This window comes from Microchirus variegatus (genome assembly GCF_963457635.1).
Source record: "Microchirus variegatus genome assembly, chromosome: 18".
Classification (NCBI taxonomy): domain Eukaryota; kingdom Metazoa; phylum Chordata; class Actinopteri; order Pleuronectiformes; family Soleidae; genus Microchirus; species Microchirus variegatus.
In genome coordinates, this window is record NC_139819.1 from 3325143 (window position 1) to 3451232 (window position 126090).

Below are 126090 nucleotides of genomic sequence, written 5' to 3' on the forward strand. Positions count from 1 at the left end.
TTTTCTTTGCGCGTTCGAGAAAATGTTTGTATCAGATTTTACGCGCGAAGATGATTCTTTTATTTTGTCTTTAAATTATTATTTTTTTACTGCCTTTTTTTCTGGTGATTTACGGCTGCACGTGTGTGTGTGTGTGTGTGTGTGTGTGTGTGTGTGTGTGTGTGTGTGTGTGTGTGTGTGTGTGTTGAACACAGAGAAAGGGAATAATGAAGTGTTGGTGCTGCTTTAATCACAGTCTCCCAGGGAAAGTGGTGGATTATGGTAATGAGGCGACATACGCTGCTGCACGCGCGCGCACACACTCATACACACACACACACACACACACACACACACACACACACACACACACACACACACATATACACAGATGGAAAGTCAAATTCACCTCTGTCCTGTTTCTCCTCATTAAACCCAAAAAAAACCTCACAAATTACATTTAATCATTAAATAAGATTAATACATAAAATTAAAAATCTCATCTCAGTCACCATCAGAATATAATCTGTATGAAATCATCCCGTGGGAAAACAGAGACAATTCCGCCAATTTACACAACTACACACACACGCGCGCGCGCGCACACACACACAGGACAGAGGCCTGATCTTCATCATCAGCATGATGATAATAATAATAAAAACAAAAGGCTTAATTATTTTTCATTATAATAATATATATAATATATATAATAATAAAAAATAACAACGTGTCATGATCAGATGAAGGTGAATTCACATCATGAATTCGTTTCACGCTCTGATTTCATCACAAACTGAGAGGAAAAAGAGCGCGCGCTCCCTGACTACGCGCTGACATCTGCTGCTTTAACACACACACACACACACATTGTGCGCGTGCGGACATACATTTATAATAATAATAATAATAATAATAATAATAAGAATAAATAAGAATACAAGATAATAATGTGTTGTTTTAATCTCAGCTGCTGCTTCACACACACATTTATTAATTATAACACTCTGAATAAATAATAATCATATTTTTAAATGTATTCTTTTATTTCAGCATTTAACTGTCTGTGTCTCTGACTGTGTCCTTTTGTCTCTGTGTCTCTGACTGTGTCTCAGACTGTGTCTCTATGTCTCTGACTGTGTTCTTGTGTCTCTATGTCTCTGTGTCTCTGTCTCTGTGTCTCTGTGTCCTTGTGTCTCTGACTGTGTCTCTGACTGTGTCTCAGACTGTGTCCTTGTGTCTCTGTGTCTCTGACTGTGTCTCAGACTGTGTCCTTGTGTATCTGTGTCTCTGACTGTGTCTCAGACTGTGTCTCTATGTCTCTGACTGTGTTCTTGTGTCTCTATGTCTCTGTGTCTCTGTCTCTGTGTCTCTGTGTCCTTGTGTCTCTGACTGTGTCTCTGACTGTGTCTCAGACTGTGTCCTTGTGTCTCTGTGTCTCTGACTGTGTCTCAGACTGTGTCTCTATGTCTCTGTGTCTCTATGTCTCTGTCTCTCTATGTCTCTGACCGTGTCTCTATGTCTCTATGTCTCTGACTGTGTCTCAGACTGTGTCTCTATGTCTCTGACCGTGTCTCTGTCTCTCTGCAGCTTCACCACCCTCATCGCCATCATCATCATCATCACCACCACCGCCATCATCAGTGAAGATGGAGGAGTCGAGCTCTCAGAAGTTATTATGGGATGGCGACGCTAAGGCGGTGCAGCAGTGTCTCACAGACATCTTCACCAGTGTCTTCACCACCTGTGACGTCCCCGAAAACGCCATCTTTGGTCCGTGTGTCCTCAGTCACACGTCTCTGTACGACAGCATCGCCTTCATCGCCCTCAAGGCCACGGACAAACGCACAGCGCCATACGTCTTCAGAGTGAGTACATTATATACATCATATATATATATATATATATATACATACATATACGTCTTCAGAGTGAGTTTATACATTATATACGTTCATATATGTCTTCAGAATACGTTCATATGTGATCATATATGTCCCCAGAGTGAGTATATACATTCATATATGTCCATATACGTTCATAAACGTCTTCAGAGCGAGTATATACACGTTCATATACATTCATATACATCCTCAGAGTGACTATATACATTCTGTGTTCATATACATCTTCAGAGTTAGTATATATACGTCTTCAGAGTGTGTTTATACATTCATATATGTTCATATATGTTCATATACGTCTTCAGAGTGAGTTTATATGTTCATATATGTTCATATATGTTCATATACGTCTTCAGAGTGAGTTTATATGTTAATATATGTTCATATACATCCTCAGAGTGAGCATATACATTCTGTCATATATGTCGAGTTAGTATATGTACGCCTTCAGAGTTAGTATATATACGTCTTCAGAATGCGTTTATACGTACGTCATATATGTTCAAATAGGTCTTTAGATTGAGTATATACATTCATATACGTCTTCAGATTGAGTGCATACATGCATATACGTTCATATACGTCTTATATACATTCATATACGTTCACATACACCTCATATACATTCATATATGGTCAAATACGTCTCATATACATTCATATATGGTCAAATACGTCTTTAGATTGAGTATATACATTCATATACGTCTTCAGTTAGTATATACATTCATATACGTTCACATACCACTCATATACATTCATATATGGTCAAATACGTCTTCAGATTGAGTTCATACATTCGTATACGTTCATATACGTCTTATATACATTCATATATGTTCATATATGTCTTCAGAGTGAGTATATACATTGATATATGTCTTTAGTGAAAGCACAGTGTTTATTTATGTGATTGTTTAAATGCAGTAACTTTATGTTCGTGGGTTTTTATGTCTAACACTAAATTAGAACATCTTACACTGTCAGAGTGTGTATTCTGTATGTTAATCAACCTCTTGATTCCATATGTTTTATTAGGGGGGCTAAATGTTTAATACATTTAATATAAATCATCCTAATGAAAGTCTCTATTGTGCTGTAAATTAAAATGTGTGGTTTGTGGTTTACAAACTTCAGTTTCCTGTTGGAAAAGTCTGTCTAACAGTGAGTTAAAGACGTGAACATGTGACGTAGATATCGTAGACTAACAGCGAAATAAAGCAGCCGCCATTTTGTTTCCACTGAGCGTGAGCTTCAGTGTGTCAGGCTGGTTCTCAGCAGCAGGGGGCGCTCAAAAGTGTTTCGGTTGACACATTGAAAACACGAGAAGACTTTTGGGTTGAAAATGTAATATTTAATCGCCGTCACTTGTGCCTCAGGTGGACACGTCGGCCACCAACAGCACGTCCGAGGGTCTGATGTGGCTGCGGCTGGTCCAGTCGGCCCGCGACAAGGAGGAGCAGAACCTGGAGGCCTACGTGAAGAACGGTCAGCTCTTCTACCGCTCGCTACGGCGGATCGAGAAGGACGAGGAGCTGCTGGTGTGGTACGGCAAAGACCTGATCGACCTGCTGCTGCTCAGCCCCAGCAGAGCTCCAGCTAAGACCAAAGGTGAGTCTGACCTCCAAGGATCTCTGTGGAAACATCTCACATCGTGGGACTTCAGGGTTCTCGCACAAAGACACCATACTCATTTCCAGGGTTGTCTCTAATTTCCAAAATTTCCTTCCAGGTTCGTCTCACCACTCGTGTCCCGACTGCAGCCAAAAGTTCCAGTTCGAGTTCCCGTTCCTGGCCCACCTCCGGTTCCGTTGCACCAAGAGACTGCAGAACGTCACAGGTGGCGACGAAGAGTCGGGCAAAGAGAGCAGCAGCGAGCGGCCGAACACCACCCCGACCAGGAACCCTCTGAAGATGGGCCGATCCGAGGGCTTCGGCGCCAACCAGGACGCCAACAAACCCTCCACGGACTTTCACAACCTGGCCCGGGACCTGGAGAACAACCGGACCAGCCCGCCGAGCGACAAGGAAGCGGAGATCTGCAGCGAGAGTTCCAGGAAGAGGAAGTTGGCGGAGGCGGAGGAGAGCCGAGGATCCGGCCTTACTCAGACCAAATCTAAAGACGAGCTGGCGACGTCAGCTCAGAACTACAGAGGCGTTTACGGTCTGGACGACAACCGCAGGTCCTTCTCTCCGCCGCGGTCCACCGAGCCCGGAGAGGGGAAATGCAGCGCCTTCACCGAGGTCAAGAAGAGCGGAAAACACCACAGCGGCAGCAAAAACCTCCAGAGCGCCAACTCTGAAAACAAGGATGGCGGTCGGCCTAGTAGCAACCCGTCAGAGAAGCACCTGAACACGCGGCAGGTTCTGTCGGAGACGCAGCCGGCGCAGACCTCGCCCATGGGCAGCGCCTTCACCTCTGTCAGCCAGCAGGGCGGCGGCAGCGGCGGCGAGAGGAAGAGCGCCTTCAGTCAACCGTCCCGCTCGTCCTTCTCGCAGATCTCACAGCTGGTGATGCCGCCCAAGCTGCTGGACTGTCACCCGGCGGTGGGCGACACCATCTCCTCCTCCAGACTCTACCAGGCCGACCACCTCGCCGCCAAACTGCAGAGCGCCGAACTGGGCGCCAACTGCCCGGTGCCGGGCGCCATGGCCAAGCAGAACCCCTTCGTCTACGCCACCACCTTCTGGCCCAAGAACTCGGGAGCCATCCAGGTGCAGATGCCGTCGGCGCTCACGCTGCTGCCGCCCTCCTTCACCTCGCTCTGCCTGCCGGCGCAGAACTGGTGCGCCAAGTGCAACGCCTCCTTCAGGATGACCTCGGACTTGGTTTACCACATGAGGTCCCACCACAAGAAGGAGTTCGCCATGGAGCCGCTGTGCAAGCGGCGGCGCGAGGAGAAGCTCAAGTGTCCAATCTGCAACGAGTCCTTCCGGGAGCGGCATCACCTGTCACGTCACATGACCTCCCATAACTGACTCAGACCGGAGGTGGGCGGAGCTTACACACAGACTGGTTTTCACTCCTGATCCCCCGTTTCTTCTTCTTCTTCTTCTTCTTCTTCTCTTTCTTCTTCTTCTTCTTCTTCTCTGCTGTAAAAAGTGGTGGGTGTATGAAAATCACGCTGTGAAAATGAATCTATTTATGGAGCACTTCAACGTTTGAACATGAAGAGGATTTAAATATGTGTACATGTATTTTATATCATATAAATGACGTCGTCTCACACAACGCTGCGAGGTTTTCAATGTCAACGACAATAAAAAAAAACATGAATAATTATTATGATAATTATATTTCAGAGTGCATGTAATAATATTGAAATGATTTTAAGATTACATGTAAATAAATAACTGCTTTATTTTGTGTCCGTGGGGAATATTTCTGTGTTTCTTCCTTTAAAACTTGATAGTTTATGAAATTATGTTGAATGCATCGACAATAAAAATCACTTTATTTTCAAATCCAGTCGTCACACACTGTTTCTCTTTTGTTTTTTAAATAAAAACAAAACTGATGGTGAATTTAATTTATTGATTATTGATGCCTTTGCTTTTTATTTTGACTTCATTGAATTAGAATATGATATTATATTAAATATAAAATGAGTAATTTTGTTTTTGAAATAAGAATTAAAAAAAACAGCTGGATTTGTTTTAAACTCATTTTATTTTGAAAAGTGTAATACATTTTAATAGAAAACGATAATTTACCATAATTATGTTTGCTTTGTTATTGGATAATCATTTCATTTCATTCCTTTATTGGGTTTTTTTCACAGATGATTTGTTAAATGTTGAACTAAAGTCTCCTGTTCTCGTGTATAATGGGGAAAATTAAATTTTTATATTTATAACACATTTTAATCCACTTTCCTGTGTTTTTCAGAATTAAGATTTACAAATGTGAGAAAGTGACTCATATTAAAAATCTGAATTTCAGTTTTTGTGTGAAATGCAAAAATGATGTTGGTAAAATAAAGAGAAAATAAAACACGTCTGCGTTTGAACCTTTTCATTATTGTTTTGATTATTCTTAGAGTAAAGTCTTATTTATATAAAACAATAGTACATTTTTAATGGTTTTATATGAAAACACACACACACACACACACTGATTCAGGAAAAGATCATATTTAGTTTTCATTAATTATTCATTAATATAAGACCAGACTGAAGTGTAATATTATTATTATAATAATAATTATTATAATAATAATAATGATAATAACAATAGTAATAGTAATAATAGTAATAATATCAATAATATCGTATTTTAAATGTGCTAATAAAACCATAGTCTTACGTTACAGTAACCTCTCTAGTAACAGAGGATAAATATGCAAATGTCTGTGGCTCAGTGATTATTATTTACAGATGACGTCATAATTACATGATTAAAAAGAGAAAAAAACACGCGCGAGGAGAAAGAAAAGTGTCCTATTTAGAGGAAGAGGAGGAAAAATGGAAGACGGTACAACATCGCCTCCACGTGGTCATAATACGAACTGCAGCACACAGAACATCACGGTGCAGTTCAGCCATGATGTCAGTTAACGTGATTTCCTCTAAACGTGAGCCGTGAGCGCCCCCTGCTGCTGAAACCAGCCCGAGACAAGTGTCTCGGTGAAAACATGGCCGCCCGCAGAGACACAAGGTAAAAGTGAAATCTGCGTCACGTGTTCGCGTCTTTATCTCACTGTTAGACAGACTTTTCCAACAGGGAACTGAAGTTTGTAAACCACTCACTCTCCCACACCAAACCCCATAGAGAAAACCAGTGATTTTAACATCACAGCACACAGGAGTTGTTGATCCACTGCTGCCTCCATCACAAAGTTCAAACGTCTTATTCTAATGAATTCGGCATTTGGAATATTTTATTTAGACTTAACTCAGTGACACAAAGTGACCACATGAGGCAGCAGTAGACCAGCAGCTCCTGTGTCTCTGTGAGCTAAAATCACTGATTTTCTCTATGAGGTTTGGTGTGGGAGAGTGAGTGAACAGTTGACCTGTTAGCATGTTGGTTTATGCTAAGTTAACCTGGTTACTTGTTATCTTTGTGTAACTCAGACTTCACTCGGATGTAACGTATAGATCTGACACAGATGTAACATATAGATCCGACATAGATGTAACGTATAGATCTTACACAGATGTAACGTATAGATCTGACACAAATGTAACATAGATCTTACACAGATGTAACGTATAGATCTGACACAAATGTAACATATAGATCTTACACAGATGTAACGTATAGATCTGACACAAATGTAACATATAGATCTGACACAAATGTAACATATAGATCTGACACACGTGTAATGTATAGATCTGGCACAGATATAACATAGATCTGACACATGTAACGTATAGATCTGACACAGATGTAACGTATAGATCTGACACACGTAACGTATAGATTTGACACAGATGTAACGTATAGATCTGACACAGGTGTAACATATAGATCTGTTCAACGCACTTCAGGGTCAGTTTTTGCTGTTGTATCATGAGGGGACATTGTCCTCATGAGGGGACATTGTCCTCATGAGTGGACATTGTCCTCATTAGGACATCACTGTCACGTCATTATTTTTCTGTCTGTCTAAAAATACTCAAAGATCCAGTTTCACTCGGACGTTTGCTCTATTTCTGACCCACAATGCACTTCATCTACGATCTGCTGACAGGGACACATTTACACATCGTGTCCCTCTGAGCTCGTCCTCACATACCACTGTCTGTGTGTTTGTCTGTCTGTGTCTGTGTCCCTGTCTATGTGATTGTCTCTGTCTGTCCCTCTGTGTCTCAGTCAGAGATTCTTCTCGTGGTGTTGAAGACTCAGATATTTAGGTTACACCTGTCTCTCTGTCTCACTGTCTCAAGTGTCTTAAGACTTGATGTCAACTGGATCAAAATTGTCTGCAATGTGTCCTCCATTTGTCTCTGGAGTGTCTCTCATTCACTTTAATCAACTCGTTATGCATAACATATGAACACATATATTAAAGGGACAGTACTGGTGCTGTGAGCGCCCCCTGCTGCTGAGAACACAAAACAACTTTATAATTTCTTCACATTTCAACACTTCTTCAGCAGCTTCTCTTTGATGTTTCAGATTAATGTGTTAAAATAATGGTGATGTTGTTCAACTCTTCGTCTCCTGTAGTCGATTAATCGTTGCTGCGCTCAGCACTTTGTTTCAGCTGTTGTTGTTGTTGTTGTTGTTTTTAAAGGGCTTTATAAATAAAGTTGGATTAGATTGGATCGGTGGATGATTCTCTGGAACGCGTGTGATGCGCGCCGCGCTTCCTTGTCGGCACAATGTGGATGAGAGCGCGTGCTTTAACGCGCAGGCATGCACAGAGTAATGAGATCGTCAGCGTTATAAATATCTCCGTGACCGTGCTATGCTGTGCCGTGCCGTGCCGGCGGAGCCGCTCCGGCACACTGCAGCTGCGTAAATGCGCATAGACGCGCGCGCGCTGCCGGTGCGCAGACTTCCGCCGGAGCAGCGCCAAAAATGCTGCGAGAAGTTTGTTAGAGAGCGACTGTAAAATGAATGTTCCTCTGTGTCTGATCACCATTCTCACCCAGTGGAGCTGCACCGCTGCTGCTGCTGCTGCTGCTGCAGGTGGAGGAGCAGGAGAGGAGCGAGTGTCTCTGGAGTCCTGGATCCGCTCCGGACGCAGGACCTGCAGACTTTACTGTAGAGTTGGGATCGGTTTTCATCTGCAGATTCATCCTGATGGAAGAGTGAACGGCAGCCATGAGGCCGACCAGCTGAGTGAGACACATAACGATTTAATGTTCATATATATGTTTATCCCTTTAAACTAAGAATAAACTGGACAAAAACTGGACCAAGATTCAGACAGTGTCATGACCTCTGACCTCTGAATGTCCAGGACATTCTTGTTGGACAATACTGTGTTTGGAATTCCTGTTTTCTTTGTTTCCTGTTTTATTTTGTAGCATTTCCTTGTCCTACTTCCTGTCCTGATTGTCTGCTCTGCTACTGTTTCATATTTTACATTAAAAAAAAAAAATCAGACTTAAATTCAGGTAAACAAAAAGAACAAGTTTTTAATGGAGCAAAAAATCTGAAACGATTTAAAGGGGAGGAAAGAGACGAGGTCTCGCACACTGCAGCTTTAACGTGTTTCTAACAGTGGACCATGAGGACGTGTCTCTCGTCCTCAGGTGTCCTCCAGCTCTTCTCTGTGTCTCACGGCGTCGTCGGCATCAAAGGTGTTTACAGCAACAGATTCTTGGCCATGAATCAACGAGGACGACTTCACGCCACAGTGAGTTCACGATATCTGTGAATGTTCATGTCACACTGTGGATGTTTTTGTTAATGTCCCATCGTGACCCATCTGCGGGTCCCGACCCAGTGTTTGAGAAACACTGATTTAAAGGGACAGTTCGTGTTTTTCCCTGTAATCTCAGTCTCTTTTCTAGTACATGCTAACATCAGCTGACATCAGGTAACCTCAACTAACGTGAGCTAACTGGAGCTAACGTGAGCTAACGTGAGCTAATGCTAAGAGCCCATTAAGACACGTCTGCGTCGGACGATAAGATAATTCTGTGACGAGTCACAAAGAGATTTTTCGTCCTCTTCAGTGCCTCGTTTTCATTAATCCACGTCAGCGGGGACAGGATATAGAGGATGAAGAGGATGATGATGATGAAGATGATGGTCATTGTCCAGTTCTTACAGCAGCTCGGACTGAAAACACTTCTTTTCTTCTTCTTCTTCTTCTTCTTCTTCTTCTTCTGTAACTTCACTTCCTCTGAGTCGGAGGGAATTCTCTTTTCTCTTCTCGTCCTAATTTTCCAAGTCTTTATTAGACCGAAAACCATGGGGTTTTAATGAGTTTGTTTGTTTGTTTGTGTTTATGATGATTTCAACAGATTTATCAGTGTGATTCTATTCAAAACTGTGGTTCAGTGTTGGTTTGAAGGACATTGCGGGACATTGGAACCATTTTACGTCAAATTTCTTTCAGTACGTGATTTGTGTACTTTGTCCACTGATGCTAATGAGATTAGAGGCTAAGTTAATACAAATCATCTCTGTGATTTTCAAATCATCTCAAATCATCTCTGTGGATCTTCTGAACGTCCCGAAGTGAAGAAAAGATGATTTAGTTTGATCGTTGAAGGTCAAACATCCACAAGAAACCGACAAAATATGACTTTAACACGTTTAAAAGTTTTATAAATCAGCAAACACCAGAGGATCATGGGAAAGTGAGGGTGAACGAGTGAGAGCAGTGAAGTGAAGCAGGTTTTCATCTGAACCAGAGCTGGACTCTCTCTGTGACTGACATGTTTATCAAACGCAGTAATAGCTTCATCATTTTCTGCCGAACTGAACTCACTTTGTTATTTCTCAGTCTTCGTGGACACAAGTTTCCCACCGCTGATATTTTTAGGCTCGAACGGGAAACGTTTGACGGACGCTAATGCGGTCGTAACGCTTTACTACACAGGAGCCGCTGGTCTGCTGCTGCCTCGTGTGGTCACTTTGTGTCACTGAGGTCAATCTGAACAAAGGATTTCAAACACTGAAGTGACAAAATAAGACATTTGAACTTCGTGATGGAGCAACTCCTGTGTGTTCAAATCACTGATTTTCTCTATGGACTTTGGTGTCGGAGAGTGAGTGGTTTACAAAAGTCTGTGTAACTGTGAGATAAAGACGTGAAGATGTGACGTAGATATCGTAGACTTTTATTAACTTTCACTAAACTTGTGTCTCTTTCTTCTTCTTTCCTTGCAGGAAAAGTTCACCGACGACTGCAAGTTCCGCGAGCGTTTCCAGGAGAACAGCTACAACACGTACGCCTCCGTCGTCCACCGTCACCGCCGCGCGGGCCGCGACTGGTTCGTGGCGCTCAACAAGCGAGGCAAAGCGAAGATGGGCTCCAGCCCGCGGGTCAAGTCCCAGCACGGCTCCACCCACTTCCTGCCCAGGGTCCACCTGCTCCACGGCAGCCAGCGAGGCTTCAACGTCGCCGACAGGAGGAAGTACCCACCTCCACCTCCACCGCCACAGGCCCCGCCCAGACCTCCAGCGGCTGAGGCTAACGTTCACACAGGGACGACGCAGAGACGCGCGCAGGTGAAATACTGGCCAAAATACCGGTTTGGATGAAGAGGAGAGGGTTTGACTCTTTTAAATCATTCCACTGTGAAAATCAACAAAGATTCTTCCGTGACAGAATCATTTATGTCCTTCAAGGACCTGTGACGTCCTCCGTCCTCCGTCTTCATTCAGCCGTCCATTTGCTATGATGAGGTGAAAATGATGCGTTTAAGACTACGTACACAACGTCACACACTTGACCTCGACTCACGTTGTTTCCAGGACTTCATAGTCCGGCCTCAATGTGGGCGGAGTCATTGTAGCACAGCTGTCGGGTTGTAACTGTATCGTAGGAAAGACTCAAACTCGAATCCATTTATGTCAACTCTGTTAGCGTTAGCATCGACAAAAATGAAAACGATCTGTTAGCTTTAGCATCAACAAAAATGAAAACACTCTGTTAGAGTCGACGAAACATGACTTTGACTTTTTTTTTGCTCACTTTTATTTATATTTTATTTCTATAATGTAATATAAAAAATTAAAAAAAAAAGTTAAATATGAATCTTTGTTTTGTTATGCTTATAAAACATGGACAGGGGCGTGGCCTCCTCTCTGCTGAGGCTGAAGCTCCGCCCTCCGTATGCTACCATGGAAACCACTGGTTTATGATGAAAACATGAGAATTTTGTTCCAATGTTTCCATAAATGTGTGATTTCAGTTAATTATGAAATAAACAGATTTAAGAAAATCAACATGCAGGACCTTCCTCGTCCTCGTCCTCGTCCTCCTCCTCACAGACAGCTGTGAGGATCAGAAATACAAACTGTGAGTCAAACTATGATTTTAGCAGCCGGCTGTTTGTGAGAGAATCTGAGGTCACGACCTGTTGACATTTCTGACAGACAGTCAGCACAGGGATGAAGATGCCAAGGATCAGAGGAGGAGGAGGAGGAGGAGGAAGGAGGAAGGGGGAGGAGCCATGTTCAAACAGGTGAATGAGTGAACTGGTGTGAGGAGGAAGAGCAGGCAGACTGATTTGTGACAAAGTGAACACCGGCAGTGTATTCTGGGAAATAACATCCATGTAGAACAAAATCAAGTCAGAATCTTCATAAAAGTAAGAAGAAATGTTTTTATAAAAGAGTTGTTTATGAATTATCATTGATAATCACTTTTTTTTTAATTGTGTCTACAATGTTTATATAATACAGTGAATAAAATCGAAATCCACTGACCCACTTTCTTCAACGTTCAGGCGTAAGTTGACTTGTAATTGACGTCATTTCCGGTCGCAAACCTTATAAATACAGGTACGCGGTTGTCATGGCGGCTTGACAACAGTAAACAGTGAAGATGGAGAAGAACGCCGACGCAAACTTTAAAGCGTACGAGGATTATCTGGACTCTAAAGTGACGTCGATGGATTTATTTTATCTCAAAGTGAGTCACGTGAACAAACTCTTCCTCGGCCCATTTTCCGTTCTGTTTGGTCAGAAACTCATTCACTAAACCAACGATTTTACGTTTAAGTTCGACAACATGTAACAACACTAGTGATTTCAACACAACGCTCTGCTTTTAAATAATCAATACGACTTTTTCTAACGTTCGGCGTGTTTCAAACACACCAAAGCTGCTTTTATTACGTGTAAAACACAATTTGATTCAGAGAAGATATTGTTACTATAGCAGCAGCAGCTAGCTTACTTATGCTCTGGTTTAAGCGGATTTTACCGAAAGAACCCGATTAAACAAGATCATAATTAACCGGATTGTTTTTAATAAGATGATAATGTGTCGTTGTTGAAACTGCGTCTTTGCGACTTTTAAACGGTTTAAATGAGCTTTTACAGCGGTTAACTGCTGTGGGAGAGTAAGCTAACAAACCTAGCAAACATTGAAATGGAGTCTGGTTTTTTGTCCTCGTGGCCATAAACAGTCAAAGTTTAGTTAAAATTATTTTACTCGTTTTTATGAGACTTAATATTGAACATCTTTAACTTCTGCTGCAGGTGTGTGTAGTTTTGTTGGTGTAGCGTGTTTGCTCGGACGCTAGGTGGCAGCAACACGAAGGTTTTTCATGTGCATTAAAATCCTCAAAACAAATTTATATTTTAAACAATTCAGTTTTATTGGAAGTTTTAGTTTCTACCTATTATGTTAATGTGTCTGAAGTAAAATAAAAACTTCAAATCAAACAATTATTGATCAAATCATCATTTATTTCTAATATTTGAAGAGGAACTTTCAGGTTCTATCGTTTTTTTATTATTATTACTTAAATTGTATTCGGTCTTTTGAAAACAGAGAACAAATAAACATAGTTTACTCTATACGTTGTTTCGCTACAGTTGTATTGAATGTGTGTGAAAACCTTCTGATAAATAGAATAGAGAAAGAAAGCGAATCATAGATGATGCTAAAAGTATGTTTTCTTGTCTGGAATTCTGGAATGTGCAGTTCCTCTCTTTGCCTTTAGATGGAGCTGTTGTTAATGATAAAGCCAGCTGCTGCAACTTTGTTTGAACACCTGTGTACACACACACACACACACACACACTGAGAGAGAGTTCTGATAAATCTGCTAATCATAAACTCATTTTCTTGGGTGTGTGTGTTTTCTGTCATAACTAACCTTGTAAGGACCAGTAGTCCTCATGGAGACCATAACCTGGTCCTAATATGGCAGAATCTCATTTCTGAGGAACTGGTTAAGATTTGAATTGTGGTTAAGGTTAGTGTTAGTCATTAACTGGTTATGGTTAAGATGTGTATGTCACACACACACACACACACAGAGTCAGTATGATGTGTGTGTGTTGTCCTCTGGGGTGTGGACGCGGCCTCAGAGTTGGAGGACATGTGGCGACGCTTTGATCTGACAAACCACAGGAAGCGACGCAAAGAGCTGATTTTGTAGTTGATGACATTATGGTCTGGATTTTAATGTGAATGTTGAGTGAAATACTGTTTGAACGTTATTGTCAGGAGTCAGTGGACGTTCACGAGCACAAAGACACAAAGCTGGGAATAAAACACTTTATTTATCCATCGATCAAACTGAAGACGTGAAACATGTGACGTAGATCTTCTAACTGGTCTTCTTCTCTGGTCTCCACAGAGCAGAGCGTTGGCTCGTAAACTGGTCGAACACGGACACAAAGGCACGGTCGTGAACAGGGAGGAGTTTGAGGACAAATCAGCGTCTCAGGCTGCGGAGTCGGTGAAGAACAACGCTGCGTTTTACCGGAGTCGACCCGTGTAAGTGAACGCCTCAGTAATTTGGTAACACTCTGTAACACAAACCGGGCTTATCTTCTTTTAATGGTGGGTGGGGAAAATCTGCCATGCTGCTGCTGCCCCCTAGTGATTGCAACAGTTACCCTACTAGCTCGCTAACAGCTAACATGTGCAGAGTTGCAGCTAATGGTTAAATTCATGGTTAATCTGCTGATTATTGTCTGTGATGCCTTCATGTTGCTCAGGTTCTTCATGTTGTTCATGTTGTTCAGGTTGTTCAGGTTCTTCATGTTCATGTTCTTCAGGTTCTTCATGTTCATGTTGCGCAGGTTCTTCATGTTCTTCAGGTTTTTCATGTTCTTCATGTTCATGTTCTTCAGGTTCTTCGGGTTCTTTGTTTAGTCTTGACATCAGATCAAAGGCAAAACGAATTTCTTTTATCATACACACAAATCAAATCATCACACCTACGTCCTGTTTGAACAAGGCTTTTATTTTGGCGGGAACCTGGATCATCAGTCAACATACACACACACACACACACACACACACTGTACATTCACCTGTGATGTGTCACGTTTGATTGAACCTTCAGATGTTTATTCAAACCCTCTCTCTCCTCTGCGTGTGTGTTGACTGTATCAGTGTTGCTATGGAAACAGCTGATTGTTGGTTAAATAGTAACATGTAACCATGCGAGCACAAACAGACACACTTGATTGATGTGTGACAAGCTCCGCCCACTTTCACATACGTTATAATATGTCAAATCTTATTTATAATAAATAATAATACGAAGGAGGAGCAGGAGATCAGTGAAGGTTAAAAATCCACAGAGAATAAACAGATTAAAGAAACATCAGTCACCATTATTCCTAACTTCTCTACATTTATCTGCTTCTTTTCTTTTCCTTTCTTTTCTTCTCGTCTCTCCTCGTGAACACTGTGGTGATTGTACTCAGCGTCTGCAGGTGTTTCACTGCGTCCTGAGGCCTGTGTTTTCACAGTGTGACCATAACAGGAGGTCAGAGGTCAGTGTGGTCCAATCAGAAAACCACAGAGGAAAAAAGAGGGGATGATGGGAAGGAAGGAAGGGGGGGGGGGGTTTCAGATGGAAAAAGTCTGTGGTAAAAGAAATTGAAGCAGAAATTGAAAAAGTGAACATGATGACGGTCAGTGAACGGTCAGATCTTCAGCTCAATAACACAGTAACACTGTTTTTAATCCAGTCCACTCCGTCATCTCTGATCCAGATCCTTGGTTTCACAGGTTCTTCCTCGATACAAACCACTTAAATCTGTAGAAAAAAAACTGCCACTCACTGTACTGTAGTTCCAGTTACTTTAGCAGTTACAGTAACAGTTACTATAGCAGCTATAGTAACTGTTATTATAACATTTACTGTTACAGTTATTACAGCAGTTACAGTAACAGTTACAGTATCAGTTACAGTTACTATATCAGTTACAGTTTATAGCAGTTAGAATAACAGTTACTATAACAGCTACAATTACAGTAACTATAGCGGTCACAGTTTATAGCAGTTACAGTAACAGTTACTATATCAGTTACAGTTACTATAGCAGTTACAGTTTATAGCAGTTATAGTAACAGTTACTATATCAGTTACAGTTTATAGCAGTTAGAATAACAGTTACAGTAACAGTTACTATAACAGCTACAATTACAGTTACTATAGCGGTTACAGTTTATAGCAGTTACAGTAACGGTAACAGTTACTATATCAGTTACAGTTACTATAGCAGTTACAGTTTATAGCAGTTATAGTAACAGTTACTATATCAGTTACAATTACTATAGCAGTTATAGTAACAGTTACAGTAACAGTCACTATAACAGTTGCAATAACAGTTACAGTAACAGTTACTATATCAGTTACAGTTACTATATCAGTTTATAGCAGTTATAGTAACAGTAACAGTTACTATATCAGTTACAGTTACTATAGCAGTTACAGTTACTATATCAGTTACAGTTACTATATCAGTTTATAGTATTTATAGTAACAGTAACAGTTACTATATCAGTTACAGTTACTATAACAGTTACAGTTACTATATCAGTTTATAGCAGTTATAGTAACAGTAACAGTTACTATATCAGTTACAGTTACTATAACAGTTACAGTTACTATATCAGTTTATAGCAGTTATAGTAACAGTAACAGTTACTATATCAGTTACAGTTACTATAACAGTTACAGTTACTATATCAGTTTATAGCAGTTATAGTAACAGTAACAGTTACTATATCAGTTACAGTTACTATAACAGTTACAGTTACTATATCAGTTTATAGCAGTTATAGTAACAGTAACAGTTACTATATCAGTTACAGTTACTATAGCAGTTACAGTTACTATATCAGTTTATAGCAGTTATAGTAACAGTAACAGTTACTATATCAGTTACAGTTACTATAGCAGTTACAGTTACTATATCAGTTTATAGCAGTTATAGTAACAGTAACAGTTACTATATCAGTTACAGTTACTATAGCAGTTGCAGTTACTATATCAGTTACAGTTACTATATCAGTTACAGTTACTATAGCAGTTACAGTTACTATATCAGTTACAGTTACTATAGCAGTTCCAGTAACAGTAGCTGTTCCAGTTGAGCAGATGTGAGGCCTCTGTTTCCTGTTCTGCTGGGGTTCTTCTGGCGCGGCTCCAGACGTCCGTGTCAGCACATGTCACGAGTGAGCTCGCGTGCTCACGGCAGCCGCGGCGAGGTTTTCCGTCAGACTCCCCGCGAACTCCCCACAGGCCACTCCCACGGCAGCCGCTCATTGTTCATTGTGTCCACAGAGCGTCTGAACAATCCAGGTTTAAAAATGAGAGCCAAGTCAAACCAGACGCTCGGTGAAGAGAAGACCGCGGTGGACGTGATTGGCCAAGCTGACCTCTGGCCCAAACCGCTGGCGTTTTTCACTTTCTTTCACACGTTTTCAGTTCACTATAATACGTATATATGTACATACATAATCATCAGCAACAGCAATGTTATTCATCTTAAATCGGAGAGATATTTCTGCATTTAAACATTTTTATTTGTTAAGCAACGACTCGACCTCGTCCTCGTGCTGACGTCTCCTTACACGGACAAACCTGTTCTACTCTGTTCTGCAGAAAGATCTCGCTTGGATCTGTTTAGAACGTGTTCTTCTACGTGTTCTCAGCAGCACATGTGTCAGTCATCCACACGGATCATTATAATCAGACGTGACAGAGGATTTTGCAAAAACACCAAAATAAAGTCGATTGTCGTGTGTGAGGAATTTCTCCTGACGTTCACCGACATCCCAGAATAATATTTTACATGAGATTCATTTTCCCGAGCGTTCAGGAAAAATATTCTGCTGCTGTGTGTGTCTCAGTGTGTGTGTGTGTGTGTGTGTATATGTGTGTAAGTGAATGAGTGACAGGGTTATTTTCAGCTCTCTTCATGAAGATGAACTTGTTTATATTCGTTCAGTTTCCTGTGAAAGTGTTTACACTCTGATGTAAACACACACTTGTAGAATCGTCATTGGAGCAGCTGTTCACACAGTCTGCACGTTCACGTGGATTATTCAGAGTTTGTGGCCGAACGACGTTTGTTTTTCTTGTTTTTATCTTAAATCTTCATCTTTGTCGTGTTTATCTGAAGTTTTCACTGTTAAAACCAGTTGGTTTAGTTAAAACCAGTTGGTTTAGTTAAAACTAGTTAGTTTAGTTAAAACCAGTTAGTTTAGTTAACCCAACGACTGCGGTCCAACCCCCCGCGTTGCTCCGCCTCCTGCTCGTTTATTTTTATCATTACAACACAAAAATAAGCTTCTTTATACCAAGTAACAAGTGAACATAATTATTAGATGGAAACAAATGCCTAAATGAGACTAAATGTTGTCTTAAAAAGTGAGTCAAACTTTATCGACAAAATGAACGAGACAAATTTCAAAATAAAACTTTGTTGCGTTTAAATGTATGTATTATTAAATGTTTTTTTCTTCTCAAATTTACTCTCCACATCACCCCAAATTTATTCATCCATCCATCCATTTTCTACCGCTTTATCCAGCACAGGAGGGTCGCGGGGGGGGGGGGGGGGGGGTTGATGTGCCAGTTCATCCACTAAATTCAGATTCATGTTGTTGTAGCGTTTCCTCATGATCTTATTTCATGTAAAATCATTTTAATAACAGACTCTTTTTGAAAGACCTGGTACTGTTATTCAGTCCGGGTCCAGATCCAGATCCAGGTCCAGATCCAGGTCCAGGTCCCACCTGCACTGACCACAGTCCAAAAACGACTGTGAGCTTAACAACCGTCATTAGCAGCTAATAACCGTCATTTAGTGTGTGTCCGTGCGTGCGTGTGTGTGTGTGTGTGTACTTCACTCTCCGTGACTGTGTGTTGCTTTAGCTACTGGACGTGGGTTACCCCGGTCTAAACCCCCGCCCCCCTCTCTCGCTATCTCCCCCTCCCTCCCTCTGTCTCTCTCCTCAGCACCTGTGTTTACTTTGGGGCCTCGCCCCCTGTGACCCAGCAGCGATCCTTCTCTCAGTCAGAGACTCAGTCAGTTCCAGCCTGTAAAAATGTGCCGTGCGTGCACTTTTACCGCCGTGTGATTCAGACTCTCAGACTCTGTGTGTCCAGCTTCAGTATAAATTACAGTCCTCCTCCTCCTCCACATTTCTGGTCAATTCAAACGTCCATATTCACGAGTTCGCCTCAGCCTGTTGTGGCCGCTGAGGTTTGTGGAAGGAAAGTGAAGTGAGCAGCTGTGAGTGTAAAAGACGAGGGACGCTGAGTTTACTCTGAATATTCAGCATCAAACGAGCACTTTTAGAAGCAGAGGCCGTGCAGGTGTTCACAGGCAACATTGTACCACTCACACACTCACACCCCAACCCTGGACTCTGTATATTACTATATACTATATACTATATACTATAATACTGCAAAATACTTTGCAGGCAGTCTGTTGGTAGATATAGTTCACTGTTTGGCAGTCACAAAAAAACAGACAAAATCAATCTTCAAACATTTTGAATCTGCTTTAACTTTTGCTGATGTTGTTCTCAGAAGACTAGAGTCCTGCGCACAGGCGTACCAGGTTCTGGACTCCTGTGTTCCAGGTGTTCCACGTTCTGGACTCCTGCGCACAGGCGTACCAGGTTCTGGACTCCTACATTCCAGGTGTTCCAGGTTCTGGACTCCTTTGTTCCAGGTATTCCAGGTTCTGGACTCTTTCATTCTGGACTCCTGCACTCAGGCTTTCCAGGTTCTGAACTCCTGTGTTCCAGGCGTTCCAGGTTCTGGACTCCTGCATTCCAGGTGTTCCAGGTTCTGGACTCCTTTGTTCCAGATGTTCCAGGTTCTGGATCTCCTGCGTTCCAGGTGTTCCAGGTGTTCCAGGTTCTGGACTCTCATTCTAGCCTGCTGCACTCAGGCGTTCCAGGTTCTGGACTCCTGTATTCCAGGTGTTCCAGGTTCTGGACTCCTGCATCCCAGGTTCTGGACTCCTGAGCTCCAGGTGTTCCAGGTTCTGGACTCCTGCATTCCAGGTTCTCGATTCCAGGTATTCCGGGTTCTGGACTCCTGGGTTCCAGGTATTCCAGGTTCTGAACTCTTTCATTCTGGACTCCTGCGTTCCAGGCGTTCCAGGTTCTGGACCCCTGCCAGAGTTCTGTTGTTCGTACCACACTGTGAAATGCTCAAATATTAGTGCCCATGTTTTTTCAGGTGCGCATACATCAGAGTATGCCAAAAAAAAAAAAAAAAAAAAGTTCCCATGGAAACGGTCCAGCCTGGGTGTAAAGAGCTGGTGCCAGAGGATCATGGGAGAAGTCCATGAAAGTGATAAGTGACTCTGAGATGAACAGAGGCAGCTGTGACTCTGACTGCATTATTACCCTGTTCTTCACAGATTTGATTCCACGGTAAATACGTCTCGAACGTATATTTTGTGTCTCATTGTTTGTGTTGCGTCGTGGTATTTGGAGAATGTGGGAGTTTCCTGGAGTTTGGCAGCTGTTGATGACTCTGACTGTCAGAAATCATGAATTCAATCAATTCTTTGAGTTCATTTTAATGAATGTGATCATTCTTCTTCTTCTTAAGTATTAACACTGCCATGTGAGCGCCCCCTGCTGCTGAGAAGCAGCAGAAGCTCAGTGAAAACCAGATTTTATCCCTCCAAATTCAAAATATAGCTCAGTTGTTGCTGAGGCTGAAAGTGGTCCATTAAGAAACGTTAAGAACCTTCATGTGAGGAACATTTCAGAACATTCTCGCCTTGTCTTTTCCAGAACACTGGCATGTGCAGGAAAAGAGCTCAGAGATGACTTCCTGAAGGCGCTGGCAGAGCGAGAGGAGGCCAACCGCAGCGGCAGAATGAATGTGAGTACATTAATACTGCACCAGCATGGCTACGTAACGGGATTCCCCTCAAATATTTCTGCCATTCCATTAGTGTGGACCACACACACACACACACACACACCCTTCACACCTCCTCGCTCCAGAGACCAGGAGAGTTCACTTCCTGACTTCCTCTGGACCAGAGTCCAGCTACTGTTTCCTGCTCTTTACTTCTGACATTTAAAAAACATCTGAGTCATTTTAATCTGAGGAGGCTGGAAACAAACACATCCACACTAAACCACTTTCAGAGTCTTCATCCACACTACACCTCTTTCAGAGTCTTCATCCACACTACACCACTTTCAGTCTTCATTCACACTACACCACTTTCAGTCTTCATTCACACTACACCACTTTCAGTCTTCATTCACACTACACACGACTTTCAGTCTTCATCCACACTACATGACTTTCAGAATCTTCATCCACACTACACAATTTTCAGTCTTTATTCACACTACACAACTTTCAGTCTTCATTCACACTACACCACTTTCAGTCTTCATTCACACTACACTACTTTCAGTCTTCATTCACACTACACCACTTTCAGAGTCTTCATCCACACTAAACCACTTTCAGTCTTCATTCACACTACACCACTTTCAGTCTTCATTCACACTACACACGACTTTCAGTCTTCATCCACACTACACGACTTTCAGTCTTCATCCACACTACATGACTTTCAGAATCTTCATCCACACTACACAATTTTCAGTCTTTATTCACACTACACAACTTTCAGTCTTCATTCACACTACACCACTTTCAGTCTTCATTCACACTACACTACTTTCAGTCTTCATTCACACTACATGACTTTCAGAATCTTCATCCACACTACACAGTTTTCAGTCTTCATTCACACTACATGACTTTCAGAATCTTCATCCACACTCTTAAACCTACAGTATGGTCAGTTGAGAGTGTCCAGTTTGGACTGTGGGAGGAAACAGGTGAAAACACACACAGACACACACGGTGAGAACATGCAAACTCCTGCAGAAAGACCCTTGTTCTGACCGGATCGTGAACCCAGGCCCTTCTTGCTGCAAAGGCAGGAGTTCTAACCACTACACCACCGTGTGGCCCCTCTGTGAATGTTATCATATTCATTTTGGGCAGGTGTGTAACTTCACTTCCTGTTGGCAGTAAACGTGTACATCAGCAGCCTTGTTTTGCTGACATGATATTTTCTCCCTCCAGCTTCCTCTGAACTGCGTTGCTGTTTATTTTCCTCGGAGCTGCTCTGTTTAAAATTAAAGCCACATTTGTGCACATAATCCCTCGTCCCTTTGAAAGTGATTAAGTAACAGTTTAAGTTAATCCAGTCTGACGAGGCGTGACCTCATGCGTGTATTTACATTACACAGATGAATTCCAGACTACATGTGTGGACTGACTGTGAAACATGTGTCACATCAGAACTTTTGATTCTTTTTATTTTATTTTATTAGTTAAACTGCACTGTGTGTGTGTGTGTGTGGTGTTTGCACACATGCTAGTGTTGTAAACACACGATAAACACGTGACAAACACGTGTGCAGAGTAAAGTCTCTGCTCGCTCTCTGGGTTTTTCTTGCTCTTATCTGCGTCGCACCTGAAAGTGTCGTGTTTCTGCTGAGCTTTAATAACACGACCACCCAGTGTCACACACACGCACACGCACACACACACACACACACTCCCACACTCGCACACACACACTGGCTGTAAACGGAGGCTTTGTGTGGACAGACACGTTGGTCACATGACTCCAGGATCAGTGACACTAACTGGTTCCAGCTCGTGTTCTAATGTAAAGCAGACGCTGCTTCTCACTTCATATTTAAACTTTACACACATTGTTGTTGTTTCATGTGTCAGGGGAGTTTCTACATGTACAATGTAAACTACACCAAACACAGTGTAAATTTTACATAAACACAATGTAAACTTTACACAAACATGATGTAAACTTTGTAAACTTTACACCAAAACACATTGTAAACTTTATACCAAACACATTGTAAACTTTACACCAAACGCAATGGAAACTTTACACCAAACACGATGTAAACATTACACCAAACACAATGTAAACTTTGTAAACTTTACACCAAACACAATGTAAACTTTGTAAACTTTACACCAAACACAATGTAAACTTTACACCAAACACGATGTAAACTTTGTAAAGTAGTTAGCTTAGCATTTGCCTCAGTACAGTCGTAAGCTTAGCATTAGACTCAGTATAGTTAGCTTATCCTCACTGGAGTAGTTAGCTTAGCATTTGCCTCAGGATGTGTTTGTGTGTGTGAATAAATAAAAATGATGACATGTCATCATGAATGAATGAATGAATTCATCAAGTGTTGGACGATTGTTGTTTGACAGTTGACGTGACAAAAGCCGAAGAAGAAAATTTGTTAAAGTTCTTTGTGTTTGTGTCGGGTTGGAGTTACAAACTTTATCATCTCTTGTGTTTCCTGAGGCTCAAGGTTTACATTCACAATATTCACTCTCATTCATATCTCCTCTTTTTTTTTCTCGTCCTCCTGCGTCGTCATTGTGTCTTCGCTGCGTCTTCATTGTGTCCTCACTTCCTCGTTGCAGTTTCATAATCTGCTCTGCTGCCAAACAAAAGCTGCACCTGGACATTTATTTGTTCCTGAAGCTTTTTCTTTAATCAAATCCAGGTCACACCTGCAGGAAGCCTCAGGTGTGTGTGGGTGTGTTTTCATGGTTCATGTAAGTTTGTTCTTCTGTTACTACTTCCTATAGTTTTTATATATAGATGTGTGTATATGTAAACAATGTTAACTAAGTTAAGTTAGTTAACAGCTCCACACACATGCACACACACACACACACACCTGAGTAAATACTGAACACTGACCAATGTCCATCTGTCCCCATGTCCTCTGCAGCTCCAATTCTCCTCCTTCACCAGATTCTGTTTTTGACTCGTGTCCTCAGATTCTCAGCTGGTTCTTCTCTTTCTGCTGTTCCTTCTTCTTCTGCTGATTGTGACGAGCTCACACAGGTCACCGTGGCAGCGTCTGTGTTTCCTGTGGTCAGATGCCAGAGAATTGAGCTCACGGTTTAACTTTCAGCTCCTGAAACTCACACTGAATTCCTGTCATAGTTTCATGTCGTTGTAATTCATATTAACACATGAATGAAGCTGCTGCCAGAGACACAGAGAGGTGCAGATGTTTCAGACCAGGATCTTAAATCCAGAGTTACTGTGGGGATTGACATTCACTTGTTCATGTGTAGTATCATCATTGTCACAGTGATGCAGTTTATTTTAATACAACAGTTAAATGAGTTAAGATGAGACTTTTGATAAGAAGCTAACATAATGTTTTTACTCAGAGTGAGTCTCAGGCTGGTGACCTTTGACCCTGTGAGAGCAGGTGATGTGAAAAGAATGAGAGGATAAATCACGTTCACACTTTGTGTGACGGGCGACGTTGTCGCGTGTCACATTCAGCCGTTCACGCTGATAAAGTATCTGCTCTAATGGTGTTTGTTTGAAGATAAACACCAGTGAACTCTTCACACCCATATTTGTCGGAACACCAATGTGTAACTTATTAATGAGAGACTCGCCATCACCATGACAACACACGATCAACCTATATCTGTATTCTCTATGGACTTTGGTGTGGGAGAGTGAGTTGGTTTACAAACTTCAGTTTCCCGCTCTAACAGTGAGATAAAGACGTGGACCTTAAAAAACCCTGAACTGTGCCTTTAACAGGACATGTATGTGCGTGTGACTGCCGTGTTCCCGTTTCATAGAAAGCAGACATCAAAGGTTCAACTCAATCACATTGAGCGTTTGACAAACAGTGAAAACACTGTGACGTCGTTTTATTGCGGCGTAACAGCCGCTGACCCACAGGGGGCGCTCCTCACGCCAAAGAAAACACAGTGATGCGTGGGGGACTGTACATTTATCTTGTTCCTGTGAGGCTGCACCGTCTGATTTCATCCTCTTTGATCCCGAGTTTGTGGAGAAAAGTCTCACACTGATAACACACTGACACACAATCTGTGTGTGTGTGTGTCTGTGAGTGTGTGTCTGTGTGTGTGTGTCTGTGTGTCTGTGTGTGTTGACAGTTTTTTTTTGTCAAAAGCCGGAATATACAGGCTAACGTTAACCCTGCCAGGGACAGAGATTAGGACAGGAGACAGGACTGGACCTTGGACAGAGAGCAGGACAGGACCTGGGACAGAGAGTAGGACAGAAAGCAGGACACGACTCGGGACAGAGAGTAGGACGGGACCTGGGACAGAGAGTAGGACGGGACCTGGGACAGAGGTTAGGACGGTACCTGGGACAGAGAGTAGGACGGGACCTGGGACAGAGAGTAGGACAGGACCTGGGACAGAGAGCAGGACCGGGGACAGGACACGACTCGGGACAGAGAGTAGAACAGGACCTGGGACGGAGAGTAGGACAGGACCTGGGACGGAGAGTAGGACAGGACCTGGGACGGAGAGTAGGACAGGACCTGGGACAGAGAGTAGGACAGGACCTGGGACGGAGAGTAGGACAGGACCTGGGACGGAGAGTAGGACAGGACCTGGGACGGAGAGTAGGACAGGACCTGGGACGGAGAGTAGGACAGGACCTGGGACAGAGAGTAGGACAGGACCTGGGTTTGGCTCAGTCCTGTTCTGTAGCTCTCACTGTTCATTGTTTCCTCACACAAACACTTAACATACCTGCAGATTAGTGCAGATTATCTGAGATTATCGGAGATTATCTCAGATCTGAGCTGCAGGCTGTGACACATGTTTGACTCGTTCCTTTATTGATTTGACTTAACGTCCTTCCTTTAAGCAGGCGAGACACTGGAGGGACATTTCAGCGTCTTTAGAGACATTTCAGTGTCTTCAGATTATAAATCCTGGATTATTATTTTCAGAAACAGAAACAGTTTATTGAAAAAAAATAAATCACAGATTTGATTTCATTCAATTAAACACACGACTTAAAAGGGATATTCAGTAAAAACAGAAATCAGATTAAAATCAGTCAGATTAAGTCACAGTATGTCCATGTGTCGCTGTGAGAGGGTGAACACGTTCTCGTGTGTCATTTTTCTGGTCTCACTTTGAAGGCCAATCGTGTGCAGCTGAATGAGAACATGAACATCCTTAAACAATTAGAGCCGAGGGTTGCGTTCATGTGTTCACGTATGAACGTTTGAACCGTGGACGTACGTCCGCGTCTCCTCTGTTCCACCACATCTAACCAGAACCTTCCTGCTCTCTCTCTCTCTCTCTCTCTCTCTCTCTCTCTCTCTCTCGCTCTATTCCTGTCTCTTTGACCTTTAATTACAAACTCCACATCGATCATGTGCAGCTCTTTAATTATTATCCTCCACATTTAGCAGCCAATGAAGTCTCGCCACACTTTTTTAAAAGGGGAACATTGATGGAGATATAATTGAGTGTAAGGTTGTGCACAGAAAACGGGGATAAAATAAAACGTCTTTTGTTTAAAGCTGAATCAGATATTTATGGAATTAAATGTGTGCTTAAAACTGATTAGACTGGGGATAGAAAAAAACCACAGCGTCCACCTTTAATTTTGATATAGTTATGAAAAAATTAAATCCTGATAAACAGGAAACTGAAGGTTGTAAAGCACTCACTCTCCCACACCAAAGTCCATAGAGAAAATCAGTGATTTTAACATCACAGCAGCTCCTGTGAACATTAAAGTCTGCTGCGTCTTTTTCTAAAAAAAAGAGCTCGTCACACCGTGTCACCGGGCGACACGAGATCAAATCACTGCTTTACTGAGAAACACACGTGGAGCTGTTTATATTTACAGGTGAAACTGCGTTTGTTGCTGCTGTGAACGGGTGAATGTCGGCGTAAAGGTCACATTATACTTCTCCGACTGCGTAACCACGGAGACCACTCGAGCCTTCATACTTCTTCATACGTCGTGGTGACGGATACGCACTGCAATTTCCCTCCCGATCAGTAGGGGTCGCTACGCGCGGTTGTTGTGCCTTTGGCTACAGTGAGCAATGGCGTCTGAGATTGAAAGACTGTTGTTGTTGTTGGTCGTTTCTCACTTTTCTGTGTCACGGAACGCAGTTTTAAGGTCATTTGAGGCGAGAAATTGGCCATTTAGAGTCTAAACATGTGCTGTGTGTGTTAAGATATGATGTATTTATGTATAGTTTGGCAGCGACGTTGTCGACGCAGAGGGCTCTGCGTGACCTACGTAGAGCACTTTACGCAGGAATATAAATTGGGCTTAATTCTCTGCAGGAATGTGTCTTTAACCTGTGTCTTTGTCTCCTCTGTCCTCAGACATGAGATTAAATTCATTATCATCATCAGAACAACAACTCTGTAGCTAATGCTGCCATTATATACATCTGTATATATGCGTGTGTGTGTGTGTGTGTGTGTGTACAGCTGCAAATACTTCAAACGCAATATCATTATTTTAATGATTTTTTAAAGACAGGTAAATTACACAAACAGCAGTAAAAACAGATGTTTTGGATTCTAAATCTCATCTCTGACCCACGTTTTAAAGCCTCACTCAGTAATTTTCCAGTAAACTCACAATCGCTGACTCATCAGAAGGACATTTGGTGTTCAGCTGAGGGGGGCGGGGCCTCGGTCGACATGTGACGGACATGTGATCCAGTGTGAGGATTCACACCTGTGACCTCTTCACTTCCCGAGGTCGTCGCTGTGACCCCGCCCTCCGTCAGCGAGTCCCGCCTCCACACGATCCTCCTCCTGAACGTCAAACCGACTGAACGGAGCACAGCGCCCCCCAGAGGCTGCTGTGTGTGTGTGTGTGTGTGTGTGTGTGTGTGTGTGTGTGTGTGTGTGTGTGTGTGTGTGTGCGCGTGTGAACAGAGGACAGGAGTGTCTCAGAAGACGAGGCGTGACGCAGGAAGTGAGCGTTTCGTGTCTTTAACGACGTTTCGCTCGGTTTGCGAACATCACACAAATATTTAGGAGCAATTTAAGCCCCACCCACTCCGGCTCTTTGAAGCCTGTTAACAACAGGAAGTTCATCTGGGTTTAGAATCGCTGTCAAGTCATGTGACCTCAGTGTGCAGCGCTGCGGAATGAATATTTTCACTGGAGTTTGGACACATTAAAGGAAAGGTTCAGGTCAAAAACAAGTTGTGGAATAAACGTCTAGGTCTCACGTTCACATCTTTATCGCACAGTTAGACTTTTCCAACATCGCTAGACCAGCAGCTCAGTCAGTGATTGTGTTAGAAAAGATGTGAACGTTTGAATCAGAAGCAGCTCCCCATGTTTGTTTGTCTTCGACCAATCGGAATGAGCCTTTCGCGGTTTCCTGCTCTATCAGAAGATGATGATTCAGTGATTTTTCACTGGTTCATGTGGTCGTCGCGGCCTTTTCACCTCGTCTTCATCTTGACTCAAACAAACTGTGGTTTCCACCACTTTCATCAAACTTCTCCCTCTCTCTCCCTCTCTCGTCTTTTTAAATCCATGTCATAGCAGAGTATGATGTCATTTCCCGAAGCCCCGCCCCTCACGGACCCCACGCTGGCGTGGAGTCGCTGAAAGACAAATCCAAGTCTGCTGAGCCTCCGACTGTTCACTCCACAGATGATGAGATGAACGGGTGAACGATGAAGGCAGAGACGCAGCTTGTGTTATTCTCAGACTGTAATTGCACAGTGAAGGTCTGACAGTAAAAGTGAAGGCCGTGATGTTCACAGTGAGGATGTTTGTCTCAGATTAGAATGAGAAGGCCTGGTATGTGTTTACTGCTGCTGGATCATCGCGCTGTGGTCGCTGAAGCCAAACATCTGAGCCTAAAGCTGGAGGCCACGACTGACCAGCGAAATCTGTTAAAACATCCGTCTCCAACAACAGGAAGGGAGGGAACAGAAAAATAAAGCTGTTTGTGGCTCAGACTCTTTTCGACTGCTGCTGCAGAAGCTGAGGGAAGTGTGTCATTCCTGCACACATCTGTCTCCATGGAGACGACAACGTGGAAGTCTGGACCCACCAGGACGAATGTGTTTGTGATGTTGTTTGTTTGTTTGTCGTCGCCGTGTTAATATTAGACGTGTTTACAGGAGCGGGCGGAGCCTCGTGTCATACACGCATGCTAACGTACACGCATGTAGAGACATAGGGCAGTACCAGCAGACAAACACAGGGGGCAGTGCAGCTGATTGAGGATGGGTCCCAATCCCAAATGGGTTTTTCCCTAGTTTCCATGGTGACCCCTCCTGTGCTTCCCATCACTTTAAGATCACGCCCACTTAGTATTCAGGTGTGTTCAGGTAGCCTGGACAGGGTAGGAAGTGGGCGTGAGCTTAAAGTGGACAATCACAGGTGGTGTCGCCATGGAAACCATGGACAAACCTACTTGGGCCCCATATTGTCAGGCTGAAGGTGGCCCTCACATGGACCTGCTGTAACTGTAATAACAAACAGATAATCGATAAACTTTTTGATAAAAGATTTCATAAATGTTTTTAGACTCAACCCTGCCCTCTACTGGTGGATGAATGGATTTCTGCTGCTCTTTCTACTGTTGTTTCTCTTGTTGTTTTTGCTGCTGTTGTTTTTGTTGTTGATTTTGTTGTTGTTTTTGCTGCTGCCGTTTCTGCTAGTGTTTTTCTTGCTGTTGTTGTTGGTGCTGTTGTTTCTGCTACTGTTGTTTCTGCTGCTGCTGTTTCTGCTGTTGTTTCTCATTGTTGTTTTTGCTGCTGTTGTTTTTGCTGCCGTTACTACTGTTGCTTCTGGCTGTTGTTTTTGCTGCTGTTGTTTCTCATTGTTGTTTCTGCTGCTGTTGTTTCTGCTGTTGTTTTTGCTGCTGTTGTTTCTTATTGTTGTTTCTGCTGCTGTTGTTTCTGCTGTTGTTTTTGCTGCTGTTGTTTCTTATTGTTGTTTCTGCTGCTGTTGCTTCTGGCTGTTTTTTTTGCTGCTGTTGTTTCTCATTGTTGTTTCTGCTGCTGTTGATTTTGCTGCTGCTGTTGTTTCTGCTGTTGCTTCTCTTGCTGTTGCTTCTGCTGCCGTTTCTGCTGTTGCATCTGCTGCTGTTGCTTCTCTTGCTGTTGTTTCTGCTGTTGCTTCTCTTGCTGTTGTTTCTGCTGCTGCTGTTCCCGGTGTATTTTAGGATAAACTTGTTTCCCTCTGCCCACTGCTAATTTAAAAGCCAGTGGAATGTAGAAAATGGTTGGAGGAGGCAGCAGATATCCCTCGCTCGGTCACTTTGGTGTCTGAAATCCGTCGCTGCCACTGCCTTTGACTGATTTGTGTTCTGACCACATGTGCCAGACCCGCCTGCTATTCTCAACCCGTAATTCCTGCCTGGATCAGGACTCAGGCATGTGACTCATTTACTGTAGAGCCAGCGAGTCTTTTTTATTTTTCTTCCTCTTCTGCAGGAGAAAAAAAAACAACTTTACTTCTGTTTAAGTGATTCCACCTGTTACTGACAGAATGAATGTCTTTATCAGCTCACACCTGACATGGATTCAAACCTGTAACTCACTGTGTCTGTTGACATATAGATGTATTTTATCCACTTAATACAAGATTTATGTCATAAAATCTCCATCATTTGTTCAGATTGACCTCAGTGACACAAAGTGACCACACGAGGCAGCAGTAGACCAGCAGCTCCTGTGTCCCCGCGAGCTAAAATCACTGATTTTCTCTATGGACTTTGGTGTGGGAGAGTGAGTGGTTTACAAACTTCAGTTTCCTGAGTTCACTGAAGAAGGAAGTCCACTAACTGCTGACGTTCTTCTGACGTTCTTCTGACGTTCTGCTGACGTTCTTCTGACGTTCTGCTCCTCCTGCAGCAGCAGAACATCGGTGTGAAGTCGCTGGTGTTTCTTCGTCGTCTCCAGCAGTCTTTATAGAACCAGCAGAGAAAAGGACTTTTCTGATCATCTGCTCTGTAATTTCACGTTTTGCGGCTTCACTGATTTAGTGGTGACACTTTTTACTGGTGGCTTTGACTCAGCTTCAGCTGCAGTTAAACTGATGGACCGAGCCGCTTCCCGCCCGCTGGAATCTGGAATCTGACCACGGTCGTTCCACTCTGCCCTCAGGAGGAGGAGGAGGAGGAGGAAACACCTGCTGCTGTTATTTACTCTGTTTACAGATGCAAATGTCTTTTTTTTTTTTTTAACTTATTGTCTCTTTTCTTCTCTTGAAGAAAATCCGACATTTTTATATTTTCCAACAAACAACAAAACTGGTTACGCTTTTGTAGAATTAAAGAAACAGAAGCAAATCAATCAATCGATCATGTCTCATATTGATTTAATACTGATATAATATCATGATGTTTCTGCTTTCATTCAACATAAAAACCACAAAAACGGCCTTTAAATTTTTACAGCTGCTGCCAAGAAATCTGTCAGTGACACACCCTGTAATTATGAACACACACACACATTCACACACATTCACTCACACACACTATCAAAAAGTTTAGAAAGAATGAATTTCATGAACGAAGCAGAGAAATGACTCATCATTTTTTCTCGCAGACATAAATCACACTTCAAATTATGATTAACTTGACACAAACTTTATTCACTCACTCACTCACTCTGCCTCTTGTGGTCACTTTGTGTCACTGAGGTCAATCTGAACAAAGGATTTCAAACACTGAAGTGACAATATAAGACTTTTGAAGTCAGTGATGGAGGCAGCAGTGGATCAACAACTCCTCGGTGCTGTGATGTTAAAATCAGTGATTTTCTCTATGGACTTTGGTGTGGGAGACATCAGAGTGTGTATTATTTATTTTTAAACGCATCACAGATTCCGGATACGAGTGCGAGTGTGAAGACTGATCGGCAAATGACATCACAGTCACTCACGAGTGTGTGAGACAGACGTGGTTGTGAATGAGCGAGTCCAGCGCGTTTGAAGTTCAAACACTGATTTTTCAGATTAAAACACAAAGAATAAGAACAAAAAGACAGACGACGGGGACGACGGGGTTTGACAAAAACATTCTCCGTCTCATCAAAGAGACAAATGACGAGTCATGGTTTTCGTCAGCAGATCGAGACAAAGACGTCAGAACATGAAGAGAAGGTTTTTTTTTTTTTCATGTTTTCATCTGAAGCTTTTCAGGTGTGAACACGTTGTTGTGTCTGCTTTTCTTCTTCACTCGGTCACTGGTTCATGTGTCCAGGAATCCAGGTGTGTGTGTGTGTGTGTGTGTGTGTGTGTGTGGCTCAGATTCTCTCAGAAGAAGAGAAGCTTCTCTCTCTCTCTCTCTCTCTCTCTTTCTGTCTCAGATGTTAAAAACAGATGCTGTCAGGTTCACAGCTGCAGGTCACACATACACACACACACACATGACATCTGTTGGAAAACGCATCATCATCTTCATCTTCATCAGGTGCTAATGTTTGTTTCGATTTAAAAATCATTTCACCGATCGTTGTCACATTAATCATTCGTTCGATCACACTGTAAAAAAAATTAGGAAACAAAAAGTCTAAGATTAGTTAAAGCTGCACTACGTAACTGCTCGTTCTTCATGAACAGAAACCGTTTCATATGGTGGATGAAGTCTGAGGGAGCGTTTGTGTGCATACAGCAGCAGAGCAGGGGCGGGTGGAGACTGAACGTTTACAGTCGTTTGACTTGATCAGCTCTGTGTTTATGTTGACTCCGCCCCGCCTTGCGAACTCCATGCCTCTTTTCACTCATCGTCGCCGCCGCCATCGTACGAATGTCGCAACGCAACGAGATTCTCGTTGCGTCGACGTGAAAAACCTGAGCGTTGTTTTTGAAAAGTGGGAGGATTTATAACGTCTTCTTCTTCTTCTTCTTGTGTCTTTCAGTCGCTGGTTTTCATCAGGGACCAGAATCCTCTTGGACAGGAAGTGTCTGGTTACATAGACCTCGCCCACAGACTCAGGTCCCAGGATTTTGAAGTTTATTTCAATGGAAAGAAGAAGCTGATGCCGGGACGCTCAGATTTATGGTGAGTCTTTGAGAAAGAGCGATCATTTATAGATGTATCGATGCTTTATAACCGTTAAAAGCTACAGTTGAATAATAATAATCTAATAAAAGAATGAAAACCTGGTCTGATAAGTGATAAGAACCTAAATATAAAATCAAAACAATTGAAATGAGATTCATTCAGGGAAGAAACATCATGTTCGTCTTCTTCTTCAGTGTGAGGAACAAACACCTGCAGCAGAGCGTCACACAGACCCACCAAACCCCCGCGCTGCCCTGCTGACCTCACAGCTGTGTGTGTGTGTGTGTGTGTGTGTGTGTGTCAGGTGTATCACATTCCACACACTCATGTTCATCAACACGAAAACCAACATGACGACTTTGTGTGAAAAATCCCACGAGGACAAACGCAGGTCGTCGTTTGTGTCGTACATGTTTCGCAGTTCAGCCAAATGGTACGCGGCCGCGGTCCGCGACCACCTCTGTGACCTCTGTGACCTCTGTGACCTCTGTGACCTCGTGAACATGAGGGTGGTCGACTGTGTCCTGAAGTTCATGAGACGTCATAGATTCATAACGTGTTTGACTTTCACCACTTCATATTCACCTTCACAGCTTTAAACGTCCACAGTAACAATTTAATGGCACAATAAAGGGCAATAAATATGATAAAGAGTGTTTGTAAACCACTCACTCTCCCACACCAAACCCCATTGAGAAAATAAGTGATTTTAACATCACAGCACACAGGAGTTGTTGATCCACTGCTGCCTCCATCACTAAGTCCAAACCTCTTATTTTGTCACTTCGGCTTTTACGTTTCTACATTTGGATTTACTTTAGGGACGCAAAGTGACCACACGAGGCAGCAGAGGACCGGCAGCTCCTGTGTGCCCGCGAGCTAAAATCACTGATTTTCTCTATGAGGTTTGGTGTGGGAGAGTGAGTGGTTTACAAACTTCAGTTTCCTGTTGGAAAAGTCTGTCTAACAGTGAGATAAAGACGTGAACATGTGACGTAGATATCATAGACTTAAAGTGACGCAGATTTTATTCTCTTTCTTTTAGTCTTTTGTTTTCGTTTGTTTTTACATCACTTTAATCATCTTTTATTTCCAACTCCTCCAAACTTCCTGATGGACGTTTTGACGCTTCTCCTTTTTTCTCCTCCTTCTAATATCATCTTCCTCCTCCTCCTCCTCCCTCTTTTTTTCATCTCTGTGGGGAACAATAACACCCAGTGTGGTTTCTGTTAAGAGGGAGCAGATGCTGGAGCTGCTGCTGGAGCTGCTGCCCACTCACTGCACTCAACCTCCCACCACAGGACTCTCAGTCCTCCTCCTCCTCCTCCTCCTCCTCCTCCTCCTCCTCCTCCTCTTCCTCCAGCAGTCAGGAGGATGTGAGGAAAACAAGCTGTAGCATAATTTAAAACAAACGTTTTCCGCGTAAGGACACAAGTTTCTGTCCCGCGTGCAGCGATGCAGCAGCGTCGACGCCGTGGCGTCGGGGTCCTACGGGACAGCGACGGAGGCCGGGGCCACCACGTTAAGGTATGAGGCGAGGTCTTGGCGCGGCCTCCCTTCATTCTCTTCATGTTCAGTGTGAAAATAAATCTGACATCTGCTCGTTTCTGGAGGTTGACCAGAGAAGAAAAGTGGCTGACCAGAGAAATGTTAATTATCATGTGGAGCTTCCATAAAAATAGTCGCCGAAGCCTCCGAAAAACTGTCGGATCGCGTTCACAAAGACAGGAAGTGTGCACACGTCGCAGACAATATAATTTTCCTCCCAGTTTTAAAGGAAAAAAGGCCTCGGTTTGTGTTTTATAATTGGGACAGAAATCTATTCTCAACCTGCTGCAAGAAAAAAAAAAATTCAAACCTTATAATTTAATGCATGAGAGAAACGACCACATTCATTTTATACTTGACCAAAAATAAAAATGTAAAGAAATAACAAATATAAACTACAACTGTTTGGAAAAGTAAAGATTAAAGAGTAAGGGAAGTATGGAAAATTTGATGTATTTCATTTTTTTTTAATCAGATGAAATCATCGCTGACTGTGCTGCAGCGCCCCCCATCTGCGCGGATGTCATTTTACCTGGATCTTATTTTACCGCTAAGGTGATTTCTGGGAAGAGAAGGTCGACATTTCCTTCAATTTGAAAGCGGTGTAATCAGATTTCACAGCTCTTCGCAGAAATAGATCAAGTTTCGGGAAAATAAATGAAGATTAAAAATGTGCTCAGAACAAAGTAGAAACATTTTAACGTGAAGAATCAAAGACAGATGGAAACTTTAAAGCTGAATCTCAGTCCATGTTTTATTTTGCCGTCGCTTAACAAAGTTAAAGCAGTTTTTAATTCTCAGCTCCACGCCTGAGTCGTTTCTCTGAATTTAACCTGAACATGAGAAGAAAGTGTTTTGAATTCTGCTGCAGTTTCCCATCAGCAGCTGCAGGAACCTGCTGCAGCAGTCTGCTCTCCATCAGTCACTTGGCAAAGATGATTGAACCTGAGATGGAAGTGAAATGCTGATAAATCACATCCTGGTTTCAGTGGAGGATCCTGGACTGAGAGAGAGCAGAGGACCAATCAGACGCTGCGAATTAACCAGGCGTTCTTTGGTTTCATTTGTTGATCAGAAACAGCTTCACTGTGACTCTGTGACCTTCAGATGAGAAACAGACTTCACTCTCTGTTCTCCGCCACTTTGACCTGTGCTCTTCAGCATTAACGCGATAGCCACATCTGTGACGTGAAACACGCCAAGTCACGACCTCGGCCGTGGAAATCATGTCGAGTTAAACCCTGTTTCACTGTTAGGAAACAACCGCTCGCACAAGTTGAGCGCCCCCTGCTGGTAGAACCAGCCTGACTCTATGTGTACAAAATCTACATCACGTCTTTATCTCACTGTTAGATAGACTGTTCCGTTTGTAAACCACTCACTATGGACTTTGGTGTGGGAGAGAAACATGGAGAATTTAACACAAACTTCAGTTTACACTAAAATAAAGAGCTGAATGTGTGTCATGAGCGTGACCCTTGACCCTTGACCCTTGACCCTCTCTCTCTCTACAGTTACTACAACTGGAAAACACAGGTGTCCACGTCCAACTCCAGTCCAAACTTTGAGGTGATTTACGACGACACCAGTGGCCTCGTCTTCAAGAACAAGAGAGATAAAAAGATGGTGAACGTGGATCCTAACGTACGTTTGTTTGTTGTTGTTTGTCTTTGTGATTCAGTGATTGAGTTCAGCTGTTCCACTGCAGTAAAAAACACAGAAAATGACTGATAACTGCCGCCTGACAACAGTCTGACAGTAACAGCCGGACAGTAACGGCCTGACATCAGTCTGACAAAAGTCTGACAGTTGCAGTCTGACAACAGTCTGACAACAACAGTTTGACAGTAACAGCCTGACAACGACAGTCTGGCAACAACAGTCTGGCAACAACAGTCTGACAACAACAGTCTGACAACAACAGTCTGACAACAGTCTGACAACAACAGTCTGACAACAGCCTGACAAAAGTCTGACAGTAACAGCCTGACAACAGTCTGACAACAACAGTTTGACAGTAACAGCCTGACAACGACAGTCTGACAACAACAGTCTGACAACAGCCTGACAACAACAGACTGACAGTAACAGACTGACAACAACAGACTGACAGTAACAGTTTGACAGTAACAGTCTGACAACGACAGTCTGACAACAACAGTCTGACAACAACAGTTTGACAGTAACAGCCTGACAACGACAGTCTGACAACAACAGTCTGACAACAACAGTCTGACAACAACAGTCTGACAACAGCCTGACAACAACAGACTGACAGTAACAGACTGACAACAACAGTCTGGCAGTAACAGTCTGACAGTAACAGTCTGACAGTAACAGTCTGATAGTAACAGCCTGACAACAACAGACTGACAGTAACAGTCTGACAGTAACAGTCTGATACTAACAGCCTGACAACAACAGACTGACAACAACAGTCTAGCAGTAACAGCCAGACAGTACCAGACCGACAGTAACAGCCTGACAGTAACAGTCTGACAGTAACAGTCTGACAGTAACAGCCGGACAACAGTCTCAGAGACTGAAGTGTGACTGTATGAACCTTGATGACAGACTCTAACAGTGACTGTGTCTCTGTGATTGTTCCAGTGTGGACCTGGTGAAGACTCCAGCAGAACTGACCTACAGTCAGACCTCTACATTCATGTCGTCATCTACGACCACTTCATCAGAACCTTCTGAGCTTCATTCATCATGAAGATGATGATGATGATGATGATGTCGTCAATCCTGACGTCTGGAGGAAAGATCCAGAGGGAAAAGAGTTGAAGTGAGGAGAAAATACACAGTCATCATCTCACTTTAGTTTATTTTTGAAGTTTAATATAAACATTGTGGAGATGATAAATTAAGATTTTTATTCTTCTCCAAAATAAAACTTCAGTCACTTAACTTTGCTCAGTTTAACTCACTTTAAGCCCAGTTTAACTCACTTAAGCTCATTTTCACTCACTTTGAGCTCAATTTAACCCACTTTGAGCTCAGTTTCACTCATTTTGAGCTCAATTTAACCCACTTTGAGCTCAATTTAACCCGCTTTGAGCTCAGTTTCACTCACTTTGAGCTCAATTTAACCCACTTTGAGCTCAGTTTCACTCACTTTGAGCTCAGTTTAACCCACTTTGAGCTCAATTTAACCCACTTTGAGCTCAGTTTAACCCACTTTGAGCTCAATTTAACCCACTTAGGAACCTGCTCTGTGACCCTGCACTCCCTCCACGCTCTGGCCTGACCTGTTTCAGACTGTTTGTCTTAACTAATTAAAGACGTAAGAGCATTGAGAGTTAATGGAAGAGGAGGAAGAGGAGGAAGAGGAGGAGGAGTTGTGCTGCTTTAATGTCCTCCCTCAGGCTGCTGCAGTGGATCTAAGTGGACTAGATGAACAGATAATGGTCTTAAAGAATCCTCATGTCTCATGTTTTCATACTTAAATATCAGTCCTTCAGAATATATTATAAATATGTTATTTTATTTTATTAACTTTCTGATGTCATTTTGGACGAAATCACTCCAGTAAAAACTGTTATAAACTGAACTGGATTAACTGGATTATTAGAGGAGATTGAGATTAGAGTGAAGAATGTGAGTCACTCAGTTTAACCTGAAGGCATCGACTCTTTCATTATGAACAGCTGAACGTTTCATCCTCGTCAGGTGTTCACCTCGCAGACTCACTCACTCACTCACTCACTCACCCTGTCACTCACTCACTCACTCACCTCACTCATCCTGTCACTCACTCACTCACTCACTCACTCACTCATCCTGTCACTCACTCACTCACTCACTTTACTCATCCTGTCACTCACTCACTCACTCACTCACTCACTCACTCATCCTGTCACTCACTCACTCATTCACTCACTCATCCTGTCACTCACTCACTCACTCACTCACTCATCCTGTCACTCACTCACTCACTCACTTTACTCATCCTGTCACTCACTCACTCACTCACTCACTCACTCATCCTGTCACTCACTCACTCATTCACTCACTCACTCTGTCACTCACTCACTCATCCTGTCACTCACTCACTCAACCTGTCACTCACTCACTCACTCACTCACTCACTCACTCATCCTGTCACTCACTCACTCATTCACCTCACTCACTCTGTCACTCACTCACTCATCCTGTCACTCACTCACTCAACCTGTCACTCACTCACTCACTCACCTCACTCTTCCTGTCACTCACTCACTCACTCACTCACTTACTCACTCACTCTGTCACTCACTCACTCACTCACTTACTCTCTCTGTCATTCACTCACTCACACACCTCACTCATCCTGTCAGTCAGTCAGTCACTCACTCACTCACTCACCCTGTCACTCACTCACTCATTCACTCACTCACTCACTTACTCACTCATTCATTCACTCAGTCATGTGACCTGCCCTCAAAGCTGCTGTTGTTTTTAAATTTTATCCAACTTTTTATCACTTTTTTTCTTCCCTGACCTTTGACCTTTAACTCTCAGTCATGTTTTTATTATTTCTATAATAACATAATTATTGTATATTTTAAGCTGTTTTTGAATCAGTTTATATTCTGTATTAAAACATAGGCCTCACACACACACACACACACACACACACACACACACACACACACACACACACACACACACACACACACACACACACACACACACACACACACACACACACACACACACTTACACAGTGTGTAAACAGTACTGATTTCACAATAAAAGCCCGGTATAAACGTTCCCTCTTCATTTTCTTTTACGACGCTCTTAAACTGTTGACTTTGAACTGAAGCGTTGTTTTATTAGCTGCTGCTAATGTACACAGCATGAGCTAAAAGGGGGCGGAGTCTAACTCGACCGGGCCTCAGAGGGAAGCTTCGCGCAGTGAAGACGCGACGAAGATGACGATGACGTCGTCACAGTGACGTCATCGTCATCTTCATCACGTCTTCATTTTGATGGATATTCGTTCATCTACAAAAACAACACCTTTTAGAAAATGATGTCAAGAAAAAACAAAGATGAACGTGTTTTTTTCACAGTGTGTGAAGTCTCACACACACATGCACACAAAATATAATTTTATTCATAAATAATAAGAATAAGAATAATAAAAAAAAGGTTATTAGACTTGCAAAAAAAATGTTTTTAGTGTTGGGAGACAGTGGGAGACAGTCGAGCAGCATCCGGACTGGACCGTGCTGGTTCAGGATGTGTGTGCTTAGCTCCATTGAACAGAACTAAAGAGCAGAGAAGATCCTTTAATGCCACAGTAATCTGCTGCTGTCACACACACACACACACACACACACACAGAGGGAGGGGAGGGGGCGGAGTCAGGGCGGAGTCAGAGTTTAGGTGTTTAAATCAGCTCAGTAAATACACGGAATGTCCTTTAATGAAACATTAGTCCTGAAGAACAGCAGCAGAGAGAGAGAGAGAGAGAGTGTGTGTGTGTGTGAGAGAGAGAGAGAGAAAGAGAGAGAGAGCTCTAAAACAGTGAGCTTCTCTCTCTTCACCTTCACTGAGGCTGAGCTCTGGACTGTGGACTGTCTCTGTGTCTCATTGATCGATTATTGATCAGTGATCAGCTGAGGTGCATCTGCAGTGAGGTCAGAGGTCACGTGTCTCTGTGTCCTCAGGTGAGGACATGATGTCTGTGTGGACTTAATCTCGTCGTCTTCTTCTTCTTCTTCTTCTTCTTCTGCCGGAACCGCGTTTCATTTCATCCTCCGAGCATCTTCTTCATCACGATGTCTCCTCTGGTCTCGCGGCTTGTCCTCGCGCTCCTGTGCGGATGGACGTACCTGTGCCGCGGACACTGCGCGCTCCTGAGGACAGGCGCGAGCTCCGAGCGGAGGACAGTGGACAGACATCACGAGGACACACTGTTTCAGGACACGATGACTGAGCACATGCAGATGCTTTACGACAAATACACGCGCGCGGGATTTCCCTTCAGGGACGGGAACACGGTCCGGAGCTTCAAAGCGCACCGCGGTTCGTATGAGCACGCGCACACACACACACACACACACGTCCGAGTGAATGAGTGAATTAAATAAAGAACAGGAAAATGTTTTAATTCTTTTTAATTTCTTTTGTGAAAAGTTTTATTAATAGTTTGTTTTAAATAAAGTTTTTCAGCTTTGACTTTCAGTAAACTTAAAAACAGATTCGCTCACGTGCAGGTCATGTGCAGCGTTAGAGCGCCACCTGTTGATCAGTACTGAAAACGTGATGATGAACCTGTTTCACACACACACACACACACACACTTCACACCTTCACTTTCACGTAATCATCATCTGTCCTCCTCACACTGTTATGCCTGGTACTATACTGCCCCCTTGTGGTCGAGTGTCTGCACAACACAGTGTTTAAAGGCTGATTCCACCGAAATGATATAAATTATATATTATCTGTTTTTATTCTGAAGGTTTCTACCTCTGTGGATTTTAGTTTAGTTTTCTTTAGCAGCAGAACCAAATATTTACACATGAATTAACTTTATTTAAAGGTGCATTATGTAATAAACTGGCCATAAAATCCTCCTTATATGTCACACTCAGGAATAATGTTCGTATAACAAACTGAACTCAGCAAAAACAACAGTACAGACAAAATATTTGCATTAAAAAAAATATTTTGCAGACTGCAAATCATGTTTTGGTATGTGGCGCCACCTACCAAAACAATCATTGCAGTCAGTAGAGTCTCAGCTGCCGAGCAACCACGTGTTGCCAGTTACGTCAGAAAATAAAACCTAAAAGACCTCGGTATTTTGAATTTGAGTGTAGTAACCGTTTTTGGCCACATTCTTACATATGGCACCTTTAAAAAAGAACCTTCATCAGATCGTGGCAGATTAAACGTAGATTGTTTAAATGTTAATCTGATTGATTGTAATCAGATTTATGCTTCTTCTGCGTCTCAGGTTCCGTGGACAGGAAGCAGCTGCAGATCTTCAACCTCACGTCTCTCACCAAGTCTGAGGACGTCCTCTCTGCGACGCTTCATTTCTACGTCGCAGATCTTCACAACGCCACGCGGGGGTGCTGTGGTCGCCGCGGCCCGCGGGGACACACTCGCGTCCACGTGGCGATCTGGAGCTTCGGCTCCGTGGACGGCAAGCCGCGGACGCTGGGACAGTTCCACATGAACGTGTCCACGGCCTACAGAGACGTGGTGTCGTGGCACTGGAAGGACGTCACGGGCGCGGTCAACGAGGCCAAACGTCACGGCGAGCTGCTCATCGGCGTCGACGTGAAGAAGAAGCTGCTGTCGCGACGCTCGCCGTACATCCTGGTCTACGCCAACGACTCGGCCATTTCCGAGCCCGAGAGCGTGGTAGCTACGCTGCAGAGACACCGCGCAGTGGGCGGAGGAGACTCCGCCGGCTCCGCCCCGCACGGTTTCCTCAAACCGGGTCAACGTGAGCGGAACCAGACGGAACCGGAGCGGCGGTTGGCGACGCGCCGCAGACGCTCGGCCAACGCTCTGCTGCCGCTGCAGAACAACGAGCTCCCCGGACCCGAGTATCCGTACGAGACGACGGGCTGGGACGAGAGCAGTCCCTACGAACCCTACGAGAACAAACAGGGACGGCGGCCGCGCAAAAAGACGCGGAAGAACCAGCGGCACAAGGTTCCTCTGCTGCAGTTCGACGAACACACGATTAAAAAGGCGCGGAAGAAGCAGTGGATCGAGCCGAGGAACTGCGCGCGCAGATACCTGAAGGTCGACTTCGCCGACATCGGCTGGAGCGAGTGGATTATTTCACCGGAGTCGTTTGAGGCGTTCTACTGCTCTGGATCCTGTCAGTTCCCCATGCCCAAGGTGAGAGGTCACGACCCCAGGCCTGCCATGTTTAATCTGGTTACTATGGTTACTCTGGTTTAATCTGGTTACTATGGTTTCTCTGGTTTAATCTTCTTACTCTGGTTACTCCGTTTAATCTGGTTACTGTAGTTACACTGTTTAATTTGGTTACTCTGTTTAATCTGCTTACTCTAGTAACTCTGTTTAATCTGGTTACTGTGGTACACTGTTTAATTTGGTTAATCTGGTTACTCCGTGTAATCTGGTTAATCTGATTACTCTGTTTAATCTGGTTTCTCTGTTTAATCTGGTTACTCTGGTTAATATTCTGCAGTGAAACATCCGATGATGTTTGTGTGTAAAACTGCAGCTGTGAACGTTTTTGTCGACATAAGCACAAACGAACGAGCGCCTCCTGCTGGTGACGACGTGAAATCCCAGCAGCTGAGACTTAAAACGGTTTAAATGCTGACTTTGAAGTCAAAACAATAGTCCTGCCTGAGGCCTGAGGCTCCTCCCACTCTGTGATGTTAATAACTCTGCCAGGTCAAAGGTCAAAGCCTCAGGTGCTCCTCACAGGTCAGTGAGTGGGCGGAGCTCTGATCAGGTGACACACATCTGCGGGAAATGATCCACCTGCAGCTGCTCTGTGTGTGTGATTTGTGGATGACTAATCCGTCTTGTTTGCTCTTTTTGCTTCAGACTGTGAAGCCGTCGAATCACGCCACCATCCAGAGCATCGTGCGAGCGGTGGGCGTGGTCCCCGGGATCCCCGAGCCGTGCTGCGTCCCGGAGAAGATGTCCTCGCTGAGCATCCTCTTCTTTGACGAGGACAAGAACGTGGTGCTGAAGGTTTATCCAAACATGACGGTGGATTCCTGCGCCTGCAGATAGTTTCACCTTTTTCCTTTAAACTCCTCCTCCTGCTTCGCGTCCCCGGAGGTGGGCGGAGCCTGGTGTTTTTTACGCTGACGAGGACGCTGCTCACAGGTCGCGTCACTTTCCCTCATGGACGTTAAAGAGGAAAATGAAATATCCGTGATGTGATCAAAGCGACATTTCTGCATTTGTCAGAAACTTCTCACACCGAGAGACAAAAAACGCCGTGATCTCAGTCTGAAGTGGGCGGGGCGTCTGGGGTTGAGGGGGCGTGGTCAAACTCAGTCAGTGGTTTGCTCACACTTGCATGGTTTTGTTCCTGTGTTTGTGTATTTATGTCACTGTTCTTCACCGTCAGAGAAGTTATTGATTATATTCAGGAGACGGATGTTACAACTTTTTTTTTTACAAGAAAATAGTTCAGTGAGATTTAGTTTGAAGGATAAAACACTGATTATTTAAAACCTTCATCATTTTAGGGACGACTGACCTCGTTTTTCAAATAATCACTGTATTGTGAGCGCCCCCTGCTGCTGAAAACTATGTCAGTTTAAGTCTTCGATATCTACGTCACATGTTGACATCTTTATCTCACTGTTAGACTTTTCCAACAGGAAACTGAAGTTTGTAAAGCACTCACTCTCCCACACCAAACCCTATAGAGATAATCAGTGATTTTAGCTCGCGGGGACACAGGAGTTGCTGGTCTACTGCTGCCTCGTGTGGTCACTTTGTGTCACTGAGGTCAATCTGAGCAAAGGATTTCAAACACTGAAGTGACAAAATAAGACATTTGAACTTAGTGATGGAGGCAGCAGTGGATCAACAACTCCTGTGTGCTGTGATGTTAAAATCACTGATTTTCTCTATGGGGTTTGGTGTGGGAGAGTGAGTGGTTTGCAAACAGTTTTTCATCCATGTCTCCACTGATAGAGAGAGTCTGGTTGTCAGCAGCAGGGGGCGCTCACAGCACAGTCATTTCACATAATATAGCGTGGAAAAACCTGAACTAACCCTTTAAATCAGAGGACCAGTCATTTTGATTTTGTTTTTTTTTCTAAGATTCTTCAGTTAAATTTTTTTTCACTCATTGTTTTTGACTGACAATAGATTTTTTTTTTTTTTTTTTTAAATATAGACTAAAATATTTAGAAAAAAATATTCTATCGTTTTTATAAGATATATATATATATATATATATATAAAAAAAACATAAACCAGATTCTTTGATGAGCAGATTTTTTATTTTTATAAGTAAAAGAACAAATATGATGATGAATAAATAACGAAAAGTATTTTAACGGATCAGACGTCACATGATCAGGAAATGAAGTTTTCACAGGTCGGATCATGTTGGTTAAGCTAGTTTTGCTAACAAGTGAGTTACTGTAGACGGTTAGTTTCCCTGAGGCAGTGATGTCACATTACTGATGCTAACTACCATTAAACACAACTAACTAACTAGTTAACTCCTTCCTCATACATAAAATCATTGAAGTCACATGTCCACAGACACCAGCAGGGGGCAGCACTGTGTGTGTGAAGCTCTGAACTTTGAACTGGATTTCAAATTCATGACATGGAATTACAGCTCCAGGGGGCGCTCTAACTGAAGCTCTCTACATCCCAGTTCAGTGGGTGAGGGGGCGTGTCTTCTGAGACCAAAGGTCAACGCGTCCAAACTGGTGGATGTGGATGACATCACACTGATGTTGATGACATCACACTGAAGTGCCTTGTGATTGGTGGAGTTTTTATGGCACAAACACAAAAAAAGTTTGATTTATTCTAAAATGTATTTTCATACTTTCACTATTTTCATATTTCAGAGACATTTATTTTGTGTCGATAGATAAAAGCAGATGAAGTTTATATATATTTTGTACTGACACTTTTTTCTGTCCGTCATCATGGATGTTAGCGTTAGCGTTAGCGGCGGCGCTGCGGCCTCCTCTGGTTTCTATCTGACAGTAAAACTCCACAGGTTTTTTTTTTGTTTGTTTGTAAAATAAGCTTCATAAATATATTTGTATATGAAATGACTTTTTAACTCATCTATTTATTTTCTGTATGTTACATATCCCCGAGGAGGCGGGGCCTGAGGCGTTCGTCACTACTGAGGTGAAGGCGTTTGAAGCCCCGCCCCCTCTCTGACCCCCTGACCCTCCTCACAAAACATTCAAAGAAATAAATAAAATTATACAAGACGACAAAGATCAAGTTTTTTCTGTTTTTAAGAAGAACTGAAACTCTTCTCTCATTTATATTAAAAAAAAACAACAATGATATTTTAAAATATAATAGATTTATAGTTTTACTTTCACACAGAAAAGTGATTATTTACATTTTATATAAAGGTTCAGTGCGTGTTTCTAATGTGTGTACGTGGTTTGATTGTATTAACTGTGATTGTCTCAGTCTCTAGTTTTGGAACAGGATTCAAACACTTGTTGTGAGGCGACGATGGTGACCACTGCACCACCGCGTGACCTTGAACAGAATCGTCTTCTGCTTCTTTTCAAACATCTGTCCGATCTTCTCTGCTCCTCCAAACAGTCACATTGAGACACTTTAGAAGTCCACGTCCCAGCCCGAGAGCTCGTCAGGAGGACTGTCTTCATCTGGAGGATAAGTGTCAAAGTACCTGTGGTCCGTCGGTCCAGAGACCTGAAGAGGACGAGAAGACGAGGAACCAATCATCAGCTCAGTCCTGGACTCCAGGTATCAAATATTTACGTCGTGATATGTTCTCGTACGTTCTCCTATGTTCTCTTTCTGGTTCTCACAAGTTCTTGTAAGTTCTCGTACATTGTCGTACGTTTCTCGTCCACACTCACCTCTCTCTTCAGTGGAGACGATAAAGTTCTCACCTTCAGTCCTTCCCAGTTAAAACCATTAAACCACCTTCAGACACATGAAGAACATAAACATCAGAGTCAGAGAGAAAATATTCATGTGATAAATTTACTCGTCGGTTCTTCCATCACTCTTTTGGCTCTTTTTGTTTATCCACATGTTCACATAGAGCAGCAACATGTCTTATTGGAGTATTCCACTAGGGGGCACACCACAGAATTCAAGACATTTTAGAACAGCAAAAAATGTCCAGTGTGAACGTTGAGTGATGAACTTCAGCTTCTTAAATGTGAATTTAAGAAAGAAATCATTCAAACTGAATCATTTTGGTTTGTGGACACAAAAACAAGACATTTGAGAACATCATCATTTCCAGGTTTGACATTTTTACACAATATTTCTTCTGAACCAAAACACTTATCGATTAATGGACAAACTAGTCCCCAGATGAATGGACAAACGTCTCACCTGTGCTTCTTGATGTCGGTTATTCCATTTTTCAGGTTTCCCAGTCGCTCTGAGGGATTTCGTCTGTAAAGTTCAGCAGAGACAGAGACAAAGCATTGACCTACATTTCAAACGTTTCAAAGTTCAGGTAAATTCCAGGTGTTTTGATTTGTTTAAAGACTCAGTGAAGCTTCGTCCGACTCATCATCTCTGTAATCTGAGAATATCTCATAGATGATAAAATAACCTGCAGAGTTTTCGTATGAGGTCCTCTGGTCTCTTTGTGATCTTCTTGGGAAAGTCCATCTTCTCAATGCCCTTCAGGATGAAGGTGTAGGTCATCATCTGGTCCGTGCCACAGAACGGAGGACTGTGGGGCGAGGACAGGATTCTCTGTTTTTATATATGTCCACAAACCAAGTCAAAGTGAAGTGTGAGCTGCTGATGCACTGACCTGCCCGTCAGCAGCTCAAACACCAGGATGCCCAGAGACCAGAAGTCCACACTCAGGTTGTGGCCTTTGTTGAGGATGATCTCTGGAGCCACGTACTCTGGCGTCCCGCAGAAGGTCCACGTCTTCTGTCCACATCTGATCTTCTTCGCGAAACCAAAGTCGACCTGAGGACGAGGAGCCGATCAGTGGAAGAACCTTCAGAACTTCACCATGAAACACGAACGGAGATTCTTTTAAATCTGTCCAGACTCACCAGTTTGATGTATCCGTCCGTGTCCAGCATCAGGTTCTCCGGCTTCAGGTCTCTGTAGAGAACTCCTTTACGATGAAGGTAATCAAACGCTTCGGTGACGCAGGCCACGCAGAATTTGGCCGTGGATTCGTCAAAGCTGCCCCTGAAAACACGACAGGTACGTGTGAGCACAGGTGTAGGTTCAGATCCAGGTGTCGGTTCAGGTCCAGGTGTCGGTCCAGGTCCAGGTGTCTGTTCAGGTCCAGGTCCAGGTGTGAGTTACCTGTCTCTGAGCAGACTCCAGATCTCTCCGCCCAGACACGCCTCCAGCAGCATGTACACATATTTATTATCTTTAAACGTACGATAGAGTCTGAAAAAAAAACACACGGACACTTTAACCTTTCAATGAGTCAATGATGTAAACATAAACATTACCCATAATCCTCCACGATTTCTATCATTCATTTAAAGACTGACTTTACGACAAACGGCGAGCGAGCCTCAGCGAGGATCTTCCTCTCGGAGTGGATGTGTTCTTCCTGTCTGTTGTCCACCACGTGTTTCTTCTTGATGACCTTCAGCGCAAAGGTCACGTCTTTGTCCTTCACCTTCACCTGAACATTCAAAATACACCAAACACTAAATTACTGATTAAACGTTCGACCTAGATTTTTTTGCGATCGTACCAGTTCGACTCGTCCGAAACCTCCGACGCCGAGCGTAGCGACGGAGTCCAGGAGTTCGAAGGGTCGGGACGAAGGGAACGCAGACACCATGTCCTTCAGCTGGACGACGTCAGGAGGCAGCGGCTGACTCTGGTGACGAGACAGCGACTTCCTGTCGACGGTAGAAAAGAATCTTTAGTTGTAGCTTTATTGAAAACTGTTGGTCCACGGTTTCCGCTAATGATTTTCTGTGTTTGACAGTAGCAGCTTGTTCTCCTGAAACAACACTGTGTCTCTGCGCTGAGTTTCCTGGCTCTGCGTTCACCTGGCATGTCTCTTCTTGTCGTCGCGCTCCAGCGTCGCCACGTAGCCTTGCAGGTACTTCTGCAGCTCGTGGAACGTTCCCACCGTCTGATCGAATGTCCTGGAAAACAACAAACCACATTATTTCAACAGCAGATCCACCGGACTGGAGTGGAGTGGAGTGGAGTGGACCGGACCGGAGTCATGACCGAAAAAACAGCAACAAGAACTCACTCTCTGTCGATGACCAGACACTCCACACCGTTCTCATCTGCCACGATGTTTGCTGACCTGACGTCGTCACTGAAACACACACACACGCACACACACACATAAAATGTTATTTTATTGATCAGAATGAAATAAATAAACAATAAGAGAAGATTTGTACCTGATGAGAGCTTTCTCTCCAAAATAATCCCCTCTCTGCAGCGTGTTGATGGTCTGTGGCGTCTTGTGGCCGTCGGTCGTCTGCGTCACCTTCACCTGAACAACAACGTCATGACAGTGTGTTTATGTGTTCATGTTTTGATCGTTAAAAAGTGACACTAAGTGGAGCACGATGGCGTCGGTCGTGATCACGTGACCTCAGAACGAAGCCGCAGCTCTGAACGTGAACACAACAGCGGCCTCGTGTGTCCAGATCAGGTATCACACTCCTCCTCCTCCTCCTCCATGTGTCCTGTTTGACCTCTGTGACCTCTGCGTTTACCTTTCCCTGAGCGATGATGTAGAAGGTGCTGCCTTCCTCGCCCTCACGAATCACGCACTCTCCTTTATTGTAGTACTCCTGTAACCAGAGAGACAGACAGAGACAGAGGGGGCGGGGCTATCAGAGGTCACAACCGAAGCATCGACCCTCGCGCTCTGTGACCGGCGCCTCCTGCAGGAGCAGAGCTGAAGGTCGGTCGTGGATGACGTCACAGTTAATCACTGGAAACACCGATCGATCAATAACAAAATTATCCACTGCTGCCTCCATCACCAAGTTCAAATGTCTTATTTTGTCACTTCACTGTTTGAAATCCTTTGTTCACATTTGACCTCAGTGACACAAAGTGACCACAGGGGGCAGCAGTGGAGCAGCAGCTCATGTGTCCCTGTGAGCTAAAATCACTGATATTTTCATTTTTTCTGACTTACTCGTCCCCTGGTTTGAATAAACACTCTTTTGGTCGCTGGTTAAATCATTCTGGTGTGTTCTTGTCATCACAGGGATAAGACAGAATCTGCTGACTCACAGAAATGGGATGCGGCCTGATGGTAAATAATGTTTTAATGCTGAGGCTCAGAGACAGAACTCACCACCTCCAGACAGTCCACCATTTTACTGAGCTTCTCCTCGGGAAAGTTCTCCAGCAGAGGGACACTGTGAGTAGGAAAACAACCACACACACACACACACACACAGATATAAAGTCATTCTCAGCTGACAACAACAATGCTGAGATCGAGACAAATAGTGACCTGTGTGTTCTAAGCATCCACCAACAGACTGCCAAATAGTGAGATGTTCTAAGCATTCACCAACAGACTGCCAAATAGTGAGATGTTCGAAACATCCACCAACAGACTGCCAAATAGTGAGATGTTCGAAACATCAACCAACAGACTGCCAAATAGTGAGATGTTCGAAACATCCACCAACAGACTGCCAAATAGTGAGATGTTCGAAACATCCACCAACAGACTGCCAAATAGTGAGATGTTCGAAACATCCACAAACAGACTGCCAAATAGTGAGAAGTTTGAAACATCCACCAGCAGACTGCCAAATAGTGAGATGTTCGAAACATCCACCAACAGACTGCCAAATAGTGAGAAGTTTGAAACATCCACCAACAGACTGCCAAATAGTGAGATGTTGAAACATCAACCAGCAGACTGCCAAATAGTGAGATGTTCGAAACATCCACAAACAGACTGCCAAATAGTGAGATGTCGAAACATCCACCAGCAGACTGCCAAATAGTAAGATGTTCGAAACGTCCACAGACAGACTGCCAAATAGTGAGAAGTTTGAAACATCCACCAACAGACTGCCAAATAGTGAGATGTTCTAAACAGCCATCAACCGACTGCCAAATAGTGAGCTGTTGACAGGTGGTACAGTGAAGTTATAAGGAGGTCGAGAAACTTTAAATACATTCAAAACTTTATTAATGATCAATAATCCGAACATGCGAAGCTGCCGATCAATGGCTACAATCTGATGCTAACCTTCGTAAGAAGTTGCGATGCTGTTCTTGTCGCGTCTCTGCCGTCCTCCTCATGATGTTCTGAAACACCTCACGATCCAACGCCCACGTCCGAACATTATTCACCGCTGACGTGAAGAAAAAAAAACAAACATGTGAGATAAAGACGTGAACGTGTGACGTAGATATTGTAGACTTAAACTGACTATACTGGGGTTGACCCGGTGACCTCTCCTACAAAGGTCAAAGGTCACTTATCTACAAACAGGCACAAAGAACATTTACATGGAACGTGAAAGCTGTCACAACACTTTGACTGGTCGCGTTGATGATGTGATGACATCATCGCAACAATGTGGGCGTGGTTACCTCGTACTGACGCCGTCCGTGTGCAGTTGTACAGAATAGCTAACTCTCCAAATGTGGTCCAGACTGTTATCGATGTCAGCAGTTTGTTGTGTTGAAACACGTCCAACTTTCCATCTGCAAATTTGAAACCAGGACAATCAATAGTCTGTGTTTTAGGACAGGGACAGACAGAGAGACAGACAGAGAGACAGAGAGAGAGACAACAGAACAAACAAACAAACACAAAAGTAAAGTAAAGTGTATGTGTGTGTGTCTGTGTGTGTGTTGCAGCTGAAATATTTGATGTAAAACAAATAACAAATAAAGATAAACTTCTTCCATCTTTATCCTTAAATGATCTTCATTTTTGTGGCACAGGTTTAAACAGATGTAAACATGTTTAGACAGATTTAAACAGGTGTAAACAGGTTTAGACAGATGTAAACAGGTTTAAACAGGTGTAAACAGGTTTAGACAGATGTAAACAGGTTTAAACAGGTGTTAACAGGTTTAGACAGGTGTAAACAGATGTAAATAGATGCAAACAGGTTTAAAGAGATGTAAACAGGTGTAAACAGGTTTGAACAGATGTAAAAAGGTTTGAACAGATGTAAACAGGTTTAAACAGGTTTAGATAGATGTAAACACGTATAAACAGGTTTAAACAGATGTAAACAGGTTTAACCAGATTTAAACAGGTTTAACCAGATTTAAACAGGTTTAAAGAGCTGTAAACAGGTTGGAACAGATGTAAACAGGTTGAATTGTGTCTGAACAGGATGACTTTAGCGGTGAACGTACCTGCCAGGATGAACAGGTGGTTGCCCGGTTCCCCCTGCGTGATGACGTACTCCCCCTGCTGGTAGGAGCGCTCGTACATACACTCCACCATGTCTTTGAGCTGCTGCAGCTCCAGTCTCTTCAGGTACTGGTTCCTGTTGAGGGCGTCGGTGAGCAGCTTCTTCACACTGTCACACACACACACACACATTACAAATGTTATTGTTGGCTGTTTACTAACATTCCTGCGATGGATTTTAATCGTAAAAGGCGTTTTTGATCGTACGCAGTTTTAATCATATCTGAACGAACAGCGTAAAAACTTGACTTCCACTTCCTCTGTCTACATCTCTAACGCTCCTGATGCAGCTGAGGTGGGCGGAGCCTGAGGGCGGAGCCACCATAGCCTCACCTTGAGTCCTTTGGTACGCGTGTCTTCTCGAAGGAGAACTTGGGCAGAGCGCTGGAGTCGTAGGTTCTGGACGTGGGTTCTGCCGACACGCCGGCTTTGGCGCCTTTTCTCCTGTTGAGCGTCTCTTTGATGCGAACGCCGAGTTTGGGGCTGCTTTTCCCGCCAACGCCGGCTTTGACGGACGGAGGTCGTGAGGTCAGAGAGGCGGAGACTTCACCCTGACTCTTCATCGCCTCCTGCAGTTTGAGGAGCTGGTTGCTCTTGTTCTGCAGCTCGTCGCTCAGCTCGCTCAGAGCTTGCGTCTGATTGGCCAGAGTCTCCTTGAGGTTTCTGACCTGCTGGTCTTTGGCTAGAAGCTCCTCCTCCTTCCTCTTGACCTCCAGCTCCAGCTCGTCCACTCGTGCCCTCAGGACGTCGAGGCCGCCGGGATCTTTGAGGGCGGTGCCGTTAGAGGCCTCGGTTTGTTTGTAACACTTTGATTTCATTGACCCGTTCCCCATGACGTCACCTGAAGGTCTGCTCAGGTGATGGAGGACAAGAAAGAGGACGAAGGAGAGGAGGAAGAAGAAGCTGAGGTTTCAGACAAAGAGCTGACGCTGTGAAGAGAAGAAAGCAGAGAACAGATGATCACAAAGATTCTCCCCCATTTATTATTCAGGAGACAGGAAGTGTCACGTTACACTTCCTGTCTGTTTCCATGACGATGCTGCAAATACTCATTAAATATGATATGAAATAATTGTGTGTGTGTGTGTGAGAGAGAGAGAGAGAGAGAGAGTGGAGGAAAAAAATGTCAAAGTACAATTGTGTCTATTGTTGGACTGACTTCCCACACACACTCTCTCTCACAAACACACACACACACACATTCATGGTTGTGACGGAGTGAATGTCAGACTTTTCTCATGATTTTAATTCCGTCACAAACATGTTTACTATGATGTTTATTAAAGAATCTCTATGTCATTATTTCATATTTAACTTGTCACTGTTTATAAACCAGATTCACACGGTAATTTATTCATGTGTTCATCAGCTAAACACATGTAATGACGATGGAGATGATGAAGATGACGTACCTGCAACATGACGTACCTGCACCTCCTCTTCCTCCTCCTCTTCCTCCTCTTTCTTGGTCAGCAGGAAAATAGATGCAGGTCAAAGTTCTTTAAAAGAGATTTAAGAGACAAAACATCTGTTTACACATGATGAAGAGGAGGAGAGAAGAGAGAAGAGGAGAGGAAGAGAGGAGAAGAGAACACAAGAGAAGAGAGGAGGTCTGTCTGCTGTGATCTCATACTTCCTCCCTCCCTCTCTCTCCTGTGTGTGTGTGTGTGTGTGTGTGTGTTCTAACCAACAAAGTGAGGTCATTTTTACGGAGTGAGGACATTTTGTCCGGTCCTCACTTTGTTTTCATTGAAATCACTTCCTGAGGTTGCTATAACATGCTATACTCAATTTGTCAAAAAAAAAATAATAATTTGGACGACATAGGACGTGTTTCTCTAATTTTTGGCCAAAAAGTTTGGGTCAAATGTTTTTTTAAAATTTTGGGTCAAATTTTTTTTTTAAATTTTGGGTCAAATTTTTTTTGGAATTTTGGGTCAAAATTTTTTTGAAATTTTGGGTCAAAATTTTTTTTCAAATTTTTTTTTTACATTTTGGCTCAATTTTTTTTTTTCAAATTTTGGGTCAAATTTTTTTTTTTTTTTTTGGTCAATTTTTTTTTTTCAAATTTCGGGTAATTTTTTTTTTCAAATTTTGGACCAAACATTTTTGGTCAATTTCTTAAAAAAAATGTTGGTCGACATGGTATAAGTTAAGTTTTTGTTAAATTTTGGACCCAAAAAAAAAAAAAAAAAAATCGAAAAAAAGTTTTCCACCCCTTTTTGCTCTGGGGCTCCACCTGCAGACATTTTTAGGTACTGCAACCAGTAGTTCTTTGTAGATGTCATTCATGATGTAGATATTTGTAATTGTGTTGATTTATAAAGTGGAAATGCTGGTCCTCAGTATGCAGCAAGTACAAGAATGTGTGTGTGTGTGTGTGTGTGTGTGTGTGTGTGTGTGTGTAATTGACAGCTTTAATTGTTTTGTTTGCACAGAAAAACATTTAGAAATGCTGACTCATGTTTTATCATAAACACATTATCAAATAAACACATTATCATCCACAGTTTAAACATATTTTTAATATCTCCTCAGTCTCATCTCGTCTGCAACGTAAACATCAGAGGAACCTCCACAGCTCGATGGTTCCTTTGATTTGATGGGGTTCCTTTGATGGTTCCTCTGGTGGTTCCTCTGATGGTTCCTCTGGTGGCTCCTCTAATGGTTCCTTTGATGGTTCCTCTGGTGGCTCCTCTGATGGTTCCTCTGGTGGTTCCTCTGGTGGTTCCTCCAATGGTTCCTCTGGTGGTTCCTCTAATGGTTCCTCTGGTGGTTCCTCTGATGGTTCCTCTGGTGGTTCCTCTGGTGGTTCCTCTGATGGTTCCTCTGGTGGTTCCTCTGGTGGTTCCTCTGATGGTTACTCTGATGGTTCCTCTGGTGGTTCCTCTGATGGTTACTATGATGGTTCCTCTGGTGGTTCCTCTGATGGTTCCTCTAATGGTTCCTCTGATGGTTCCTCTGATGGTTCCTCTAGTGGTTCCTCTGATGCTCCCAAAAGTGAACTTTGACCCTGAACTTCTCCAAAAGTACACAGTAAAAGTACTTCATACTCCTTGTGTATGAAGTGTGTATGAAGTACACAAGGTACTCCGAAAACAAAAACTACAAATTAAAAGTGTGTATTTTATACCACTTAAAAAAAACCAGACAGATATTCTAATTGTTACCAAAAGTGAACTTTGACCCTGGATTACTTTGTGCAGGAGCAGCTCCACTTGTGATGAATGAATAAATGAATGTCCTCATTGGACATTCATATACATACATACATACAATGGCAGCTGAAATTGCAGTCAGTTAAAAACAGAGAAATACCACCACCCAAGGAAATACTGCCACCTGCTGGACGCATCTGTCCCTGCTTTATCTCTGTGTCTCTTCTGTCTTCTGCTGTTGTCTCATCAGACTTCCTGGTTTAATAAAAAGAGTAATGAGGTCAGACGGTCAGTAGATGGCGATAATGTTATGTTTATCTCCTGTATACGGAGCCCCGGACATGACATGGTCAAAAAAAAGTTTAATTGTGGCCACAAAATGCAATTTAATTTTCTTTTTGACCATGTCATGTCTGGGGCTCCGTACCTGTAATACATTCACTGTCAGTGTTTTTTATTGTTGTTATATTTAAAAGAAAAAAAAAAACGTCCAAAAAGTCATTTATTAATACAATTTTGTTGCAATGTTGTGTCATACATTAGTATGTCGTTCAACTTTTGAGAGAAAAAGAAGCAAATTTTTTGTCCACAATGTGAAAAAATTACTACTTTATACTTTAGGTTTGTAGTATTTTAGTATGTGTATGTAAAATTTAAAAAATGTTCAGATTTCTTTTTAACAAAATTTGACAATTATTATGAAAAAAATGTTTGGTCCAAAATTAGACAAAATCGTCATACTATACTATGTCGTCCAAAATCTGACAATTTTTTGAAAAAACATTTTTTTTGGTCCAAGACTTGACAAAATCGTCACACTATACTATGTAGTACGTCATACTATACTATGTGGTCCAAAATGTGACAATTTTTTGGAAAAAAAAATTGGGTCCAAAATTTAACAAAAACGTCATACTATACTATGTCGTCCAAAATTGGACCATTTTTTGGAAAAACATTCTTTTGGTTCAAGACTTGACAAAATCGTCACACTATACTATGTAGTACGTCCTACTATACTATTCGGTCCAAAATGTGACAATTTTTTTGAAAAACATTTTTTTGGTCCAAAACATGACAAAAACGTAATACTATACTATGTAGTACGTCCTACTATACTATGTCGTCCATAATGTGACAATTTTTTAAAAAAAAAAATTGGTCCAAAATTTGACAAAAACGACATACTATACTATGTCGTCCAAAATCTGACCATGTTTTTGAAAAACATTTTTTTTGGTCCAAAACATGACAAAAACGTAATACTATACTATGTAGTACGTCCTACTATACTATGTCGTCCATAATGTGACCATTTTTAAAAAAAAAAAATTTGGTCCAAAATTTGACAAAAACGACATACTATACTATGTCGTCCAAAATCTTACAATTTTTTTGAAAAACTTTTTTTGGTCCAAAACATGACAGAAACGTAATACTATACTATGTAGTACGTCCTACTATACTATGTAGTCCATAATGTGACCATTTTTTGAAAAAAAAAATTTGGTCCAAAATTTGACAAAAACGACATACTATACTTTGTCGTCCAAAATCTGCACATTTTTTTGAAAAACGTTTTTTTGGTCCAAAACATGACAAAAACATCCTACTATACTATGTCATCCACAATGTAACAAATAGACAACACCTCCTAGGTTAAGGAGTCACAGTGGCTCAATTGGCAAAATGCTGGCATTCTATGCCAAAGGTTTTGGGTTCAATTCCCTGCTTTGTCAAATCTTTGTGTGATGTAAAAATAAAAGCCATAATATACTTTTTTTTCAAAAGCTTTGACAAAGCAAGGATTTGAACCCACTACCTATACCTGCAGAATTTGTCAGAAATGACATACTATACTATGTCGTCCAAAATCTGACCATTTTTTTGAAAAACATTTTTTTGGTCCAAAACATGACAAAAACGTAATACTATACTATGTAGTACGTCCTACTATACTATGTGGTCCATAATGTGACCATTTTTTGAAAAAAATAATTTGGTCCAAAATTTGACAAAAACGACATACTATACTATGTCGTCCAAAATCTGACCATTTTTTTGAAAAACTTTTTTTGGTCCAAAACATGACAGAAACGTAATACTATACTATGTAGTACGTCCTACTATACTATGTCGTCCATAATGTGACCAAAACGTCATAAGATACTATGTCGTCCAGATTGTTACAAATACACAATATGTGGAACAGAACTACAGTTTCCTTGTGGCCTAATGGTTAAGGCACTGGCCCTCCAAGCCAAAGATACAGAGCTCAAATCCGCTCTGGGTTTAAGCTTAACATGACAAGAATGACATACTATGCAATGTTGTCCAAATTTTGAACTTTTTTTTGGTCCAAAATGTAACCAAATGTCATACTATACTATGTAGTACGTCATACTATATTATGTGGTCCAAAATGTGACAATTTTTTGAAAAAAAAAATTTGGTCCAAGATTAGACCAAAATGTCATACTATACTATGTCGTCCAAAATCAGAAATTTTTATGAATTTTTTTTTTTTTATCCAAAATGTGACCAAAATGTCATACTATACTATGTCGTCGACCAAAATGTCATACTATACTATGTCATCCAAAATCTGACCATTTATTTGAAAAAAAACTTTTGGTCCAAAATTTGACAAAAACGTCATACTATACTATGTTGTTCAAAATCTGACCATTTTTTTGAAAAACTTTTTTTTGGTCCAAAATTTGACAAAAATGACATACTATACAATGTCGTCCAAAGTTTTACCTTTTTTTTGGTCCAAAATTTGACAAAAACGTCACACTATACTATGTAGTATGTCATACTATACAAGTTGTCCAAAATCTGACAATTTTTTAAAAAAAGAAATTGGGTCCAAAATTTAACAAAAACGTCATACTATACTATGTCGTCCAAAATTGGACAATTTTTTGGAAAAACATTTTTTGGTCCAAGACTTGACAAAATCGTCACACTATACTATGTAGTACGTCATACTATACTATGTGGTCCAAAATGTGACAATTTTTTGGAAAAAAAAATTTGGGCCAAGATTGGACCAAAACGTCATACTATACTATGTCGTCCAAAATCAGAAATTTTTTTGAAATTATTTTTTTTTATCCAAAATGTGACCAAAATGTCATACTATACTATGTCGTCGACCAAAATGTCATACTATACTATGTAGTCCATAATGTGACCATTTTTTGAAAAAAAACAATTTGGTCCAAAATTTGACAAAAACGACATACTATACTATGTCGTCCAAAATCTGAAAGTTTTTTTTGAAAAACATTTTTTTGGTCCAAAACATGACAAAAACGTAATACTATACTATGTAGTACGTCCTACTATACTATGTCGTCCATAATGTGACCATTTTTTGAAAAAAAAAATTGGTCCAAAATTTGACAAAAACGACATACTATACTATGTCGTCCAAAATCTGACCTTTTTTTTGAAAAAGTTTTTTGGTCCAAAATTTGACAAAAACGACGTTTTTTTGGTCCAAAACATGACAAAAACGTCCTACTATACTATGTCGTCCACAATGTAACAAATAGACAACACCTCCAAGGTCAAGGAGTCACAGTGGCTTAATTGGCAAAATGCTGGCATTCAAAGCCTAAGGTTGTGGGTTCAATTCCCTGCTTTTGTCAAATCTTTGTGTGATGTAAAAATAAAAGCCATAATATACTTTTTTTTCTAAAGCTTTGACAAAGCAAGGATTTGAACCCACTAGCTATACCTGCAGAATTTGACAGAAATGACATACTATACTATGTCGTCCAAAATCTGACCATTTTTTTGAAAAACATTTTTTTGGTCAAAAACATGACAAAAACGTAATACTATACTATGTAGTACGTCCTACTATACTATGTCGTCCATAATGTGACCATTTTTTGAAAAAAAAAATTGCTCCAAAATTTGACAAAAACGACATACTATATACTATGTCGTCCAAAATCTGAACATTTTTTTGAAAAACATTTTTTTGGTCCAAAACATGACAAAAACGTAATACTATACTATGTAGTACGTCCTACTATACTATGTCGTCCATAATGTGACCATTTTTTGAAAAAAAAAATTGTTCCAAAATTTGACAAAAACGACATACTATACTATGTCGTCCAAAATCTGAAAATTTTTTTGAAAAACATTTTTTTGGTCCAAAACATGACAAAAACTTAATAATATACTATGTAGTACGTCATACTACACTATGTCGTCCATAATATGACCATTTTTTGAAAAAAGAAGAATTTGCTCCAAAATTTGACAAAAACGACATACTATACTATGTCGTCCAAAATCTGAACATTTTTTTGAAAAACATTTTTTTGGTCCAAAACATGACAAAAACGTAATACTATACTATGTAGTACGTCCTACTATACTATGTCGTCCATAATGTGACCATTTTTTGAAAAAAAAAATTGTTCCAAAATTTGACAAAAACGACATACTATACTATGTCGTCCAAAATCTGAACATTTTTTTGAAAAACATTTTTTTGGTCCAAAACATGACAAAAACTTAATAATATACTATGTAGTACGTCATACTACACTATGTCGTCCATAATATGACCATTTTTTGAAAAAAGAAGAATTTGGTCCAAAATTTGACAAAAACGACATACTTTACTATGTCGTCCAAAATCTGACCATTTTTTTGAAAAAAAAAATTTTGGTCCAAAACATGACATAAACGTTATACTATACTATGTAGTACGTCCTACTATACTATGTAGTCCATAATGTGACCATTTTTTGTAAAAAGAATTTGGTCCAAAATTTTACAAAAACGACATACTATACTGTCGTCCAAAATCAGAATTTTTTTTGAAATTTTTTTTTCAATCCAAAATGTCATACTATACTATGACGTCGACCACAATGTCATACTATACTATGTCATCCAGAATCTGACCATTTATTTAAAAAAATAAAATTTGGTCCAAAATTTTACAAAAACGACATACTATACTATGTCGTCCAAAATCAGAAATTTTTTTGAAATTATTTTTTTTAATCCAAAATGTTACCAAAATGTCATACTATACTATGTCGCCGACCAAAATGTCATACTATACTATGTCTTCCAAATCGGACAATTTTTTTGAAATTTTTTTTTTGACAAAAACGTCATACTATACTATGTAGTACGTCCTACTATACTATGTCGTCCATAATGTGACCAGTTTTAGAAAAAAAATAATTTGACCAAAATTTGACAAAAACGACATACTATACTATGTCGTCCAAAATCTGACCATATTTTTGGAAAACGTTTTTTTGGTGCAAAACTTGACAAAAACGTCATACTATACTTTGTAGTACGTCCTACTATACTATGTAGTCCATAATGTGACCATTTTTGGAAAAAAAAAGAAAATGGTCCAAAATTTGACAAAAACAACATACTATACTATGCCGTCCACAATGTAAGAAATAGGCAACACCACTGAGGTTAAGGAATCGCAGTGGCTCAACTGGCAAAATGCTTGCACTCAAAGCCTAAGGTCGTGGGTTCAATTCCCCGCCTTGTCAATTCTATGTGTGATGTAAAAAAAAAGACATAATATGCTTCTTTAAACAACATGAAAAGCTTTGACCAAGCAAGGATTTTGAACCCACTACCTATACCTGCAAAATTTGTCAAAGACGACATACTATACTATGTCGTCCAAAATCTGACCATATTTTTGGAAAACGTTTTTTTGGTGCAAAACTTGACAAAAACGTCATACTATACTATGTAGTACGTCCTACTATACTATGTCGTCCATAATGTGACCATTTTTAGAAAAAAAAAATTTGACCAAATTTTGACAAAAACGACATACTATATACTATGTCGTCCAAAATCTGACCATATTTTTGAAAAACGTTTTTTGGTCCAAAACTTGTCAAAAACGTCATACTATACTATGTAGTGCATCCTACTATACTATGTCGTCCATAATGTGACCATTTTTGGAAAAAAAACAATTTGTCCAAAATTTGACAAAAACGACATACTATACTATGTCGTCCAAAATCAGACCATTTTTTGAAAAACTTTTTTTGGTCCAAAACTAGACAAAAACGTCATACTATACTATGTAGTACGTCCTACTATACTATGTAGTCCATAATGTGACCATTTTTGGAAAAAAAAAATTTGACCAAATTTTGACAAAAACGACATACTATACTATGTCGTCCAAAATCTGACCATATTTTTGAAAAACGTTTTTTGGTCCAAAACTTGTCAAAAACGTCATACTATACTATGTAGTACGTCCTACTATACTATGTCGTCCATAATGTGACCATTTTTGGAAAAAAAAAATTGGTCCAAAATTTGACAAAAACGACATACTATACTATGTCGTCCAAAATCTGACCATTTTTTTGAAAAACATTTTTTTGGTCCAAAACATGAAAAAAACGTAATACTATACTATGTAGTACGTCCTACTATACTATGTCGTCCATAATGTGACCATTTTTTGAAAAAAAAAATTTGGTCCAAAATTTGACAAAAACGACATACTATACTATGTCGTCCAAAATCTGACCATTTTTTTGAAAAACATTTTTTTGGTCCAAAACATGACAAAAACGTAATACTTTACTATGTAGTACGTCCTACTATACTATGTCGTCCATAATGTGACCATTTTTTGAAAAAAAAAATTGGTCCAAAATTTGACAAAAGCGACATACTATACTATGTCGTCCAAAATCTGAACATTTTTTTGAAAAACATTTTTTTGGTCCAAAACATGACAAAAACTTAATAATATACTATGTAGTACGTCATACTACACTATGTCGTCCATAATATGACCATTTTTTGAAAAAAAAAATTTGGTCCAAAATTTGACAAAAACGACATACTATACTATGTCGTCCAAAATCTGACCATTTTTTTGAAAAAAAATGTTTTGGTCCAAAACATGACAAAAACGTTATACTATACTATGTAGTACGTCCTACTATACTATGTAGTCCATAATGTGACCATTTTTTGTAAAAAGAATTTGGTCCAAAATTTTACAAAAACGACATACTATACTATGTCGTCCAAAATCAGAATTTTTTTTGAAATTATTTTTTTTAATCCAAAATGTGACCAAAATGTCATACTATACTATGACGTCGACCACAATGTCATACTATACTATGTCATCCAGAATCTGACCATTTATTTAAAAAAATAAAATTTGGTCCAAAATTTTACAAAAACAACATACTATACTATGTCGTCCAAAATCAGAAATTTTTTTGAAATTATTTTTTTTAATCCAAAATGTGACCAAAATGTCATACTATACTATGTCGCCGACCAAAATGTCATACTATACTATGTCTTCCAAATCGGACAATTTTTTTGAAAAAAAAAATTTGACAAAAACGTCATACTATACTATGTAGTACGTCCTACTATACTATGTCGTCCATAATGTGACCATTTTTTGAAAAAAAAAATTGGTCCAAAATTTGACAAAAACGACATACTATACTATGTGGTCCAAAATCTGACCATTTTTTTGAAAAAAAATGTTTTGGTCCAAAACATGACAAAAACGTTATACTATACTATGTAGTACGCCCTACTATACTATGTAGTCCATAATGTGACCATTTTTTGTAAAAAGAATTTGGTCCAAAATTTTACAAAAACGACATACTATACTATGTCGTCCAAAATCAGAATTTTTTTTGAAATTATTTTTTTTAATCCAAAATGTGACCAAAACGTCATACTATACTATGACGTCGACCACAATGTCATACTATACTATGTCATCCAGAATCTGACCATTTATTTAAAAAAATAAAATTTGGTCCAAAATTTTACAAAAACAACATACTATACTATGTCGTCCAAAATCAGAAATTTTTTTGAAATTATTTTTTTTAATCCAAAATGTGACCAAAATGTCATACTATACTATGTCGCCGACCAAAATGTCATACTATACTATGTCTTCCAAATCGGACAATTTTTTTGAAAAAAAAAATTTGACAAAAACGTCATACTATACTATGTAGTACGTCCTACTATACTATGTCGTCCATAATGTGACCATTTTTTGAAAAAAAAAATTGGTCCAAAATTTGACAAAAACGACATACTATACTATGTCGTCCAAAATCTGAACATTTTTTTGAAAAACATTTTTTTGGTCCAAAACATGACAAAAACTTAATAATATACTATGTAGTACGTCATACTACACTATGTCGTCCATAATATGACCATTTTTTGAAAAAAAACAATTTGGTCCAAAATTTGACAAAAACGACATACTATACTATGTCGTCCAAAATCTGACCATTTTTTTGAAAAAAAAAATTTGGGTACAAAACATGACAAAAACGTCCTACTATACTATGTCGTCCACAATGTAACAAATAGACAACACCTCCAAGGTCAAGGAGTCACAGTGGCTTAATTGGCAAAATGCTGGCATTCAAAGCCTAAGGTTGTGGGTTCAATTCCCTGCTTTGTCAAATCTTTGTGTGATGTAAAAATAAAAGCCATAATATACTTTTTTTTCAAAAGCTTTGACAAAGCAAGGATTTGAACCCACTACCTATACCTGCAGAATTTGACAGAAATGACATACTATACTATGTCGTCCAAAATCTGACCATTTTATTGAAAAACATTTTTTTGGTCCAAAATATGACAAAAACGTAATACTATACTATGTAGTACGTCCTACTATACTATGTCGTCCATAATGTGACCATTTTTTGAAAAAAAAATTGGTCCAAAATTTGACAAAAACGACATACTATACTATGTCGTCCAAAATCTGAACATTTTTTTGAAAAACATTTTTTTTGTCCAAAACATGACAAAAACTTAATAATATACTATGTAGTACGTCATACTACACTATGTCGTCCATAATATGACCATTTTTTGAAAAAAAAAATTTGGTCCAAAATTTGACAAAAACGACATACTATACTATGTCGTCCAAAATCTGACCATTTTTTTGAAAAAAAATTTTTGGGTACAAAACATGACAAAAACGTCCTACTATACTATGTCGTCCACAATGTAACAAATAGACAACACCTCCAAGGTCAAGGAGTCACAGTGGCTTAATTGGCAAAATGCTGGCATTCAAAGCCTAAGGTTGTGGGTTCAATTCCCTGCTTTGTCAAATCTTTGTGTGATGTAAAAATAAAAGCCATAATATACTTTTTTTTCAAAAGCTTTGACAAAGCAAGGATTTGAACCCACTACCTATACCTGCAGAATTTGACAGAAATGACATACTATACTATGTCGTCCAAAATCTGACCATTTTTTTGAAAAACATTTTTTTGGTCCAAAACATGACAAAAACGTAATACTATACTATGTAGTACGTCCTACTATACTATGTCGTCCATAATGTGACAATTTTTTGAAAAAAAAAATTGGTCCAAAATTTGACAAAAACGACATACTATACTATGTCGTCCAAAATCTGACCATTTTTTTGAAAAACATTTTTTTGGTCCAAAACATGACAAAAACGTAATGCTATACTATGTAGTACGTCCTACTATACTATGTCGTCCATAATGTGACCATTTTTTGAAAAAAAAAATTGGTCCAAAATTTGACAAAAACGACATACTATACTATGTCGTCCAAAATCTGACCATTTTTTTGAAAAAAAATGTTTTGGTCCAAAACATGACAAAAACGTTATACTATACTATGTAGTACGCCCTACTATACTATGTAGTCCATAATGTGACCATTTTTTGTAAAAAGAATTTGGTCCAAAATTTTACAAAAACGACATACTATACTATGTCGTCCAAAATCAGAATTTTTTTTGAAATTATTTTTTTTAATCCAAAATGTGACCAAAACGTCATACTATACTATGACGTCGACCACAATGTCATACTATACTATGTCATTCAGAATCTGACCATTTATTTAAAAAAATAAAATTTGGTCCAAAATTTTACAAAAACGACATACTATACTACGTCGTCCAAAATCAGAAATTTTTTTGAAATTATTTTTTTTAATCCAAAATGTGACCAAAATGTCATACTATACTATGTCGCCGACCAAAATGTCATACTATACTATGTCTTCCAAATCGGACAATTTTTTTGAAAAAAAAAATTTGACAAAAACGTCATACTATACTATGTAGTACGTCCTACTATACTATGTCGTCCATAATGTGACCATTTTTTGAAAAAAAAAATTGGTCCAAAATTTGACAAAAACGACATACTATACTATGTCGTCCAAAATCTGAACATTTTTTTGAAAAACATTTTTTTGGTCCAAAACATGACAAAAACTTAATAATATACTATGTAGTACGTCATACTACACTATGTCGTCCATAATATGACCATTTTTTGAAAAAAAAAATTTGGTCCAAAATTTGACAAAAACGACATACTATACTATGTCGTCCAAAATCTGACCATTTTTTTGAAAAAAATTTTTTGGGTACAAAACATGACAAAAACGTCCTACTATACTATGTCGTCCACAATGTAACAAATAGACAACACCTCCAAGGTCAAGGAGTCACAGTGGCTTAATTGGCAAAATGCTGGCATTCAAAGCCTAAGGTTGTGGGTTCAATTCCCTGCTTTGTCAAATCTTTGTGTGATGTAAAAATAAAAGCCATAATATACTTTTTTTTCAAAAGCTTTGACAAAGCAAGGATTTGAACCCACTACCTATACCTGCAGAATTTGACAGAAATGACATACTATACTATGTCGTCCAAAATCTGACCATTTTTTTGAAAAACATTTTTTTGGTCCAAAATATGACAAAAACGTAATACTATACTATGTAGTACGTCCTACTATACTATGTCGTCCATAATGTGACCATTTTTTGAAAAAAAAAATTGGTCCAAAATTTGACAAAAACGACATACTATACTATGTCGTCCAAAATCTGAACATTTTTTTGAAAAACATTTTTTTGGTCCAAAACATGACAAAAACTTAATAATATACTATGTAGTACGTCATACTACACTATGTCGTCCATAATATGACCATTTTTTGAAAAAAAAAATTTGGTCCAAAATTTGACAAAAACTACATACTATACTATTTCGTCGTTCTCACATTTTCAGAAAACTGTTTTGATAATCAATTAATCTAATCATTTTCTCCACTGATAGATTCATTGTTATTGATCAGTGTTTGTCAAATGTGGAAATGACAATGTCTTAAAATGCTTGTTATTGTCCACAAACAAGAAATATTGAGTTTCTTTGTTTTATTGAGCGAAGAAACCAGAAAATGTTCACGTTCTTAAATTTTAAGAAGCTGAAAACCACATAACCTGGTTTTTAAATGTAAGCGATTAATCGATTATCAACATAATTGACGTTTCATTTAGAAATCGATGAATCGAGTGTTTAACGTGTTTAAAAACCTCAGAACAAACATGAAATGAATCAACATTATTTTATTAGCTTTGTCATTAAAACATAACTTACTTAAATGTTCAGCCCTTCAACAGTCATGTGTCAAACAATGTTTAACTTCATACGTTCAAATTCATACAAAACAATGACAATTATTTTGAACAAAATTAAATAATGTGACAACGAATGTTTATAAATAAACTAAACAGTGACGATAAACATGAAAAATAAACTCACAACTGAACCACCAGGGGGCAGCAACAGCACATGGCAAACACATCATCATTAATGACACCACAAACAAACAAACAAACAAACAAACGCAGCCAGTGCATTTGTTCTCTTTTACATCATCAATCGAAAAATAATAATAAACAGGAAGTGATACTGTCCTGCAGCTAACATCAAACAAACTCCGCCCACTTTTTTAATAACTGCTTCACTTTTTGGAAAAATAAGCAGGTTTTTTTTCTCTTAAAGACGAGAAAAACGTGATGACGACGAATCGACGGAGACATTTAGAGACGATCTGTGGGGAGACAGAGGGGGACGGAGAAGTTTGTTTAGATTTTTACATTTAAATAACACATTCAATGAGTGTGTGTGTGTGTGTGCGTGTGTGTGTTCTTGTACTTGCGGCATACTGAGGACCAGTGAGGGTTTTTAACCAAAAAAGTGAGGACATTTTTACAGAGTGAGGACATTTTGGCTGGTCCTCACTTTGTTTTCATTGAAATCACTTCCTTAGATTGATATAACATGCTATACTCAATTTGTCAAAAAAACATGTCATTTGGATGACATAGTGTAGTATGACGTTTTTGTCAAATTTTGGACCAAATTGTTTTGTCAAATTTTGGACCAATTTTTTTTGTCAAATTTTGGACCAATTTTTTTTGTCAAATTTTGGACGACCAAACATTTTTGGTCAAATTTTTTTTTTATTATTTTGGACGACATAGTATAGTATGACGTTTTTGTCAAATTTTGGACCAATTTTTTTTGTCAAATTTTGGACAAATTTTTTTTTTCAAATTTTGGACCCGATTTTTTGTCAAATTTTGGACCAAATTTTTTTTGTCAAATTTTGGACGACCAAACATTTTTGGTCAAATTTTTTTTTTTATTATTTTGGACGACATAGTATAGTATGACGTTTTTGTCAAATTTTGGACCAATTTTTTTTGTCAAATTTTGGACCCGATTTTTTTGTCAAATTTTGGACCCGATTTTTTTGTCAAATTTTGGACGACCAAACATTTTTGGTCAAATTTTTTTTTAAATTATTTTGGACGACATAGTATAGTATGATGTTTTTGTCAAATTTTGGACCAATTTTTTTTGTCAAATTTTGGACCAAATTTTTTTGTCAAATTTTGGACAACCAAACATTTTTGGTCAAATTTTTTTTATTATTATTTTGGACGACATAGTATAGTATGACGTTTTTGTCAAATTTTGGACCAATTCTTTTTGTCAAATTTTGGACCAAATTGTTTTGTCAAATTTTGGACCAATTTTTTTTGTCAAATTTTGGACCAATTTTTTTGTCCAATTTTTGACCCGATTTTTTTGTCAAATTTTGGACCAAATTTTTTTTGTCAAATTTTGGACCAAATTTTTTTTGTCAAATTTTGGACGACCAAACATTTTTGGTCAAATATTTTTTATTATTATTTTGGACGACATAGTATAGTATGACGTTTTTGTCAAATTTTGGACTCGATTTTTTTGTCCTATTTTGGACCCGATTTTTTTGTCAAATTTTGGACCAAATTTTTTTTGTCAAATTTTGGACGACCAAACATTTTTGGTCAAAAAATTTTTATTATTATTTTGGACGACAGTGTAGTATGACGTTTGTGTCAAATTTTGGACCAAATTTTTTTTGTCAAATTTTGGACGACCAAACATTTTTGGTCAAATTTTTTTTTTTATTATTTTGGACGACATAGTATAGTATGACGTTTTTGTCAAATTTTGGACCAATTCTTTTTGTCAAATTTTGGACCAAATTGTTTTGTCAAATTTTGGACCAAATTGTTTTGTCAAATTTTGGACCAATTTTTTCTGTCAAATTTTGGACCAATTTTTTTTGTCAAATTTTGGACCAATTTTTTTGTCAAATTTTGGACGACCAAACATTTTTGGTGAAATATTTTTTATTATTACTTTGGACGACATAGTATAGTATGACGTTTTTGTCAAATTTTGGACCAATTCTTTTTGTCAAATTTTGGACCAAATTGTTTTGTCAAATTTTGGACTAATTTTTTTTGTCAAATTTCGGACCAATTTTTTTTGTCCAATTTTTGACCCGATTTTTTTGTCAAATTTTGGACCAAATTTTTTTTGTCAAATTTTGGACGACCAAACATTTTTGGTCAAATTTTTATTTTTTTTATTTTGGACGACATAGTATCGTATGACGTTTTTGTCAAATTTTGGACCAATTCTTTTTGTCAAATTTTGGACCAATTCTTTTTGTCAAATTTTGGACCAAATTTTTTTTGTCAAATTTTGGACGACCAAACATTTTTGGTCAAATATTTTTTATTATTATTTTGGACGACATAGTATAGTATGACGTTTTTGTCAAATTTTGGACCCGATTTTTTTGTCAAATTTTGGACCCGATTTTTTTGTCAAATTTTGGACCAAATTTTTTTTGTCAAATTTTGGACGACCAAACATTTTTGGTCAAAAAAATTTTATTATTATTTTGGACGACATAGTATAGTATGACGTTTTTGTCAAATTTTGGACCAAATTTTTTTTGTCAAATTTTGGACGACCAAACATTTTTGGTCAAATATTTTTTATTATTATTTTGGACGACATAGTATAGTATGACGTTTTTGTCAAATTTTGGACCCGATTTTTTTGTCAAATTTTGGACCCGATTTTTTTGTCAAATTTTGGACCAAATTTTTTTTGTCAAATTTTGGACGACCAAACATTTTTGGTCAAAAAAATTGTATTATTATTTTGGACGACATAGTATAGTATGACGTTTTTGTCAAATTTTGGACCAAATTTTTTTTGTCAAATTTTGGACGACCAAACATTTTTGGTCAAATTTTTTTTTTTATTATTTTGGACGACATAGTATAGTATGACGTTTTTGTCAAATTTTGGACCAATTCTTTTTGTCAAATTTTGGACCAAATTGTTTTGTCAAATTTTGGACCAAATTGTTTTGTCAAATTTTGGACCAATTTTTTCTGTCAAATTTTGGACCAATTTTTTTTGTCAAATTTTGGACCAATTTTTTTGTCAAATTTTGGACCAAATTTTTTTTGTCAAATTTTGGACGACCAAACATTTTTGGTGAAATATTTTTTATTATTACTTTGGACGACATAGTATAGTATGACGTTTTTGTCAAATTTTGGACCAATTCTTTTTGTCAAATTTTGGACCAAATTGTTTTGTCAAATTTTGGACCAAATTGTTTTGTCAAATTTTGGACTAATTTTTTTTGTCAAATTTCGGACCAATTTTTTTTGTCCAATTTTTGACCCGATTTTTTTGTCAAATTTTGGACCAAATTTTTTTTGTCAAATTTTGGACGACCAAACATTTTTGGTCAAATTTTTTTTTTTTTTTATTTTGGACGACATAGTATCGTATGACGTTTTTATCAAATTTTGGACCAATTCTTTTTGTCAAATTTTGGACCAATTTTTTTTGTCAAATTTTGGACCAATTTTTTTTGTCAAATTTTGGAACAGATTTTTTTGTCAAATTTTGGACCAATTTTTTTTTGTCAAATTTTGGACCAAATTTTTTTTGTCAAATTTTGGACCAAACATTTTTGGTCAAATTTTTTTTTTATTATTTTGGACGACATAGTATAGTATGACGTTTTTGTCAAATTTTGGACCAATTCTTTTTGTCAAATTTTGGACCAATTTTTTTTGTCAAATTTTGGACCAAATTTTTTTTGTCAAATTTTGGACGACCAAACATTTTTGGTCAAATATTTTTTATTATTATTTTGGACGACATAGTATAGTATGACGTTTTTGTCAAATTTTGGACAAATTTTTTTTGTCAAATTTTGGACCCGATTTTTTTGTCAAATTTTGGACCAAATTTTTTTTGTCACATTTTGGACGACCAAACATTTTTGGTCCAATTTTTTTTATTATTATTTTGGACGACATAGTATAGTAAGACGTTTTTGTCAAATTTTGGACCAAATTTTTTTTGTCAAATTTTGGACGACCAAACATTTTTGGTCAACTTTTTTTTATTATTATTTTGGACGACATAGTATAGTATGACGTTTTCGTCAAATTTTGGACCAATTATTTTTGTCAAATTTTGGACCAAATTGTTTTGTCAAATTTTGGACCAATTTTTTTTGTCAAATTTTGGACCAATTTTTTTTGTCAAATTTTTGACCCGATTTTTTTGTCAAATTTTGGACCAAATTTTTTTTGTCAAATTTTGGACGACCAAACATTTTTGGTCAAATTTTTTTTTTTATTATTTTGGACGACATAGTATAGTATGACGTTTTTGTCAAATTTTGGACCAATTCTTTTTGTCAAATTTTGGACCAAATTGTTTTGTCAAATTTTGGACAAATTTTTTTTGTCAAATTTTGGACAAATTTTTTTTGTCCAATTTTGGACAAAAAAAATTTGACCAATTTTTTTTGTTCAATTTTTGACCCGATTCTTTTGTCAAATTTTGGACCAAATTTTTTGTCAAATTTTGGACGACCAAACATTTTTGGTCAAATTCTTTTTTTAATCTATTTTGGACGACATAGTATAGTATGACGTTTTTGTCAAATTTTGGACCAATTTTTTTTGTCAAATTTTGGACCCAATTTTTTTGTCAAATTTTGGACCAAATTTTTTTTGTCAAATTTTGGACCAAACATTTTTGGTCAAATTTTTTTTTTATTATTATTTTGGACGACATAGTATAGTATGACGTTTTTGTCAAATTTTGGACCAATTTTTTTTGTCAAATTTTGGACCCGATTTTTTTGTCCAATTTTGGACCAATTTTTTTTTGTCAAATTTTGGACCAATTTTTTTTGTCAAATTTTGGACCCGATTGTTTTGTCAAATTTTGGACCAAATTTTTTTTGTCAAATTTTGGACCAAACATTTTTGGTCAAATTTTTTTTTTTATTATTTTGTACGACATAGTATAGTATGACGTTTTTGTCAAATTTTGGACCAATTTTTTTTGTCAAATTTTGGACCAAATTTTTTTTGTCAAATTTTGGACGACCAAACATTTTTGGTCAAATTTTTTTTAATTTTTATTTTGGACGACATAGTATAGTATGACGTTTTTGTCAAATTTTGGACCAATTCTTTTTTACAAATTTTGGACCCGATTTTTTTGTCAAATTTAGGACCAAATTTTTTTTGTCAAATTTTGGACGACCAAACATTTTTGGTCAAATTTTTTTTTTAAATTATTTTGGACGACATAGTATAGTATGACGTTTTTGTCAAATTTTGGACCAATTCTTTTTGTCAAATTTTGGACCAAATTGTTTTGTCAAATTTTGGACCAATTTTTTTTGTCAAATTTTGGACCAATTTTTTCTGTCAAACGTTGGACCCGATTTTTTTGTCAAATTTTGGACCAAATTTTTTTTGTCAAATTTTGGACCAAATTTCTTTTGTCAAATTTTGGACCAAATTTTTTTTGTCAAATTTTGGACGACCAAACATTTTTGGTCAAATTTTTTTTTTATTTATTTTGGACGACATAGTATAGTATGACGTTTTTGTCAAATTTTGGACCAAAGTTCTTTTGACAAAGATTTTTTCAAATTTTTGTTGACATAGTATAGTGTGACGTTTTTGTAAAATTTTGGACCAAAAATTTTTGGTCAAATTTTTTTTTTTACATTTTTGTCGACAAAGTATATAGTACTACGTTTTTGTAAAAATTTTAACCAAAAATTAAAAAAAAATCGAAAAAGTTTTCCAGCCCTTTTTGCTCTGGGGCTCCACCTGCAGACATTTTATGGTACTGCTAAAAGTAGTTCTATATAGATGTCATTAATGAAGTAGATATTTGTTATTGTGTGGATTTATAAAGTGGAAATGCTGGTCCTCACTTTGCCAGCAACCCAGTCCTCAGTATGCAGCAAGTACAAGAATGTGTGTGTGTGTGTGTGTGTACCTCAGAGTCCTCCATCTTTCTTTCTCCATGTTATTTTCTGGACGTTCACTTTCATATGAAGCTAAATACAAACCTGCAGAGGAAAACAATACATAATATAAATAAATGTATTAAATTAAATGTATTTTAATTTCCAGTGATGAAGTCGAATGGACTCGTTGATTGACACCCACCGTCCTCCGTGAACACAGGCGTGGTCAGCAGATACTGAAGGATCCTTCGATCTTTGTCAAATGGACACTCGACTTTCCTCCACGTCAGGAACTCACTCACTTGTTTGGCCAATTCCCACAATTTCTGTCAAAAAAAACACAAAAATCATGGAAAACATTTTTTTTAAGTGACAGGAAGTGTACTTTCCAAATATTTATGGATTTGAAAAAAATGAAAAAGTATAAAAGGTAAAAAAAAAAATCAGTGGAAGTTGATTTTTTCTACATTTTAAACTTTATTTAAAATTGAAAACAACATTATTTATGTAAGGATTGTCAGTCGTGATGTAACAGTGTGTGTGTGTGTGTGTGTGTGTTCTAAAAATAAGAGGTTCAAAATAACACAGCGATGTCATGCGGCGTCACTGTCGACAGTAAAAACACCAGGGGGTGACCAGGGAAACAAAGCGGCAGCTGACCTGGAAGTTGACGTGTCCGCTCTGCAGTCGGTTAGAACAACCTTCGTTCAGGAAGTAAATGTCTTTGAGGAGCAAACTGAAGAACGGGACCACGATCTGAGACCAGAGCAAACACACAAGACAACACTGAGTGCGTGTCAGTTTAACACGTTCACGTATCTCACCGTTAGACAGACTTTTCCAACAGGAAACGGAAGTTTGTAAACCACTCACTCTCCCACACCAAAGTCAGTGATTTTAACTCGCGGGGGGGCACAGGAGCTGCGTGTCTACTGCTGTCTCGTGTGGTCAAATAATAAGACATTTGAACTTAGTGATGATGGACGCAGCAGTGGATTGACAACTCTGCAGCAGCAGTGAGGAACATCAGAGCAGAACATTCCAGACTCTTAGGAACGTTCTGTTTCTTGACCTTTTGTCCCTGGAATGTTGTGTGTGTGTGTGTGTGTGTGTGTGTGTGTTTACATCAGCAGGAACAGTATGTGATCTGGAAATGTCTGGAAATGTTTGACCCTCCCTCGCGTCCTCACACTCACACAACTGTAGGCGTTATGTAACTGGTGTCCACCGCGTTAGACATCCCGGCGTTTACATAATCATCTCAGCCTGAAGCCCAGAGTTCCCAGCCTCCCTGAACACACTCACCTTCTCCCTGCTGCTGTTTGCAGTCACAGATCTCTGCGCGGCTCCTCTCAGAGCTGTTCTGTAGTTGTAGAAGTTACTGGAAGGATCCATCTGGTGCTGTGGACACACACACACACACACACACACACACACACACACACACGTAAGAGATAATCAATAAACTTAAATTGACGAGTGAAGAGGTGACGACGTAGGACGAAGGACGAGTGTCTGTGACGCCGACTCACCTCTAACACGTCAAACTTCGCCGTCTTCACTTTACTCCAGGTCTTTTTCAGCCGAGACACAGGAGTCATGTTCAGACCAGCTGTGACACACACACACACACACACACACACACACACACACACACACACACACACACAGAGTGAGACAGTGATCATAGCAGTAACATGTGACAATGTCTCATTCAAGTTCACACACGCACTGTTTCCTCTGCCAGCACCACAGTTACTGTGTGTGTGTGTGTGTGTGTGTGTGTGTGTTATTACTGATTATTGTTATCACGATAGAAAAGAGTGAACAGAGGGACATGAACACGTGTGTGTGACACGTCTGTATCTGTCCTCACGTGTTCTTCTCTGACCTGGTTTAGGAGACAAATCTCTAAACATAAAAAAAAAAAAACGCCATGAAAGAACAATGAGCTGTCCATCATCAGTAGCTGTAACCATGGTGATTCTGCCTGTAGTAGATGTGCCTCAGGCATTTGTGCCGGACACAGCTGCCGTCACTGCTGACCATCTGCTCTGGACACACACACACACACACACACAGGGCCGACCTCTGGTCCTGCATTTATTATTAATCTGTTTCTCTCTGCAGGCTCCGCCCCCTCATCTCAACATTCATGTTATAAGAAGAAGAAGAAGAAGAAGAAGAAGAAGAGGAGGAGCCTGACTCACAGATGATGGCCATGAGGGAGTTGAAGTTCCCGATGTTGAAGCATTCCCGCGCCACGTCGATGAAGAACTCGATAACTCGAGCGCGCTGTTTCTTCTTCGGCGTCTGTAAACGCGGTAGATAAATGGCGTTATAAAAAAAAATATATTTACAGCAGCTCTAAACATATTCAACGATCACTTTTCTCACCATACAGATCTCTGTGGTCACCAGGTAACTGAGTCTGTTAAACCAGTCGACGTAAGACTCCAGGTTTGTGCTTTCCTTATGTTCACTGAAGCAGCTCTGAAACACACACACACACACACACACACACACACACATGATTCATCTGCAGCTCACACACACACACACACACACACACATCAGTCATGTGACGTCACACGTTACCTGTATCTGTACAAACTCTTCAGGTCCGATGTAACTCAGTCGCTCCTGAAGAAAATAAGGAACACAACTAATTAATAATCTGCCTTAATCTGTATGAAAGAAATAATCCAATCTAATGATCTAATCAATAATCCGATGGATTAATTAATCTCACCAGTTCTATGTGCGTGAGCTGCTGAGCCACCGTAAACGGGTCGTTGCAGATGGACAGCAGATCTCGCCGCGTCGCCGCCGCCGCCGCCGCCGCCGCCGGACGCTTGCTCTTCAGAGCGGTCAGCCGCTCGGTCGCCGTGGCGTTGATCTTGACCAGCGCCTCCTCGTACTGACTCAGAACCGTCAACCTCCTGATCAGGTTCTGACTCATCTGACCCAACGCCTTCCTGTGCACCTGAGAGAGGAGACGAGGGGAGGACAGGTCACGGGTTAGAGAGATCGCAGCTTTTTAGAAAACACAACAGCTCCTCTGCTGTCAGAGTCTGGTACTGCACATTAACGCGTTTACATGCTCCAGTTTGACGTCAATACGATCTGATCGTCTGACGTTAATCTGATCAAACGTGGTGATCACATGACGTTTATCTTGACTCTTGACTATTTTACGCAAGCATCTTTCTGTTCTCCTCTCTCTGTCCTCAGGGGTCAAAAGGTCATGCTGTTTCTGAGTGGATTAAGGTCTCAGTTAAATAATCTGATGTTACATAAGAGAGTTTCCTCTATGATGTGTTCAGGAGCTCAGAGGCTGTCGGTCTTTGACCAGTGATGCGTTCAGGAGCTAAGACTCTCTCGGTCTTTGACCAGTGATGCGTTCAGGATCTAAGACTCTCTCAGTCTTTGACCAGTGATGCGTTCAGGATCTAAGACTCTCTCAGTCTTTGACCAGTGATGCGTTCAGGATCTAAGACTCTCTCAGTCTTTGACCAGTGATGCGTTCAGGAGCTAAGACTCTCTCGGTCTTTGACCAGTGATGCGTTCAGGATCTAAGACTCTCTCTGTCTTTGTTCTGTGATGCGTTCAGGAGCTAAGACTCTCTCTGTCTTTGACCAGTGATGCGTTCAGGAGCTCAGACTCTCTCGGTCTTTGTTCTGTGATGCGTTCAGGAGCTAAGACTCTCTCGGTCTTTGACCAGTGATGCGTTCAGGATCTAAGACTCTCTCGGTCTTTGTTCTGTGATGCGTTCAGGAGCTAAGACTCTCTCTGTCTTTGACCAGTGATACGTTCAGGAGCTAAGACTCTCTCGGTCTTTGACCAGTGATACGTTCAGGAGCTCAGACTCTCTCGGTCTTTGTTCTGTGATGCGTTCAGGAGGTAAGACTCTCTCTGTCTTTGTTCTGTGATGCGTTCAGGAGGTAAGACTCTCTCTGTCTTTGTTCTGTGATAGGTTCAGGAGCTCAGACTCATCCCGCAGATGCAGGCTGCACTTGTTTTGGTCGATGCTACGATGATCCGTGTGGATGAAGATCACGGTGCTTGTTTTCTTCTTCTGCTGCTGCTGCTGCTCCTTTAAATATCCGACCACATCATAATGACAGCGTTGCTGCACAGATGAAGGTCTGACTGTGGTCTGGACCCGACTTTCACCAGATGTTCTGGACTCGTCTATTTTGGACTGGAAGTCTTTTTCCCAGAACGCTGTGAGGAATCGGCTTCTTCTTCTTCTCCTCCAGTCTGCTTGTTTTCAGAGACACGGACTCGTGCGTCTTCAGCCGAGAACAAAAACACCCCAGTTTTACCATCACGTGTATGAAAACATGAATAAAGGCTTCATCGGCTTCAATAAAAACCTTCACCCTCTGTGAACCTGAGGCTAATAATCATGAGCACACGCTCGTGGTTAGCGGGGCTAACGTGGATAACGTGGTTAGCATCCGCACAAAGTCGACCTTTGTCGACAGGTTCAGACTGTACATCATGTTCATGTTTCACTGCAGTCACAGTTATTTAATCTGAGAGTTACATCAATTTTCCTGCTTCACTTCAGTTTTCGTGTTCCTCTTTCACAAAACGTGACAGCGCCACCTTCAGAGACGAAAAAGCCTCGTTCCTGTCAGTTACATTTCTTTCTCTGTCTGCTGTGACTCCACATCTGATGCTAGTATTATTAGTAGTAGTACTATAATAACCTCCCTGTGCTAACTCTGCAGGTACCTGTAACTCACGGGCTGCAGGATCCAGATCCAGTTTCATGGCTATTATTAATATAATGTTATTTCTCATGTCTTTTACAATTGTCTGTATGTTTATTTTTATGATTCTATGATGCTGAGCTGAATTGACAATAAAGTTCTATTCTATCCGTTTTTTCCTTCCACCCCAACCGGTCTAGGCAGATGCTGCACATGTTTGAGTCTGGTGTTTGTTTGTTGTGTTCTCTCCTCTCTCTCTATAGTAAAGCTAATGAGACGATGTGGTTGAATCCACACTGACCTCGTCTCCACTGGTCAGTCGCAGCGTCAGCTCCTTCAGGCTCCGCATCGTCCGCTCGTCTCTAAAGTCGTACGGAAAGGCCTCCGTCCACTCCGTCAGCAGCTGAAGGATCTTAGGAGCCAGTTTCCTGAGTCTCATCTGGAAAGAAACAAACAAAGCACATAAACATCTACATTCACCTGATTTTTCATTAGAGAAGCCGATAAACAAACTATGAAGATTATTTTAACCGCATTACTTTGTCAGCCTGGGGTTCGTTGAGTCGCTGCTGCTCCAAACACAGATGACAAACTCTGGACATGAGTTCATGTGGATGGATGAAGAGACGAGAGCTGAGCAGGAACGTGAAGATGTACGTCCTCTGAAGATAAAGAGAGAGAGAGACACGACGCACTTTTATAAAATCATCATGGTCTGTGCTTCTGTTCTTCAGGGCAAATAAAAATAAAACTCACGTCTGGATAATAGTCCACGGTTGGGACCAGGTGGTGGATGAGAGCCTCCAGAGAACCGGACACCAGGCGGTCGTCATGGTAAAAGAGGCCGGGGAAGCGTTCGTCTTTGCTCTGGTTCAGGTTCTTGTTGTAGCCGCTCGTCTTCGTCTGCCCAGTGAGCGGTGGAGTCTGAGGCATGACGACCTTCAGGGGGAGACAAACCACAGGAAGAGTCAGCGAGAAGCTCCTGACCACGTTAGACCACAGACGGACAAACACGTCCAGATTAGTCCTGAGACACTAAACACTGAGGAGAGCAGAGCAGAACACACTGGGTTTGTTTAGTCAGGTGGTTTGGATTCAGACTGAAAGTATTCCTGCTCTGATTAAAGGTGCATTATGTAATAAATCTAAATCAACTGGCCATAAAATCCTCCTATTATGTCTCAGAGACTCAGGAATAATGTTCATATAACAAACTGAACTCACCAACAACAACAGTACAGACAAAATATTTGCATTAAAACATTTTTTTTGCAGACTGCAAATCATGTTTATGTTTTGAAATCATTTGGCGCCACCTACCGCCGTCTACCAATCATTGCAGTCAGTAGAGTCTCAGCTGCCGAGCAACCACGGGTTGCCAGTTACGTCAAAAAACCGAACCTAAAAGACCTCGGTGTTTTGAATTTAAATGTAGTAACTGTTTTTGGCCACACTCTTACATATGGCACCTTTAAGTCTCACTTTTTTTTTTTACATCACAGCACACAGGAGTTGTTGATCCACTGAAATCCACTGAAATCCACTGATGTTCTCTGTGGACTTTGGTGTGGGAGAGTGAGCGGTTTACAAACTTCAGTTTCCCGTTGGAATAGTCCGTCTCGCAGCGCAGATAAAGACGTGAACATGCTCTCAAGACGACACAATTACAGCCCTCTGCGAGTGTCTCCGCCCCCTGACCTCTGACCTCTGACCTCACCATTTTGCTGCTGTTCTCTGCTCATCAGAGTTACGGCTGCAGAAACACAAAGAACCGCGCAGGCCCCTCCCCCTCACATCCTCGCCACCTTACATCGGCCGTCTGCCGAGTCAAGACCTGCACACACACACACATTCTTACACAGCATCCTTAGTGAGGACACAATGCATTCACTCACCCCTTAACCTAACCCTAAAACCAGGTCTTAACCCTGAAAAAAGACCTTTGCAGTGAGGACGAAACAAATGTCCTCACAAAGATAGGTTTGAATCACACACACACACACACAGGGAATGTGTTATCATCGTCCTGTCATGGTGGGTGAGGCTGTGTGAGAAATAACCATGTGATTAATTGAATAAGGACAAACATCAGCTGATCAGATGGATAAAATGATTCTGTACAACATGTAGACTTTAAAAACACTGAGTCTGAGTCACACACACACACACACACACACACACTCCATTGCGTTTATGCAGTGAGACGTCTGAGGTCATTTCCATGAGAAAAGAGTCAGAGCTCAGTTGAGCATCTGCTGCACCATGTGGCCTCACCAACGTGTGTGTGCGCGTGTGTGTGTGTGTGCGCTCGTGTGTCCTGAAATAAATCAGCTGGAGCTTTGTTTGTTGTTTGTTTACTTCGATCAACTCCCTCTTTACTGAGCAGCTTTTAGACTCCTCAACATCTGAACTTTCGATTTTCATCCTCAAGTTTTCATGTTATAAACACATCAGTCTGTTTAACATTTGAAATTTGAAAACAGTGTTTTCAGATAAAGTCCAGAGTAGTGTGGATGAAAACAGAGTAGAGTGGATGAAAACAGAGTAGAGTGGATGAAAACAGAGTAGAGTGGATGAAAACAGAGTAGAGTGGATGAAAACAGAGTAGAGTAGTGTGAATGAAAACAGAGTAGAGTAGTGTGGATGAAAACAGTTGTGTGAATGAAAACAGTTGTGTGGATGAAAACAGAGTAGAGTGGTGTGGATGAAAACAGAGAAGAGTAGTGTGAATGAAAACAGAGTAGAGTGGTGTGGATGAAAACAGAGTAGAGTAGTGTGAATGAAAACAGTAGAGTGGATGAAAACAGTAGAGTGGATGAAAACAGTAGTTTGGATGAAAACAGTTGTGTGAATGAAAACAGAGTGTAGTGTGAATGAAAACAGAGTAGTGTGGATGAAAACAGAGTAGTGTGAATGAAAACAGAGTAGTGTGGATGAAAACAAAGTAGTGTGAATGAAAACAGAGTAGTGTGATTGAAAACAGAGTAGTGTGGATGAAAACAGAATAAAGTAGTGTGAATGAAAACAGAGTAGTGTGGATGAAAACAGAGTATTGTGGATGAAAACAGAGTAGTGTGGATGAAAACGGAGTAGTGTGAATGAAAACAGAGTAGTGTGGATGAAAACAGAGTGTAGTGTGGATGAAAACAGAGTAGTGTGGATGAAAACAGAGTATTGTGGATGAAAACAGAGTAGTGTGGATGAAAACGGAGTAGTGTGAATGAAAACAGAGTAGTGTGGATGAAAACAGAGTGTAGTGTGGATGAAAACAGAGTAGTGTGGATGAAAACAGAGTGTAGTGTGGATGAAAACAGAGTAGTGTGAATGAAAACAGAGTAGCGTCACTCTAAAGTCGCTCAGACATCAAACTCAGCGACGCTGACGTTTACGTGAAACGGCCTCAGGCTCCAGAGTCACTGATGACACGCGTCTGCAGGTAACGAGTGGGTGGAGCCTCTTTCCCACAGAGAAAATGACAGAACAAAGAGCCTGATGAGGCTCCGCCCACTCTGTCTGCAGAGTTAATGATGGCTCCTAATGATGAGGAGGAGGTGACGCGCTATCATCAGGTCAAAGGTCATGTTCCCGCTCGACATCACAAGCATGGAGACTATTAAACTAAACACAGAGATTTACCGTATGATGTCATCATGTCGTCTGTGACGCCATCAAATATTGGCTGAAATTCACAGCAGCAGCTGTCAATCAATTGATCAGAGACTCCTCCCCCTCCTCTCATCAAAAAAACTGATTTGAGTTTGTTTCATCACAGGAAGGAAGAGTCAGAGTGAGAGAGTGAGACAGATGAAGGATTAACTTCACTGATCCTGAATCCTCTTATCTACAGGGGGCGGGGCTAATCTTAGACTGATCACTGACACACACACACTCACTCGGTCCCTCTCTCACACACACACACACACCTGGAGCAGGACATCATCATCATCACCAGCTGTTTTAATGACAGTCTCTGACGTCATCAGTCCATTGTTTTCTGCTGTGTGTGATTTAGTCACTGATGATTGACAGGTTCAGTAAAAGTTCCCTCACTCACGCGATGCATAAAACACCTGATGTGACGTCAGAGGCTGCGAGACTGTCCTCATCAGTGCACGCGCAGACAAACAGCAGACCAAACATCCCATAATGCACGAGAAGATGAGAGAGTAAAGAGACGGTGTGAGCTCACCTCAGTGACGTCACAGAGCAGCAGCAGACGTTTCCACGGAGACCTTTTTTGAAATGAAAAAAAAAAGATCCGACACTTTGTTTCTTTCACGTGAAAAAAAGTTGCAATCAAGCAATTTTCCCGCGCTCACTGCGATGATGATGATGATGATGATGAAACTCCGCGTGAATGAATGAGAGAAAAACTCCAGCAGCGTTTCCTGCTCAACTCACACTGAGATTCACTTATTCACTGAGAGCGCGCGCGAGAGAGAGAGAGAGAGAGAGAGAGAGAGAGAGAGAGAGAGAGCAGCCAATCAGAGGACAGGACACACCCACCTCTCCCCTCCTCTGTCTGTTGTTGTTTTTTGTCGTTGTTTTGAGACATTTTTAAATAAAATGTGTCTGAAACAGAAAAAATACTGACGTTACAAATAAATAAATATATTAAAAAGTTTATTTTCCTGTCTTTTTTTTGTTTGTGTGTGTGTTTGAGATGTATATAGATATATATGTATGTAAAGAGTGCAGCTCTGTGAACATGTACATGTCAGATCTGCTGCAGCAACATGAGCTGAGCAGCTGCAGCAGATCAAAGCAAACATGTGCAGCTTCATCTTCTCTGTCATTACTGAAGCCGCTGAGACCGACAGTGACCTGAGAGCACAACATCTCCTGAGAAGAACCAGAGAAACATCACGTTCAGATCTGACCTCAAGCTTCTTCTTCTTCTTCTTCTCTCTTTGGTGAAGAAACTCATCCTTTTCTTCTCTCTGTGAAGACATCAGCTTTTCTGAGGATTCCTGATGTTCTCCTGGAGAAACATTCTCTGTCTGAACATTAGACACAGCATCAGAATATTCATCAGCACCTGAAGATAAAACTACGTTTTCACTTCAAACTTCACAGATGATTTTATGGTTTTTGTTTTGTTTCAGTTTCAGTAAAGATTCATCCTCTCATTTTGAAGATTTATCTTTATCGATATCCTTATCTATATTCATCTGTGGATTTGTTCTCTGAGTTTAAAGCATCAGGCCCCGCCCCCGACAGGCCACGCCCCCTATGTGATGAATGCAAGTCGACCTGCTGCTGTTTGAGGAATCTGTGGCATGTCACTGTTTTCAACCAAAATTTTAAAAAGAATTTGACAAAAAAAATTTGGTCCAAAATTTGACAAAAACGTCATACTATACTATGTCTTCCAAAATTTAAAAAAAAAAATTTGACCCAAAATTTGAAAAAAATATTGACCCAAAATTTGAAAAAGAAAATTGACCCAAAATTTGAAACAAATTTTTTACCCAAAATTTGAAACACATTTTTTACCCAAAATTTGAAAAAACAAATTGGCCCCAAATTTTTGGTCCAAAATTTGAGAAAAAAAAAATGGGATCCAAAATTTGAAAAAAACATTTTGGTCCAAAATTTGAAAAAAAAAATTCTGGTCCAAAATTTGAAAAATAACATTTTGGTCCAATATGTGAAAAAAAAAATTGATCCAAAATTTGAAAAAAAAAATTTGGTCCAAAATTTGAAAAAAAAAATTTGGTCCAAAATTTGAAAAAAAAAATTTGGTCCAAAATTTGAAAAAAATTATGGTCCAAAATTTGAGAAAAAGTCGTCCAAAATTTAAATTTTTGACAAATTGAGTATAGCATGTTATAGCAACCTAAGGAAGTGATTTCAATGAAAACAAAGTGAGGACCGGCCAAAATGTCCTCACTCCGTAAAAATTACCTCACTTTGTTGGTTAAAAACCCTCACTGGTCCTCAGTATGCCGCAAGTACAAGAACACACACACACACACACACACACACACACACACACACACACACACACACACACACACACACACACACACACACACACACACACACACACAGTGTGGACACACCCCAAATAAGATATAATATATATATTATATAACAAAGATGTTATATAATCACATTCTTGACTACACTGGAACCAGCAACTTAATCACGTGGTTCTGATCAGCTGTTCACAGGGGATTAGGTGTGTGTGTGCGTGCGTGTGTGTGTGTGTATGCACGCGTGTGTGTGTTCTCACCATGACAGCAAATGATGACAGGGCAGCACCGCCCTCTAGTGGCATCATTGAGGAATCACTTGATCTAAGTCGAATCAGAAGATGTGAAGATGTCTCACTCCGTCTCTGTTTCTGAGAACCAAAAGAAAAAGAAAAGTCAAGTATTTTCTTCCAGGTAAAACTAAATCAAATAAAAACAACAACACTAATCACAGATGTTTTATAAATAAATATTTCATAAATTATTATAATACGCTATATTTTTATGGTTGTTTATCTGTTTATTAGACTTTTGTGATAGTTTAACTATCACTTAAAACAAACACATAGGCTGCTCTGACTCCAAACACGATCTTTGTAGAGAACAGGAAGCGGGCATCTGTTTCCTGTTCCGCCGTCAGCTGATCCTCTGCTGTTTGTAAACACACTGGTCCTCCCTGTGACGTTCGCGGGAGTCTGCTGTGGGTCCGCGGGTTCGAGCTCTCTGCGGTTTTCCCGCCTCTTCCTCGTCCACGATGATGGATGGCCGCGAGGACAGTGACGTCATAGAGCAGCAGGTGGAGGACGACATGGAGAAAAGTACGCGCAGCCTCGCAGGCTCCTCCCCTTCCGTCAGTCCGGCAGGTGGTGGGCGGGGCCCCTGTAGCTCCTCCCACAGACTGTTGAACTACAGTGACGCGCTCATCTCTATCATCGCTACGGTCATGGTGAGGTCACAGTTGAAGCCACGCCCCCTCCCCCTCCACCTGTCTCACAGTCAGGTGACGTCACCTGTTTGTTTTTTGCAGATTTTACCTGTGGCTCACACAAAGATGGAGGATGACGAGGTAACGGGACGACGTCGCACTCTGTTCATAATAATGATCATTTTTATTATCAAATATAAACCTGTGTGTTGTTGTTGTTGTTGTTGTTGTTGTTTGACAATGACAATGTAATACCTATTATTTTTCTTTTGTTGTTCTTCAGGAGTTAAGACAAAGTTTTCAGCTTCTGTTAACGACAAAAATCGCAGTTTATTTAATGACGTTTCTCATCGTGACTGTGGCCTGGGCCGCCCACATCAGGTCGCTCACTCACTCGCTCACTCACTCATTCATTCACTCACTCACTCACTCACTCACTCACTCACTCACTCACTCACTCACCCATCAGCTTTATTGATCACTGATCGGTTTCTCTTGTCTCAGGTTGTTTCAGGTCATCGTTCACATCGACGACTGTCTCGCCTTACTCAACCTCGTAAGTTCTCACGTCAGCACTTTTAATAACTAAAATAAAAAAGATTAAAAAATAAATAAAAAACAAGTTAGAAACATAATATCTTTGAAGAAGGTGGAGTTTAAAAGCGTAGGGGGAGGAGCCATCACATCAGGGCAGAGAAAGTAAACAAAGACAGGAAGTCAATTTAGATAAAACAGGAAGTAACAGGAGGCACAGATGAAGTCCCAGTGTTGCTATGTTATGCTATGTATGTTATCAGCTGACTCATGATTCAGAACTTATGACTCACAACATACAACATACGCCCCCTGCTGCTCAGGAGGAAAACACACCTGCAGAGCCTGAGGTCAGAGGTTAAAGGTGACACAGAGAAAGTAAACACTGAAAATGACAGTAAACCTTGTTTGTTTTCAGGCTTGTATGATGATCATCACCTTCCTGCCGTACACAGTGAGTCTGAGTCACATGATCAAAACAACAACAGCAACCTCCATGTTCCTGATGATGATGATGATGATGATGGTGCTCTCTCTCTCTCTCTCAGTTCTCTTTAATGGCCTCTTTCCCTGACAATGGTCTGGGGCTCCTCCTCTTCTGTGGTTCGGTGATGATCGTTGGACTCGTTCAGGTGAAACTGACCGTCGACACATTCACATTTACACTCCTGTCCACTGTGTCTCAGTGTGTCACTGATGAGGTGTCGTGTGTCTGGTTTGTGCAGTCGGCGATCGTGTTGTACGCCTTCAGTCGTCCCGTTCTGCTCCACGAACACATCCAGATGTCGGAGAATCGCAACTTCTACAAACATCACATCCTCAAAGTCATCATGAGAGTTCCCATCATGTGCTTCTTCGCCAGCGTCGTCTCCTTCGTCTTCTTCCAGCTGGTTTGTCTCCTCTTCCTCCTCTTCTCCATCTTCTTCTTCTTCTTCACTAAACAAACAAATCTTTCACCTTCCTTCTGTTTTCAGTCGTACGTGTTGTTGGCCATCATCATCTTCTTGCCGTACATCTCTCAGGGTTTGAAGTGGTGTCGCAGCAAAGCCATCGGTGAGTTCAGTCATTGATGATGATGATTTTATTATTATTATTGTTAAAGGTGCATTATGTAATAAATAAATCAACTGGCCATAAAATCCTCCTAATATGTCACAGAGACTCAGGAATAATGTTCATATAACAAACTGAACTCACCAACAACAACAGTACAGACAAAATATTTGCATTAAAAAAAATATTTTGAAATCATGTTTTGGCATGTGGCGCCACCTACCGCCGTCTACCAATCATTGCAGTCAGTAGAGTCTCAGCTGCCGAGCAACCCACGGGTTGCCAGTTACGTCAGAAAACGAAACCTTAAGTACCTCTGTATTTTGAATTTGAATGTAGTAACTGTTTTTGGCCACATTCTTACATATGGCGCCTTTAATTACAATCATTCAATGTGTTTTTTCCAGGTCACGTGGACGAGTCTCCGGACGACATGATGTTCTACACCTTCCTGCCCAATGAAGCTCTGAGTAAAGAGCGCGTGGAGGCGTTCAGTGACGGCGTTTACGCCATCGTAGCGACGCTTCTCATCCTCGACATCTGGTGAACGTCTTTTCCTGGAACATTCGTGTGGTTCAAGTTCATGAAATAATTTGGACGACGTTTTATTTGTTTCAGCGAGGACAACGTTCCAGACCCGACCACGGTGAAGAAGAAGTTTGGCGGGAGTCTTGTCGCCGCCCTGCAGGTCAACGGTCCAGAATATCTCGCCTACTTCGGTTCCTTCGCCACCGTCGGCCTCCTGTGGTTCGTCCACCACTCGCTCTTCCTCCACGTCACCAAGGCGACGCGTCTCATGGGTTTGTTTAACACCTTCTCGCTGGCGTTTGTCGGAGGTTTGCCGTTAGCCTACCAGCTAACGCACGAGTTCCCGCGCAACTCGCGCAACGAACTGGAAGCCGTCCAGATCAGCTGCGTGATCGTTTTCTTCGCCGGGATTTTTCAGCTGACCATCTTCGTGGTCGCTCTGTTCAATCAGCGAGAAACGCTTCACGCTCACGTGCGACACGGCGGCCGCGAGCACGTCTACATGCTCGCTAAGCTAGCTCTGTATCCGTGCGTAGCTTTGACGACGTTTGTCCTCACGTGTTTTCTCACTAAATTCAGTGCCTCCATCTTCCACCTGATGGAGATCACGGTTCCTTTGGCCTTTCTCGTCCTGAGGCTGTTGGTGCGTCTCGGACTCGCCGTCCTACGCCACGTCTTCTGTCCAGAGAGACTCGGTCCACAGGCTGCCATCGAGGAGGACGACGACGTGGTCGAGGACACCGTGCCGTTCAACACTTCATTGTTGCCCTCACCACAACGTTAAACACGCCGCGTTTAAAAATCGCGAACACGACGTCAATGTAAACAGCTAATGCTAGGCTAATGCTAGGCTAATGCTAGGCTAATGCTACTTTTGATTTGCAACCATCGTCGCATTTTGCAAGATAAACAGCAACAAAGTTTGACACCTTTAACACCTTCGTCCTGAAGGGGGCGACACAGAGCCAACGTTTTCACCGTTAGCTTCATGTAGCAGCTGCTACACGTTACGATGTCCAGAAAGTAAAACGTTTGATGATGAATAGAGAGGAGGAAGTAGCAGATAATGAAACAACACTACAAAATAAAACAGGAACTGTAACAACACAGGGAGGAAAACAAAATAAAATAGGACATAAACTGGACAAGGAGAGCGACAACAAAATAAAACTAAAATCAAAGAAAAACATCGAAATGAAGATTCAGAAAAGTTAAATAAAGGAGACACAATGAGGGCAGTCTCCTCTCTGACCTTTGACCTCTGTCTATGGTTGAGTTGACCCTTGGAGCACTTTGAACTTTAGACATTTATGTCATTTAACTTTGCACTATTTTCCGGAATATAACATTAGATGTGTCACAGTTACCGTGTGTGTGTGTGTTAACTAACTCTGTTAACCAAGTCTTTTAACTGTTAACTCTGTGATGACATGAACATGAATGTGTTGTTTTTAATTTATATCAGTTTTGTTCAAACTTTTTTCTTTTAAAAAAAAAAAATATTGTCGTAAATTGTCAATATTCTGTTCATATTTGTATCAAAATGAAAAAGCAGTCGTTTGTTTACTATCATCAAAGCTTCTGTGTCTGTTTTGTATTTTGTTGATGACGTCATCGCGACCTGTGAATAAATGTGAGATTGTTCCTTTAACGTTTCCATTGTTGAGAAATATTTTTGAAAAAGTTGAAGCACAAACATTTTAAAGAAAAAAACTTTATTCACCTATGAACAGTAAACAACTTCTGTTTCCCCAAAACACATGACATCACTTCCTGTCTATGGTCTTAAATATGATCAAAAAAAACAAACAAACATTAAAAAACATTTTCTCCTCAAACCAAAACGAAATATACACAAAGCAGCAGGTATTTCAAAATAAAACATAAATTATTATTATTAAATATGATTTAAATTCTGCAGCGTGACAACACAAAGACACAAACTTCTTATATTATTAGTATTATCATTGTTAAAGTTATAAAGTAACTTTATAAAGTAACGACTTTATGAAACTCTGCTTCTGTTGTCTTAAATCTCGTCTTTAATCTGGAAGATTTAACATCAATTAACTGTTTCTTACTTTGAACTTTTCATTAAACATTTGAATTTAAATAATTCCCAGAAAAAAAGGATAAAAAAAAAAAAGATTCTAAAACCATAACGATGTAAACTTTTTCAATGCGTTTCAATAAAGCGATTATTGATTATTGATTCCTGTGACACGCTGCGGTGTCTCCTGTTCTTAGTCTGTGTCGTCGTGACGACGACCAGGTTCATCCTGTTCACTGAGCGTGTGTGTATCGAGGGGATGATGTCACAGGAAGTAGGCGGGGACAATTTTTACTAACAGACGGAATCATTCAGGAACTTTGGTAAACATTCATCAGAGAACCTTGTCATGTGACCACGACTCGTCAGTTAAGTCATTAAAATTATTTTTTCACCTGCGTCAGAAGAAGATATTGCTGACAAACCTGTGTGTGTGTATATGTGAGAGTGTGTGTGTGTGTGTGTGTGTGCATGTATGTGTGTGTATAAATACAGTACAGTTGTATATGACTGTATGTGTGTGTGTGTGTACGTTTACATCATACACACAAACATAAATCATACCGTTGACGTGTTGTTGTAGTCGTCGTGAACACGTCAGATTGTAAACTACATTCGTGGTGGATAAACAGTGAGTTTAGCCCCGCCCCCTCTAGCTCTACAGTCACTGTTTAAATCATTAAAGCAGGAAGCACAGTCTCTGTTAAAGGAACAGTTCAACATTTCACTAAACATTTTAAAAACCACGCCCCCTGCTGATTCATCACTTTTCTGAAGTTTCATGAAATCATATTTTCATTTCATTTTTTTTTCCTTTGAAATATAACATTAAAATTCATTACATTTAAAAAAAAAATGACAGTTGATTTGAAGCAGGAAGACGAGAACATGCGACTTCATTACATATGTCCTCATCATAAATGTTGAACTGTTCCTTTAAATCTTCAGACAATAAGCAGCAGTTTGTTCATGCTGATGTTTCTCATCAGAGTATTTTAAATCTATCTATCTATATATATCTATATATATCTATATATGTATATGTATCTATATACAGTACGTGAGAGCAGAGTGTTTCCATGACGACGCTCTGTCGTGTTAAACTACAAAGCTGCGCGTTTTTCGCAAACTAACTGCGAACAAGCTACGAGATTTCTTCTTTAACTTCATGAAAGAGCGAAAAAAATAAACACCAACACTAGTGTCCTAGATGTCCAACACCAGTGTCTGACACAAGTGTCCTAGATGTCCAACACCAGTGTTTTTAAGTGTTCAAAACTTAAGTGTCCTAAAGAGTCTGACACAAGTGTCCTCAGTGTCCAACACAAGTGTCCTATAGTGTGCGACCCTTCAGTGTCCTACAGTCGATGCTGGTAAAAGCTTATGATATAAAGAGTCAGTGCAACATTGTTCCAGAGGAAACCGCTCGTCCATCATCACAGAGAGACACAGACAGACAGACAGACAGAGACACAGACAGACAGAGACAGAGTGTGTGCTTTAAGGTCAGTTTGTGTCAGAAGACGTTTCATCTTCAGCGTCAGATTCTACAAACTGAACATTGTTTACAGTCAGTGAGGATGATGAAGTAGATGAAGACGGTTTATGTCTCAGTCCATATTTGTTTTTGTTTTTTTATACGTCAGGTTTAGTCCTCTCTCACACACGCACACACACACACACACAGAGACACAGAGACACAGAGTCAGTTTCTGGTTCAGTCAGCAGGGGGCAGCAGACCTCTCTCTCTCAGTTGGTTGTGCAGAGTGTGGAAAATACTGAGCTGTTGTTCAGGCTGAAGCATCAACAGCTGCTGCAGAACTTTACTGGGGTTTGGACCTCTGAACACACACGCACGCACACGCACACAAAGATAGGAATATTACAAAAAATTCTCAATGTCCCTTTAAGTGACATTTATGCTGAATTTGATGATTAATCACGAGTTAATCATTGAGTTTGTCATAATTGATGATAAACAGTAGAACATGTTATTGATCATGTTATTGATGACACAGTGACTCATGTTCTCACCTGATGAAGCTGGTGATGTAAACATGAACAAACGTTGCCATCAGGTACTGACAGTCAAACCGGTCCATGATACCACCGTGACCCGGGATGGTGCTCGCAAAGTCCTGAGAGACAGAGAGGGGAATGTGAGAACGTCAGAACGTGCGTAAGATAAATAGACAGCTCCAGGAGATTAGTTAGCTTAGCATTAGCTCCAGGAGAGTCATTAGCTTAGCATTAGCTCCAGGAGAATAGTTCGCTTAGCATTAGCTCCAGGAGAGTGGTTACTTTAGCTTTAGCTCCATGGGAGTGGTTAGCTTATCATTAGCCACAGGTGAGTAGTTAGCTTAGCATTAGCTCCAGGTGACCTCTATTCACAGGGTGGTGAAGTGTCTACACAAACAAACAAGAGAAACGTTTCCTACTTTGATTTTAAAAGCTCGTTTGAAGCCGCTGGCAAAGAATCCGCCAAACGGTCCAATGAGAGACGCGAAGGACGAGAGGAAAACGCTGTGGATCTGGAACGGAAACAGCTTCACTGTTTTCTGAAAAACAAACACAAGGAATCATTTAAGAAAAAAAAACAATTTCTGTATGTTTTAGAACATGTTACATATTCTGTGTGTGTGTCTGCGTGTGTGTGCGTGCGTGCGTATACCCAGGTCAGTATGTTCTGGACGACAGCAGGAAGTGTGTACGTCTGTAGCTCAAAGATTTCTGACGGTTCACACTCGACTGTGAATCTGTTGGTTTCACTGTTGAAACCGACCGGACATACAAAGTACTGGAAGTGAGAGAGCAGGTAGGCCAGCTGCAACAGGTCAAAGGTCAGAGGTCAGATGCTGTTGTTCACTGGACATTAAATAATAACAGCACTGTGATCATGTGACTCACGATGAAGCCGAACACCACGGTGGAGAAGAAACCACCGATGAATCCTTCCCACGTCTTCTTAGGAGACAGCTGCAGAGACAGAGGTCATGTGACACGTGTCGTCATGACAACACCTGAGCACATTTGACGATCGTGTGACGTCGTGTTTGTTTGTTTACCTTGATGAGTGGCGTCCTCCCAAAGAAGAATCCAAACAGATATGCAAAGATGTCGTTACAGATGACGATGGAGATCGGGACGATGAACCTGAAACGTAACAACATCAATCACACTGGAAAACATGTCACATACATGTGATGTTACTGTGAAACATGTGACGCGTAAGGTGACATTACTGCAAAACTTGTGAGGTAAAACGTGACGTTATTATAAAACGTGTGATGTTACTGCAAAACATGTGACGTTACTGCAAAACATGTAACATTACTGCAAATGTGACGTTAGAACCATGTGACGTTACTGCAAAACGTGTGACGTAAAACGTGACGTTACTGCGAAACTTGTGGCGTTACTGCGAAACTTGTGGCGTTACTGCGAAACTTGTGGCGTTACTGCGAAACTTGTGGCGTTATTATAAAACATGACGTTAACATTACTGCGAAACATGTAACATTACTGCGAAACGTGACGTAAGAACCACGTGACGTTACTGTAAAACATAATGTTAGAACCCTGTGATGTTACTGTGAAACATGTTACATGTGACTTTTGATATGTGGATTCACTTTATTGTCACACACACACCACACAACTACACACACACACGCACACACACACACACCACACACACACACGGCCACCACTGCGTCTTCTTACCAGATCATCCCTTCAAACAGGTTCTGTATGACAAGGTGCGACTGAGTCACTACAATCAACAGCGTCACATGAGTCCAAGCAAACTGGAATGAAGACAAACACAAACAGCAACAGAGTCACTGAACTGGAATGTGGCCACGCCCTGTGACATCACAGAGACGGAGAGACAGACAGAGAGACAGACAGACAGAGAGAGGGGAGCAGACAGACCTGAGCCAACGGACAGAAAACATGTCAACAACAGCCAGAGACGAGCGTGAGACGAGTGTGAGACTAGCTAGAGACAAGTGTGGGACACGTGACGTTACTACGAAACACGTGACGTGCTCAGTTTGGAATGGTAAAGTCGGGTTCATGCTTGTGTTTAAGAGTGAGAACTGTACCTTTACTTGGTCGGTGGAGGGTGCACTGCATCAGTGAGACACATCAATGATCTACAGCTGCTGTCAGCCTATAGGAGCCTGGTTACAGGTGACGACTGTCAACTTTTCCTTCTCCCTTCAACCATTAACTTTCACTCTCACACCTACGGTCAATTTAGAGTGTCCAATTTGGCCTAATCCCATATTGCATGTTTTTGGACTGTGGGAGGAAGCCAGAGATCATGCAGAGACTCCATGCAGAAAGGCCCTTGTTCCAAACGGTGCTCAAACCTGGGTCTTCTTGCTGCAGAGGCAAGAGTGCTAACCACTACACCAACCGTGTGGCCCACTGTCAACTTCTCTATGTGAAAAATAAATCAGGAACCCTGACGCCATTTTTATTAGTGGAGGAGGAGGAGCTGAAGCAGGAGGACAAAGAGGAGGAGCAACAGAAGCAGCAGCAGGACAAAGAGGAGGAGCAACATCAGAAGCAAGAGGACAAAGAGGAGGAGCAGCAGCAGCAGGAGGACAAATAGGAGGAGCAACATTCAGGAACAGGAGGACAAAGAGGAGGAGTAAGGTTACTTGATACACACCATATAAAACTGCAGGCGATAATGTTTCTTGACTAAACTCAGCACAAACATGCAGAAACCTGTGAAGAGACGACATCACAACATGCTGTCAGGTGTTTACATCAACATCAACATCAACAACAACAACAACTGGATCATAAATATATAAAACAACAACCACACAGACACACGTAGAGTAACGTGTGTGTGTGTGTGTGTGAGTGAGTGAGTGTTTTCTCTCTCAGGTACAGAGGTCACATGATCACCTGCGAGGTAAAGAGCAAATGAGATGAAGCGGTGATAACGAGCCAGGAACTGCAGAGGCTCCTCCCTCTGAACCAAAGCGCCAAAGTAATCAGCTAACGTTTCACCATAGAAGAAGTAGTTAACGCAGACCAGGAAGTACCTGAACACACACACACACACACACAAAGAGAGGGAGTTACTTAAATGTCCCCACACTGTGAATGAGTATGTGTGTATGTTTGTGTATGAGTGAGTGTACTTTGTAAAAGGGGAAAGGTTTCACTTCTCTGCAACATGGCAGTGATCTTTGCTCCTGATTGCTGTGTGTGTGTGTGTGTGTGTGTGTGTGTGTGTGTGTGTGTGTGTGTGTGTGTGTGTGTGTGTGTGTGTGTGTGTGTGTGTGTGTGTGTGTGTGTGTGTGCATGTGTGTGTATATGTGTCATGTTAAAAACACTAGAATTTATGGTGTTGCTCTTCCATGTATGCAACGTGTTGTTCTTCCATGTACAGTGCCTTGTGAAAGTATCCGGCCCCCTTGAACTTTTCAACCTTTTGCCACATTTGAGGCTTCAAACATAAAGTTATAAAAATTTACATTTTTTGTCAAGAATCAACAACAAGTGGGACACAATCGTGAAGTGGAACGAAATTCATTGGATAATTTATACTTTTTCAACAAATAAAAAACTGAAAAGTGGGGCGTGCAATATTATTCGGCCCCTTTACTTTCAGTGCAGCAAACTCACTCCAGAAGTTCAGTGAGGATCTCTGAATGATCCAATGTTGTCCTAAATGACTGATGATGATGATAAATAGAATCCACCTGTGTGTAATCAGGTCTCTGTATAAATGCACCTGCTCTGTGATAGTCTCAGGATTCTGTTTAAAGCGCAGAGAGCATCATGAAGACCAAGGAACACACCAGACAGGTCAGGGATACTGTTGTGGAGAAGTTTAAAGCTGGATTTGGATACAAAAAGATTTCCCAAGCTTTAAACATTGCAAGGAGCACTGTGCAAGCAATCATATTGAAATGGAAGGAGTATCAGACCACTGCAAATCTACCAAGACCCGGCCGTCCCTCCAAACTTTCATCTCGAACAAGGAGAAGACTGATCAGAGATGCAGCCAAGAGGCCCATGATCACTCTGGATGAACTGCAGAGATCTACAGCTGAGGTGGGAGAGTCTGTCCATAGGACAACAATCAGTCGTACACTGCACAAATCTGGCCTTTATGGAAGAGTGGCAAGAAGAAAGCCATTTCTCAAAGAAATCCATAAAAGGTCTTGTTTAATGTTTGCCACAAGCCACCTGGGAGACACATCGAACATGTGGAAGAAGGTGCTCTGGTCAGATGAAACCAAAATTGAACTTTTTGGCCACAATGCAAAACGATATGTTTGGCGTAAAAGCAACACAGCTCATCACCCTGAACACACCATCCCCACTGTCAAACATGGTGGCGGCAGCATCATGGTTTGGGCCTGCTTTTCTTCAGCAGGGACAGGGAAGATGGTTAAAATTGATGGGAAGATGGATGGAGCCAAATACAGGACCATTCTGGAAGAAAACCTGTTGGAGTCTGCAAAAGACCTGAGACTGGGACGGAGATTTATCTTCCAACAGGACAATGATCCTAAACATAAAGCCAAATCTACAATGGAATGGTTCACAAATAAACGTATCCAGGTGTTAGAATGGCCCAGTCAAAGTCCAGACCTGAATCCAATCGAGAATCTGTGGAAAGAGCTGAAGACTGCTGTTCACAAACGCTCTCCATCCAACCTCACTGAGCTCGAGCTGTTTTGCAAGGAAGAATGGGCAAGAATTCCAGTCTCTCGATGTGCAAAACTGATAGAGACATATCCCAAGCGACTTGCAGCTGTAATTGCAGCAAAAGGTGGCGCTACAAAGTATTAACGCAAGGGGGCCCAATAATATTGCACGCCCCACTTTTCAGTTTTTTATTTGTTAAAAAAGTTTAAATTATCCAATGAATTTGGTTCCACTTCACGAATGTGTCCCACTTGTTGTTGATTCTTGACAAAAAATTTCAATTTTATATCTTAATGTTTGAAGCCTCAATTGTGGCAAAAGGTTGAAAAGTTCAAAGGGGCCGGATACTTTCACAAGGCACTGTATGTAACATGCTGTTATTACATGTATGTAGGGTGCGGTTATTACATGCATGTAACATGCTGTTCTTACATGTATGCAACGTGCTGTTCTTACATGTATGTAACATATATGTAATGTGTTGTTCTTACTTGTATGTAACATGTATGTTCTTCCATGTATGTAACACATATGTAACATGTATGTTCTTCCATGTATGTAACACATATGTAGCGTGCAGTTCTTACACGTCTGTAACATGTATGTATCGTGTTGTTCTTACATGTATGTAATGTGTTGTTCTTACATGTATGTAATGTGTTGTTCTTACATGTAACATGTATGTAACGTGTTGTTCTTACATGTACGTAACGTGTTGCTCTTACATGTACGTAACGTGTTGCTCTTACATGTACATAACGTGTTGCTCTTTCATGTACGTAACGTGTTGCTCTTTCATGTATGTAACGTGTTGCTCTTTCATGTATGTAACGTGTTGCTCTTTCATGTATGTAACGTGTTGCTCTTACATGTATGTAACACATATGTAGCGTGCAGTTCTTACATGTCTGTAACATGTATGTAACGTGTTGTTCTTACATGTATGTAACGTGTTGTTCTTACATGTATGTAACATGCTGTTCTTACATGTACGTAACGTGTTGTTCTTACATGTATGTTATATGTTTAACGTGTTGCTCTTACATGTATGTCACGTGTTGCTCTTACATGTATGTAACATGTATGTAACGTGTTGTTCTTACCAGCTCAGAGTCCTGAACCACGGCAGCTCGTAGGAATGATAAACTCTGTATCCGATGGTGATGATCTCGTGGAAACACTTGATCTGTACGGTCATGACCTGAGTCATGTGACAGGAAACAGGAAACATGAGAAGTGTGTTCTTGTGTAAGCTGCCAACATGTCGGTTTGAGTTCAACTGTACTAGCACTTAGCAACAGTTACCCGTTAGCATGTAGTGTGTCTGTGTGTGTGTGTGACTCACGACAAATAGCAGAGTGATAGGTCCCAGGTAGATGATGAAGAAGAATCCTGAAATCATAGCTAAAGACAAAACACCACGGATCCAGTAATTCTTCCACCTGTGGAGAAAAAAGAAACAGCACATTTAACGTATTCATTCATTCACACGTATAGTTTCACTAACAAACCATGACCTGCGTTCAATGGCTGATAAGAGATAAAAGATAAGGCCTCAGTTTTCACTCACTCACTAACCCCCCACTCACTAACCCCCACCACCACCACCACCACTACTGATTAGCCTTTAATCAGAGCCGTTTCCTTTGCCCTGAGCCTTTAAGTCGCGTGGCCTGGCTGTCAATCATTGGCCACACCCTCCACAGCCATGAGTCGAGTTGTTCATGTGCGGCTGTCTCGGACCGCTGCATCAAAACCCTTTCACTTTGCAGCATCATGTCTTCACAGAGCTTCACCTACATCTTCTTCTAAAATATAAACCTACAGTCAGGTGTCGTTAAGAGGGAACTTTTTGAATTCACTTGAGTGGATAAATCTTCTGATATCAATGGAAAATGTTGACATAGTCTTTTAGTTGTAGTAGTTACTCCTGAGAGATTCAACATGGACTAAAATGAAAAGATGCTTCACTTTGTGTCACCGAGGTCAATCTGAACAAAGGATTTCAAACACTGAAGTGACAAAATACGACATTTGAAGTTAGTGATGGAGGCAGCAGTGGATCAACAACTCCTGTTTGTGTGCTGTGATGTTAACTTTGGACTTTGGTGTGGGAGAGTGAGTGGTTTACAAACTTCAGTTTCCTGTTGGAAAAGTCTGTCTAACAGTGAGACAAAGACGCGAACATATGCCATAGAGATCAGAGACTTAAACTGACACAGATTTTATTACACAAGTGTTTTGTTGTGTGAATAAAATCTGTTTCCTTTTGAGTCTCTGTTTTCATTCAGTGATCCTGTGTGTGTGTGTGTGTGTGTGTGTGTGTGTGTGTGTGTGTGTGTGTGTGTGTGTGTGTACCTTGGTGGCAGTCCCTCCAGAGCCTTGTTCAGACATTGTGGAGTGTTGTCAGTGTCAGCTGTGGACAGAGGAACATCTGGAGTGTCTGCTTTACAGTCGATGTCAACATCTGGATCTGCATCTGGATCAGGCTGAAGACTGAGCCTGTCATCAGAATCACCCTCCTTACACACACACACGCACACACACACGTTTCATTGATCTGGAACTAAAATCAATATAATCACAAAATCAAATGACTTTAATCCAGCAACTCTCACAGGTTGTAATTTAAATCTACATGGTTACAACGGATTCAAGGACTTTCCAGGTCTTTCCAGGACAAATTCCCTCAAATTCAAAGTTCAAATGTGCGTTTGTATGTTTGTCCTCAGTTGTCCTGCTAAAGGTCTGGTCTAAACAATGCAGGACATCAAACAGTAGGTGGCGTGGTAAGAAACAAGGGATTTGTCTAATTATCAACTGAATTTCTTTATGCACAAAATTCAAACACTTTCAATTACTCATGTCTGTTTAAGACCATTTTCAAAACTTTCAAGGAATTCTGACTGTGGTTTTAACACGTTTTATGTTTGTTGTGTTTAATTAATTCGCTGTTATTGAGAGTGTGTGTGTGTGTGTGTGTACATAGTATAATATCACTTCTTTATTATCTCCCGTTTATGATGTGTTCATTTATTTCACACGAATCAACAGCGAACATTTCACTGTGTTTGTGGCTTCGTTAAATACGTTGGTGAGTTTACGAAGGATTACTGAAGCTAACGAGAGGCTAACCGAGAGGCTAACTCAGTAACAGACGTTAGATGATCGATAACTGACTGACACGGTTAACTAGCTGACTGACACGGTGACCTAGCTGACGGAGTTGGTTAACTAGCTCAATGAGGCGGTTAACTAGCTGACTGAGACGGTTAACTAGCTAACTGAGACGGTTAACTAGCTGACTGAGACGGTTAACTAGCTGACTGAGAAGGCTAACTAGCTGACAGACGGTTACCTAGCTTACTGACGGTTAACTAGCTGATCCAGTCTGACAAGAACCAGCAGAACCAGTTCTGAAGACGCTCCTGCTTCCTTCTTTAAGCCCTTGTCCCCCCACTCTTGATCCCTCGTCTCCGCACTTGTGTCCCCTTACATGGACCCTTGTCTCCTTCAATCACCACTTGCCTCCTCGTCTTCGTGTCCTTCTCCAAACTCTCGAGTCTTTCTGTCGCCACTAGTCTCCTCACTCTCGTGTCCTTCTATCAACCATCGAGTCCTCCCCCTTAACTCCTTACATCCTCACTTGTCTCCTTGCCTCCCACCTTCTTTGCTCGCCCTCATGCCCTTGTCTCCTCGTTGTTGTCTCCTCATTACCTCCTCGCGCTCGTCTTCTTAGCATCTTTGCCTCATACCTCGTCTCCTCGCCCTAGTGTGTCCTTGTCTCCTCGCTTCCTTACATTGTCGCTCATGTTCTCGGGACTGTCTCCTCCTCCGCCTCCTCGCCTCCTCAGCTCCGTCATGTTTGTCTCTTTTATCCGCGGGGACGTGAACGAGTCACATGAACCGGGTCAGACCGGTTCGTGTCCAGATGAGGTCCAGACCGTGACCCGGGTTAAAGTCACTGATTCGATTCAGTCCCGTGATAAAGTGCTGCAGAGTCTGTGACGATTCACTGCGTGAGTTTGTTTATCACCGCAGTCCCCGTGGCCCCGCCCACCGCCGTCAGCACCTGTCAGTGACGACACACCACTTCCGATGGAGAGTTTCACAGTAAAAGCATGAGCTGAAAGGGATAGTTCTGGTCTTTTTTAAAATGTGGTTGTATAAGGTGCTGACTGTGCTGTGAACGCCCCCTGCCTGTGACACAGAGTGAAAACATGTTTTTGAATTTAATTAGTTCAACACACACGGCACAAGAGCAGTGGGGGAGTGGGTGCCGTGCCTTATTTTTAAAGGAAGCGCTGCATCACTTCCGGTTTTTGTACGTTGTCAAACTTGACAGGTCTGCGGTTCTCTCGCTCTCTCTCCCTTTCTCTCGCTCTGCCTCATGCTGCGACAAACACACACACACACACACATTGATAAACACAAATGTTTATATAAAGTGTGAAATGTTTAAGCTATATTATATTTATTTCTCTCTTTTAAAAATTATAATAAATCACTTTAACCATTAAAGGCACAACATAAACCCTAACAGAATAAAATGTGTTACTGCATCTGTTGGTGCCATTATTGAGTTAATGGCCACTTGACCACTAGAGGCTGCTAATGAGCTCCTAACAATGTGGACTTTGACGAAGTTCTGTAAGAAATAATTTAGTCTGACCTGTCCAGGGTGTGCCTTTCACCCCGTGTCAGCTGTGATTGGCTCCGGTGACAAAGTGGAGTCGCCCTCTGGTGGTAATTTCCTCCTGTGAACCACACATTCATTTAGTTTGTTATAAACACAAATTTGTGAATTTGAAGGGAATTTGTTGTTTGTGAGGACACCTGACCTTTGACCTCCAAAGTCTAAATTGTGAGTCAAAGTGAAGACGAAGCGCACAAACCTGTACACCTCCAGGCCACTAGGTGTCACCAGAGATGAAACATAGGCAATAAGAAACAGGAGTTTGTTTGTTTTGTTTGGTGATAAACAGTAATTATTTATTTATTCATTTATTTATTGACATGAAATGAAAAATAATAAAGTACCAGATCTATTACATTAATGGGGGGAGGGGGTGTTACCGTAGTGACAAATATATACATAAACATTCAGGAATCACAGATTCATGTTGAGTCACAGTCACATGACCTGACACTCGCTCTTTACAAAACAATAAACATGATAATAATGCCATGAACTGACTCCGACTGTCAGCTGTTAATCATCAATAAAACAATCAATAAACAAATAAAAAAAACACCTGCTCATTTGCATAAATATGATTAGTTTTATGAAACCGTTTTTTAATCAAACATGAAAAAAAGTGAAGGTGCAAAGAAATGTTTGACTGACGTGATGACATCATCGCTCGCAACGCCACAGACGTGCAGGGGGAGGAGTTTGAGGAAGAAGAGGGGGAGGAGTTTGAGGAAGAAGAGGGGGAGGGGTTTGAGGAAGAAGAGAGGGAGGAGTACACGTCAGTGTAACGTCAGAGCGTTGAAGTGATTTTGACAGAAAAAAGCAGCATGTTCGTTTACAAACAAACATGAGTAAAGTGACAGTAAACATCAGGATTCACTGATTCTTCTGAATCATCTGATTCAGTTGTGGGAGATTTTCACTGGATTAAAGGTGTAAACTGTATAAATGTTTACATTAAATAATTGACATCAATGTATTTAATATTTAAAATGACCACAGTTCAAATCTAAAAGAGTTGTCCAGCAGAGGGAGCTGTGAGCACAGCATGTCCTGTCTCTGTCCTCTTTGTTCAACAGAAGAAGACGTCAGTGACGAAACAACATCGGTGATAAAGTGACGACCGAATCTGCTGACTCAGCTGTTAGCTTCAGCAGAGCTAACAGCTCCAGGTCAAGTCCCGTGTGATTTCGATAGTCTCAGGAGATTTTTACCCAGCCCTCGTAAAGCCGCGTCAGCTAACAGTAAACAACAAACAAACATGAAGAATATTTACTGTTGTTTACAGTTAATTGACAGTTAGTTCAGATGTTGAATTTCTGTGTTGAAACGGGCGACCCCTGGTGGTTGCATTGAAAATAACACTGTCATTTCAGGCAGCTATGACGTGACAAGTCACACGACTATAAAGTTGTTTTCATAAACGAGTGAACAGTGACTTATAAAAAGAACATTTAAAAATGTCGGCGTGTCATATCACTGATGACATCATCAACATGAGACGTCTCTCCCTCTAACGTGAATTTGCCACTTTTTCATTTAAAAACATTTGAAATAGGTTAGTGTGAAAGGTCAGAGGTCAAAGATGATGATGTCATCAGTTCCTGCTGCTTCAGTCATTGACGTTGATTAAAAAATTGAAATAATAATGTGCGTGTCTGTGTGAGTGTGTCTCTGTGTGTGTGGTCCATTTTCTAGTGTTTCATCACAAAAATAAATCTTACTTTTTTAAAGTGATGTTTTTTAAATAAAAACGTTTGTTTGGCAAAAGAAGAAAAAACAAAGATGGCGATAAAGAAAAAACATTTGTATCCTCTGTGACTCATTACCCACAATCCTCTCTGTTTTTTGTTAGTGTGAAGTTACAGTTGTTTATTTTTTTTATTGACCTTTGTATGTTTGTTTGTTCTTTCTGTTAAAAAGGTCATGTCATTATTTACATTATGGACAAGTTTCTTTGTTCCAGTGAGGGGGGGGGGGGCGGAGCTTCCACAGAGTGGGAATAACGTGCAGCGGGTGATAAAGTGGTGATTGACCTTCATCGTCATGGTGATGATGATGTCACAACCTCCTGCTGCAGACATTGGATGGAGGCGTGGCTCGTGTGGGAGGGGCAGGTGCGGGAATCAAGCACTCCTCAGTTTCTGACGCCGCCACCGTCGTCTCCGCCCCCGTTAGCGACAGTGCTAACGTTAGCGGTGCCACTGCGCTCGTGCTGCAGGTTAAAATAACAGTTCTGACAAACTCTGACTGGAGAAGAGATCTTTAATCTTCTGATCTCTGACTGGAAACGACTGCACCTGGAACACACAATGTTAAAAAAGAACATCAACATATTTATGGATAAAAACAACCGATATAATGTAAGTTTATAATAATAACAACAATAATAACCTGTGACAGAAGAGTTGTCCACAGTTCCTGCAGTGATGCTTCCTCTCCGTCAGTGAGAAGCGGACGCTGCAGCTTGAACAACTGTCCACCACCTCGTCCTTCACCCAGTGGTCGGCCGCCGAGCGCCCGGGCTGCTCGCTGACCGACCAGCTGAAGACTCGCCCACGCCCGTCACCCACCAGGATCTTACTGTGGTCCCTGAGTCAGGGGGCGGAGCCACACAGGAGCATTAGCATTAGCATTAGCAGCAGCAGTGACATTCGTTTCATTTAGGCCACATCCACACGGAAACAATACAAAACCTAAAAAATATTTTTTCGATCACATGATCGGCGTCTTACTTGGAGATGGAGAGTGCGGTGATTTCTGCCGGCTGAGCGTTGTCTTTCCGATCGAACGCCGTGTGCATCGTGAGTTTACTGCGGAAGACCAGCTGACGCTCCCACCTGTGACCTGAGGACCAGCACACAAGCAAACAGACAAACAAAAAGCATTTAAAAAAAAAAACATTCTCGTCTTGTCTCCAGATTGATATCAGGCCACGCCCCCTGACTCACCTGCCCTCAGCTGGTTGTAGGTTCGAGCCTCTGCCATCGCCGTCGTCATTGGTGGAGGTGGCTGCAAGGAGGCGTGGCCTGGGTGAGCTAGGTGACCTTTGCTCTGACCTTCAGAGTAGTTCACAAACACAAAACCGTCTTTTTCGTCGATGCTGAGAGAATCTGACCAGCGGTGAGAGTCGTCGGAGCCGCTGTCCATCATCGACCAGGACGCCGCCGCTCGACCAGACACGCCTGCTGAGAGACAGAGAGAGAGGGGATGAGATGAAATGTGACAGAGGAGGAAGTGAAGAAAATTAATTTTAAACAGGTGTGCTGTCACCTCTGGGCCTGTGGGTGGTGCTGTTGGGCTGACTTCCACCTCCTGTAGATGGGTTGCGTGTTTCTTTGGACTCTTGACTCAGACTCGGCTCGTCTGCGTCCGACTCGCTGCTGTCCTCGTCGCCATGGTGACTCTCACCACCTTCTGCCAAACAAACAAAAAAAAGACGAAGGTTTTATTTGTTGTCGTTTTGTTTAACCTCTGACATCAGCCACATGGTGGCGCCGTCACTCACCGATCTTGTCGTCATGGCAGCAGTCGGACATGTCAGGCTCGACGGGCTGAGGAGCGGGAGTTTCTGGAACCTGGAGAAACTCCGTCCTCCAAAACTACGACAATGTTAAAAACATACAACGATTTAGTGTCATCTTTTTTTTTTTTTTTTTTTAAGGAAAAACATTCTTCAATTGTAATCAGAGTGGGCAGGGTTACCCTGACGACGCCGTCAGAGTGACCGGTGACGATGACGTTCTGCGTGTCCCATTCGTTCATCTCCGACACGCACACGCACAGGATCAGCTGACTGCGACCGGTGAACGTGTTCACGCTGGCGAGCGGGCTCCCGTTAATGCTCCACACGTGGATGTATGTGCCGGCACACGACACCACGTCACCCTGTACACACACACCACACAGAATAAACACTTTGTTGATGACAACTGACACAGGATGTCATTATTTTAGGCCACAGGAAGTGATGTCATCACGCACCGTCAGCTCGTTGATGCACAGAGCGGAGACGGGCGCGCGGTGTCCTCGCAGCTGCGTGATGAAGGACAGTTTGTTCAGGTCCCAGATGATGCAGGTTCGATCCCTGGAGCCGCTGACCACGATGTGGTAGGACGCCGACGCCGTGAGACACGTGACTGCGTCAGTGTGACCCAGTAACGCCTGCCGTACCAAAGCAAACAAACAAAGAAACGGTAACCAACAACAACTTCAAGTTTGGGTTAAATCTCTGATGCTGCAGGAAGTCCAGAAGAAGTGTGTGTGTGTGTGTGACCTGTTTGAGCGTCAGTGTCTTGGCTCTCTCTTTGCTCATCCCCGTCTCCCACACACAGATGGCGGTGCTGGTTCCGGCCGTGATGACCAGTTTTGGGTTTGGACAGATGGAGCAGAGAATCTGGTCCCAGTCGGACAAACACTCGTACACGACCAGGGCCTGAAACCAAAGTGACCTTTAACCTTCGGCACGCAGGATACGCAGAGCGGCGATTGGCTGTTACAGTGACACCACTGACCTTATCGGACTCGTAGTTCGCTAAACGACAGCTGAGGTCAGCGTAACCCCACGCAAACGTCTTACTCCAGGTGGGCGGCACAAGAACTTTGTTCTGCTCCACAGCGAGGACGCCTTTGTCTGTGCACACGATCTGACCCACGGGCTCTTTCAACTCTGGACGAGAGACAGAGAGTCAGGGGTGGGTGTCTGTGTGTATGTGTGTGTGTGTGTGTGTGTGTGTGTGTGTAGATAGTCGTACCTTTGACCGGTGTGAGTGAAGGTCTCAGATTATCCAGATGGTGGAAGAAGATCTTGTCGCCGTTGGCGCTCGGAGGAACGTTTGCTACGTCTCCGTTAGCTTTACTGCGAACGCGTTTGGGAGGGTGTGGCTTCTTAAACAGCTGAGACACAAAAACAATGGCTAGATGTTAGCATGTTTATCAGGACATAAAAACTACTGAACTGACCTTTAATGTTCAAACTGTAGCTGTACATATTAGCATTAATACAGATACCGAAGGTGTGACTGTGGTTGTAGCATTAGCATTAGCAACAGTACAGTGTGCTGTGTATGTTCTCACCTGTTTGGGGATTTGTCCAAAGTTGTTGATGAAGCCGATGGTGGCCGTCTCTTTGAGCGGGTCGTTGATGTTGTAAATGTCCACCTGTCCTTCGTAGAACAGGTGGTGGAAGACGTTGACTGACTCCACGGCGGGCGGTCCCTGCTGCTTGTAGCCAAAGATCAGGTCGATCCACTCGTGAAGGTGAGCGGACACATAGTCACACTCCAGTGCCTGGACCAGGGTGAGAAGACAGAGTCAAAGAGACGTTAGAGCGCCCCCTGTGTGACGCAGAGACGTGCCGAGGCTCAGTGACTCACTTCTCTGTGGACTCTGATGAACTCTCGTGGGTCGCCCTTCGCCCACGGCGGCAGGATGACGTCACTTAACTTGGTACCGTTCTGTTTGGCTCCTGGTTCATCAAACACACACAAACACACATCATGAATATTCATGAGGTCACGTGTCACTGTGACAACAGCAGTTCTGGTACTGACCCAGGTCGAAGTTGTTGGAGTTGAGCAGAAACTCGGGCAGGTAGAAGAACTCAGGGATCAGCTCTTTGACGTCGGCCATGTTGTGTTTGGAGGCGGAGAGCCAGGCTTCGCGAATGCTGTGGAACATCCTGTCCGCCAGGTCAAAGTGTCCTCCCTGGTTACCATAGAAACGTGGTTAACACACAGACACACACGTGAAACGAAGGGATTATTGATCAGTCCTGATCAAACCTGAAGTCTGAGGAAGATCTGCGTGAACGGCTCCATACGGACGAGGTAGGACGCCACGATCATGGCGGAGGAGTAGTGTGTGCCGTAGTGGTACGCTGGGGTTTCACCTGGCGACACAGACAAACAACATGCTCAGCGTAACCATGGAAACAGCCCGGTGTCGTGTGTCGCTCGCTGGCGTCTTACCGTTGGGATCCTCCCAGTCCTTGTACCTCTTCTTGTACTGTGTCAGTCTGTCGTCCGTCTGCGCGCCCATCGGTTTCGCCAGGTTACGGAACGTCTTGGTGTTAGTCAGGTCCAACTCCTAGTTAACGTCATCAACAGTGAGTTTGAGTTAAACACTGGTAACTCGCACTAACAAACACACGATGATGATGATGTCATCATTGTTGTTGTTTACCTCAGAGTCATAGTCGGCCAGGATCCACGGGAAAACCGGATACTGCATCAGGTCGTTGTAGGAGCGACCGGCTAACGTGTTCAGGTGCATCAGGTACTGGAAGTTACTGATCTCTCCACGCTGGAACACACACACACACACACACAGTGAGCAAAGAGACAGCGCTGCAGTGTGATGATGATGATGGTGATGATGTCATCAGCAGGTTCTTACCTCCCATCGCTGAGTGACTGATTTCTCACCAACCAGAGTGCTGAGTAATCCAGACCTAACACACGTGTGTTAAAAACAACAATCAATAATCAATCAATTATCAATCATGTGACATTAATCTGATGTCACAGTCTCTCTCTCTCTCTCCATGTCTCTCACCCCTGCTCCACACTGGTGTTTGGCCTTTGACCTGAAACAGACTCCGAGCTGTCGGTCAGTGAAGGCACCACGGCCAAGAACCTGCACACAAACCACACAAAGACACCATAATCTCACCATGCAACACATCTAATCTCTGGATTCAATCGGGACGACACGTTTAACCTCTGGATTTAATCTGGACGGCACGTCTAACCTCTGGATTTAATCGAGACGAATGTCTAATCTCTGGTTTAAGTATGGACTCCGTTTAATCTCTGGATGAAGTGTGGACTCAGTTTAATCTCTGGATTAAGTGTGGACTGGTTACCTCTGGTAGACTTTGTTGCGGACCCCTTTCTGAAAAGCCAACAGGTAGTTCCTTCCGTCTGCAGAGAAAACCTCCACCGCCATTGGCTAAAGAAGGAGAAGGAGGAGAAGAAGAAGAAAGATGGTGTGAGTCGTGTATGTGTGGTTTTGTCTCTTCAGATCTGTGTTATGTCTGACCCTAATCCTAATCCTGCTGACATGACTGTGTTGTTACAACAGCAGAGTCAACAGCTGTGTGTGTGCGTGTGTGTTTGTGTGTGTGTACCTGCAGCAGGTATCTCCTCTTGTGAACTTCCTTTATGTCCTCGTAGGCGAAGATGCTGCAGCTTCTCTTTAACTGAGTCTGACCTTGTCTCGCTCCTCGGGGAATGATGGCCTCATGTAAACTGCTCACAGGAAACAGGAAATCAAATAGGAAGTGATGTCATTCAATGGCACTTTTACACTATACAGTTCCAGCAGTGCTGCCACTAAATACACCCGACTCCTCTGTTAAATACCAACATATTAGACATTTCCTTTGCTAAATGTTGGAGATTAACGACACTCTCTGACGTCATTAGTATCAGATCAGAACTGTGGACGTACGCTGACGGCAGGGTGTCGATGTCTCTGATCTCTCGGGACACGGTCATGGTGAACCCGTCGATGACGTAGAAATGTTCTTTCCCGAACAGCAGCAGCCCCTCGCTGGTGTCCAGACCCTGGACCCGAGCGCATCGGTACATGTGCTGGATCTGGAGAGAGAGATCAAGTGCCAGATGATCACATGACCCGACGACACGTCTGTGATTTGTGTTTGATCTGAGCGTGCGAGGCTGCCGACCTTTTCTCCGTCCTCCAGGAGGCGCAGCAGCGACGTGTTGTCCGTCCTCTGCTCGTCCTCCAGGCCTCCGGACTCCATCAGCTGATCCTGAATCTGCTCCTGGCCGTCGTCATCGCCGCCGTCCGCCGTCGACCGAGAACGTTTCAGCGGCGCCTTCACCAGACCTGCGGCGTTCACACAGATGGAGGCGTGTATAAGTCAACACGTTATTCTGTCAATCACCTCAGCCCCACCCTCTGACACCACTGACCTTTGACCCTGGCGATGGTGTCCTCTCCGTGCTCGGGCTCGTGCGGCGCCGCCTCCCCCTCTGTGCTGTGCTCCACTGAGTGCTGGTACATGCCGGGATTTCCACACAACAGACGCATGTAGTAGTCTTTACTGTCATAGCTGACGGCTCGCCGGTAACGCAGAGGCTTCTGGGGGCGGAGCCAAGAGACAACATCAGACTGATGTCACGGTAGCTCACGTGTCGACAAACACCTCAGTTTAGATGTCAACAAACATCATTAAACAACACTTTAGTACACATATCAACCAAAGTTCACATGTGTGTCTAACCCACCTGAGTAGAGGTGGCGCTGTACTCCGTGTCAGGAATGTACGGGTAGTGGATGTAGAACATGTCATTGCGGACCATCTTCTTCCTCATGCGACACGGCCCCTCCGTCATCTCCAACATGAACTTGTCCAGGTGAGAGCCGATGGGCGGACCCCACAGACCGCGCTCACGCAGGAGCTCGTACTCGATCGACGCCCACTCCTCAGTCACGTACTTCAGAGCATTCTGCTGCCGCTGGAGAAGGAGGAAGAGGAGGAGGACAAGATAAGAATCAACTAAATTTGTAAACCACTCACTCTCCCACACCAAAGCCCATAGAGAAAATCAGTGATTTTAACATGACAGCACACATGAGTTGTCGATCCACTGCTGCCTCCATCACTAAGTTCAAATGTCTTATTTATTTTGTTTTATATTCTTCAGTGTATGAAATGCTTTTTTTCAGATTTACCTCAGGGATACAAAGCGAAAAAGCTTGAACTGTGCCTTTAAGTGGTAGAGCAAGTGTGTGAGTACCTCCTGATGTTCTTTGTACTGCAGAGCCACCAGGTCTCGAACCACAGCGATGTGAGTGAACATCCACTGAAACGTTTCCTGAGGGCGAAAAACGTGGACACACAGAAAAAAAGTTATTTTCTGGAAACATACATGTACTTTTACTCAAGTATCACTTTAAAGTACATTATACAAGACTGTTATGCATGTGTGTGTGGGTGTGGGTGTGTGTGTGCAGCACCTGTGCAGAAACACTGTTCTTGTTCAGACTGTTCTCCTTCTTGTTGCGACGAACACCCGTTAACTTAGACAAAGCGAAGCCGCTGCTGACTCGTGACAGTTTGGACTGAGACGCTGGAGCCACGGTTTCACCACGACTGATGCACTTCTTCTCATGTACTGAAGGGGGAGCAGGAGAGTCACATTCAGTGATGACATTATGTCTGAATGACTAATGAAGGTAAGTAGACAGTGAGTGAGTGACAGGTACGACAACCACTCTCTCCCTCTCACCCAGGTGGTTCTGCCAGCTCTTGAGGGCGGGCTCTTCGAGGGCGTGGCGTGCGGTGGCAATGTCCACGTGTCCTCTGTCGTTGCACGGCAGCGACACTTTGAAAATGTCCTCCAGCATCTGTCGTTTGCTGTGCATCAGCTCCGTCCACACGCGGTTGACGGCCTTCAGCAGCAGCTGTCGTCCTGCACAGATCACGCATACACACACGTGTCACACATGTGTCACTCTCTCACATCAACAGCACATAATGTAACGGCGTCTCACCCTCGCTAACGTCTTGGTTGTGCGCGGCGTCAGCCTCGTTCTCCGTGGCCATCATGACGTGCCAGGTGGTCATCCTGGCCTCGGCCTCCAGACCGAAGCCGTCCGCGCTGCTGCACACACGCGCACATACAATTGAGAGGGGGTGGGGCTACAGCAGGTCGACCTTGTGATTGTGCCATCGCCTCCATCTTACCTCCCGTTGTGCAGGCAGATGAAGCAGTGAGCCAAACATGCCACAAAATCCTGGTCATGGTTCCCTGGACCCAGAACCAGGTTACGGTTGACAGTCAGAACACGCAGGGCGTCCAACAGCGCCACCTGCTGAGCTACGGTCTTATGTGGTCGACTGAGCTGATACAGCACGGTCCGATTGAGACAGTGATAGATGGTGTCGAGGGACAGACCCTGGGCCCGACGCTTAGACTGTAGTAACAGAAAGAGAAAAGTAATCTTTCATGTAAAAGTATGTTTTATTGTGCTTCTTAAAACTTACAAAAACAACAAAACAAGAAAATAAGAAATAAAAAGGAAACAAAATCACTCAAGTATTAAATCAATAAACAACTGGTCTCTGTTGGACCTGGTTCTATAGAACCTCTGTCGTTACCTGTCCTATGAGCTGGACGATGAAGTCCACCACCATCTTGGAGTCCTTGTTGAACATTCCCTGCCACAGTTTGTCCACCACTCGCTGACTGAAGTAGAAGACGTTGTTGACGAGGATGTTATAACTGCCACTGCTGCTGAGCGGCAGAGACGCATCTTCACCTGCAGGGGGAGACGGAGAGACAGCTTGTAAAAAATATGTCCCACAGAACCAGAGAACAAAACAGGGAAAGAGAGGACATCACTGTCACCCCCTGGGGACAAATAAAGTTTTTTGAATTAGTCAGACTTGGACAGTTAACAGCTAATTTGTCAGTCTCAAATCCATTGGTATTCAAATCGGGTGAGGACCATCTTGGTGGCGATGACCTCACCTAACAGGACGTCTGCAGCCAGCAGATGTTCCATGACACCGTCCAGGACACTGGACTGAAACTCCTTCTGCTGCGTCCTGGTGGAGCGCTCTGGAGACGCCTGGAAACGCACAAGACAAAACAAACATTAGATCACAGATGTCGTTAGTCATCACAGATTCTTCCACGTCCACGATGACCCTGAACGCTGCACCTCCTCCTCACCTCCAGCAGCAGGTCGATGACAGGCGTCTGCTTGCTGGCCGGCGTCGTACACAGGTTGTCCATGATCAGAACCCTCATGAACTCAAAGACATATTTTTTGGCAGGGTGGTTGGTGAGCGACGTCTTGGAGCCGACGTTGCAGTACTCGGACTGACTGCGGTTCATACCCGAGTCTCCAGAGAACGCTTTGAACTCCTCGATGGGAGAACCGGCTTCATCGTCCAGATCACTGACCTAAGTGGCCAAAGTTGAAAATATGACTTTGTCATTTTGCAAATATAGTGTTCACAGATATCTCAAGACAGATTGACAACCTAAAGTCACAAGGACTCCTCACACAATGGTCACACAAACGTACCATCTCAGAGTACGGCCTGATGTTGAAGGGGAAGACGGAGGCCGCCAGGGCACACAGGAAGTCTGGGCTGTGCCACATGGGTGCCAGATCAGCCACGTTGTGGTAGAGGTACCTGAAGAACTGCATGAGCGTGACGGGATAATCTCTGAGCCACGAACCCTCCTCCTCCGACTGCCACGGCTGAGAGAGAAACACCAGAAGAAACATGATAAGAAACATCAGAGGTATGAGGAGAAACACCAATAGAAAAACAAGAAGAAACATCAGAAGTATGAGCAGAAACATGAGAAGTATGAGAACAAACACCAGGAGAAACACGAAGAGAATCATCAAAAGTATGAGGAGGAAACACCAGAAGAAACATCAGAAGTATGAGGAGAAACACCAAGAGAAATACCAAGAGGAATACCAGGAGAAACATCAGAAGTATGACATGACAAACATGTGTTCAGAGTGTGTATATGGTTCTCACCAGGTTGAACATGCTACGTAGCATAGCGAGCAGCAGAAAAGCGGCCTCAGTGCAGACGCTGTGGATAGAGCTGAGCACGGCTCCACTGGAGGCCGTGACGCCGAAGATGAAGGTCCAGATGGAGTCGAGGTCAAACTAAGAGAGAGCACACACACACACACACTTGATCATAATCATGAACGTCCCTGTTGTTTGGTGAGGAGCAGACATATTTGTGGTCAGTGAAGAAGAAGAAGAAAAAAAGGTCAGAATACTAACATGTACCTGCAGACTGTCTGGCAGCTCTGTGACTGGCTGCTGCAGAAACAGCGCCATCAGCAGGAAGTACAGCTCTGGTACATTGGTGTGCTTGGTCAGCAGCGTCTGCAGCACAGGGAATCCTGGGAAATGACACGCGTCCCGGTTGATCTCTCTCAGCGTGGAGCGCCCACCGGCGCTGCGGCCCACGTTGAAACCTGGAGTGGGCGGAGTTACAATATTAGCAGATCAATATAAAGTGCGGTGATGCTCCACCCCTGGGAACCTGCACTCACCCATCACGGTGCCGATCTTGTTGGTCAGCACGGAGTCGGTGTGGTCGAGCCAGCCGCCGCCGCACACGCCCTCTTTGAAGCGGTTGAGGATGGACTGGTTAGAGAGCAGAACCACCAGGATCCACAGCGCCACCGTCACCGTGCTGGAGTGAACGTGTTCCTCCATGAACATCAGCAGCCAATCAAAGCCCAGCGTCCGCACCAGCTCCTCACACGCCCTGCAGGGGGAGACAGAGAGTTACGGAGTGTTACGTTGATACGTGGATTAAAGTCACAGGTTTATAACTTTTGTCATTAGGTTATGACATTGGACATAGGTCACGTGACGTACTGAGCGTTGACGCTGCTCTTCTCTTTGGAGGTGAAGAGCAGATGCAGCAGGTTCTCCAACAGTCGGTTTCTCAGCAGGATCAGGTTTGCAGACAACAACCCTCCGAAGTCCTCGTCGTTCCCTGGACACAAAAACACACACAAACAAACGTGTCAACAATAAACATGATATATTACCACCTTTATTATTGATTATCACTGATCATTACCTGCATCGATTTTCTCCTCGTTGCTTATTTCCATGACGACAAACTTCTCACACACGGCAAACGTGGGCAGAGTGGAGGAAATGAACTGACCGAACCTGTGAAGACGAGACAGGTCAGTGACCACCACCACTAACTAACTAACTAACTAATTAACTAACTAACTAACTAACGTGTGTGTGTGTGTGTACCTCAGCAGGTCGTGCGTGTGTGTAAACCCCTGCAGCAGCAGACTCAGGACGTTGCTGATGGCCGCCACCGTGGGCTGCGACAGCGTCATGTCTCTGAGCGTCAGCAGCAGACGAGGAATCAGCTGAAACTCTCGCAGCAGTTTGGCGTTTTTCGCCGCCTCACTGTTCAGACAAGAAGTGATACAGCGTACAGTTAGATCAGAGCTGCATCTGTGACATTACAATGTAAACACTGAATAGAACGGTTCAGTTTGGTTCAGTACAGTTGCGAATGTTATTGTGCTAGACCGGCTCCACCCAGGACATTCAGCTGATTGGGCTGAACCAAAGTGAACCAAACTGAACTGTGCCATGATGAAAACACAGCACATCATAATCATCATCAACACTTGCCTGGACTCAGTCAGCAGCTCGATGAAGTGCTCGAACAGAGAGAGGTGGAGCTCGTAGGGGGCGTGAAGCCAAACCTGAGGGGGAGGAGACTCAGGGTCAGCTGACACACCGACAGGTTAAAGGTCACATTCTCACCAAGTGCAGGTGGCCACAGTCTTAATTCCCCCCCTAAACCCTTTAGCCCAGTGTGTGCGTGTGTGATCATGCAGTTGGGGATGATGGAATCCTCTGACCTCATCTAACCTGACCCCTCAGTTCAACCTTTGACCCCTCACCTCCAGGTCACACAGCAGGTCTTGGAAGGCGGTGCAGTTGGGGATGATGGACGTTTCGTGGCCGCTGTCGACCGTTCCCACCAGAGAGAAGGTCAGGTGAAGGATGTGACTGTTGAGCAGCGAGCGTTTCTTCTTCAGCAGCATGGCGAGCAGCTGGACACACCACAACAGGAAATGTGTCACCGCTGAACAGGAAGTGTTAATAAAAAAACAAACTGACCATGTGACAGATGTAGACATGGCTGACCTGGTAACCTTTGATGCGTTCCATCTCCTTACTCGCCAGCGGGTTACTTTTCACCACACACACCAAAGCTTTAACGGCTGCGTACAGACCCTCCACATCCGACGCCATGGCAACCAGACCCAAAATGGCCGCCGCCCCACCCACGTACTGCAGGTTGGTGGCGACAGGTTTGGGGACGAAGACGCGGACGCCTGGACGGGAAGAGGATTTAAAATCAAATCATCGTTGGGTCGTAAAACAGAAAGTGATGTCACTGTATTATGGTCTGTTGGTGTCACCACTTACCCAAGTAACCAATCACAGCTGCTCCAATGGTGCGGGCGGGACCGTTGAGATGACCAGCAGCGTTATGAATCAGCTTCACTGGAGTCGCGTTTTCATGAGAGGACACGGCCAGCTGAGGACGAGCGAGGGACAGAAAGACAGAGACAGACAGAGAGTCAGAGAGCGAGAGAGAGAGGGAGAGGCAGAGTGTTTGTTTGTTTGTGACTCACCTGTTTGGCGATGGCTTTGCTGTCCAGTTTGTTGTAGACTTTCCTGATCTTGGCGACGGTGAGCGTGGACACAGAGACGGCGTACAGACTGAAGGACACCTTCTCCTCTGGAACCAACACCACTGGAGACGCAGGGGACACGTCCACCTTTGAGTCTTTGCCTATGACAGTCAACAGAGAGATGGAGACACAGGTGACGACCAGAAGACGAGGAGACATCACTGTCAGAGGTTATGAGGTCATGGGATCACTCACATGGCAGGTACACGGCCTGGAAACTGCCCACATAGTTGGGGCCCAGTTCATAGATGGCGGTGACACTGGTGGCGGGCAGAACCTCCTCCAGGAAGTGACTCGGCCCCAGACGCCACACCAAGCTGGTGAGCTGGCGCTGAGCCGGTGGCGTCCCCACGTAACCGTAAACCGTGCTGACCACAGGAGGGTTTGTGGAGCCGGAGCCGCCCGGAGCACTGTGAATGTAGTGAAGCTGGAGGAGGGGAGGGGGAGGAGCCAAGGGCGGAGTCAGAGAGGAAAACATGAACTGAGGAGAACGTTTCCGATTCATGTCTCGTGATGATATCTTCCGTCTGCAAGTTTACCTTGACCGTGTTGACGAGCTGTCCGTCGATGTACAGCGTGGCCATGCTGTTCTTCAGCATGCCTTTACTCATCACCAACACCAGGTGGTGCCACTGACCCTCAGCGATCAGCTCGCCACAGCGGAAGCGAGCGCAGCACGGCAGCAGCTCGTAGAAGGTCGACTCCTCGCTCGACTCGTCAGCTGGAAGACAAAACATCAGGTCAGGTGACTGAGGGGGCGGAGTCGCATCGCCTCCGTTTTTGTTTATTTATCGTTGTTTGGACTCACAGTAGGACTGCAGCAGCTCCTCCTTGGTGGACACTGTCAGCGTTCGGTCTTTGGTGGACAGAACCACGGCAAGACAGACGTAGTGCTGCTCTGAAGACATCGCCCGACGGACAACGGTCAGCAGACGAACGGGGTGAGAGTGAGGCGGAGAACTGAAACGCTCCACACAAAACCAGGTGGAGTAGCTGAGTCCCGAGGGTGGAGGAAACAAGCGCTCGCCTGCAGGAGGAGGCAGAGGGGAGGTGAGAGGAGGCGGGGCTCGTCTCTCCATGTATATGTGTCTGTGTGTGTGTTTTGATGGGTCTCACATGTTATTGCTACACTGATTGACAGGCAGACATGATGGAGGCGGAGCTTTGTTTACCTGAGCCCATCCCGCTTAGCACTGTTCCGTCAGTTACAGCTGAGCTGGTGGTGGCGCTAGAGGGAGAGTTGTGAGGAGGAGCTACACTGGGCAGAAAGAGACACCTGCACAGGAAACACACACAGACACAGTGGTGAAAATATGTTTCTCTGAATCCCAGTCATTATGATACAAGATAATGGTGACAGGAAGTGTGTGACAATAAAAACACACTGAAGTTTTTTCACTGACCCGAAACCCTCCAGCGACGTGTCAAACTCCACAAACGCTGGAGTGACAGCAGACCCGTGCAGGCGGATGTCATGCGGCGTCGTCATGGAGACCAGACACTTGACTCGGGTGAGGGGAACAGTGCTGCCCTCTGCTGACCGCACCAGACTGCGGCTGATTCGGTACTGACCGTTATCCTCCGCCGGAGTCGTGAAGACGCTGTCAGGGCCAAAGCCTTCCATGGACATGGTCATACTGCCTGTACCACACACACACAGAGGAACATGGTTACCATGTGACTCAGTGTGTAGGTCTTGTGACTCAGTGTGTTGGTCATGTGAATTACCTCTCATGTCTGCGTCGTAGCTCAGTGAACTGGGTTTGTGGACTCGATACTGTTTGAGCAGCTTCTTGTCCCAGGCTCCACAGTTGAGAGGATTTCCCAGACGTAAGAATTCTCTGAGGACAAAGACAAACAGGAGACAAAGACACTGTTAAAGGGACATTACACCATATTACAGTCACTCACAATAACAATGAATTTACATTATCATAATAATCATGACTGTAGAAAATTCACATCAGTGACTTGCAAAAGGTGTCTGCATACAGTCTGAATGCACTCATAGATGCACAGTGCCAGCAGGTGGCGTACCTGAGGGCCATGGGCTGCAGTGCCTGTGAGGCCAGCCTCTCAAACATCCTCTGCAGCGGCGGGTGCAGCGGGTGATCTTCATCACTCAGAGCGTGACTGCAGCGCTGCAGCACACGCTGGTGCAGACTGGACTCGCACAGAACCTGCTGGTTCCTCTCACTGTTCACCAGGAGCTGCAGGATGTTCGCCACGGCCAGCTGCAGGTCCAGAGCATGCTGGGAGACACAGAGCGAGAGGGTGTGGCTTAAACATCATCGCATATTCAAAGACAGGTACAAAAACAACAGCGTGACCTCAGAGTCGCTCGCCTCACCTCTGGTTGGCTGTCGGAGCAGATGGACGGCAGCAGGTCCAGCATGGCCAGCACCGCCCCCGGGTGGATGACCACCATGTCCGACCAAGACGAGGAGGACACATGGTGGGTGGGGCTAGTGAGTTGGAGTTTGAGGTCAGTGAGGGCTTTGGCTGGGGCGGATGGGCCGGACGTCCCGTAGTAACCGTGTCTGTCAGAATCAGTCACATGTTCAGTCACATGTGCAATGAAAGAAACACATGGCCACAAGGTGGCAGCAGCAACAAGCATTTGTTTCGGGATCAATCTGCTGAATCATGACATCACATCTGTGTGACACCATCTACCAGCAGATGAGAGATGAGTTTTGAGATGAGAATTCACTTCCTCTTTAAATGAGATGACATAGGGGTTAGGAGGGGGCGGAGTCACGAGACAGGAAAGAGAAGTAGAAGGGAAAAGGAGAAGAAGGAGGAGCAGGAGGACGAGGAAGAGGAAGAGGACAAAGAGACGCTGTAGCTACCTCTTCCTGGCGAGGGCAGGTGTGCCCCAGGGTGAGGGCAGCGAGGTCTCATGAGTCAGACAGGGAGGAAGCTGCTCCGCACGACTGCGTGGTCACACACACACAAACACACACACACACACACACGCACACAGGTGTGCAGGTGGGGCAGGCAGAGAGTGTCAAAGGTTAAAGAAAGAAAAGAAGACGTTAATAAAGAGAGAAACAGGATCAGAGGAAAGAGCAGGAGAACATGAACAACAGGCTGAAACTGATCCTGACGTCAATTCACTCAGACGAGGGTGAACCCTCAGAAAAGAACGTTCTCAGAGTGACATCACTTTAGCATCTTTTAAAACCATGTCAGACATGACGGGCGTTACTATGGTAACCACTCTAACACACGGCGTACAGAGGACAACACCCCTTTAACCAACGTCTGACCTCTGAAACAGGAAACATGGCAGCAGCTGCTGTCGTCATGACAACACCACTTAGACAATAAAAGGTCCGCCACATGACTGAAAAAGTTGATGTGTCACAATGAGAACGTCCTTCTCACCTGTGATTAACTGTGACTGACCTGTCGAAGGAGTCTGTGGACATCTTGTACAGGTAGATGAAGAGCTTGCTGCAGTGTTTGAGCGTGGGACAGACGTTGTCTCCTGCACAGCCTCCGGGGGCAGCGTCGTCCTCCAGCAGCCTCTGGAAAGGCTGAGCGTTGGAGGGAAACACGGCGGTGGACGAGATCTTCTTCATGTCGGAGAAACAGCCGAGCAGCCTGGAGACGACGGGAACCAGAGAGTTACCGACGTCGCAAAAAACCTAAACACACCACAGAATCCAGCGGGAAAACACAGTCGCATGACCTCACCTCACGGCGTCAGCCAGCTTCTCAAACTGGATCTCTGTGCGGAAAAAGTGCGAGTTGGCAGGTTCGTAACGCATGGCGGCGGTGAGCGTGCAGAAGACGGTGAGCACGAGCTCGAACACCAGGTTCTGGTTGATGCGCTCCCAGCCGTGACGTGGCGGCTGGCACAGCGAGCGCTCCATGGCGACCAGCAGGGACGTGACGTACACGAAACCACCCACCTTACGAAACACGGTACGTGTGCGGTGACTTTCGCGAAGCACCGACAACAGCGCCTGAAGAAGAATGAAAAGAAGTGGATTAAATGTGTGTCCAGGCGACATGTTGTTGTACCTTTTAAATGTTAATATTTTTAAATGATTTACGTGCGTGTGTGCTAACCACTCACCCTCAGGATGTCGGTCTTGAGCTGTAGCTCAGTGGGCGGGGCCGAGTGCATCAGTCCCAGCAGTGTTCCCATGTCGTCGTCTCCGGTGGGAGACAGGATGAGCTGCTGGATGATGCGGAGGGAATGTTCACGACACTGACGATACTTCACGATGTTGTGGACGCAGCGAGCGCCGCCAAACTCTCGGAACAGAGCTGAGGAGAAGGAGAGGAGAACGAGGTTTAGCCTTAGATCCATGCCCTTTGACCCCTTTATCATACTGTATAGCTGCATATACATACGTGTAGAGAGTACATACCTGCATTGGTGCTGGTGGTGTTGCTGCCCTGCAGCAGCACAGTCAGAGTGTCCATCACTAACCAAGCTAACTGTTTCTGCTCCTCAGCCACTGAGTTGTTCTTACACTCAGCTGCAGACAGAGGGGGAGGAATCAGAGTGAGACACCATCATGTCCGCATTCAAGACAGAAAATGTATTTACATTAAAGAGAGAAAACAAAGGAAGTATAAATATAAATGACTGTATTCGTATGAATAGACAGGTGATCATTAGGGCTGCTCACCTTGGTCGTTGCTGTGTGGCGTCGGCGGCTGCTGCGTGGTCGGGTCTTTGAGCAGGGCGGCGTACTTGTGCAGCAGGTTGACCAGCACCTCCAGCAGGCCGACCTCTCTGAGGACATCGCTGAACACCGGGTCATGTCTCGCCAGCTTCAGCAGCGTGCGCACGGCCGTGACGCTGCAGGCGTGCGACGTGCTGGCTTTGAGCAGCACGCTCACGCTGAACAGCTCCTTACACGGGACGTAGTTGAGGCTGAAGACCACGAACTCCAGCAGCTCAAAGTACTTGACCTGAGAGTCGGCCATTTTGACCACGCGCTCGGCAAACTGCGACAGCGTGTGCTGCGACTCCAGGACGAAGTAGTTGGCCGGGTCTGATGCGTAGATGTTCCCGATGGCGTCCAGCAGCATGCACACTAACCGGGTACTTTTAGCACGTAGGAAGGCGTTCTGGAGGACAGCGAAGGCCTGGATGTTCCGCACCGTGTGTCCTGAAGAGGAACCGGGTGAAAAAGAAGAATGTTTGTGATGAGAGGGCGAGACTTTCAGAGTCATAGCAATAACGACAATATCAACAATGATCAAATAATGATAATAACATATGTCCAACTGAAGAATAGAAAACATCATATTCTTCTCTTTTACAGGAAAACTGTCATTACTGTTCACTACTGTTTACTGCTGTTATTACTTAAGCTAACTACTGTTGACTACTATGCAGCAGCTCACCTTTCCCTGAAGGCTGTGGCAGAATGAATCCAGGCAACAGGAAGGGGGCGCCGGTGGTGAGCCCTGCAGGCTTCAGCTCCGTCACTCCATACGTGGTCAGACAGGTGATCAGGTTGACCAGGTCCTTCAGTGCATCTTTTGATTCATCCTCCTTGGCCTGTTCCAGTCTGACACACAGAGGGGGAGAGAGAGTGAGTGAAGGGGGAGGGGGGGGGTGTGTTTGAAGGTCATGTGACCCACAGATCTCCACTCAGGTGAGCAGTGGCAACGATGACCTGACTCTCACCTGATCATGAGGTCGCAGAGGAAGGCGTAGCCCTGGCACATCCTGAAGTCGTCCAGCAGCGTCTGAGACACGTCGCTGGAGTCTTTCAGGAAACACGAGAGGCCGGCGAACATCTCTACGATCTCCAGAGGCGAGAGGTCGTCGGACTGCTGCATGTTCTGAACACACGTGGACAGACATTCCTTCTCTGGAGAGAGAACAGGTGGATAAAGAGGCAGAGACAGTGAGGAATTCTCTCAAACTCTCATTCATTCATAACAGAGAATCATCAGCATACACACACACACACACACACCGTGTATGTATTTGACCACGTTGACACTGAGGCCGTGGCGGGAGATGGTGGTCAGCACCTCGCCGGAGCTCCTCCTCCACGGCAGGTTGTGGGGGGGGCACCAGGAGGTGATGGCGCTAAAGAGCAGCTGAAGGTCGTCCTTCTGAGCCAGTTCCTCAGCCGGAGACACGAAGGTGCAGAGTTTCACAAGGATCTGCAGGAGGTCAGAGACACAGAGGAGGGTCACGTGTGTGCCGTTTTTCTATGGACATGAAGACTTTCTGCAGCAGCTTAAGTAACTACATGTCGCGGTCCTTTTACCTGGACAAAGACTTTCTGCAGCAGCGCCCTGCGGTCAGCCAGCGGTAGCTCTGGCTGACTGTGGCTCTGGACTGGCATCTTCTCCTGAGTGGACGGCGGCGGCGGTGGGGGTGGCGGCGGCTGTTGGGTGGAGCCCAGCGGGGCCTCGGTCATGTGAGGCAGGTCAAAGAACAGGTAGAGACATTTGACCAGAGTGGAGGGGACGGACATGGTCGTCATGCAGTCCACGGTTTTCTGAAACATGAACAAATGACATTAAAGTCCATCTGGTAAAGACCCACAGTCACAGAGTGTGGACAGTCTGCAGTGACTCACACAGGAAGTGACATCATCAGTTCTCACCTGCCCAGATGATGCTAACAGGTTGATGGTGGTCAGCAGCATCCAGCCACGACTGGCCTCCTCACTCTGGTTCACCTCCAGGAACTGGACGATGGCTCGACTTGCTGCCTCTGTATCACATGACCGAACACGTTACATGTATGACATGAAGAAGAATAAATAAAGTTGTTTTTGAAACTATCTGATCAGCCATTTTAGCTCCAGATTTTCCAGATATGCTTTATTTAGGGAAGGAGTCTGTCATCCCAACTCCACCGTACTGAAACACCTGACACTCCATGTCTTATGGTCAGTCAGGGTTGCCTCTTCGCCCAAACTCACCTGTGGATTTGTTGGACGCTCGACGTCTGATTTCGGTCACCATGAGACGAGACACCTGCGTGGTGAACTGCAGCAGGTCAGAGAACTTCTCCATCATGGTGCTGGGCGGAGCATTTCCAAACACCTGTAACACAGTTCGTCAATATTATGTCTCCATTGTGTCTTCTGAGCTCAGAAGATCACATGTAAACATATCTGACGTATAACCCCGCCCCCCCGCTGTTATGACCTCATACCCTGTTAAAGACGGGCAGCATCATGTAGAGCTTCTCCTCTTGCTCCTTCTGGGTCATGTGACGAGGCGGGTGACACAGCTCGGAGAAGAGGCGGCGCAGGTGCATCAGGCCCAGAGCGTTGTCCTGAGGACTGCACTCCTCCTGCCGCGGCCGCCCCATGATCCTCTTCACCATGTTCATCTTCAGCGGGCTTTGTCAGGGCGAAGGTGGCCCTGTGGGCAGGGCAAAGGAATCAGTACTTCATCATCATCATCGTCATCATCATCAAAACACTGAGGTGGACCCAGGTGTCAGGTCTGATTAATACCTCGTCGATAAAGAACCACACACTGATGAAGAAAGTGAGATTAAACGATTCTGGTCACATGACAACTGTGTGATCAGACTGTGAGCGAGTCTCTCTCACACACACACACACACACATACACAACTATGATTCCTCATTAATATTCATGTTCAGAGTTAAATCTGCCTCTGAATGAAGCCGAGTCAGCACATGTTCAAGTCCAAGCAGGAAATGACACACACCAGAGAAAAGCTACTTCCTGTTTTAACAAGTGCATCATAAGAACCAGTAACTTTTCACCAGCCAGTGACCACTGACTTTCTGGAAAAATAAGGAGTATTTTCATGAATGATTCATCTGTGTTTCTGGATTCAGAATCATTGTCCTATGTCAGCTGAGAATGGCACGGCACCCCCGCGACCCTCATGTGGAGGATAAAGCAGTAGAAAGTGGATGAATGGAAATACATCTACACACACAGCATAGGAGGAGGAGGGGGAGGAGTTGGATTTCCACAGAGCTCAGCAGATTCACATACAGCAGACACACTGGTGTTTGTCTGAAGTGGAAACATGGTCACACACACATACATCTGAGCTTCTGCTTCCTGACTGTGACACAGGAAGAGAAATGTGAGACTTTAACCTGGAGGTCATGTGTTGTGGTGACACAGTTTTCATACAACTGTAAGAAAACCTCAACATTTCTGCTTTAACAGAAGTGACTGACCCAATGCCGCCTTCCGAAATTAGATAAGCTTTGACATTTCAAGATGGCGTCCGTGTCCATCCAGACTCAGTTGGTCCCCTATAAAAGACAAATGTTCACACCAGACCAGGAGCTCTACGACAAAAATAATGTCGCAGCGTGAACGACGTGAACGGGACAGTGCCATGCAAATATTCATGTTCCATTTGACTCAGCATGACAGGCTCGAGAGTAGTTCAAAGCCTCCAGCAGGGAGCGACAGGAGAGTCCTCATCATGATACATGCATGTTTTCTCACACATGTGATCACCATCATGTTTGTTTTGGTCTGATGAGCTGACCTTTTGTTTTTTTTAATTTTTTACCTAATTCTGTGTGTGTGTGTGTGTGTGTGTGTGTGTGTGTGTGTGTGTGTGTGTGTGTGTGTGTGTGTGTGTGTGTGTGTGTGTATCTCCACAGCAAGACGACGACCGCACACCGAGTCAAACACATGTCACATGACTCAGCAGAAGGCTGAAGAGGAAAAACAACAGAGGCGTCGGGATTTATGTTCGCTGCACCTGCTGAGTCTGCAGAGGGCGCCACATGTCACAGGAAGCTCTGACTCGTGAGATCCACCATTACAGCGCAAACGCAACATAGCTCACCAGTACCCGTTGGTCGGTCAGCAGAGGGCGCCACGCGTTATGATGTGTACGAAGTACGAAGAACCGCAACTGAACTGGGCCCAGCGCTAAAGTATGAAATAAGTATGTGATAAATGGTGCAGCATCAATAGTAAGTTAGTGTAATAATGTTTTCTCTAATGATGACGAGGTTAACAACGATACTATGGTCACTCACACTAACCCCCACATGTTAACATATGTAATTACATCACAGCAATAAAATATTAATTATATTCAACTCAACCAGAAACATTGAACGAGATTATTTGACGACTAATCAAATATTCTTATGTAACCAAAATATTCAACCAATATTCAATATTCTTATTCTTAAACACACAGAGAGATAGGGCTTCTTTATGTGTCTTTAGAATGTGGACATTAGTCTGTGGTTAAGACTCAGTTTATAGGTTAGTTATAGATTGGGTTTAATTTAAGGATTAGGCCTTTATTTGTGATGATAAAATAAATAATTAAGATAAAGGGCGAGAGAAAGCATTACCTCTGTGAGTGTCCACACTAAGGATGCTCTGCGTGTGTGTGTGTGTGTGTGTGTGTCCTGCTGGGACTGGCACAGCCGATTCCCCCTGACACCGGGTGGAGTGTACAAAGCTTTAGAAGAGGGTGTGTGTGTGTGTGTGTGTGTGTGTGTGTGTGTGTTCATCACACTGAGAGGAATGTACCATTTGGACCAGGACAAGGGGGGGGACAGAGACTGTACATCTCATCTTCAGAAGAGAACTCCATTAAAAATGTATCTGATTCAGTCGTCCACATTAATGTTACACCATGATGACATCACTCTCACACTTAACAAACATGACAGGATTAATCTACTCATATGAACCATTAATCAATATGTGCACAATCTGCTTTGATACTTTTGCTACAGTTATTCAACTAATTAATTATAGTTTTGTTTGACATTCGCACACAGCACTGGGGGGATTTGGGTGCACCCAGCCCTATGTCCATACCAGGATTGAACCTGGACCTTCCGATTACAAGCCCAGTTCCTTTCCTCTTGGCCATGGTCTGCCCTAAAAAAAAGACATAGACATAAACCCCTGACCTCTACCTGTATGCTCTGTATGGAAGAGTAAGTGAATTGGTGACTGGCAAAAGTTTAGTGTAAAGCATCTTTCAGTGTCATCAAGACTAGAAAAGGAAAATACAGAGCATTTACAACACACACACACACACACCAATTCTTGGTGCCATCACATACCTATGTTACAGCTTAACACTGAATTTATTAAATAGTTAACCAAACACCAATTGTTCTACCATAGTAGACCAGCAGTAGAGGTGCAACTAATGATTATGAACAAGTCTTCTTCTGACTATAACCACAGTCGGACCTGATATATAGATCCACCAGTGACATGGTCACATGTCAAAGGTCTGGTCTGAGGACATAAACAGAATCTGAGCCCCGCCTCCTCAGCATTGACCTTTGACCTGATGCACGTTCACTGGAAAACTCGTGTTAATTTAATAACTGTCATCACCAATATATTAACACTAACTGTAAGGTCATGACCTTACCGTGCAACGTGCCCAGAGATACTGCATGTTGTTGTAATCAAATCAAACGTAACTCAATTGTGACATCAGTTATTTTTCTAACGGTTGTTAAAATGTGAGCAGAGCTTTAATTCACCCTCCATCATTCACACACACACACACACACACACACACACACACACACACACACACACACAGTGTGAGTGAGCTGCTCATGAATGAGTGAACCTCCAGGGTAAAAATCACACTGTTTATACAGAAGGAAACAAACAACAATCCCAGCAGCACCTACACAGGTGAGCGCACTTCAGTCACGTGATCAACGTAGTAAACAACAGAAGGAGACGAAACAACCTCAGAGAGAGAGAGAGAGACAACTACACAGATAGGGGGAGAGAGAGAGACGAAACGCAAATAAATAAATAAATAAATAAATGTGATGAATCACTGTGATTGTATTAATAGAAATTGTCGTGTTTGTGCTGAGTCATGATGTGGCTCGTGACTGTAAGCGGTGTCTCCGTGAACCTGTGTCCGTCCTCGGTCAGTCTTTATCGGTCAAAACACAAGCGATGTTAGCACACAGCGGCTAACACCACAACACAGACCGAACAGTGACGTCAGACTGATGTCGTCATTGAACACACGTCACAGCGAAGATTATGTTGTTATTATCATATTCAATATTATTGTTGTTATCATTATGAACCAGTGTGATAGCATTCCTGCGGCCGCTAACCTGCTAACATTAGCTGTGACGTCCCTGTGTATGCTAGCTCCGTGCTAGGCGGCTAACAGCCTAGCTGCTCCGCTTCGTCTCCGTGTGTGTGTGTGTGGTATCCGCCTTGACTTACCTGAGAGCGGCGTCTGCAGCTAAACTGTGCCGAAGAAAGGCTCCGATGTGTGGACAGAGACTCCGTCAACATCCATAAGTCAGCGACGGTGGTTCATTCCAGCAGCGGCCGCCGGTGCCTCCTCCTGCCGGGGGCCATGTTCCCTCAACACCCGAGAGAGCGAGTGAACGAGTGAACGGGGTGAGCGAGTGAGTGGAGCCTGGAAACAGACAGTGATCCAGAGAAAATACAGGAGGAGAATACAGCAGCAGGATGATGATGACGATGATGATGAAGCTCCGCCCCCTCCTCAGCATCATCATCTTCATCTCAAACACAAAGATGACATCTGCTGGAAACATGAGGAATAACACACACGCGCACAAACGTTCGTGAAATACTTTGTTTGGAAAAGTGCCATATCAATATATTATTATTAACTGTAATACCTCAGCTGAGACACTAGGTGGCAGCATATCTTCGTCTCTGGCGATGAATGAGCCTGTGGGTGTTTGAGTGGTTTACCACAAGAACCACAGCCGTGACAAAGGACCTGATTTCTGGTTTCCTGTCTATATAAATAACACAAGTTTCACTTTCACACATTGTTTCACCTCTAGAAGACTTTTGAGAGACTTTTCCTTTTTATACCGCTGTTGTAAAACAAAGTACAAACACTTTGTTACTGTACCAAATTCATGAATCTGTACTTGACTTTGTTGTTTTTATTTCAAGCAACTTCTACTAGTTCCACTGCATTTCCCCTAACGATCCTAATTACTACCAAATAAAATGAGGAGAAGAAGAGTTGGTGACATGATGATCATGATCATGAAGGACTGAAACGCTCCTCTACTCCAGTCCAGTCCACCAAGAGTGACACTGGATTCTCGTAACTTTGAAAACCAACTTCTTCTGCAAACATCTTTTTTTTTTTTTTTTTTTTTTACAATTCCAGCTCATAAATTGTCCTCATGTCCGTGAAAGCACAGGTGTAGTTTGTCCCAGTTGTCAGCACTAAACCCTAAACCAGGACTCTCAAACTCAAATGACCTCGGGGCCCCTGAGTGTCTAGTTTGGTCAAAAAGGGGCCGGTGAAGTTAATAAAAAAAAAAAAGGTAAACTTTTTGAGAAAAAGTCACAGAAATAATAATATTTATGATGATATTTCACATAATTTCACATTAAAAGTGATTGTTTTGATGTGGAACGAAAAAAAAGTTGACAATATAAACGTATTATAATATGGTAAACATAGTAACACAGTAACATGACATAGTAATAAAAAAAACATACAGAAATAACTAATTGCTAAATTAAACTAAATTAAACTAATCAATATTTCCGTAACCGATTACTCTGTCGATAATTCTCTCGATTAATCCATAAAATGTCAGAAAATGTTAAAAAACGTTGATCAGTGTTTGTCAAACCTGGAAATGACGATGTTCTCGAACGTCTTGT

At 42.5% G+C, this 126090-nt stretch overlaps 9 protein-coding genes across 10 annotated transcripts; 5 read left to right on the plus strand and 4 right to left on the minus strand.

The window, feature by feature from the left end:
• Positions 1-1628: 1628 nt before the first annotated feature.
• On the plus strand, positions 1629-4862 carry prdm8b (PR domain containing 8b; the record flags this gene model as incomplete). The annotated part of the gene is made up of 3 exons (XM_083904936.1): positions 1629-1847; positions 3263-3494; positions 3616-4862. 3 exons carry the CDS (start codon positions 1629-1631, stop codon positions 4860-4862), a joined length of 1698 nt encoding a protein of 565 aa, XP_083761062.1.
• A 3588-nt stretch (positions 4863-8450) lies between these two features.
• fgf5 (fibroblast growth factor 5) lies at positions 8451-11058 on the plus strand (the record flags this gene model as incomplete). Its single annotated transcript, XM_083905104.1, has 3 exons — positions 8451-8679; positions 9096-9199; positions 10684-11058. The coding sequence occupies 3 exons, from the start codon at positions 8451-8453 to the stop codon at positions 11056-11058; spliced, it is 708 nt and encodes a 235-aa protein (XP_083761230.1).
• Positions 11059-12346: 1288 nt separating this feature from the next.
• On the plus strand, positions 12347-36912 carry cfap299 (cilia and flagella associated protein 299; the record flags this gene model as incomplete). The annotated part of the gene is made up of 6 exons (XM_083905105.1): positions 12347-12433; positions 14115-14254; positions 20549-20639; positions 32516-32658; positions 35724-35853; positions 36820-36912. 6 exons carry the CDS (start codon positions 12347-12349, stop codon positions 36910-36912), a joined length of 684 nt encoding a protein of 227 aa, XP_083761231.1.
• A 3068-nt stretch (positions 36913-39980) lies between these two features.
• On the plus strand, positions 39981-42942 carry bmp3 (bone morphogenetic protein 3; the record flags this gene model as incomplete). Its single annotated transcript, XM_083905106.1, has 3 exons — positions 39981-40227; positions 41165-42066; positions 42751-42942. 3 exons carry the CDS (start codon positions 39981-39983, stop codon positions 42940-42942), a joined length of 1341 nt encoding a protein of 446 aa, XP_083761232.1.
• Positions 42943-45318: 2376 nt separating this feature from the next.
• On the minus strand, positions 45319-52125 carry prkg2 (protein kinase cGMP-dependent 2; the record flags this gene model as incomplete). The annotated part of the gene is made up of 18 exons (XM_083904442.1): positions 45319-45594; positions 45765-45831; positions 46252-46314; positions 46478-46600; positions 46685-46848; positions 46938-47079; positions 47200-47289; positions 47397-47533; positions 47606-47756; positions 47910-48008; positions 48122-48190; positions 48279-48373; positions 48600-48677; positions 49193-49256; positions 50108-50213; positions 50455-50568; positions 51235-51401; positions 51626-52125. The coding sequence occupies 18 exons, from the start codon at positions 52123-52125 to the stop codon at positions 45499-45501; spliced, it is 2325 nt and encodes a 774-aa protein (XP_083760568.1). The 3' UTR covers positions 45319-45498.
• A 13901-nt stretch (positions 52126-66026) lies between these two features.
• Positions 66027-81033, minus strand: rasgef1ba (RasGEF domain family, member 1Ba). The gene is made up of 14 exons (XM_083905009.1): positions 80925-81033; positions 77492-77674; positions 77275-77397; positions 77037-77174; positions 74767-75000; positions 74613-74657; positions 74412-74507; positions 74225-74327; positions 73547-73626; positions 73320-73415; positions 72675-72770; positions 72217-72340; positions 72044-72116; positions 66027-66407 (listed from the first exon to the last, which is right to left on the minus strand). Exons 2-14 carry the CDS (start codon positions 77666-77668, stop codon positions 66353-66355), a joined length of 1440 nt encoding a protein of 479 aa, XP_083761135.1. The 5' UTR covers positions 77669-77674; positions 80925-81033; the 3' UTR covers positions 66027-66352.
• A 2343-nt stretch (positions 81034-83376) lies between these two features.
• tmem175 (transmembrane protein 175) lies at positions 83377-87377 on the plus strand. Its single transcript, XM_083904762.1, has 10 exons — positions 83377-83659; positions 83741-83779; positions 83922-84019; positions 84143-84194; positions 84591-84626; positions 84721-84804; positions 84898-85062; positions 85147-85225; positions 85633-85768; positions 85844-87377. Exons 1-10 carry the CDS (start codon positions 83468-83470, stop codon positions 86535-86537), a joined length of 1575 nt encoding a protein of 524 aa, XP_083760888.1. The 5' UTR covers positions 83377-83467; the 3' UTR covers positions 86538-87377.
• Positions 87378-87539: 162 nt separating this feature from the next.
• cds1 (CDP-diacylglycerol synthase (phosphatidate cytidylyltransferase) 1) lies at positions 87540-98482 on the minus strand. Its single transcript, XM_083905358.1, has 13 exons — positions 98288-98482; positions 96846-97009; positions 95833-95929; positions 95591-95688; positions 92730-92869; positions 92485-92543; positions 91527-91609; positions 90869-90956; positions 90711-90779; positions 90475-90627; positions 90242-90361; positions 89838-89941; positions 87540-89644 (listed from the first exon to the last, which is right to left on the minus strand). Exons 1-13 carry the CDS (start codon positions 98348-98350, stop codon positions 89521-89523), a joined length of 1362 nt encoding a protein of 453 aa, XP_083761484.1. The 5' UTR covers positions 98351-98482; the 3' UTR covers positions 87540-89520.
• A 1049-nt stretch (positions 98483-99531) lies between these two features.
• Positions 99532-120812, minus strand: wdfy3 (WD repeat and FYVE domain containing 3). 2 transcript variants are annotated; one of them, XM_083905253.1, is made up of 66 exons: positions 120605-120812; positions 120369-120492; positions 120048-120157; positions 119706-119939; positions 119406-119598; positions 119111-119297; positions 118825-118991; positions 118101-118586; positions 117837-117947; positions 117539-117732; positions 117154-117425; positions 116863-117060; positions 116301-116384; positions 115799-115988; positions 115486-115700; positions 115177-115289; positions 114852-115089; positions 114621-114724; positions 114257-114475; positions 113988-114169; positions 113644-113875; positions 113389-113549; positions 113180-113291; positions 112895-113085; positions 112648-112800; positions 112369-112446; positions 111980-112137; positions 111792-111886; positions 111584-111704; positions 111253-111470; positions 110984-111174; positions 110720-110854; positions 110248-110427; positions 109890-110123; positions 109686-109785; positions 109313-109473; positions 108899-109128; positions 108706-108815; positions 108441-108623; positions 108169-108326; positions 107949-108026; positions 107436-107666; positions 107121-107289; positions 106871-107034; positions 106633-106781; positions 106310-106430; positions 106046-106131; positions 105736-105816; positions 105577-105631; positions 105364-105483; positions 105150-105267; positions 104964-105070; positions 104733-104886; positions 104556-104647; positions 104257-104469; positions 103935-104076; positions 103695-103849; positions 103457-103615; positions 103165-103344; positions 102886-103068; positions 102689-102782; positions 102454-102597; positions 102132-102368; positions 101916-102027; positions 101575-101772; positions 99532-101480 (listed from the first exon to the last, which is right to left on the minus strand). In XM_083905253.1, the coding sequence occupies exons 1-66, from the start codon at positions 120782-120784 to the stop codon at positions 101318-101320; spliced, it is 10707 nt and encodes a 3568-aa protein (XP_083761379.1). In that variant the 5' UTR covers positions 120785-120812; the 3' UTR covers positions 99532-101317. The 2 variants fall into 2 exon arrangements, with proteins under 2 accessions (XP_083761379.1, XP_083761378.1); XM_083905252.1 differs by having other exon boundaries at positions 110978-111174.
• Positions 120813-126090: the final 5278 nt, after the last annotated feature.

Bases quoted from the DNA above. Each gene is read 5' to 3' on its own strand.
- wdfy3 (XM_083905252.1), bottom strand. From the start codon at position 120,784: ATGAACATGGTGAAGAGGATCATGGGGCGGCCGCGGCAGGAGGAGTGC. The intron at 115,701-115,798 runs GTGAGGCGAGCG...TGTGTCTCCCAG, and splicing joins GCTCCGACAGCCAACCAGAG to CATGCTCTGGACCTGCAGCT. The intron at 109,786-109,889 runs GTGAGGAGGAGG...GTGCGTTTCCAG, and splicing joins TCATCGACCTGCTGCTGGAG to GCGTCTCCAGAGCGCTCCAC.
- rasgef1ba (XM_083905009.1), bottom strand. From the start codon at position 77,668: ATGCCTCAGACTCCACCGCTCACTGGGCAGACGAAGACGAGCGGCTAC. The intron at 73,627-74,224 runs GTGAGTCAGGCT...TGTGTGTCACAG, and splicing joins CTCCCTCATGGCCATCATCT to CTGGTCTGAACATGACTCCT. The intron at 66,408-72,043 runs GTACACACACAC...GTCTCCCCACAG, and splicing joins GAAAGATGGAGGACTCTGAG to ATCGTCTCTAAATGTCTCCG.
- cds1 (XM_083905358.1), bottom strand. From the start codon at position 98,350: ATGACGGAGCTGAGGAGGCGAGGAGGCGGAGGAGGAGACAGTCCCGAG. The intron at 90,628-90,710 runs GTGAGTCACATG...GACCTGTTGCAG, and splicing joins CCGTGGTGTTCGGCTTCATC to CTGGCCTACCTGCTCTCTCA. The intron at 89,645-89,837 runs GTGAGAACATGA...GTGTGTGTTCAG, and splicing joins TACATCACCAGCTTCATCAG to AGGTCCAAACCCCAGTAAAG.
- tmem175 (XM_083904762.1), top strand. From the start codon at position 83,468: ATGATGGATGGCCGCGAGGACAGTGACGTCATAGAGCAGCAGGTGGAG. The intron at 83,780-83,921 runs GTAACGGGACGA...GTTGTTCTTCAG, and splicing joins CAAAGATGGAGGATGACGAG to GAGTTAAGACAAAGTTTTCA. The intron at 84,805-84,897 runs GTGAAACTGACC...TGGTTTGTGCAG, and splicing joins TGATCGTTGGACTCGTTCAG to TCGGCGATCGTGTTGTACGC.